Genomic DNA, 133232 nt, shown 5'->3' on the forward strand with positions numbered 1-133232 from the left:
GACAGCTACGTGAATAAAAAAATGTGTCGTAACCCTCCACCACCCGACAGCCAATTCGTAAGGGATTTGTCACGTTAACAAAACGCCAATTAGTGACTACCTCCAGCCCAGCGGTGTGTTGGAGAGTAAATCCACAACATTTGCAATTTGAGTCGTACGACGTTTCGCTGGTAATTACATCAAACAGCATCATCGGGAGATTTGCCAATCGGAGAAGAGCTGATAACCAACACGGCAATTGGAGCGTCACTCAGAGGTCGGCTTAAACCCAGACGGCGCAATACTGGGAGAGAGTTGACTATGAAGGTGAGGTGCTGAATGTACAACTCAGGGATCTAGCAGCAGGAAGGAAGAGATAGCGAGGCGTACGGTGGCATCAACAGGCAGTCGTCTGTCTGTCCGTGTTATGGTGCAACCACCACCAGCGTGGATGTGTGACAGCGCGTGAGTGATGCGTCGCCGTGATGCAGCTCAGCAGTACGGCAACGCCACACTGCCGGCAGATGCGGGCCTCCACGGAGAGGGACCTCTGGGGAGGCGACCTCTAGAGGGTATTTGGCCTACTCTTCCAAACCGGCCAGACATCTTGGTAGTGGTTGGGGGTAGACAAGCTTAACCCCCAACCACGTGACAACTTGCCAATGGACCCCCTGGGTGGATAGCGGCAGGAGGAGCTGGGGTTCAGGAGAGGGAGGGGGGAGTTTAGAAACTTGCTGCACCATTCTTTTAACTGCCGTGGTGCCGGGAGGTCGAACCGACGACCTCTGGACTGGTGGCGCACGTAGCATGGTGGCTAGGAAGTGTTATCTTCCAAGTCTGGTGTGCAGGAGGTCGGGGGTTCAATGCCGACCCTGAGGCCTGCTGCATATTTGGAGTTTGCCTGTTCTCCCTGTGGTCGCGTGGATTTTTCTCCGAGTCCTCCGGTTTTCCCCTCCGCATTTGCAAACACGCATTTGAGATTATTTAGATTATTCTGGTGCTGTAAATGGCCAATTGATGGGCCACTTTGTTGAGCAATCATTTGTGGCCAGGTCGCTTCTGAACAATAAGTTGATACCTCAGTGGGCTTTGCCTCGTAGGATGGGGATGGTTTAGTCTTGTATTTGTTTGTATTTGGGAGATTTGTTTATCTTTCTAGATTTGAAGCTTTCGTGACTGCAATGATTCATACTCTTTGTTTTTTTCGGTAAAGTCACGTAGGTAAAAAAATACAAGCGTCCGTCATCAGATGGGAAAGCATGGCCTACTGCTGATGCAGACTGTTTTTTTCTTTATTGTACTTTGCACTACCATCGTGTTTTTGTACTGTTTGTTGATGCAACGTTCTTACCGCCCCTACTGGACATCTGTGAAAAAGAGATTCAGAGCGCATCGGATTCCTCCTGCAGTGTAAATAAATATTCTGATTATGAATTATTACTATTGGTGCTCCATATACCTAGAAGTTTACTATTGTTTACGTTTTAATTCTCAACTGAACAGGTATACTGTACACGATATTTGGCTTACATCATGATAACCTAAATTAAATCCATCAATACTCTTCGGTTATATTCGGTAAAGTCACGTAGGTAAAAAAATAAAATAACAAAAATCACGACGTTTCGTTTTACCGAATAGAACCAAAGAGTATGGATCCTTGCAGTCACGAAAGCTTCAAATCTAGAATTAAATCCATCAATATTCCAGAATCTAAAATAACTTTACTTTATTAGGAATGTGGATCAAATAATAAGTTCACCCTACTAATGGCGACAACTTATACAAAAAAAAGATATTTGAGGATAAATTATTATACAGTACTCGGTAATGATTTGATATTTTTTGCTTCCAAAACTGTGTCCAGGAAATAAAAATAATAATTAATAACCAACCCTGTTGCGTTCCAATTATCATTTAAAATAGATGAGAGTTTGCACTGCGCCAATGACAGCTCATTACAATTAAAATTCAATTTCTCAGGCAGGAATCTTGGTAGTTAAATATTAAGGGACACTGTTCATGCTTGTGTGCCTAATTATAAGTAAAAGTACAAATGCAGGGCATCTGTGTGCTTTAGGAGGACGCTTTAATACAGTTAGCACACAAAACAATGGCATCAACTTTGATTTGCTAATTCTTGCATGAATATTTGTTGTCGCCACGGTTTTTTTTTCTCTCTCTCTCGCATTCATGTACAGCGATCTCTCACCCAACCGATATTTTACCACGTCCGCGGTATTTATGGACTCACGGGGTTTTTTTTTGCCTTTGGCATACCAATTCGCTAAACGCGCGGGATGGAGTTTTGCGCGTCTGCGGTTCGGCAAGGCGACCGGTGCTTGTGCTTTTAAATCCGTCCGTGCATCGTCTCATCTCGCAGCTCCCGCCGTACGAGAGCGAACCAAAACGCACGCGTCGTCTCGTCGAGACGATTGCCGATAGAGCGCTGATCGTCGAACGATAATAAAAAAAAACACAAATTGAGCGTAAAGACCGCAACTTTGAAAATAAACACCCAAAGCTCGTAAAGAGAGATGGCGCAAGACAGGGCAGTGTGGAGGTTTGCAAGGACAGCGAACCCAGCCCCCAAACGTGAATGGGGACGAAGAAGAAAGAAGAAGACCTGCAGCTTGGATTCGTCGTGGAAGTGGTGCGGCTTTGGTAGAGATATTTCAAAACAACAAAAAAAACTTTCAGTGACCGCGTTTCATCTTCGCGGCGCCCGCTGTCATCGGGGGGAGTCGTTGCAACCCCTTACTTTGTTATCCCCTCGATCGAAATTTGTCGAAAGGCGTGGGGCGAGCGTGAGGCCGCGCCCGGTTGCTTACACGCGCTCAGCGGTGGGCAATTGACCGCATTGATTGCAGCTTGTGGCACGGTTTAAAAAAAAAAAACGTGTCCACATTTTGCAAGCAAAATCTCCACATTTGCAAAAGCTCCGCGACCGAAGGTGATTTCTACCGTGTGCATAACCGCGATAGAAAAATTACCCAACTTCCGATGATTTATAATTTATTGGGAATATTTACTAATATTTTTTTCTCATTGTGCGTTATTCACCCATCTTAAAAAGGAGCGGGGAGAAACCGTTGAGTGATCTGTGATCGTTCATCGCATGAAAGTCAATTATTTTTTTCCTTCGAGTAATGTTTAGAGTGAGTGGGACACTTCCCAGCTCAGCCCTCGGGCTTCTGACCATACTAAAAAGAGAACCACGATAATTAAACCGGCGATTTATTTTTCATCAATTTTTGTATTCGGTGTCAGATAATGAAAAGAGAAAAGACATTAATACAGAGACGTGAAGATTTTCAAACACCACAACGACACGTCTTACAAGACATCGAGTCTGCATAAACCACACAGACTTGTGGTAAAACACGCTTACATTATCAAAGCATATTTGTTTTCATATTTTACCACAAGTATATGTCGTTAATGCAGACTTGATGTCTTGTAAGAGTTGTCTATTTGGTGTTTGAACGTCTTAACGCCTGCATAATTTCCAGCCAGGCTTGAAGCCGTTCCTATTTTGATCATCTAGATGCTGGCAAAAAAGTTCCAGAAATACGGCTGCAGATCATGTTCAAATTATGGGCTTCGCCGGGGACGCCGATGCACAAAGCTCAATATCCTTCTTACTCTACGAATGCACGGTTGCTGCAACAGTGGTGTCAGCACGCTGCACTTGCAATCCAGAGGTCGCCGATGCAATCCAGAGGTCGCAGGTTCGATTAAACGATGGGGCAAGTTTCTCAAATCCCCACCCACCTCTGTCAACCCAGCGGTGTCAATGGATACACCACACTTCGGCGATCATATGGTCATGTGCGGTGGGGTAAAGTGCGGGTACTCCCACCTCTTCTAAGACGCCTGGCCCAGGATGGAAGAGTAGGCCAAAAGCTTTCTAGAGAGCTCTTTAGAGAGCTCCATCTTAGCGGAGGTCATTCGGCCAGCAGTGGCGTGAGCGAGGGATTGCAGGGCCGCACCTTTATCACTGCCGTTAAACAACAACAAAAAACCCTGCTAACTGTGCACAACGCCAACACTGCCGATGTCACGCACGGGGTGGAGGTGACTCCTGGCGGGGGTTGCATTGCGCTGTGCACACACTCGGACACGCAAACACGGCTCACGATGGCTGTGATTGACCGAGACACATAATCAATTGGGGACCGCTCTCAGTGACCCGGCAAGACACATTACCAGTGCGTTATCCAGGCACGACACAGCTGCGTCAAGGTCTTGCGACCGCATGCGAATTGTTGCCGGAGAGAGTTGCCGGGTTTCGACTAAGATTTCTGGGACCAATTTACACACACGGGGAGGAGCGGTGGCCTTGAACTTGACGACCTCGAGTTCGATTCCCGGGTCACGGCTAACATCGGTGGTGAATGATATCTGAACCGGCCATGGTCACCCAAGCTGACCGGCGTTGCGCAGTATGGTCACACGTTCCCCGTGACCGACACAGCGAGAGGAGGTCTTCATTCAGCAGTGGATCGGCAAAAAGGGCCGTTAATATTATTTGATCATTAAACATTCATCAATAATCCCACATTACACGGTCAGTCTCAAATTGCAAAACCTGGGCGTATTCAAGCGATGGGTAGAGCTCTCCCGGTGAATACATCGCGTTATGCCCTGCGTGTCCCTCAGCATGTCCGACGTTTCGCTCCACGTAGCACTACCCAGCACGTGGAGCGAAAACAATGTCGGACAGTGTGCATTAACAATACGTGGCACAGCCGGCAACAACACGTGGCACAGCCGGCAAAAACACGTGGGACAGCCGGCAACAACACGTGGGACAGCCGGCAACAACACGTGGGACAGCCGGCAAAAACACGTGGGACAGCCGGCAACAACACGCGGGACAGCCGGCAACAACACGTGGGACAGCCGGCAACAACACGTGGGACAGCCGGCAGCAACACGTGGCACAGCCGGCAACAACACGTGGGACAGCCGGCAAAAACACGTGGGACAGCCGGCAACAACACGTGGGACAGCCGGCAACAACACGTGGGACAGCCGGCAACAACACGTGGCACAGCCGGCAACGACACGTGGTACAGCCGGCAAGAACACGTGGCACAGCCGCGCAGCGCGACCTCCGCGTGAGCTATTTGTGAAACCGTACAGGACACGGTCCGCAATAGCCGAGTTGAAGACAGAAACACGCAGCGTGGCCGCCAAACACCCGAACGCGGCAACAGGCGCAGAGTCGTTCGGCTGGGATGTTCAGTGGACGCGCTCAGCCAGGTGCACATCAGCGGAGCGAGACTTTATTTGGGGCAAAAAAACCCCTCTGAGGTTCCGTCTCTCACTCCCCCCCCTCTCTCCCCCCTGTCGATGCACCGTCGCTACCCGAACGGGTGCAAAATGGGGAGGGGGGGGGGGCGAGGGGGGTTCACAATGGCGCGGGGGGAGGGGTGAACACAACGGGTCAAACGTGTCGCGCACAACCTTCGGGAGGGCACAGAAAGATCAAAGTGGGCTGCCGGCGGATTTCCTTTGTTCCGTTGCACCGTGGTCGCATATTCGCATCCCGCGCGTGCGTTCGGGACTTCTCCGTCCTGAGCGCTCAATCGTTCATTTATTCACACGCCGGCCAGAAATGTGACAAATTGTGCGCGGGTTAAACGCGCACGCGTGTGAGTGTGACCTGAATCGTGGACGCGCGCTGAAAAAGTGCACAAAGCTGACTGCTCTTGGTCGTCTCATTCCACCGACTATGATGCCTGCTTGGAGTTCCGGTCAGCCCATGTGATTCCACCGCTGGTTGAAGGCATCTCCACCGTGTGACGATCATGGTGGGAGTTGAGTTACTTCAACACGATTTAAAGCTTTCGTGACTGCAAGGATTCATCTTCTTTGGTTCTTTCGGTAAAGTCACGTAGAATGAGAATAAAATAATAAATTGATAAAATAAAATAACACAATAATATTCTCACGACGTTTCGGCCACAACACAAGCGGCCTGATGAAGGCCTGATGAAGGCCGCTTGTGTTGTGGCCGAAACGTCGTGAGAATATTATTGTTATTTTATTTTATCAATTTATTATTTTATTCTCATTCTACGTGACTTTACCGAAAGAACCAAAGAAGGTTACTTCAACACGTTGGTCCGTGCTGGGTGCTGAAGGGGGGGGGGGGGGGGGGGTAGAGGGGATTCACTTGTCGCTCGTCAAGAATGTTAGCCGTGGCCAGGAATCGAACTTGGGTGACCGGATTCAGAGTGTTGTGTGCTCGCTCCCTCCTCCATATATGGTTAATAAGGGCAGTGTCTCCGTAAGGTTAGGAGAATTGGTAATTGTTAACTTTTTGATTTAAAGCATTCGTGACTGCAGTAATTCATATTCTTAGTTTTTTCGGTAAAGTCACGTTGAAGAGAAATATATATATATATTTTGTTATTCTGTTGTTTCTCTTCAACGTGACTTTACCGAAAAAACTAAGAATATAATTGTTAACTTGTTAAGCTCGCTCTTTTGTCCTGAGTCAATTTTGCAGGATTTAACAGTTACATGGTAGAGATTGGCCAACTCCTTAACACGACCACCGTTCACGCCCGACGTTACAAAGCTATACCCTGCATATGAATGTGCGCGTGAAAATTAACGGACCCGCTATGTGAATTCAACTGATGGGGACTAGTTTAACACGTAGGCTTTCGCGACCAATATCATTCATAATAATAACTACTTCAGCCCACCGGTGTGTTGGAGAGTAAATCCACAACATTTACCATTTGAGTAGTACGACTTTTCGCTCATAATTACATCCAGCATCATCGGGCGATTTGGCCTATTTTCCCTCCTTAAATTGTAAATGTTGTGGATTTACTCTCCAACACACCGGTGGGCTGAAGTAGTCACTAATTTGACGTTTTGTTTACGTGACAAATCCCTTACTATTTGTCTGCGTCGGGTGGTGGAGGGTTACGACACATTTATACTTACGCGACCTAACCCAAAAAAAACCTTTATTATGAATTACGGGGGGCTACCGCACTGCCAGAGGAAGCTTCTTCAGCATCGGCAGTCCCGCAAACACGCCGTCACTTCCCAGGCTGAATGTGCCACGGATATCCGTGCAGAATATTAGGGGGGGGGGTCGGGAGGTTGCCACGCTTATGGGAAGGCTCACGCTTTCCACTTCACGATTTTTTTCTCAGTCATTCGCGGCGGTCTTTAATAATAACAACAACGCACTTTTTTTTCCCACGTCGCGTCTGCTTAAGTGGGCACTCGTCGCACGAGAGACGCATGTGTGCGCTAGTGCGACACATGAAAGGAGACGGGAGTAAAGCATAAATATATATAAAGAATTCCCTCTTTGGTTTATGCTCGCTCCGAAAGACCCAGAGTGCTCCTTGAGATGGGCTTCCTGCTGTGAAAGTGGCTCGCGAGGAAGTGCAGAGACGGAGCAGACCCTAATTTGAGCACTTTTACTTAAATATAACATTGCTATGCACGTTTCCATTTCGAACGTGTTCGCGCTGGATAGTTTCTGAAGTGGAGAGGAAACATTGCGAGGCATTTACAGATTGCTGCGGAGGCCTTTGTGGGCTGCTGCTTGCTGCTGCCTGCTGCTGCTTGCTGCTGCTGCTGCTGTTTGCTGTTGCTGTTGCTGCTTGCTGCTGCTGCTGCTTGCTGCTGCTGCTTGCTGCTGCTGCTGCTTGCTGCTGCTGCTTGCTGCTGCTGTTGCTTGCTGCTGCTTGCTGCTGCTGCTGCTGCTTGCTGCTGCTTGCTGCTTGCTGCTGCTGCTGCTTGCTGCTGCTGCTTGCTGCTGCTGCTGTTGCTGTTTGCTGTTGCTGTTTGCTGCTGCTGCTTGCTGTTGCTGCTTGCTGCTGCTTGCTGCTGCTGCTGCTTGCTGCTGCTGCTTGCTGCTGCTTGCTGCTGCTTGCTGCTTGCTGCTGCTGCTGCTGCTTGCTGCTGCTGCTTGCTGCTGCTGCTTGCTGCTGCTTGCTGCTGCTGCTGCTTGCTGCTGCTGCTGTTGCTTGCTGCTTGCTGCTGCTGCTGCTGCTTGCTGCTGCTGCTGCTTGCTGTTGCTGCTTGCTGCTGCTTGCTGCTTGCTGCTGCTTGCTGCTGCTTGCTGCTTGCTGCTGCTGCTGCTTGCTGCTGCTGCTGCTTGCTGCTGCTGCTGTTTGCTGCTGCTGCTGTTTGCTGCTGCTTGCTGTTGCTGCTTGCTGCTGCTGCTGCTGTTTGCTGCTGCTTGCTGCTGCTGTTTGCTGCTGCTGCTTGCTGCTGCTGCTGTTTGCTGCTGCTGCTGCTTGCTGTTGCTGCTTGCTGCTGCTGCTGCTGTTTGCTGCTGCTTGCTGCTGCTTGCTGCTGCTGCTGCTTGCTGCTGCTGCTGTTTGCTGCTGCTGCTGCTTGCTGTTGCTGCTTGCTGCTGCTTGCTGCTGCTGCTGCTTGCTGCTGCTGCTTGCTGCTGCTGCTGTTTGCTGCTGCTGCTGCTTGCTGTTGCTGCTTGCTGCTGCTGCTGCTTGCTGCTGCTGTTTGCTGCTGCTGCTTGCTGCTGCTGTTTGCTGCTGCTGCTGTTTGCTGCTGCTGCTGTTGCTGTTTGCTGCTGCTGCTGCTTGCTGCTGCGTAGCTTTCCCGATGTGCCCTCCGCGTCGCACCGCGTGCTTGATCAAGCACGATGTCCGATGTCTTTCCGCTCCGCATCCCGACAGCTTCTGCAGGCACCGAGTGTCCGGTTGAACAGCAATGGATGAGCGGGGCCAAGTATAACCCCTCCGCGACCGGCGCGGCGTGAGGAATTCCCCCTCGTCCAGCAGTGGATTGACAACAAGGCCGCGCTTTGCCACAATAAATAAAAGCACATGCAAGCACATCAATCATCACACCCAAAGTGCCTGCCGCGAATGAAGCACCAACACCTTTGCCGATCTCGTCAAGGAGCATAAACCATCATTACGCCAACTCCCGGCCAACCGCATCGCGCGGCGCTTCCAGATGCGCTTCCGCGGCCGTCTGGAACGCTCTTCGGGAAGCCACTGGGAGATACGCACTTTTAAATCCAGATTGAAAACGCATTTTTTTAGAACTTTCTTTTTGTGTTTAGTTTGTTGCCCTTCCCCCGTAACCTCCGATTCGCGCGGTTGGCTATGTACGGTTCAACGCACACACAGGCCGCGCGCCTACACACACCCACACTCACGCTTTGGCCAGGACACGTCACTGAAATGATGGCCGATGGGAAAACAAGGAATGATAGCCGCTCCGCAAGGACGTACACCGTGGAGATGGCGCCGTGAAATCAGTTCGTGTGCAGGTTCCAGGTGGATTATCACAGCACCGGATCGTGAGAGATGATGGGTTCCAGAAATACGATTGCAGCAGCCGCAGGGAATTGAGCATGGCTGATGATGATGATAATGACCTACACGCGTTATGTGTAGAAATAAACAGCGTTATATATTTCATTCATTCCTACGCAAACAGTGGATATGTCAACAGTGGCTACTTTAATAAGCACAACACGCAAGCCGTGATATGCCACTACACTTGGATTAAATCATCTTATTAAAGAGCATCGATTGGCCCCTATGACACGCAGCATCAATATTTCATTTGGTTTCACGAGATGATTAATTGGAATAATCATTTCCTAGACTCTTTTTTTTGAGTTCCCACGAAAAGAGAGGGCAGTTTGCTCTTACACTGCATCATCATCATCACCACCCACAACAGTTGAGGACGCGCGCGTGCGTGTACGTACGTGTGTATGTTGAACTTCTTTCGCACCGTACATAGCCAACCGTGCTAATCGGGTGGATGAGGGGTGGGGGGGGGGAGGTTGCACGCGTGAACGACACGGACAGCACTTACAGTCGTTTCAAACGGTATCTATAAAACTGATTTTGACCACACCGAGCTCGACTCAGCAAAAAGTGAGCACTTTGGTTTTTGGCAGCAGCGTGTCACTGCCATCATTGAGGGGGCAGAGAAGGCACACGTGGTGTTGGCCACACCGCACTCTCGCATGCCGTACTGGCATTCGCAGATACATTCCGACAGCACTCTCACCTGACAGATAGTCTCCATGGGCATACGCACGCTATTTTGGTGCGTATACCGAATCTGTTTCCCGATTTTATTCCATTTACGCTACCGGCATCGTGTCGCGATATTAATTAATTGCCATTCGGAGCTCTCCAGCGAGAAAGTGCATCACCATGTGAACAGGTAACAGCCCTGGAAGGCGATGCCGCAGAACTTCTTCTGACATTATTTTCCGTCACATTTCAACCAAACTGAGATTTGAAAATTCCAGAGCTAAATAAAGTGACACACCGCAACGTGAGGCGTGCTCTGTGTGTGCTTGCGCGTGCACAGCGATTGGTGACTTGGGTACTGAGGCCATCAACTCACTTCCCAAGTGTCGCGAGTGCACGGTGGCTGAAACTCAACGAGGCCAACTCCCCTCCGCCCCCATCTCCGCAGTGCCGGCTCCGTCTTTCTGTCCCCCCAGAGCCAACCTGGGCCACCTCATGACGGAGATCTTTGGGCATTGTGGTCAGACGGGCACGAACCAACGGCTCCCTCCCTACCCACCTCTCCCCCCCTTCCTCCCTCCCCACCTCCCTCCCTCCCCTCTCCTTCCCCGCCCTCCCTCCCTACCCCCTTCCTCCCTCCCTACCCCCTCCCTCCTCTCCCTCCCTACTCCCTCCCTCCCCTCCCTCCCTACCCCATCCCTCCCCACCCCCTCCCTCCCCACCCCCCTCCCTCCCCATCTCACAAAATCGCTGGCGTCTTCGCACGCGCGTGCGATTGCGTTCGCTTCTCTTGCACGCACTGGCACGCACTGGCACGCACTGGCACGCACTGGCACGCACTGGCACGCACTGGCGCTCACTGGCACGCACTGGCGCTCATTGGCACGCACTGGCACGCACTGGCGCTCACTGGCACGCACTGGCGCTCACTGGCGCGCACTGGCGCTCACTGGCACGCACTGGCGCGCACTGGCACGCACTGGCGCGCACTGGCACGCACTGGCGCGCACTGGCACGCACTGGCGCGCACTGGCACGCACTGGCGCGCACTGGCACGCACTGGCGCGCACTGGCGCGCACTGGCACGCACTGGCGCGCACTGGCGCTCACTGGCACGCACTGGCGCTCAGGGAAGGAGGTGGGGCGGCTCTGACAGCCGTGGCTCAAGCGGCTGCACGGCCCATTAAGCCGTGCCCGGCACCTCCCGCCGAAGTCGCTGCCTTCACTTATTCCTCTCGCTCGCAGCAGCAGCAGCGGCAGCGGCATCACCGACATATACCAGCGGCACTGGCACTCGATTCGAGCAGACGTGAGCGTGAGAGTCCCACGGGTGTCACCCCCCCCCCGCCCCACTCCGTTCCCACCCCTTCGAGCCATCTCTTCCAGCAGCTTAATGCCACGACCGTGTCGTAAAATAATCAAATAAGTAACTCTCCGCCGAGTTGTGCTTGCCCACTGCCCTCTCGCTGCGCTTCCATCTCGAGCCACGCTCCCCTCCACACTTACAACACGCCTCCCCGCCCCTCGTGGCCCTCGTTAATGAGATTCTGTGAGCCGTGGGTTTCCAAAGCGATCCAAGGATCCGAATGTGGTCCCGTGGCACCCACTTTTTTTCCCCCATTTGATGAGCAACTTGCACAGTAGGCGTGTTGTGCAGCTGTGCGTGATTATGCATGTCAGTGTGTGTGTATAAAGGTCCCCCATGTCTTTGTGTACATGCTCAAGTGCGGATTGGTGGTCTAATTAGTTTGTTCAATGCGCTTCGAGCCCGGAGATTTGGGTTGAACTCCTGAAAATGGCTCATTATCGGTGGCCAATGATGACCAGAGCGTTTCTCATCAGATTATTATTTATTTACACGGGAGGAATCCGATGAGCTATGAAGCTCCTTTTCAATAGATTCATTTTATGATGTGACTGTGGCTTGCATAGATGTGCCATGTAACCACACTGCACAGACTGAGTATACGCTAAAAATAACATTTTATAAAAAAAATTTAATCAATGTGGTCGATGCACATCTAAATTAGTCCTGCGCATACCTAAGTCTGGTTCTCAATGTGAGTGTGTGGGTCTCTGCGTGAGTCTCTATGTCATTATTAGTCGATGTGCCTCTGAATGTATGGGTTTTAATGCGAGTGTGTGGTTCTCAATGTGAGTGTGTGGGTCTCTGCGTGAGTCTCTGTGTCATTTTTACACGTAGGCTGTCGCGAACCAATATTATTCATAATAAAGGTTTTTGGGTTAGATCGCGTTATTTATAAATGTGTCGTAACTCTCCACCACCCGACACGGCCAATCAGCAAAAAAGTGTCACGTTGACAAAAGACAAATAGTTCACTACTTTTTGGGCTAAAGTAGTGAACTATTTGTCTTTTGTCAACGTGATATATTTTGAGATATATTTTTGGGCTAAAGTAGTGAACTATTTGTCTTTTGTCAACGTGACACTTTTTTGCTGATTGGCCGTGTCGGGTGGTGGAGGGTTACGACATATTTATAAATAACGCGATCTAACTCAAAAACCTTTATTATGGACTCTGTGTCATTATTAGTCTGTGTGCCTCTGAATGTATGGGTTTTAATGCGAGTGTGTGGCTCTCAATGCGAATCTGTGGGTTTCTGCGTGAGCCTCTGGGCATCTATATTATTCTATCTCAAGCTATGGGTGTCAATGCGAGTGTGTGGATCTTCCTGTAAATGTGTGGGTCTCTATGTATGAGAGCGTGGAAGATGAAGCCACTTGCAGCACATTCCAGTTTCTCAACGAATCCATGAGACGGGAAAACCCGTAGCTGACTAAAATGATTAAACTTTTATTTTTATTTTACCAGGTAGGGTCCACCGAGATATATATAGCTTCCTTTTCAGAAGCGACCTGGCCACAAATTACAGCTCAAAAAAGTGACTATCACGTGGAAATGTATAGCAGCCAAACACTCAACGCATGCTGATTCTCTACTGTATGTAGAGGGGAACAACCGTAGGGCCCAGATAAAAATCCACGACACCACGGGTAGAGAGTGCACGCAGCCTCCAAACATACAACAGGCGTTAGGGTCAGGGTCAAACCCACGACCTCCTGCTTAGCAGGCGAGGTCATTAGCATCTCATAGCAACCGTGGCGGCCCTCAGTTTTGCCTCTTCAACCTGCAGGCGTGAACTACCACGACAAAGTGCAGGTGTAGTGGTGTATTCACACGGACACTTTTAGCTTTTCTCGTGTGTCACTTTATTACTTCGCATCCCATGTGGATGCTCCTTCACACGAACACAACGCACCCTTGCTCCGAACTCCCTCTCTCGATACTCCACTAGCCTATCACTCTATACTCCACTAGCCTGTCACTCTATACTCCACTAGCCTGTCACTCTATACTCCACTAGCCTGTCACTCTATACTCCACTAGCCTGTCATTCTATACTCCACTAGCCTGTGACTCTGTACTCCAATAGCCTGTCACTCTATACTCCACTAGCCTGTCACTCTATACTCCACTAGCCTTTCACTCTATACTCCACTAGTCTGTGACTCTGTACTCCACTAGCATGTCACTCTGTACTCCACTAGCATGTCACTCTGTACTCCACTAGCATGTCACTCTATACTCCACTAGCTTGTCACTCTGTACTCCACTAGCTTGTCACTCTGTACTCCACTAGCCTGTCACTCTATACTCCACTAGTCTGTCACTCTATACTCCACTAGCCTGTCACTTAATACTCCGCTAGCCTGTCACTTAATACTCCGCTAGCCTGTGACTCTGTACTCCACTAGCCTGTCACTCTATACTCCACTAGCCTGTGACTCTGTACTCCACTAGCCTGTCACTCTATACTCCACTAGCTTGTCACTCTGTACTCCACTAGCCTGTCACTCTATACTTCACTAGCCTGTCACTCTATACTCCACTAGCCTGTCACTATATACTACACTAGCCTGTCACTCTATACTCCACTAGCCTGCCACTCTATACTGCACTAGCCTGTCACTCTATACTCCACTAGCCTGTCACTCTATACTCCACTAACCTGTCACTCTGTACTCCACTAGCCTGTCACTCTATACTTCACTAGCCTGTCACTCTATACTCCACTAGCCTGTCACTCTATACTCCACTAGCCTGTCATTCTATACTCCACTAGCCTGTGACTCTGTACTCCAATAGCCTGTCACTCTATACTCCACTAGCCTGTCACTCTATACTCCACTAGCCTTTCACTCTATACTCCACTAGTCTGTGACTCTGTACTCCACTAGCATGTCACTCTGTACTCCACTAGCATGTCACTCTGTACTCCACTAGCATGTCACTCTATACTCCACTAGCTTGTCACTCTGTACTCCACTAGCTTGTCACTCTGTACTCCACTAGCCTGTCACTCTATACTCCACTAGTCTGTCACTCTATACTCCACTAGCCTGTCACTTAATACTCCGCTAGCCTGTCACTTAATACTCCGCTAGCCTGTGACTCTGTACTCCACTAGCCTGTCACTCTATACTCCACTAGCCTGTGACTCTGTACTCCACTAGCCTGTCACTCTATACTCCACTAGCTTGTCACTCTATACTCCACTAGCCTGTCACTATATACTCCACTAGCCTGTCACTCTATACTCCGCTAGCCTGTCACTCTATACTCCACTAACCTGTCACTCTGTACTCCACTAGCCTGTCACTCTATACTTCACTAGCCTGTCACTCTATACTCCACTAGCCTGTCACTATATACTACACTAGCCTGTCACTCTATACTCCACTAGCCTGCCACTCTATACTGCACTAGCCTGTCACTCTATACTCCACTAGCCTGTCACTCTATACTCCACTAGCTTGTCACTCTATACTCCACTAGCCTGTCACTATATACTCCACTAGCCTGTCACTCTATACTCCGCTAGCCTGTCACTCTATACTCCACTAACCTGTCACTCTGTACTCCACTAGCCTGTCACTCTATACTTCACTAGCCTGTCACTCTATACTCCACTAGCCTGTCACTATATACTACACTAGCCTGTCACTCTATACTCCACTAGCCTGCCACTCTATACTGCACTAGCCTGTCACTCTATACTCCACTAGCCTGTCACTCTATACTCCACTAACCTGTCACTCTGTACTCCACTAGCCTGTCACTCTATACTTCACTAGCCTGTCACTCTATACTCCACTAGCCTGCCACTCTATACTCCACTAGCCTGTCACTCTATATTCCACTAGCCTGTCACTCTGTACTCCACTAGTCTGTCACTCTATACTCCACTAGGCTGTCACTCTATACTCCACTAGCCTGTCACTCTATACTCCACTAGCCTGTCACTCTATACTCCACTAGCCTGTCACTCTGTACTCCACTAGCCTGTCACTCTATACTCCACTAGCCTGTCACTCTGTACTCCACTAGTCTGTCACTCTATACTCCACTAGTCTGTCACTCTATACTCCACTAGCCTGTGACTCTGTTCTCCACTAGCCTGTCACTTACTACTCCACTAGCCTGTCACTCTATACTCCACTAGCCTGTCACTCTATACTCCACTAGCCTGTCACTCTATACTCCACTAGCCTGTCACTCTATACTCCACTAGCCTGTCACTTACTACTCCGCTAGCCTGTCACTCTTCCCTCACACCTACGCCCTCGTCCTTGCCCCCAGCGGGGGATCAGCCAACACCGCTGGGGAGGACGAGGTGGGGAGCGCCAGGTCCCAGGCTTCTTCTCCCCAGCTCTTGTCCTCTCCGTTTTTTCAGCTCCAACCAACCACCACCCCGTGTTGCTCCGCACACACTAGCCTGTATATCCCCCTCCTCATTAAGGGTCCTCAGTTTACCCCCCATTAAGCTGGCACCTCAGCGGCGCCTCTTGCACGAGCTCTCTCTCTCTCTCTCTATTGCCTCCATCTCCGCCTCTCCGGCGTCTACCCCGCGTTCCCACGCTCGCACCTGCCTGTCCCCAAATGCACCCGCTTGATTACTGCCCCTCCGGCGACTACTCCATGTCTTGACGCTTGCACCTGCTCGCTCCCAAATTGCACCCGCTGTTTGCAAACCCCGCGCGTTACGCCACTACACAGGTATTGAATGCAGTTTTGATCGCCGTGGGGTGGAAAGAGGAGAACTAATGACAAATCTCGGGTCACTCAGTGCTGGCCGGAGACATCCCAGTCACATCGCTGCTACGCGACCTGCCAAAATGAGAAAGCCGATTACATGCCACCATCCAACTTTGTTTTGCTCAAACTAAAGCACCTCCCCCCATCCAACTCTGACAGAAAACGGCAAGATCTGCACCCGCTCTAATTGGATACAATGCACATCGGCACGGGGCGCAAAAATATAATTTCTGGAAATGTCAGTTTATATTTTTACTCATGACAAAATTTGCTCCGAGGTGTGACGAAAAAATGCTGTCAAAATTGTGGGAAGGGGAGTAGGGGGGGGGGGGGTTAATCCTAAAAACTTTGCAGCTTCTCCACTCCCTTTTAAAACCTGGCTGGGCAGCTCAGCGACAGGGTGAACAACTTTGCAATAACAAGGTTGCGAATTCAACTCCTGGTTGATGGTTTGACCTGGGCCCCCATCATATTTCTGGGGTCATTAAAATATGTACCGCCTTGTGGCGAAGTCAACAGTGGTCGTCCTATTGAGAGACTGACCCCACCGTAGGAATGTCAATTGGCCATCACGGGATCAGGGCTGCAAACAGGAGAGGACTTCCGTCGAAATGCTCAATTGAGCAGGAAATCACTGACTTTGACCCCGGATGCGTCTTCGCGTGCTGATCGGCATGATGTCCATTTTGCTCCACGTGCTGGCAGCTGCCTCAGGATCAGAATATTTAGTTCCTGCTGAGCAACACGTGGCACATCCCGAAAAAACATAGCAGAGCTATACAGCGTGACCAGCTAATACCCACGCAGCAGTCCACTCACACTTCTCTTACAAAGCGGTAGTAGCCTGGAACCACGCAATGCCTGATGCTCCACATGAATGTGCCATGCCTTGAGCCATGGCGTCGATCTTCAGCCTCAAAAACACAATCAAATCACCCCATCTGCGTTAGGTCTCATCGCATCTAAGATGGTACAGTACTAACTTGGTTGAGCCGAGTTGATTACCAGGTGTTGTAGGTGTATGCTGCAAGGTGGCCAGAGATGGCAGTGCAGTAATAGTCAACTCTGTGTTGTGGTGCATTGAGTGCTCCCCTTGAATGTGTGGTGGGGTTTCTCCAGGTACTCCGGGTTTCCGCCAACACGCAACTCATTCGTGGAATTGGCTAAACATGCAGATGCAGGAAAAAAAGTCTTGAGATTTTCAGGCCTTTCCTGGATAGATACACTTTCCTGGAAAAAAGGCATCATCATTATTATCAATGGTTGAAATAAGCAGGTGTATTACCGGAAACTGACACTCATATCCATAGAAGGGGCACGGCTGTGAATGTGGGGCTGCAGGACAAATACGTTTCACAGTTGACTCGGCACATTCCAAAAGGCAGATGTGCTGAACTGAGCCTCTATTATGTAAATGTATAAATGACAATGATTCAGAAATTATTTTTTTATCGAGGATATATGTCACTAATATTCACTTAAGAACTCTTCTCATAACACTGAAGAAATGTTAATTAGCTCATGTTAACATTTTTGGGGCACCACAGTGCATGTCCAAATGCAAGTAAATCGCCCTCTCTGCTTTGAACAAGGACCAACGATAGCGTATTATTACATGTAAATGCTTCCGTCATCAAGTAGCATTTGTGATCGTATTGCGTAGCTTTTCACGGTCGTGCTTTACAAGCTCTCCAATGTTTTAAAGCTGTATGTACCATTGTGTTGTTCGGCAAGACCATGTCTGGACATTCCCGCCCCACGTGCTGCAAAGCTTCTTAGGAAACCTGAATATTCTCTTTGGACATCATGCTGAACAACATGCCGTACAACCAGAAAAACACATCTGATTTATGAAGATGAAACTGATGAACTGTGTTTGATTAAAATTTTGATTTAAAGCTTTCGTGACTGCAGGGATTCATATTATTGGTTCTTTCGGTAAAGTCACGTAGAAGGGAAACAATAAAATAATAAAAATATAAAACAAGAACATTCTCACGACGTAGCCTCTGGCTACCATGAGAGATTCGTTCATGAGGCTATCCACATATACAGAGACAATTTCAACCGAGAAGATGGATTCTAGCTTAGAAATCATTGGAAAGATTTGATAAACCATTTTGGGTCTTAATTGATTGATCACGCTTACGGTGGCTTTCAGACCGCATCCATTATTTTCGTCTCCCCCCTCCTCTTTTCCGAACATAGATGGACTCGTCCATCTGAACAAAATGTCAAATCGCTATCCGTGGTGCTAACGTAAAAAAACCGCCACTTTTTTCAAATTTTCTTGTTGTGGTTTTCACACCTGATGAGGATTGCTTGTGTTGCAGTCGAAACGTCGTGAGAATTTTATTGTTTAATATTATTATTATTTTATTGTTTCCCTTCTACGTGACTTTACCGAAAGAACCAAGAATGTTTGATTTGTCCTAATAATTAATTCTGCCACCTGTGATAGTATTTTTGACACACCTGGCTTTTAACCAGATATTTTTTAAATGGGTGAATTTTTTTAAATGGTTTACAAATATAAAAAAAAGTGCGGACAATTATTTTTCTGACAATAATACCGATTTAGTGCTCAAAAACGCACCAAAACAATTCGGTAAAAACTTGCACATGTACCCATAACCTCTGCTTCAAAGTGACACATCGTTACGTGAGATATATACATTAAAGTGCAATGATGATGATGGTGGTGGTGGTGGGAAAGTACTTTCAGTCTGTATCATATTTACACAGCATGTGGCATTACCATAAAGTTAATGGTAAGGACTCTCTTAATAAGACAAAGTAAAGAAACGGGGGTTGAAAATCACAGCGAGCAACGGTTTTTATTCTTCTTGGTTTTTTTGTTAAGTGTTATTTCTCCAAGATGTAAATCCCTGAAATTCTCAATTAACCCAGAATTTCATTGAATGTAACCACATTTATGCAAAAGGAGAAGATTTGATGAAAGCACGTGTCTTTGCGTGCCATAATGCTATCTGCTGGAACATCCTTAAAACACGTACGCTCAGCAGCAGTGTGACCACCCACTGACATCGCTTGAAACAAAAATAATACACAGCCACCAAGATCACCAATTATTTTTTGATTGAAAAAACCCTTTATTTAGTTCGTTACAATAGAAAATTAGCATCGCTACATAAATATTTACAAAACGACAACAGAGCAATGATACCATGATTAAACGAAAGCTGATAAAATGACATATCATTCAAGTTTGGAGCTTAAACATTTCCAGTGTATACAAACCGAACCTGCGACAGTTCCAGCAACACGATATCTTAACATCAACTCCCTTTATTTTAATTTTTATTACAGTTAAATCTATTTCACACCTTAACCCTGATTATGTGCATACTATTGCTCAGAACGTAAAGTGAATGAACTCAAGTTATGAGATTAGTGGAAACATTTTATGAAATCAATTAAAACTTAAAATGCTACGCGAGATTTTGTTCCTGCATACAGGGAAGATTTTTGCCAGTGGTAGATTTAGGTACTTTAAAGGCACACCACCAAGTTAATTTTATTCTAGATATAGCATAGTGCAAAAGCAAGTCGCTTTCAGCTGGTGGAGCTACACAAAGTCCAGGCCACACAGAGATTTTTTTTTTTACAGAGCAACACAATGACCGTCGCACAAACGCGTCACTCTATCGAGACGTATCAACGGGCCAGTTGGCGACCGAACCTTGATTTCCTATCCTGCTCGCAGCTTCGCACCCATTCCACCGGGAAGTGATATCACGTGAAAGTCAGGCCACGTCGTGTTGCGTTCGCCTGCCAATCGTCTTAGCCTCTCCAAGACGCTCTCCCCCCTTTGGTGAAAGCGGGAAATTGGCACGAAGTGCTATTTAAGAACGAACTACGGATTCGGGCGGAAGTTGTCGTCGTGTTTACCATGTGTCGCTTTGTAAAATTTGCCCATATGTGGACCGGGCCTAAAAGCTACGATTGTGGACATTGACTCTGCAGGCACTTTTCTCTACATAGCAATGATGACATTATTAAACTGTTAGTGACATTAAACATTTAATTATCTAAACAAGACAATGCTGGCCGGCAGATAAAACAATTAAGTTATTTTGTATTTTATTGATAAAATAACCTTCACACATTTTGGCATTGGTAAATCATTTGCTGTGAAAACATTATTTAAAGAGTTTTTACAATATTTTTGCTTTGACCTATAGTCAAAATGTTACAGTTATATACTACATAAAGACTACATCCGAGGGGGTGGTCAAAATTGTTCAAAAATCATTTAAGGTAACATTTATTCAACCAAACCCTGTAAATTCTTAAGCCCTACATTTATGACAGTATTGCCAAAAGACGGGGGGGAGCTTTTTTACTTTTTGTGGTGTCGTTTTATTGACGCATGAGAGATGATCATCATTATCATCATGGGATTAGTAAAACCTGACAAGGATTTGAACTTGTCATCAGAACACCTACTGCCTGCGATACCACACTTTTGTTATGGCCCAATCATTACATATGAACGACGCATTACATAACAATGAAATAATGTTTGCCAGTATTAAAATATTAATAATTACGCAATACTTTCTGACCTCCCCTCACACTTCCAACAAAATACGTGGTTGCGATGAAACGTCACCATGGCACAAACTTAAAAGAAACGACGTTGCATATAGTCCCATGTTCTGTAAAGCTTCCCCCACCTCCCCCCCCCCCCAAAAAAAAATATAACCCTTCATAATTTAACGTTGATAATTTCCACTAAGTTTCACGTTATTTTATGCACGCGTGCGCACGCATCACGTGAATTTTACTCGCGCATTAATGCCTCTGCACCTCAACGGCTCTTTCATCAGAATGAAACCCATGAAGGACAAAGTTTGCTGATATTATTCCGCGCCTTCAACCAAACCACCCCTCTCGCCTCCTCCCTCCCCCAAAGCTACATCGCGTATCTAGGCGAGAGAGATGTGAGATTAGAAGGCTGTTATTAGCCGTTTCCAAAGGCAGGTTGCAGTCTGGTCCAAGTTTACAAGCGGCCTTTGTCGACGCCGACGAGCGAATGCTATCTGAAAACTTGAAGCAGACGATTTAATAATATTTTGCTGTTAACCGATAGAGATAGAACATCATAGAGCGTTAATAAACTCTGTAGATGTCACCACAAAGCAATCGATTAAAACGCTAAGAGTATACATTTGCAACAAGCAGTGCTCATTTGGTCACAACCGAGCAGATGGCCTTGCCAACATTTTTTTAAGGAAAGTATTTTTCAATGCTTTAAACTTTTCCCCCCCACCTCTGCATATCTAAAGGCACTCGGCACAACGATTCAATGCGTAAAAGCGATTTTTACGCTCACGATAAAAGCGGTAAATCGTGCGGGTAAGATTTGATTATTTATAATAATTCAATGCAAAGGATATGATGTCACATTGAAACTAATGGAGCAGAGAAACACAAAATGTACAGGCAAGACAAAAAAACTAAACAATACAAATGAGATGGTAAACTTTAGACATAAACCACGACAAAAAAAAACAACTGGTATTTGATTCGAATCGCGTCACTGAAATGTGACAATCGACTGGGCAGCAGGGTGAGAATCGTCACGTGACATGCCTACAGGATAAAGTATCATGCACGCACGCACCCGACCTCTTTTTGGAAGCACAGCCGCGCAAGAATGTCATCAGACGTTCTCAAATTCACAAAGAAATTCAATGTACAATTTCAAGTGCAACATTGCCAAGGAAGTACGTACCATCTGGTGTTCTAAATCAAGCAAAAAAAAAAACCTCACCCCACACCAAGCACCGCTTGCACCACGCTAATGCGCACACACACAACGTTCCCGGCCTTCAAATGCAAAAACATAAAGAGACACTGGACGACGTGCTAATCCGTAATGGGGAAGAAAATGTCCAAGTGGCAAGAGCAGTACACCGAGACGCATTAATTACAGAGGACAGTTTAATGTGTACGATTGGGAAGCTCAATGCAGAAATGTGCATATATGAAAAACTCTGACAATCTGTATCATGTCTCTGAAGGGAGTGCAGAAATGAGTTCAAACCCGGAATTTGTTGTTGTTCAATTTTGAAAAAAAAAAAACACTAATGGGGGGGTTGCATTACATAAAAAAGGCTCCCAAGAGGTTTGGACAGAGAATCATTATCCGAGCAGTGAATACATTTCAGCCACATTATAGCAAGTTGATGTTCACGACTGGCATAAACAAGCAGATGCCAGAGCGCTGCTTAATGACATTTGATTCAATTCTGAAGATGCGAACAGATTCTTTTGGCAGATTGTATTTTTGCGTCAATCGTCAGGCTGGCGGTTTTGTGTGCCTCATGTCATTCGCGGTTTCTCCCGAGGAAAAAAAAAAACGCAAGCAGAAAATTTAATTCAGTGATGCGAGCCACGTTTTCCAATTCACTATTGTTGGTGTGATTTTATCCGCAGTGCGTAATGAAAACACAAACGTGACAGCTCTACCTACGTACGCACAAATTAGGCCCTGCCATCACCGTGTGGATGCAATGGCCAGACAGACAGACAGGCTAACCTGCTCACCAGACAAACATTCACACTCACCACGCAAACATTAACGCTCACCACTGTAACCCTTACCGAGGAGGGGACGGTGGGGCAAAGGTAAAATTCAATCGCATTATAAATTCACACCTTTTATCCCCTGGCCGACGTCCCTAGAAGGATGCAAAGACTCCAGGAGGTGAGAGATGGTGAGAATGCAAATATTCAATCCTGGCTTTAACCCAAGCAAGCACTGCACCATGAGCTTTCAAGTGTTGTAAGGAAGCTTTGAAGTTTCTTGCATGTGCTTTTAATGTGTGCTATATAAATACATTAAAAAACGGGGCACACAGCAGGAGCCAGCCGTTCTGAAACGACTGCCCCCGTGGAACCCCGAGGACGACCCAGCTTTTCACGGCCAAGCAAACCTTACATCCACGTGTACATCAGACGGTCACTGACACCATGCACGTGCAGCTTACCGATAGGCATGGGGAGCTGGAGGAACCAATGGATTGGAGTGGACAGTGACTGAGCGGGTCATTGCATAAAACATGGCCATTAACGTCGATCGAGGCGCATTGGGGGTAGAATCACAGTCGTCCCTGCACTGTCGCGTTGGAACTCTTCTGCCGCGAAACATTTACTCCGCACTTTGTGTCGCTCGCATAAACAATTTAAAATGCCCCAATCGTTAAACCGCAATCACTGCAGACGCAATGACATTGACAGAAAAATGCAATTAAACCACAAAAGGGAACGTGCCAAATGGACTAAGCATCGATCGAAGTGCAGCAGGTTTCAGAAGTTGCTTAATAAAAATCACATAATAGAACATCCTTCAAGATGAAAATACATTTTTAAGTAACTCTGAACTTGCACCAGCAGGGCATAGCCTCCTCAGATCCAAATTTGAATAAGCAATGATGATTATTTATTTTAGAAATACAAAGAGTTGTTGTGCACAAAAGATTGATGAATGTGAACACTTCGTCAGGGAAGGTCTCCTCTGTGGCACATTTGGCCAATAAAGTATAACGCTGAGGTCAGGGATGATGACTGAGTGTTGTTGCTTTTTTGCAATAGAGACATCACTTCATTGCTCTACCTCCAGTGGGAATGGTCACATAAAGGGTGTGGCAAAACATACTTTTGATGCTCAGCAGGGAGGCTCTGCCAAAGCACCGAGCCATGCGCTCGCGCGTGGCTGATGACACGCAGGCTGCATCGCACCGTTTATACCCCCCCACGCATCTCCGCCCCCCCCCCCACCCCCGCGCATCTCTGCCCCCACCCCTCCCAGGAAAAAAAGGAAGACCGTCCAGCGAGCTTTGAACACGCCGACAAACGGAACGTAGGGGGTGAATATAAAATTGGCAATGACAACATTAAAATGTTTTTAAATGGCATCGAGATAACTAGAGAAAAATAGCAATGTGCATGTCTCCAAATGAGCATTGGGCGGTGCTATTTTTCCTTTGGGGGTGCTGAGCCGCCGATAGAAATTCCACATTCCGATGACCGGTCTGAGTATTGTGAAGACCAGTCTTCTTCTCTCCACAGAACAACCACTGTTGACATCCCGCGAAATAGGGGCAGCCTCACCAGGTGGGGCTGGTTAATTACTCGCCCCGTGGAGAGGGGGAGTGTAGTGGGGGGGGGGGTGATGTAGATGATGGGTCTAAGCCAACCCAGGCTTGGATTTGAGCTCAATCTCATGATTAAGTGCCCTGCTGCTTTACCGAACTTAAACTACATCCCTGGCCAGATCCATGGCATTTACTCGCACTGTTAGTTCATGCATAAAGAATGCCAAGGATAGATTAGGAAATATGAATGTGAAAATGAATGCGGAACATTTTAGCACTCGGCATTTGCCGATGGGTAGAATGACTGCCGAGATAAAGCAAAAATGCGACCCAGAGGACAGGAGGGCAAAACGAATCCTGTTCGGTGGTGGATGAGGGGATGGGTGGAAACAGGAGGATATTTTAAAATATATTTCTGTTGTTGTGGTGTGGCGGTGATGTGTGGGAGTGTGGCTGTGTGGTTTGGGTTAGGCAACAGTCATACGTGGTGTGTGGCTGTGATGGTGTGTGGTGTGTGTGCTGTGTGGCTGTGATGTTTGGTATGACGATGGTACAACATGTGGCGTGTGGCTGTAATGTGCATTATGCTTCTGCGCCAATGGCACCGCTACTCTTAGAGCCCACACGCAGGTCTGTGCAAGCAGACATGTTGCAGGGAAAAATATTAACAAAAAAAGGATAATAGTATTTAAATACACAGCACGCACAGTATGACCACCAGCATTATCTGTACGGTTTAAATCGCAGCTTTTGGAAATCATCCCAAGGACTTTTGAGGGATTTCAGCGGGAGACGATGGCGATTCGGAAAGCTTCATGGGGTGAATGAGGCACTGACTAAACACAAACGGTGAACATTTACGGGGACAAGCGATCCACCACTGCTCTCCATCCCAACCCAGCCATCCCGGTGGGCCTGCAAGCCACGGCCATACCTTCACTGTCTGGGCCTCTAAAGCCAAGGCCATACCTTCACTGTCCCAACCATAACCGAAATTCGTTTTCCACCCGATCGCGCATCCCTTCATCATTGTCAACCTTTCTATTAAAACCGTCAAGAATCCCTAAATTCCCCCAGCACTCACTTTACCTAAAACTAAAAGTCTCTCGGGTGGCGCATCTGTCTGTCGCCTTCGTCCCGCCCGCCACGCACCGCGCGCCTCGCTCACATGTTGTACGCGACGTAGATGGGGTCGAGCTTGTCGTCGAGGAAGCCGTCGCGCAGGTGCATGCGCTGCTTCTCGCCGCGCGAATTGATGGGCACAGTGCCCGGGTCGGCGAGCACCACCACGCCCACCACCAGGTAGTGCTCCTCCAGCACCGCGCCCGTCACCTGCGCCACCAAGTCCAGCGCCTCCTGCTCGAGGCCCCCAAACTCCACCACGGCCACCAGCAGGTTCTTCCAGGGGAACACGGCACTGTGAGAATTGTGGGGGGTGGGGGGGACAGAATCGGGACACGGGTGAGGACACGGATGTGTGGGATGAGTTTGTGGGTGTGCACGCAGGCGCGATGAGTGGGTGGATAGTTGCGTGGGTGAGTAGGTGGGCGAGTTTGTGCATATGTACATCGCCGGGCAAGCATGCAGTTTTATAGGTGGGTAGGTGCTTTGATAGCGGCACGAGTAGGTCGGTGGGTACACGGATAGATACGTGGGTATGTAAGTGGTTGAGTGCATAGGTGTGTGGGTGGATGTGCAGATTGATGTGAAGGCAGGTGCGTACGAGGTGTGTGAGTGTGTAAGTGGATGGGGAGCGGTAATGTAGCGGCTAACACACTGCGCTATGAACCCGGCACGTCAGGTTCGATTACTGCTCATGGCAAACACCGGTTACAATTATCTGAACCAGTCCTGGGCCTCTCCTAGGTCGACTAAGCCTCAAATGAGTACCTTGTGCGATTTGTAAACATTGCCACTAGGGAGACAAAGGCAGCCGGGTGTGGTGCTGGCCACCCATCCCCTCGTGTGCCGTTCCAGCCTTCATAGGTGCTACTCGCTAACAGCACTTGCCCCAACAGTCTGTTAAAGACTACACGGGGGATTTTTGTCATTGTCTTTTGAATGGCATGGGTGAGTGCACACTTAACATCCTTGAAATCGCTCATCCATGGAACAGATGTTTTATTAAATTAATGAAGCAGAACAAATCTACGCACAAGGTACAATGTTGATTGGCTTGGCCAATGTACAGCGTTATGGTGCTTGCTTAATACGTTTTTATTAATGACGCAAATTTTTGGGTTTCAACAGCAATACCTTTTTAATTAAATAGGGCCTTTTTATAAACCCTTAAGACCTTTGTTATCAAACAGTACCCAGTATGGGGATGAGCTCAGCTTTGTTTGTAACCTGGAGCTTTGTGCTATTAGCAAGTGTAGCTATAATTTAAAATAGTCGTTTTAATACAGATTTTAAAAAATGAACAACCATTCATTAATTAGTTTTTATTCCTCTGTTTTCACAGCCAAGTTGCTTTTCTGAAGGTCAGTGTAATGAAATGGGATGCAATTGAACTTCTGTGCATGTAACTTTCAGCTCTTTTCTCTCGTTGTAAATTAAATAAGATGCAAAACCAGTGAGTTTAACATTTGCCATCAAAGTGTCTCCCCAAGCGCCTACAAACACCACAGCAAGTAACTGCAACCGTCCAAGACGTTTTGTGTGCACGTGAATCAAGTTTACAGACTGAAGAAGAGGCCCCATTGTCGTTGGCGAGCACCCATTCATTACAGGCAGCACGGTGCAGGAAGGGGGAGCAGGAGTGATGGCGGTGTGGCGATCACCACACCTGAGATCCACCATTAGCGACGTTTACAGCTACACAGTGCCACATATTCATTTATGGCTGAGCCAATTATAGATGGGGACCCAGGGACGATTTGCAGCACACTTGCCACTGATGCGCAACACCGGGAGTCGAACCCCAGTCTGCCGGAGCGGAGAATCGCTCCACCTCTGCTTTTAAGCAGTAAATATCCGCAGGTTGCGCGTGCAACAACACTCGCGCTCCGAAATATCGATGCAGTCTTGAAATACTCTACACTGTTCGGAAGATCTGCACAAGCAATATGAAATATTTGCTAAGAAAACATCCCTTATTGATCCCTTTATGTGAATAAATGTTAAATGTCTTGTATAAGGTCAAGCAAGAGCCTGTAAAATATATACCAAAGATATAATATTTTGGACCCAGGGCTGCATCTAAGAGTTAGAGCCATTATACACAAAAGTAAAATGGTATGACGATTGCATAGTTCCATCTATGCAATGAAAATAGATTATTGAACATTATTATATTAAGAATAATTGGTTTTACAGGGCACAAAACCTTGGGAAGTTATGTGACCTATATCTGTAATCTGATATGGCTGTTGTCATCCAAGTTGCTCAATAGGGGGAGTGGCCATACAATTCCTCGAGATTTTTGCAACCAATTGCTCATAACATAAAACAGTGCGGCAACTATTACCAGCGGTGACTTCGGGCAACAATGGCCAGAAAATTGCTCCCGGTGAGCCATGGCCATTGGATGCGAGCGATCACGGGGGGGGGGGGAGTCACGATAGCCACGGCGTCCCTCACCACTCAGTGATGCTCTTGTGAGCTCGCAGCACGGAGGCCTCAATGTCCACGGGGTGGTAGCGCATTCCGCGTAGCTCCATGGCCTCCTCCAGCGAGCCCACCACGTACAGCGCGTCGTGACGCTCTGAAAGGCGGTTTCGAAAAAACGTCGGTCGACGAAAACCCAGCCACACAAAAAGCAATTAATTAAATGCAGTTCTTTGTGTTTATTTTGCTTTCCCCGCACCTCCGATTAACACGGTTGGCTACGTACATAGTGGTGCGAAAGAAATTCGATATACATACAGTGAGGGAAAAAAGTATTTGATCCCCTGCTGATTTTGTACGTTTGCCCACTGATAAATAAATGATCAGTCTATAATTTTAATGGTAGGTTTATTTGAACAGTGAGACAGAATAACAACTCAAAAATCCAGAAAAACGCATGTCAAAAATGTTATAAATTGATTTGCATTTTAATGACCCCTCTGCAAAACGTGACTTAGTACTTGGTGGCAAAACCCTTGTTGGCAATCACAGAGGTCAGACGTTTATTGTAGTAGGCCACCAGGTTTGCACACATCTCAGGAGGGATTTTGTCCCACTCCTCTTTGCAGATCTTCTCCAAGTCATTAAAGTTTCGAGGCTGACATTTGGCAACTCGAACCTTCAGCTCCCTCCACAGATTTTCTATGGGATTAAGGTCTGGTGACTGGCTAAGCCACTCCAGGACCTTAATGTGCTTCTTCTTGAGCCACTCCTTTGTTGCCTTGGCCATGTGTTTTGGGTCATTGTCATGCTGGAATACCCATCCACGACCCATTTTCAATGCCCTGGCTGAGGGAAGGAGGTTCGCACCCAAGATTCTACGGTACATGGCCCCATCCATCGTCCCTTTGATGCGGTGAAGTTGTCCTGTCCCCTTAGCAGAAAAACACCCGCAAAGCATAATGTTTCCACCTCTATGTTTGACGGTGGGGATGGTGTTCTCGGGGTCATAGGCAGCATTCCTCCTCCTCCAAACACGGCGAGTTGAGTTGATGCCAAAGAGCTCCATTTTGGTCTCATCTGACCACAACACTTTCACCCAGTTGTCCTCTGAATCATTCAGATGTTCATTGGCAAACTTCAGACAGGCATGTTTATGTGCTTTCTTGAGCAGGGGGACCTTGCGGGCACTGCACGATTTCAGTCCTTCACGGCGTAGTGTGTTACCAATTGTTATCTTGGTGACTATGGTCCCAGCTGCCTTGAGATCCTTGACAAAATCCTCCCATGTAGTTCTGGGCTGATTCCTCACCGTTCTCATTATCATTGCAACTCCACGAGGTGAGATCTTGCATGGAGCCCCAGGTCGAGGGAGATTGACAGTTCTTTTGTGTTTCTTCCATTTGCGAATAATCGCACCAACTGTTGTCACGTTCTCACCAAGCTGCTTGGTAATGGTCTTGTAGCCCATTCCAGCCTTGTGTAAGTAGGTCTACAATCTTGTCCCTGACATCCTTGGAGAGCTCTTTGGTCTTGGCCATGGTGGAGAGTTTGGAATCTGATTGATTGCTTCTGTAGACAGGTGTCTTTTATACAGGTAACACGCTGAGATTAGGAGCACTCCCTTTAAGAGTGTGCTCCTAATCTCAGCTCGTTACCTGTGTAAAAGACACCTGGGAGCCAGAAATCTCTGATTGAGAGGGGGTCAAATACTTATTTCCCTCATTAAAATGCAAATCAATTTATTACAATTTTTGACATGCGTTTTTCTGGATTTTTTTATTGTTATTCTGTCTCTCACTGTTCAGATAACCCTACCATTAAAATTATAGACTGATCATTTCTTTGTCAGTGGGCAAACGTACAAAATCAGCAGGGGATCAAATATTTTTTTCCCTCGCTGTACGTACATCACTGCCATCGACCTCGGCCACTCGTTCTCTTCTCTTCTCATTCATTGCGTTTGTTCCTTTACAAGAGCCCGGGCACAGAAATGCGGGCAGTAACGAGGGAACGTTGGCACAGAAATTCAGTGGATCAGAAGCCCAAACACAGTGCTCATTGGGTCGGGGGAAAGGGGGGAAAAATGGGCTCACTGCCCCACTTATGCAGGGACCGTGTGAGCAGGGACCGTGCGAGCGGGAACGCAGACTTTTTACACGGGGAAGGGGGCATTAGTTTATTCATTAATTCGTTCATTACTAAGAACGACGATCGCATTCTAAGCGGTTTGGCGGTAAAAAAAAAGAAAACCACACACTTAGTCCCTGCTGCGATCGTTATTGAACGGAGACCTTGCGAGGCCTCATAATTTATTCAGCAATGATGAACCTGTGTCAGTCTTTTTCTCCCAGGAAAAAAAAAAAGTTCCCCAATTACAATTCCCATACTCCCCAGGATATTTGTGAATTTCGTGTTGTAGTTGCATGGGTTAAATTTATTCTTGGTTGACTGAAATTCCGGAGGGCTTTTAATGCCCTTGTGCTATGTTGGGCACTGGTTTGCTTTTCGTGTGTGAGATCGAATAGCACGTTGTTTAATTTACGCCGATAATAACGGCAATTTTGAAAATGTTACGCTGCGCTATGGTAATAGCTTTTGAAAACAATTCCTTATTGCCCAGGGAAGAAAACACATTGTAAGTAAAAAATAAAATTGCAGTGCGAAATGCGACAAAATCACGCGGGAGCAAGTGACCCCAGGCGTCAGGGAGCGAACCTCCGTTTGCGTCGGTGAGGTCCGTGCGTCGCAAGAAGCCCAGGTAGCCGGTGCGGGCCCACACGGCATGGGTGTCGCCCACCCTGAGCCGCCCGTCGAAGTGACCCGCGATGAGCGAGGCGTCGCCCACAAATGAGTGGTACCCACTCGCCCCGTGCGGGCTCTGAACCCATATCTGTCGGCAAGAGTGGAGCAAAAGCAGGCGAGGGTCGACGGGGCAAAACGAATGACACGAGCGAACTCGGTGAACCGTGGGTCACTCATAAGGGTTTGCGTGTACAGCAAGTGAGATATGACTTGTGGTTTACGGTGATGGTGCAAACACGTGTGTGTATGTATGTATGTTGAACTTATTTCGCACCGTATGTAGCCAACCGTGCTATTCGGAGGTGCGGGGGCATGTGGAGAGTCTGTATGTATGTATGCATATCGGAGGTGTGGAGAGTCCTGATCGTGTATTTTAATTTACTGCAAAATCGTCCTTACTATCTTTAAGATTGTCTTTGGACATGCCCGTATACGCTTGTTTCTCATCTTCGTCTACTCCCCTTCATGTGCTCTGCACTCCAGTAACCCAGGTCGCCTTCTGTAGAAACCCCCCACTCAACCTCCGCTCAATGGAAGGTTACTCCCCCTTCTGCGCAGATTCCCCCATGGATCTGTTATTCAAACTCCTCATCCTCTCATCCGTCTGAAAATCCATCAAAACCCAGCCATATCTAAACCTGTTCAAATCCAGGCTGAAGATTTTCCTTTTGATCTCTGCCTATAATTTTCTTGCCTCTCTTTAAATGCATTCAACCATATATTACTTTATCACCCTCTCCCATCTATGAGCTGCAGTCTCCTATCTCTCCATTGCGCAAATTTGTATTTTCGCAAGATTCCATATTTTCTTACACTCTGTAAATCGAAATGGCATTGCGTACTAGGGTCTGCTGGTGCGCAAATTGTCGAGATCAATAGAGTCTGTTGGCCTCATAGCTGGATAGCGCCCCCTGTCACACGTACTGTGGGATAGCTGATTGACTCAGACAAGCGAGAGATGAACCGTACCGCAAAAGTCTTGGGCGACTGCCAAACGGTCCAATTGCAATGTGGACAATTCAATACCACGCACAGCAGCATGTACGAGAGGCGTACTAACCGTATTCATAGAAACGTTAACAACAAGAACAGTGCAATAGCGACATCAAACTAAAAAAAATAAATATTATTTTCCGATGATATAATAAAACACGAGTTTCTTTCCACATGGAGGAAAGGATGGTGCTCAAATGTAGCCGAATGCTCTTGTTTAAGATCTATATGCCCGCATTAAAAAAAGGACAACTTCTTGTTATTTTAGTGACTACTTGAACACTGAGGCAGAAACAATGATACATTATGCAGGGTTGAGGCTGGTTTAGTATTTATATGGGAGACTGCCTGGGATTACGATGTCTTGTAGGCTTGGCCTGCAAGGTGGCAAGGGAGATAGCGGTCCAGGAATGTTTTCTTGAACGTATCTGTGCAGAGCTTTGAGTCTCACCCCCCCCCCCCCCTTGTGTATGGAGGTTTTCTCCGGGTAATCCGGTTTAACTCACACATGCCAAAACACTAACTAATGGGATTTGGCCAAGCATCCCAATGCAGGACTCTCACACAAACGTCTTGAGATTGTCACGCCTTCTGTCGTAAAAATGAAAAAACAACCATTTCATATAAAGTCTTACCTCTCCCAGATCCGAATCTCCCAGTGGACCGAGGGATTCTGGATTCACGATCATCACGCGTACTCCAGGTAAGATCTGCGCAAAAAAAGAAAAAAAATCACCCTCTTATGGCAAAAACCCTCCACGGTCCACAAAGGACACCCGCCCCCCCACCACCCACCTCTCCCCCCCTGCCCAGTTCCACATTTAGTGCTGGCTCGGCACAGATCGAGGGGCTCAAGGCAGGTTGTGTCCAATACAATTAAGGTGAAAACGATGATGAACATTATCAATCAGTTAATTAACATTATCGGCCACGAGTGACGTGACCTCCCTAACTAGTCCTGGCTGGATCAATGCTGCCGGTCATTTGGACTAATAACTGCATTAATACGTAACGCGGAAATTGCTAATATTACTTAAACCATGACCTCATGTTATTATTGCAACCATTTACAACCATAAAAAAATGTGTTTGTGCATTACACGGAAAATAAAAAAAAATAAAGCGGTTATTTCCTTTTCTATTTTAACAATGTACAATTTTTTTTAGCAAACCACTGCTTAAAAACACCTGAAATGAGCAGAAAATAAGACCGCATAAACCCAACGTAAATTCTAAAGTGCCTTTTTTGGAAGCGAGATAAGATATATAACTGCACATTAAAGTTACCTGTGCAATGTTTTAGATATGTGACAGTGTGGCCTTACTATGGACGGCATGCATAATGGATAAGCATGATCCCACCTTTCCAGACTCCATTAGGGGCAAGCTGTGTGGCGAACCTTTTTCCACCAGACGCACCCTGAAAGTAAATCGGCGCGCTATTAATAAAAAAGCAGTGCCAGAAATCAAAACAAGCACCAGTCTGTCCTTTGACGTACTGCCAGTGGAGATTACTGAATTAGGTAGTAATGGCCAGACAGCCCTGATTTAGAGTTTTGGGCAGATACACAAAAGCAGGCTTTCTGAAAGCACTCCCATTTGATTTACTTGGCCAGAATGGAGATGCACAGTCTAGAAACGCATTAGCTGTGTTTTGGGTCCAATTTTTTCATTTTTTAATCAAAGGGGCTTAACAGTGCCGGCTGCCTTGATAGGAAGGGGCTCTAAATCTACATGTCACTTAAAAAAAAGTTGAACCTCGCAAGACACTAAAATTGGACTTTGGCGAGGCTGCTTAATAATTCATTCGTAGTCACGGATAATCTCCCAGAGGGTATTTATTTGTGCAGTTGTAATAGATTAACGCAATAGAGCGCTGCAGCCATACCTGTCATTTCTTAAAGCTCTCATATCGACGTAGACCGTGGTTGGGTCAGGACCAGATGTGCCCTGAAATAAAGAAAAAAAAAATTATTGACCCGTTCCGTTGTTAAAGTCAGGAGGCAGGGGCGTGCAGCAATTTCCATTACACATGTTATTGGATATTGACTCAATCAGTCATCTTTACAATTTGCGGAGGTCTGCTTTGGAACTGTGCATTAAAGAGCCAGTAAACAATAAAACAGAATATGGCTTTGTTGCCTATAATGCACCACCGCTGGGGCTTGTAGAAAACTACAAGACACAAGACCGTGAGATTTTAGTGAAGGTCTACTATTGTAAGTGGCACGTCTGTGTTTAACGGCCGGCGGTACCAGATCAAAGGCACTCTGCAACGTTTACTTGACACCCTGTTCATCACATTATATTTTTAAAACATCTATTTTGAGCAAATTATGTCATTAGCCCAGTGGCTTTTACTCACATTAATGAACATAATGGCTGCAATTGGACACATTCACATTTTCACCAAAATATTCAGCAATTTGGTGGTAAAAATGCTACCGAATGCAATCAGTCCCAAAGTTAAGGTCTTTGCTTTACCCAGGCCAATATTTATAATACAGCAAAGTCTATTAATGGTAATGCAAAGGAAATCATCAGGATAATATAAAAAAAGTTATTTTCTCTTTGACAACTTGCAAAACCGTTTCATTTAATTAAGGCGACACAACAAAGGGCTATTTTTACGTGATCATTATTCAGAGCAGGTATCTTAGACATGATGGGCATCAGAAACACTCGGCGAAGCTCTTTGAAGCAGAAAAATGCACGCACGAGTCAAGGTTAAACACCTGCTCTAAAGAAATGCGTCCTTTCGTGCCAACCAGGTGTTCAAAAAGACATCAGCAGTATTGAACTGGTGCATAAATTCAAGCGCTGAACTGCTGAAGCTCCTCTTTGAGCAACAAAGGAACACTCTAACCAAAAGCGTTTAACAAGAGGTAGGGGATGAGCATCCGTAAGAAGAAGCCCTTCAACCAATCACTCACAAATGGGATTTGGCAGGCAATTAAAAAAAACCTTGAGAGAAACTCACCGACATAAAAAAAATATGGCGCCGTCTCAAATGGTACTAAACACCTGCTGCTCCGAGGTTGTAATCAGATCGGGTATTCTCAACAAATACATTCATTTTTTTATTTAAAGCTTTCGTGACTGCAGGGATTCATATTCTTGGTTCTTTCGGTAAAGTCACGTAGAAGGGAAACAATAAAAAATATATATATTAAACAATAAAATTCTCACGACGTTTCCACTGCAACACAAGCAATCATCATCAGGTGTGAAAACCACAGCAAGAAAATTTGAAAAAAGGCGTGACAATTTAATTGTTTTATATTTTTTTATTATTTTATTGTTTCCCTTCTACGTGACTTTACCGAAAGATCCAAGAATATAAATACATTCATGTTCTGCAACATGAAGCCAAGTGATTCCACTGCCTGAATTAGTTGAGACCGGGGGGGGGGGGGGGGGGTTGGACGACTCCTTATTGAGGGTCGAATCGAGCTTTCAAATGCCTTTGGTGGGTAAAGCACACATTGACACGCGCGCACTTCGGCCACTTCTGTCACTGCAAGAGTATTTTGCAGTGACAGAAGGGACTGAGAGCATGCTAAAATTATAATAATAAAAAAACTACGGTGCCAGGTCAAAGGTATTTCCCTCTAGAACCCCACTGGCATGGCTGATAAATACGATTTTAAGATGGGAGGCCACGTGTGGCCACGGGCTACGTGAAAATAATTCGAGGGCCATCGGTGTCCCACCCCTGGTTTAGACGCGTCAGGAGCGCACAGATGTACGGTGCTTTTTCAGGAATATTTTGCTGTTTTTTCCTGGATTTTCTGTTTGCACAGTCACATAGTCACTTTAAGATGTCTTCTTGTTCATGTTTTTGTTTTTTCTTTGTTGCGGTTGCACCCGATTCAAGAGCCGAATGGCTCACAGGGCTATACCAAATAAATGAAACTGAAACCTGACAGTTCATAAATCCATCTACCCCAAGTTCCCACCGTCTTGGCTTGAGGTACACACCAGAGCCGAAGTCAATGGAGTGTGAGCTAGGAGGGCCGGGCTTGCCTAATTGACTGGACTTCGGTAGAGAAGGCAGAGTTTTCCTCAACCCAGAGGTTGTACGTCATGCTGAGAGGAATGGTAGCAACGAAAATTGCATGTGCTCTTTACCTGTGGCCCATTGATTTATATTTACTTACTTATTATAATTGGTTTTGGCGACTGAGCGGAGGCCATTAAACTCCCAGCGAGAGAAACTCTTCCGAGGCCCGGGGAAGTGCAATGCTTATTCCTTTTCACTCTTGGTTAATGTGAGAAACAGCGTTATGGCCTCCAACGTATTGCCTTGTTTTCAGGCTTAAGCACCCATAGCCACCACCTGCTTCGCCTTTCTTACTCAGAAATGCACCTCAGAATATAAATTCGATCACTCTCTCAATTGCACTGGTGTTCAGCTGAAAAACATGCCTCTATATATCCGTTGTGCAACAGCAACACAGCATAACTCACGAGGTGAATGGTGCACCTTGGCCACCCAGATGCTTCCGTACCACGAGATGCTTTATTTTAGAATAATTACTTTGAATGAATTGTATTTTAAGTGGCTTAATGACTCGGGGGACTTGACGGCTGTGCTGGGCATGACGTCGCCTGCCTACAACCTGGCCCATCAGATGTGGGGTTGGTGTATCATAGATTTAAGATTGAAAATTATTATTTGTTTATAGACTGAAAACTAATTTCTTTACAACTTGCTTTGAGAGTTTCGTTTGCTGTCCTGCCCTGCACCTCCGATTGGCACGGTTGTCTACGTACGGTGTGAAAGAAGGTCAACATACATACATTGTACAAACCATCGTCAAGAAACAGGAGACATCCAACCTGTATGACTACTTTGAGGTGACTGTACAGCAAGTAGACTGCTAATACGCACTCTACATAATTGAAAGTACTAGCCTCTCATATGTATGAGTTCTCTTCAGTTTTTCTGGCTACTCTGCTATCATGAACAATGATCAAATATTACAAATAGGACCCTTTTCGAAGATTCCCGAGACTCATAGAGGCTCTATTCTGCAAAGATTGAGTTTTTAAACTACCAAGTCACATCGTCTCTCTCTGCTCAATGGCACAACAATCATCTCCGTTGATGGATGAACCAGAGGCAGAAATTCCACATTCTCAGTGATTGGCCAGTCTGTGCATAGCATGAGCAACTACTGTCTTTTCAGAGAGTGATACTCACTCTATAGGCCTTATTCAGGATTATATGCAGAACTGAACCTCGACCAGCATTTGAACTTGCAGGCATTTAAATTTTGGGTTGAATGCTCTAAACCATAGTGCCTCCTGGCAAGATGCATGCCGATTATTAGGGGTCCAATGGCTATGCCAGGAATTTTGAAAAGTGGGCTTGTGCAGGACACGTCGAGAAGGGATGACCCTGGTGGTCGAGACTAATAACAGGGTAACATTCAAAGTAGAGAACATGCCCTAGAGGGCGTACAATGCAGAAACGGAGCGATAAAATACGCGCGATTGCAGATGTTCGGTGGACCGTTGCATTGCGAGACTGTAAAAGATGGCGACTGCTTCGGGGAGACCATGCAGCAGATAGATTACAGCTGTCGATAATTATTATGACAAGGACGAGGACGACGCCGCCGCTCACCTGCAGGCAGATGGCAAGGTTGACCCGACAGCCGAAGGTGGCCCCCACAGCTCGGAGGGAGAGCCCCAGGTCCTTGAAGAGCTTGGAGAAGGAGGTGGCGAGCGCGATGCGGGGCCGCTCCTCCGCCACAACCACACACGTGCGCACGCCCGACAGGTTCACCCCGCGGGCCTGCAACACCGCAAGCACCACCGCACGCCGAGCCGCACCACGGCAACACGTCATACCACACACCGAGCACCACACACCACACCGTGCCATACAACACCACGTACAAAGCACCACACGCCGCGCCATACCACACCACGCCAACACACACAGCGTTAACAAGAACAGGCCCACCCCGTGTTAGTAAGGGCAACTTTACTGATTACCAAGTGAGAACTAAAACACATTAGAGCATGGATGCTACGGCGGGTGGAACCTGCATAATGTCGTCATAGGACATGCAAGGTGGGGCAGCAGAGGGCAGTGCAGCAAAACCGATAGTTGTGCTGTACTTCTATGCTACCACATCTATGTTACCCGCCTTCAACTTACAAAGACTAGCATGGTGAAATATGGTCAAGTAACCCCAAGGACCCAGCGGAGAGTCCTCATCCAGTAGTGGATTGACAAAACGGCTGTACTAAAATGTACATTTAGAAATTGAAAGTGCATTTTTCTAAGACCAGGCTCCTGAAGTGGTACAGTAATCATGTAATAAAATAACATAATAGCAGCAGAGTCCAAATGTTAATCAATAAAGAAAAAAAAACGACTAAAGCAATGTCCTTCAGTTTGAATATCGTAATTTTATAAAAACAAATTGTTGCTACCTGAATGCTATTGTTTGGTGGTGAAACAGAACATCATTCAATTATTACGAAGCTTTTCTCGAACAATCAACATTCTAACGAGAACTAAACTGTTATTGTTTTAATTAGTATATTTTAGGATAGTTCACACCATTAAATCGTTTTTTTTTTTCACGCAACTTGTCCCAGAGCTTAGGTTAAAATCTGTAAAGAAATTATAGAAAAAAAAACTATTATTGTTGTCGGTCGAGTCATTGATATAAAACAACTGCAACAAACGCGCAAACGATATAATTAATGTGATGGTTGCGAGACGCCGTATGCTAATTAGATTACATTTCGTTTTAAATAGTTCCCTTGAAGGGAGTTATTCTCAAGAGGCCCATCTGGCAACATCAACAGCTCGAATAGTACAGTTCAATAATAACCCGACACCCCTCCTAGCATTCAATTTTTAAATCCATAATCTTATATTTGATTTGTCAAAGTCTTGTATTTAACCGTGTGAAAGGCTAACGAGTATATATCGTAGTTTTCACATTCTTTTTTTATTTGTACTTAGGCCATAATACCTGCGCGCACAATGACCACTCCCTGCAAACAATTCCACCGGGCCTTCAATGTCCACAATTAAAGTTCCCGTCTATAAGAAGGTGCTCTCCATGGATTCTGCACTTGTCACCAAATCGCCCAAAACATATTCCATTTCGTCGGATCTTGGGAAGCTACGCGAAGCTTAGCAAAGCCTTTCGCCTCGCACCGTCAGGTTGTTACAGGCTGTGGAAACACGTGGGGAGCAGCGGAAGGCATTGCCCGAAAGGATCAATCGTCGCACAGTTCTCTGTGTTTCCGCATCTAATGCTCCCTGCCTTCATAAATGCAAGCCGAAAGGGACGGTTTGAAGGGTGTTTAAATAAACCTCCACCACGCACGTAGCGCCGACTTGGGTGGGACGTGGTAGCCTACTAGCGATGGCCACCTGTTCACCTGTTTTCATGTCACCGTAAACGCAACTTATACCGTCGCCTAGGCAGAAACGGACACCATTAATTCGTATCCAGACACTATCAGCAGCCAACGCGTAAACGAGTCACTTGGATTCTCCTTAGAAACAAAAAAAAATTTGCGCAACAGAATCTCAATGAGCTCTTCTCCCGGGTTTGAATACAACAAGACCACGTGGCCGCATTGACAAGATGGCGTCCGTCATTCGTGCGCGCGCACGGTGGTGGCGGCGAAGGCGCATCACCTTGAGCGCGTCGGTCTGCGTGCTGAGCATGCGCGTGCAGTGCTCCATGACCGAGTAGGAGCAGAACGTGTCTCGGATCTTGTACTGGCTCACGGCTGACAGCCACACGGCCGGGTTCGCTTCCAACTCCGCAGGGGGTATGAGCACCGACTGGTGCCCGGCGTACACCCTGAATGCACAGCACAGTGGGTGGGGGGGGGGGGGCAGGTTCCGTGAAATCTCATTCGCTTGCTCGTTAATACAATCGTCGGTGAACGCCAAATTTAATTGCGCTTTGAAAACCAAGGTTGATCCATTTCGAGTGGTGGATTAGTATCTCGCGTGGGGAGGATAGTGTTAAGCGATGTAATCAGTGTGCTCAGACCGGCGAGAGACGCGTAGAGGCTTTGAAATAAAATGTTTTCTTTTTCTTCTATGGACTGCACGAATGATATACTTCAAAATAAAACCAAAAAGTACATTTGTTATGAAAAAACGCACTGACATTCCCTAATAAACCACGTAGGGGTTGACATTTGCAATTTACTTTGCCAGGTTGTTATAATTAGTTTTACATTTGATTAACACATGTTTATTAATTTGCTATTGCCTCTTCCCTGACATCAACACAACACCTCACCTCCGATTAGCACGGTTGGCTACTTACGATGCGAAAGAAGCTCGACATACGTACGTACATATAGCTGCACATTCAGTGTAGGGCGCACCGGACATGTACATCTTAATTCCGTCAACTCCACGAAGCGCATCTTAATAACCAGCGACAGCAGCAACACTCGAGCCACTCAAGCATCACCGGGGGTGTGACCCCAACAAAACCCACTGTGTTTACAACTGCAGTTCCCAATCAGATAGCCCACGCCTTTCCACAAATTCACGTGTTCAGAGATATGAAATGAGTGCACATAAACATGGATATGTGGCAGCTGTGCGTGCACTCGAAAACATTAGAGTCTAAAGGGGGCCTCTCGGTCAATAATCTGCGCGCAGCGTAACAGAAATTGCCGCGCTTAAAGACGGTGATTCCTGTGATTGGGCGAGTCAGGACGTCAGAGCTCCGAGCCGGCAGGGCCGTGATGCTGATTTCGGGCCTGCTGCTCGTGTTTAAACAGGGTATTCAAGTGAAGCGAAATGATGGATTTCACGCCGGTCGCCCTGACGGCGCAAAGGCTATCACATTAAATATGGTGTTTCACTTGACCTTGTTAAAATTCCAGCTCAGTGGATTTAATATGTCTGTTTGATTGCCACGTGACAAATATTTCTGTCTGGGGCAGGGCATGTTGGAGAGTGCTTCCCCCGCTCCCCAACCCCCCCCCCCCCCCCCCCCCGTGATGTGAACAGGTGATGTGAAGATATACAGAAGATGTTCTGCGGACCATTTCCCAACAAGCGCTGCTCTGCGACATTTCCCAATAGATTCTTCATCTCATGGTATGAGCTGATAACACACAAATCGGAATGACAATTGGAATCAAGGACAAAATAAAGACTACGATTCAAAGGCCCGTCATTAAAGGTGTGCTGGATGCAGATTATTTTATTAAATTGATCTGTTTGGAGACTTTCTGCGATAGAGGACGGAATGGGGGGGGAGTGGGAAATGAAATACAACAAAGGAGAGTAGTCAAGTGAAGATGCAATCTGTCCAGACAAGACAGGGGCAATGCATCAGCTCACCCATTCAGAGTCCCTCGCTTACCTCGCCTATTGTCAGCGTGATTAATAGAAGCGTACAGCAAACGACTGCCATCAAACTACTCGGTGTCCCACGCAAATGTATGCAGGGTTGTCAGGAGAAAGTGCATTAGGGCCACAGCGTAAAAGACTTCAATCACCGGCAACCTCCTTCATGCGGGTGCAATGTGAAAGTGCATTTACATGCGAGGTCGTTGCTTGTTCTCACCAACAGCAGCGCTTTGTTGCCCGCTCTACGTTTGAATCGGCGGACAGCAGGAGATGTTATTCGTAACTTCACTGGGAAAAGAGCTCTCGTGAACCCGCGAGACTAATCCAGATTTCCCCTAAATGTGTAAATTAGACCGTTTAATACAAAGACAGACATTGTAAAATTCTGCTAAGGTTGATAGTTTTACCTGGTCGCGACAGCCTGTGTGTTAAACAGTTTCACCTGACTTTATTTTGTGAAATGGTGGAGCAACATCACGAACATGCGGGCGCATAATAATATGGATGTTCAAATATAATAATACAAAAAATGCCTAATTAAGATGTACCGAATGGCTTTTTTTTGTAAACTAAACCTTCAATGCACTCTGTGCAGGAACACAAAAGAGCTGCTGTACAATTAATTTTGCACACTTCAATTAATCACCCGAACAAAGGGAAAGGTGAGCCAGGACTCGCGCTACAAAGGCCAATACGCTAACCTCCTGCCTGTCGACACAGATTGCATCTTGCACTGAACCTGCAGCTCACACGCGTCGTGTAATCTTTCAGAGGGCGCCCTCCCAGGGCATCCTGGCTGCCAACTTGCAAAGACGCCACCAGCCCCTCCAGCCGTGCTCACAGTACGTAAAGATGCCACCGCTGCCGCCACTGAAACTGCTCCATAATATGCATCGGCGCTCAAACTAAACGGGCGCAACCTTGCCGCAAATGATAGCTCAACAAAAGTGGCTCATCACGCGTAAATTTATAGCAGGCAAATACTCTACACGCATGTTTTTTAAATAAGGAGGTAAAAACCAGAGGACTCGGAGAAAAATCCACGCAAAACGCGAGGAGAGCATGCCGACTTCAAATATACAGGCGTTAGGATCGTGATCAAACCCACGACCTCCTGTATACCAGGCAAGGTAGTCAACATCTCACCACCCCAAGCCATTGCCATCTCTCACGGTCCCTGGATACAACAATCCAGGGTGTTGGTGATGTATATTGTACCGAGATCTGGGGGCGGCTCAGGTATATGCCAATGTCTTGAGAGAGCTTAAGCTATTGTAAAACAAAACTTAAGTATATAAGGAATACATTTCCATAATTTCAATAAGGTTAATTAAAATTATTTCATCATAGATGGTAGCTGTATGGGCAACATGTACAATGTATGCATAAATACTGTAAAACAAAGGCCTTCTCCCCCAGTATAGCCTTAACAGACGGTTAGGACAAGTGCTGTTAGCAAGCACCTATGAAATCTTAGTCTCCCCAGTGCTGATGTTAAGACACACCGTACCAGGTACTCACTGAAAGCACCCTCTGTGACTGACACGACGTCGGGGGGGCCCTTCATCAAGCAGTAGTTTAACAAAGAGTTGTTGGAGAGATGCAGGACCCGTTCGGATACCACTCGCCACTGATATTAGCCACGAATGGCAATCGAACTCAGGTCCGCTGGGTTCACAGCGCAGCGTGCTAATCATCGCATCGCCGCTCCCCACTTGTATTGTTATTATAACAGCATGTGCATATAGATATATACAATGACAAGTATAAAGACAAAGATCCTCCGTATAGCCTTTAACAGACTGCTGGGGCAGGTTCTGTTAGCGAGCACCTATTTAGGCCGGCTCTGAACACGAGGGGTTGGGTGGCGAGCACCACGCCCTGCCTCCTTTGTCTCCCCAGTGCTGATGTTTCCCATCACACCAGGTACTCCTTTAAGTTCGAGTCGACTCAGATGAGGCCCAGCAGCGATTCAAGCAATCGTCACTGCTGTTGACCTTGAGCGGGAATCGAACTCGGGTAAGCAAGGTTCGTAGCACAACAAGATAACCACTACCGCTCCCCACAAAAACAATGCACTATAAACAAAGACAAACACACAGGCATATAAAACATGTTGCGTAGGGAATACCGCAAAAACACAATTTAATAACGTTGGAAGTTCATTAACACTAAACATTGTCCATTTAATTAAGAACGTACTTCTTCATAGAAGGTGTTGGCGCTCTGCTGATTAACTGGAAATAAACATCCCCTAATCAAGAGAAAGTATAACTGAAGAGGCACGCTGCTGATAAATAAGTGTATTGAAATAAATTAATTAACAGAGGAAAGCTCCGCGTTCAAACGTGATAAACAACCCCAGCCCAGAGAGTGCAAATTACGCTCGGGACCTCTGTGAAGTGCATTGTTTGTTGATAACAGAACTGATTAAAAATTAATTGTTATGAACATTTTTTCATTAAATTGTACAACCTCTTTTTTTCCGAGTGTGTTTTCTCAGCAGGCACGCTCAGACTCATGTACGCTGCACACGCTCCCTACTAGGAATTCCTGCCGAATTGGGGGCTTGTTTCTCCAGACAAATTTGTCCATGGCTGCCAGCACACAATGGCTTACTCTGGCGAATTGCGTGGCACAATCTTTACTCTGGATCAGGTAAGAGACTGGGGACCATCCTACAAAAAAAATGCATTCATTTGTTTCACTCCTTTGAGACCGAGTGCACACAGCACAAAACCGTGACTGCGTTTGGGGGTCACGGTCGCAGGAGCAACGAGGCTCCGGGGGGCATCTCTCAGGTGAGGTGGCTTGGGTCGCAACAATGTATAGGAGTGAAACCGGGGCTCGACTCCCGGCCGTGGATATCATCAGCGGCCAGTGACATCTGAACTGGTTCGTGATCCTCTCCTATGTCGATTTCAGCCTCGAATGAGTATCTGGGTGCAGTGTGTAAACATCGGCAGAGGGGAGAAAAAATTGGCCCGGGTGGTGGTGCTTAAGCAAATCACCCCCCGCTCATAGCCGCACGGCTGACAGCGCTCGTCTCAGCCTTAAATTGAGCACCTTACGTGCAGCGTATTCGACATCAGCACCGGCGATTGACGCACCCTGCTACAAACCCAGCAAATTGAGATTCCCGATTCCTGACTGCCTTGCCTCCCCGGCGCTGATATTTACAGAACATACCAGGAACTCATTTAAGGCCGAAACAACCTTTGGAAGGAGGGTCCAGGGATGGCCGCGAACGTCCGACCGACGGGTGCGACCCTTACCCGGAGAGGCACCACAGCACGAACCCCAGGCCGCAATGGGGGTCGAGGCAGAGGGCGATCTGACGGGACGGGTACAGCTCGCACTGGATCTTGATTGAGCGGCACAGCGAGCTGGCTGCCGCGTGCGACATCTGCAACGATGGGGTGGGGGGGGGGGGGTTATGGGGGGTGGGGGCGATGAGGTGTGAGCAGTGCTACAGCTTTCCGCTCTTACCCACACATTGCGGCGGTGTATCCGCAATGGCCTAAGAGGCCAGGATTGACCTCGTTTCAATTCACCGCGGAGCCGACGACTGGACCGAAGGACGATTTATAATTGTGCGAGCACAAATCAAATGACACCATGACCTTTGTCAGTGACGCTGCCTTATAATGCAAACATATTTTGTGTGTAAATATATATAATATTAGGGTTAGATAAAGGGCATCAATCACTGTCTCCAAATTTAAATCAATATATTATGTCCTCCCTCCCTGTTCGGAAGCAGGGTCACTGCCTGAAATATTTGCCTCTTGTAGTTTATACTTTTCCACAGTAACAAAGCGTTAATGGAGTTGTTGTTTTTTCATTTGTGTTTGTACACTAGTGCCAAGCACTCATCGACATGTTCAATTGAATTACAATTTTACGTGTGTGTGTGTAATGGGTGCATATACAAAAGAGTGGCTGCATTTTTGACAGACTGGTCCTCACCACAGAAATGGTTACATTCTGCCACCAGCTTAGGGTCGCCAGTAGACACGGCGACGAACCGGTGCTCAGATAGGTGTGGAGATGTTTACACTGTGTGCGTGTGTGTGTGTATATATACACACACATATATATATATGAATATAGTATAAGGGGTCGAGCGGTGGAGCGGTGGCACAGTGGACAGCATGATTCCTGGCCAGCATGATTCCTGGCCATAGCCAACATCAGTGACGAGTGATATCCAAACCGGTTCCGGACCCTCACGCCTCCACCAATGCACAGTGACTATTGCGGTGAAGTATGCTGAAAACACCCCCGTGACTGACACAATGTCGGGAGGCCCTTCAACCAGCAGTGGTTTGACAAAGGGTTGTGGGAGAGATGCAGGACCCGTTCGGATACCACTCGCCACTGATCTTCGCCACAAAGGGCAATCGAACGCAGGCGCGCTGCGTTCATAGCGCGGCGTGCTAATCATCGCATCGCCGCTCCCTACTTTTATTGTTATTATTACAGCATGTGCATATAGATATATACAATGACAAGTATAAAGACAAAGATCCCCCGTATAACCTTCAACAGGCTGTTGGGGCAAGTGATGTTAGCGAGCACCTATTAAGGCCAGCTCGGAACACGAGGGGGTGGGTGGACAGCACCAGACCTGGCAATCCTTTTTTCTTCCGAGTGGCTTTGTTTACGCACTGCACCAGGTACTCGTTTGGAGCCGAGTCGACCTAGGGGAGTCCCAGGACCGGTTCATATAATCGTCACTGGTGTTGACCGTGAGCGAGAATTGAACTCGGGCTGCCGGGTTTGGAGCACAGCGTGGTAACGGTTACACTACCGCCGACTTACATTGACTCCTGCCAGCATCCCGACGGTGGAGACGCTGAAGTCAAGGTAAGCCAGCATCTCCGGTGTGGGTGCCTTGTAGATCTGAAACAGCTTCTTCTTGGGCAATTCGTCTGTGGGTGCATGCACACACAGAGAGGCAGCCAAACAAGGAGAATCAGCGTCTCCTCCTACACTGTCGATGGCCCCGTCTCGCTCCGCTGTTGTTTAGGTCAGCACTTCTCCAACTCGCGGCACTCACTTCCCATCGCGACGCGCTGTTATCTTCTCACTTCGCTTTGCACAGCGTCTCGACACACGGGTGTACGCGTGTAAGTGTGTTGAACTTTGTTAAAACCGTTCATGGCCAACCATGCAAATCGGAGGTGCGGAGGAAGGACAACAAAGAAAACACAAAAGCACTTCTAAAGAAATGAGTGCATTTAGATGCTGAACAAGTGCAAATTATATTGTTGCTGTTGCTATTACTAGGGCATGTAATTATGCATCAAGTCATTGATTCAAATACATTCTCATGCTCACGATACATTCGTAGACTCATTTGTGTGAGAAATATTAGTTAAATTGTATGCGTATTTGCTCTGCTAATTATATGATCAAGCACGGAGGCTACTACCTGAGCAAACACAACTGTTCAGCACGAGACAGAATGAGGAACAATGCGATCCAAATGGCAAAAATAAAGAGACAAAAAAACATTTGATTTTGAAATGCAATAATAGTTACGTGCCCTAATTACATGCCATATTTTTACACGTTATAGTGTTAACACCTTAATTGTCATTAAAGTGGAGAGCATTGGTGAATTTTAAAAGGCGACCATTTGTGAGAAATCACAGTTGCAACTGTGGCTAAAAAAAAACAGTGATCTATTTGATTATTTATAAGTAAAAAAAATCCTTCTATATATATACACACACACACAGGGATGAAGGCATGTGGTCGAGACAAGCGACAGTGGCAGCCAAAGGGAGGAACACAACCAACAGAAAGGTGAGCAATTAAATCGGCTCGTGATGTGCCGGTGTTAGTTGTGGATTGTTATTTCTCAGAACTGAGAGACACAGCGACAGCTTGAAGAGCCTTCTCATCCAGCAGTGCATTGATCATGGCCGATTAATTTTATGAACGATGAACTGAATTAATTGCCGATGCGAGGGTATCCTCAAGTCACTTAAGTAGAAGCAGGTTGCTAGAAAGTTCAATACGACGAGTTGTGAAAGTTCCACGGCTCAGCTCCTGTACCAAGACTTATTTGACAAATGGAGGCCGGAGAGGACTACAAGGCTACGTTTCGATGCGTGAAGACACCACCGGCAGTCCACATGATGGCACACGACCGCAAACATTACATACGCGCGTAAAATGTAAAGTGTAAACGTAATATAAAAGTGCACGTGTTCAATTAGACCTGGGAAGTATTCTTACCCGTATCAATCATCGGGGGCCAGACCTTAGAGTCGGTAACTGCAGCAGCTTCCTTCGACTTGATCAGCTTCATGAGCAGCTGCGTGGTCAGCACGCACACAGACTTGCTCGTCTGCAGATGGAAATGGGAAACATTTCATTGTCGTCATTTTTTATTTTGCCAGGTAAGGCCCACTGACCTGCATAGCTCTTTTTCGAAAGTGACCTGGTCACAAATGATAGCTCAAAGAAATGGCTTATCATTTGGTGGGACCCAGAGAAAAATCCATACGCCCGCGGGGAGAATATGCAAACTCCAAACATACGGGCATCAGGGTCACCAACGCGGCACCCTCTTAATCATCATATCCATCTAGATGCTCGGCAACAAAATTATGAACACCCTCTATTTTATCAGATTAATTATCATATTCATTGAGGAATAACTATGAGGAAATACAACAGTGGCTGTTCCTCCTAATTAGGATTCTCGCACAAGTACACAATGCCATACAGTTTGTTACGAGCTCACCTTATAGCTCATGGTGTGACCGAGTAAAATAGCCGACCTGGAAAAACTTGATAACCCACAAATTGCCTACAAGATAGGCTTATGTTGATTTTCTTAACTTGAGTGGATGAAAAAAGGTGAATTATTAAGTTCATTGTGTGGCTTATCTGTAGAGAACGAACACCATGAAAAGATCAAAAGAAAATTGTAAACCGTTCGAATGCAGCTAGCACAGGTTATTTTTAAACGTATATTTCAGGTTATAAACATACATTTTTCATCGCGCACCCCTCGTAGAAGGCAGATTTAGCGGAAGCAAACTGCCAACTCCACACAAACTGGTTTAGTCGCCCAGGAATGAGGCTGCACTGCCACGCAGGACATCCACTTTGTTTCTCACCGCAACAGCTTAGCAAACTAATGCTGCTTAGCTATTTTGCACGTCAGCCAGCTTTCCAAGCGTTCCAGGGTTTAGATCCCACCACCGCTGCCATCTGGTAATGCTGGGAGGCATTATATCACAATCCAAAGGTCATCCTATGGTAAACTTGCCCCCCCCCCACCCACCCGCCAACTCACCACTCCACCGGCGCAGCCATAGGAATGTGGAATTTACACTACTGGATCAGGGCCGTAAATAGGTGATGATCACCGCTTAAATGCTAATTTCGGCAAGAAATCACTTTGACGAAAACATAAACAGGTTAAGACATCATTTGTTTTCTATGAAGTCTGTTTATTACTGGCTTCGGCGGTGCCTGTCCTAATCTCAACACCCCTTCCCCAGCGACCGCACCAAGTTGTGGCGAGCCTTTGCCGATTGCCACCACCTATTGACCCCTAGTGGCGACAAACGGTAAAGCTCACGCTTGATTCCCGGCCGTGGCCAACATCAGTGGCGAGTCATTTTCCAAACCGGTCCTGGGCAACGCCCCCAAACCGCACTGACAAGCGTGGTGAAGTATGGTCAAACAGTCCCCATAATCGACACGGTGTAGGGAGGCCTTCATCCATTGTGAATTGGTACGCTATATATTATCGTTATCATTCTTCTCGCATGAGACACGCACGCAACCACTTATAGCGAAAGTCACCTCGACGATGAGCTTGACGGTGGCGAGCGTTGTGGACAGGTTCTGCGGCGTTGGCGGTCGTATTGTCACTGGCACGCAGCCCGCGTACAGGCAGCCGAAGAACGCCGCTATCAGGTCCAGGCCTGGCACGGAAACAATGCGCACAGAACACGAAGCATGTCCCTCGCCGTTGCTGCAAATCTCCAGCCATCGGTTACTTCAACTGCACGATCACCAGTGTCCATGGAGGGTGTACTACAAAAAACTGTGATAGCATGCAAATGCTCACTGTGAAGGGCAGCGAACTTTTGTGAAGATTAGGTGGATTAAATTGGTGAATTACTGAGGTTATTGTACAGTCGTGTGTGGAATGGATGCATATAAAAAACAATGCAACTAATATTTGAAGTTTAGCATCACTGAGCATCAACCCTCCATCGGTGTGTGAAGCTGCTCAATACAACCGAGCCAATTCCTTGAGGTTTATTTTTTATTTCTACAAGTGCGTGCGTGCACGCGCGCGAGTACGGGAGAACTCGCTGACATACCGGCCGGGTAGATCAGCGCCACGTGATCTCCTTTGCTCAGCTTGCCCTTCTCCGTGAGCAGCACGGCCACCTTCTCCGCACGCTTGTGCAGCTGTACACATGTCATCGTGGAGGCCACCGCGCCCTGCGCACCACACGCATGCAAGCGCAGCACATGTCTCGCACGGCGCCTTCAAAGGACAGCGAAGTTGGTGACACTGGTGGATGCTTCGGGACTCACTGGAAAAGGGCTCAGACTGCACAGAGCATGCCCTGCGATTTCTTGCTGCTGCTGCTGCTGCCCCTGGCTGCCACCTGGGGCTCATCGTTGTTGCTGTTGATGGCTCGGTGTTGCTCTCTCTCCTCTCCCCCGTTGGTTCCCTGATCTGACTCCCTCCACCACCCCACGCCCCCCCTTCTACCCTAAGGTGTTTTTTTGTTCTTTGTCTAAATCATCTTGTGACGTGAGCTGCATTTATATACTACGTGAATACAACTTTTTGGGTTGGTTTTATTCCACAAGAGCCTGACACAGAAACGTGAGCAGTACCAAGGGAAGAGGGGGCACAGAAATTCCGTGGGGCAGAAGGCTGAACACAGTGCTCATGGGAGTACGAATTAGCAGATTCGTTTCCTTTGTTAGGTTTCTTAAACGAAGACTGTCAAGATTACTCTCAGCCTCTCCTTCCACAATAGCAGTGCATACTAAAAATATATTATCAATTGCCCGTAGGAGCAGTGTGAATTCCCACCGCTGGCTCCAAACTGCCAACCGAGAGATGAGCGCCGCCCCCGGCGCGTTTGAGCGAGGCGACGCACTCGGTGACCTCGACGCGACCTTCGTCTCTACGCCACTTCCATTGCAAGAGCCAGGGTGACTTTACCAGTGCGAGACGAACACCGCCATCTACCTTGGCATTGAGGAGCGTGAAGAGGTTCTGATCCGGCGAAGTCTGAGCCCTCCACTGAAGCACGTCCGACAGGTAGAGGAACTGGCAGCACAAACGCCAAAACACGGCTACGTCAGTCACGCTCGCGTGCCTGCGAGCTACAGCTCCTCGAGCAAAGCGGACGCTGACAAAAAAGCACAGAAAGGACGCGCCGCTTCAGGGTGAACGCACGCGTGCTGCGGAGGGTAATATTCCACGGCGGCGCGTCACGTCTCGGCGTTCTGGGAAATCGACACCATAAACAACCACCGAATGCCGAGTAATCCTTCCTTTTTCACTGTACTAGCCACTTATAATTCAGGGATACAGTCACACAAGATGAGTGTAATGAAGTAATTTATTTAGTTTTCTAATGCGTGTGACCTAACCTCTCTTTTTTTTTATCAACATAGGTGAAGCCCATGTCATGTTTAGATACCAATTGTATCATAGTTAGAACCCTGCACCCAGTAGGCCATAAGCATGACAGCACCTAGCACCAGTGTGCAAACCTCTACATTACCATTTCCCATAAATGCAACTGCACAAGCCAACAATACACACGCGCACGCGCGTACGCACTATGCATTATTCATACCGAAAAAAAAACAAGAAGTCTCACTTATTTCTCCCTGCGATTTGGATAAATAAAAAAACTGTGAAAAAGGCATTAAAAACAACAAACCGGAACGTTTCAGACATTAAAGAAAACACATCCGCTCGAGGAAAAACACTTTCCCACGTCTCGTCCAATGTGCGCAATTCTTTGGCGGAACAGCACCACCGCGGGACTTCCGTGAGACTTTTGGCACGAGGGCAACTCCACAAAAAAACACAAAACAGAGCCGCGGCACTCGCATACCCAACAGGCGCTTCTCCCCCCACCGCCCCCCACGCCTGCATTCACATTCACCGCAAAGCCATAACACCGCGGCGCTTTTGCGATGAACGACTGCACGTCTCTTGCGACTCTCTTTGCCACGTGCGTCAGCCCCGTCGGCCCTGGCAGAAGCCAAGCCACATCCGACATTGCCGGGGTACGGCACTTCAAACGGATGCCGCCGTGCCACAGCCGTGCGTGTGTATTGCGCATCGGTGCCAAGCCGCTGAACTAAGTATGCCCAACGGAACGCCGGGAGTAAAAAATACATCTTAAACAAAGCAAACGTTTGTCCTTTCAGAGTCAAAGCCCTGTGTTTGTTGACACACACACTGGTGGTGGTGACACTTGCAAGCAAATGGAACCGATTGAGATCGTAACAACGGTCACCTTCCTGGCTTGGTCATCGTCCTTCTGGCCCAGGTCTCGACCAATAGCCTCGGCGATCCTCTTCCCGGTCACTAGCTTTCCAAGCATCATGTTCGCCGGTGCCATCTCTGCCGAGCACACACGACGAGGTCCATTAATGCACCACGGCTTAAACACACCGGTTACGCGCATCGGAGAGCATTATCCAAGGTCGCCTGTAGTGTGCGTCACACTGAGGATTGACCCTGCATGCCCAGTATCGGCATTTTGTATCTATAGTGTTTAAAAGAAACCTAATTTCAATAAGCTATATGATAATATGCAAGGAATAATGCTTTTTTTTCAGAAAAAAATATATAAAGCAAGATTCTGGGAAAGGAAATGGGGATAAGAGAGGTGAAGAAGGCTTAATAAGGGGTAAGGATCCAGGCTGGGCAAATAAGATCACCCAGGCCCAGTGTGGAATACCGAGGCAGTCAATTATAATTAATAAAATAATAAACAAATTTACATTCACATTTACAGAGCATATCAACCATCACACTGTGCACTGCATGTCTCAGAGTGGTCATATAATTGAGCGTGGTGCTGGCCACCCACCTCCTCGTGTACCGTTCCGGCCTTCATAGGTGCTCACTAACAGCACTTGCCCCTACAATCTGGTAAGGCTATACGGGGGATCTTTATCTTATATAATTGACTGACTTTTTATGAATTCAAGTTATGCTCTTTGGGTCTTTCGGTAAAGTCACGTCGATAGAAAATAATAATAAAAAATAAACAAATCACGACGTTTCGATCGCAACACAAGCAATTGTCTTCAGGTGAAAAAAAACAGCAGGCGGACGGCTGAGGCAGGAAGAAATATAGCGAGAGAGCTACTGCAGCCAAAGGTTATATAGGTTTGACATGGGTACAACCCAAGGGTAAGTGGGTGGGGCTAGAGATGGAATTTGCAAGTAAATGTAAGAATCCGATGGCAGGGTGTATGGAATTGATGTGGTTTAAGAATTGGTTCAGAGCTGGCAGTCCATGTTGCCAGACGACGAACGTGTCATCTACGTATCTCTTCCACAAGGAAGGACGTAGGATGGATGTCTGGATGGCATCTGTCCCAAATTTTTCCATTAAAACATTGGCTACCACTGGAGATAACGGAGAACCCATTGGGGTACCTTCAACTTGTTTGTAGAATGTACCATTCCAGCATTCAGTCCCTGTTGGACCAAATCTTCAATGATCGCAATGGTGTCAGGCACAGGAACTTTGGTAAACAAAGAAACTACATCGAAGCTGACAAACAAAACACCTGGAGATAGTGAGGTGGCTTTAATTAGAGATACCAAGTGAGCTGAATTAAGTACAGCTGAGGTGGTCTGCCAGTGAATGGCAGCAAGGTCTCAGACATAAATCGAGCCAGTTTGTAGGTGGGTGAGTCAATGGTGGAGAAAATAGGATGGAGTGGTGTACCATCTTTATGGATTTTTGGTAAGCCATAAAATCTGGGTGGTCTTGCAGCAGAGGGTTTTAGAGAGAACCGCTTGGTTGGTTCGATTAAAGATGTCGAATCAGTGATGATATTGTTAGTTTTCGTAACCAGGCGGTTGGTAGGATCTCTATTTATTTTGGTATAGCTGCCATCATTAAGTAGGTAATGAATTTTGTTCCTCTATGTGATTTTATCCATGATGACAGTGGCATTGCCCTTGTCAGCTTAGAGGATGACTATGTCATCTCTCTTTTTCAGTTGAGCAAGCTCAAAGCGCTCATCCTTGCTGATGTTGCTAATGGGTTTCTTAGCGTTTTTTAGGATTGCAGCGATTTCCGATCTCGCCACATCTGCAGGAATGTGTCCCAAACCTTTCAGGGCTACGTCGACCTGGGCAATGATATCATCAGCTGAAGACGATTGCTTGTGTTGCGATCGAAACGTCGTGATTTTTTATTACTTTTATTAATTTCTATCTACGTGACTTTACCGAAAGACCCAAAGAGTATGAATTCCTGCAGTCACGAAAGCTTTAAGTCAAGAATTTAAGTTAATTAAGAAATCGCTCTGCATGCCCTGACCCACTTCTAACTGGGACTCAAGCGTCTTACACAAAGTCTTGACACCACAATCTCGGCGTAATTAAACGTTGCTGTCGGGTGGTGCGGCGGAGAAGAGAGCGAGGATCGTGCAACCGTAGCAAGAAAACGATCTTTGCCTTCAGCATTGCAAACTCCTTCAAGGGGAAAGTCACCAAACGAACATCAAAACGTTTTTTTCCTTTCTTTCTTTCTTTCCACCTGAAGAAGACCGCTTGTGTTGCGATCGAAGCGTCGTGGGTTTTTTGCTTTTAATTTTGATTTTTGTTTTCTATCTACGTGACTTTACCGAAAGAACCAATAATATGCCCCTATTCTTTGCGTCTTTCGGTAAAGCCACGTAGATAGAAAAAAATAATCAAAATAATAACAATATCACGACGTTTCGATCTCAACACAAGCAATCGTCTCCTTTTTTCACCTGAAGACGATTGTTTGTGTTGCGATCCAAACGTCGTGATATTATTATTTTTTCTATCTACGTGGCTTTATTGAAAGACCCAAAAAATATGAATTCCTGCAGTCACAAAAGCTTTAAGTCAATATGTCCCTAGACAATTTACCAAGTCTTCAGCAAAGGAAACGGGACACAGATTCCTGAAGCCATACCTGATATTGTTCCCGAATCACATTATGCAATTCGTCCAAAGCAGTCTCTAGATTTGCCGCTTAGCCGCTCTCAACAAACACTGCCGCTCGGGAAAACCCCAAAGAGTCCCTCAATCCAGCGACAAGACCGCGAAGTTGGCGACGACCGCCACTTGCCTTGCTGCTTCTCGCGGGGCCGCGGCAGGTTGGTGATGGCAGCGTGCGGGCACATGAGCACCCCGCACGGGCGCAGGGTGCCCTCCAGGAATCGCTGCCGCGTCTCGAACAGGTCGACGCCGCCCAGCGCGAGCTTGGGCAGCGAGTTCTCCGGTACGACCACCACGCAGTAGAGCGCCATCTGGTGGATGGTGTCGACAGCCTGGAGGGGGCAAAACGCGGGTGTCAGGAGGTGCCGATGGTGGTTTGTAACGACCACCATGACCGTAAGTATCTACGTGTGGATGTTAAACTTCTTTCGCACCGTACGTAGCCAACCGGGCTCATCGGCGGTGCGGGGAAACGACAAAACATACTAAACACAAAAAGCGGTTCTAAAGAAATACGTTTTCAATCGAGATGATTTAAAAGTGCACAGCTCCAGTGGCTTCCTCATGTCAGAAGGAAGAGCATTCCAGGCGGCCACAGAAGCACATCTGAAAGCGTGTGATGCAGTGACCATCTTTGTTCGAGGGCAATGATGGTTAAATAATGATGGTAAAATAAAATAAGATAAAATGTTTTGAATTCTAATTATTACATGCAAAATGGATTATTACAGACAATATTCACCGTATTCACGATGAGAATACTTCCAACATACACGAGTGCTAACCAAATGCAGTTATAATAACAATGGACACCGCTAACAGTGACAACGTGGTCCTCATTATTACTAATATATTTCTGTTTGAGCACTATGCAGATGACTAGTCCCTGCCATAGGGATGTGAAATTTCCACCACAGGTTCAGCCGTCAATGGAAATAAACACAACCTGTTGACTTTCGTTTTCAGAGGGACCGCGTGTCACGACTCGCATCGAAAATAATCGTGCGGCAGTAAAATCTCTGCTCACCTGAATGACCTGGCTCATCCACTTGAACGACTCCTCCTCGGAGGCCTGGGACCGCTGTTCTGCGACGAGCACAGCTCGCTCGTCCCGTAGGATGGTTACCGAGAAAGCCACAATCCTAAAAGATAGAGGAGCAAGTGTAACATTTCACTAGTGCCAGCACGCCACCGTTAATTTTTTTTTTTTAAACTCTCCTTAGTGCACCATTCCACACCTCGTCCAATGGCTTTTGGCGTCATCTGGTCGAGCACCAATTGGGTCGAGGCTCAAAAGAAAGCCGTCCCTTGGTGTGGACCAATCAGTTTCAAGGACAATGCATATATTATCATAGTATGTTTTTTTGTTTGCATTTTGACTGCAGGTATTGTGGTTAATGCAGACATGAATCCTTGTAAAAAGGTTTAAGTTTTTTTGTCAAAAAAAGGGGAAAAACCCTATTATTACATTTTGGTACTGGCAAAGGAGGTCTAATGATATTGATCTGTAACTTTTTTTGTTGCCGTTACAAAAATCTGTTTCTCATCTCTGCAATACGCCATACGACAGAAGTACAAATGCTGCCGACTTCCCACCTTGTGGGAAATCTTTTACCTAGGCGAGCATGGGGTGACCTAGATTACCTCCCACTGCCTTTCACCTTATTCCTGGGAATTCTGGGAAAGCCAAGGAGGAGTCAAAACAGTCACGCGGCAATCACAACCTCCTGACCCACAATGCTCGTGGCACTGACGTGTCCTGTTGTCCAGCGGCGGCGGCGGCAGCAGCCGGCGCAGCTGATAAGTGCGGTTTGTTTTTCCCGTGCGCGCTCTCGACGGGAGCTCTCCGCGCAGGAAATGAGCACGGGGGAAAACACCACGGGGCCGTCTCTCATGTTGCAGGAAGTGACAAGAGCCAGCGGCTTCGGTTAAATGCAGACGTTCAGATCGCACCCTGGCTACTGTCACAAAACAAGTGATAGCTCCGATACAAAAAATAAATATTTTCGAGAGTTAAAAAGGCCATGCGTATGCATGCGTGCGCACGTTTACATGTGCATCAAGGCAAGCCACCACCCCTGGAGTTCATGACAGTGGCCTGCTGTGCGTAGACGTCACGGCCAAAGTTTAGGAAAGCCGCCGCATTTGTTCAACCTCCCTTTCGCTAAATGCTCGTGTGATTTGACAAACCCGAGTGCAAACGTCTAAGTTAACCAAGTACGAAATTAAGTACAATTTTACGAGATGCTCGTATGCAAATGAATAAGCATTTTCTTACTTAAAAGCAGGTATTGTAAATCTGAACTTGCTCCGATTAAAATTGATCGCACAAAGGACACCGCTCACATTGAAGTGGAAAAGCCCAAAAAATCCCACTTGAAGATTTTCATCAAAATCTTTTCAATTTGCTTCTCTTGATCGCCCTCTGGATTGCGCTCATTGGCTTTCCAAAAAGGTGAGCTACTCTCTACAATTGCAACTGTATAATGTATCCTTAATATATGACGAACTCGCACATTTACACATACGTTACTGTGCTGAGGATATAAAACGCTCTGCACAAGCCTCTAATGCTCCGAATGACAACCCACAGGTTTGAACCCAAAACCTCAGCAGTCTGACTTAGGACTTGATCCCGTGACCTACTCCGCTCTCTCATGATGACTTTGAATTTGTTTAAACTCCGCTCACCTGCCACGGTTGACCACCTTGATCGGTTCGATGGCCAGGGCAGTGGCGATGAGGTCATCGGCGCTGTGGCGGCGTCCGCCAACTGTCATCACCCCCTCGACGCGACCCACCACAAACACCTGTCCACCCTGAACAGCGAGACAGGAATACACTCACTTAAAATCACAAACACCTTGGGTGCACAACTCAGCCACACAGGGATGCATGCATACAATCGGACGTGTTCTACTGATCCACGTGTTCCTACTGCTATCGCTCTGGCTCCCAGCGTAGTAGCAACAACAACCGCCGTTCACCACTAAGTGGTGATGACGTCACCACGGCGCTTGTGCCAGGCGATGTGCACTTTAAGGCCACGTGAGGTGTCGCACGCCCGCCGGCAGGAGGTCACGGGGCAGATCCAGGTGCCACAGATTGATTAACTGAGATGACTGGCAGATGCAGCACAGCAACACCCACATGCATACACATACACGTACAGCAACATGCACACCCAAACGCAAACATTTGGATGCCCAGAACAGTGACCAATCGACACACACACACACTGTTGACATTTTCCATTGGGTACCATTCACCACAGAAGACCAGTTTACAGTGCGACTCCAAAGGGACTCGTGACTCACCGCTCCCACAAAACCAAGCAGGCCTGTCCTGACGAAGGAATGCTCGCAGAACGGAGCTCCCACAACATTCACTGGAAACACCTGCATGGACACGCAACACACACGCACAGAGACAGTTCCCATTTGTAGACCCTTTTTTTTGTTTTTAAAGAGCGCCAGGCTTGGCGCTTTTGTACAGAAACTGTCAATCCACTGCAGGTTTAAGGGCTCCCCCATGCCGTGCCACTTACAGAGGTTGTCTTGGCCTACCCGTCAACAACACTCGTCGGCGGCAATTGAGGAAGGCGGGGGGTGCGGGTCCAGGACTGCTTCGGATATCATTCGTCAAGCGTGTGAGCAGTGGATATGAACCTGAACTCTGGTCGTTGAGTTCATAGCGCTGTACGCTAAACGCTGCGGCCACTGCTCCCCCAACCCCTCCCCCATCCCCCCTTGGTGTTGTTAGCAAGAAAGCTATTCAGGGTAGCATGTATAAAAGTGGTGTGACTCACTACCAACAAAACCAACCACCTTGATCTCCCCAGTCAATAAGGATGCTGATGAGATCACAGCAGATGCTCTCATTTCAGTCCGAAGAGACTTAATGGGGGCCCCGTGATAGCGGATAGCAAAATAATAAATTTGTCCTGGTGTGCGGTGTGTGGAATAAAAACTCTGGTTCGAGTGGACCCACTGGGATTGAAATGCATGCAGCGGTAGGTAACCACGGCTCACAAATACAAATAAAAACAAAGACGCAGACAAACACGCAAGCACATCTAGTATGGTCTGGTGTGCATCGCATGGCCTTGTCAGTTGTGTCGCACTGACTTTCGTAATTAATTTGGCAACGGCAGACAACAGCTAATGCCGCGCAAGCAACAAATCCAAAAAATAGAACTATGCGAGAACGATGACCACATTCGTTCCCGGAACACATAACACATAGTTGGCGAAACCACAAAACCCCACAGAAAAGCAAAATTCTGCACCAATGAACAGCACTGGTCATACATCACTACGCGCTGCTGCTGCACATTAAAATGTAACCGATACCTTTTAAAATAGAGCCGAAAGATGCAAAAATAAACGTACTGTACCGTACAAGCAAGAGTGGGCGCACAGAGTACTTGGTTTGCTGCTTTGCAAGGGACGACCATCGCAAAGGGATCACACCTCGTTAATGAATGACTTTACCCCTAATTAGATTTAGAAACTGTGTGTGCAATCAAACTGGTATAGTTTATTCACAGAATGCACGTAAGAGTCCCTGACTCAAAGATGTACTTGCTATTCTGTTGTATATTAGCTTTTATTTGAGGTCTTTAGGGAAAGGGTGCATCATTGCATCCCCCACTTTGGTTGGAATAATTCACAGCCGGCTGACCCTTTGATGAATTTTCGCAAATCCAGGGTTCGTGATCAAAATTAAGAACAGCTTCTTTTTATTAACATCGCAGTAAATGCTAGCATCCCTAGTTTTCTGTGGGAGGCGGTGCATTACAAGTTGAAATTATTATTAACCCTTTAACATTCCGATGACAGACACGTACGTCATCAGATTTTCTTCCGATTCCGTTTGGATGATAAACATGTACGTACGTGAACGTCACCAGAATAAAAATAAAAATTACAATAACTTTATCGGTACCAAGGCTCCCACAAGGCCATGCAGGAGGGCATGTGCCACAGTTTGGTGCCAACTATCATAGAGTGCGGTCATGTCGCGACAGTTTGTTGCGGTGAGTACAACGTCTTTAAAAACAAATTAACGCTGAACCGCTTACGCGTACCGAGATTCAGCGGTGAACAGGACACCCACCTGGAAACGTGCAGACATCTCAGAACGGGAAAGCTTTTATAATTTCCCGGACATTACCCGGGTCGCCGATCCAGCCTGACATGGCTGAAATGAAGCCCTTGGTGCATCGTGGAGCTCACTGCCTACCTCGAAGGTGTTCTTGGTTATGGCGGCAAGGCCGTAGTAGGAGGCGGCCGTGGCCTGAGAGCGGACGCAGATCTCTCCGACCTCGTCCTCGCGGCACAGCTGTGGAGGCCCGTCGGGCCGCACCACACACGCAATCGCTGCGCCGCACACACGCAACGAAAATGTTTGTTAATTCACAGGTTAACGGTACAGCGCTGCAAATGCCGATTCACGCCGCTGCTGGAAGGACATCCATGATAGGGGTCTTTAGGGAGCCCCGCTAGGAAGTACTGTGGCCGTTGAATTTATAACAAAGTCGTCAGCTCCACTGCGCCACTGTTCCCCACACATAACACATCTAAAAATAGACACACGTACCCTCACTGATACAATTGATGGTATTTACAAAGCCCGAGTCGCTGGATGTGCTTACAAACAAGCTACATGTTTGGCAAGCTTGCACCATATACACAGCACATAGCAGCAGCTGAAACGTGTTTATTCATTCTTTGTGTAGTCAGGTGCAAGCCCATTGAGAGAACAGAGATCAGAGAAAATAATTAACAAGGCGTTTGAAAAAAAATCTAATTAAAGGCCGCAGACACAAGTAGTCGCACATATGTTTACAAAACGTAGTTTTAAAAATTATTCATTATTTTTTCGTTATAGAAGTAAACACATTTTGAGACAAAAAATTATAATTGTTCAACGGTATCTTGGATGCGTTTTAGGCCTTTCACAGAGGCCGTCTCCTCCTTTCGCTCAAAGGCAAGTTATTTATTAGTTAAATTATGTTTATTACGGTTGTACACAGAATGCCCCATTACAGTATTATTTTTTATATATATACAAAATTGTAAAATATTTATTCCGTTGGCAGAGGAGTGATCTTGCCAATAACGCCTGGCAAAACTAGAACATAAGAATAGGTATAGTAATAGGTTTTTACCCTTTTATCTGGCACCAAAACTGACACCTTTATAAACAACAATGGAGACTAGGCTCTAAGAAAAGCCGTCTAGGGTGTGGACCAATCAATTTCAAGGACAGTGCATATCATTATCAGAGTTGTCTCGTTTTGTTTGCATTTTGACTGCTTGTGTTGTGGTTATTGCAAACATGATCCCTTGTATAAAGGTGTCAGTTTTGGTGCCAGATAAAAGGGTAAAAACCTATTACTATATCTTGCTACTGGCAAAAGGAGGTCTCATAATGTAATATAAAAATAGGTTTTACCCTTTCTGGCAATAAAACGGGCGAGATGTTAAAACACCAAACAGCAACCTCTTGCAAGGAATCCTGTCTGCATTAACCACACACAGTACTTGTGGTGAACATGCTAACAAAATCCATGCTCTGGTAATGTGTATTGTCTTTGAAACTGATTTGTCCACACCAGAGACAGCTTTCTTTAGACCCTAGTCTCAACACTCCTGACTGCTGATGAGCACCCCCAAGAAATTCAAAATTTCTGTCTCGAGTCGACAAGGTCAAACAAACGCTGCCGGTAAACACAAAATCTCCTGCGCAAACAGGCCGAAAGGCTAGAAAGCCAGTTTACATTTTTACATGGAAATATAGAACTGGATGTCGATTTCTTCATAACATGTGTTTTTACTCAAAACTAATAATTGGCTGAATACCTTGAAACAGGAAACCCCTTAAAAAAATGGTCTTGAGTCAAAGCGAGACTCCACTGGGGCAAACATTTCCAATTATTCTAAGTTGCCAGCCCATTACACTGCAAATTTGGAGCACGGTCACATGGCCGAGCTAGCCAGAGACAAATTAGTAGGGGCGCGTTACCATGTGGTACTTAATATGTCCATAACGTGGGGATACTTCTCCTCATGTCCTTTTTAGTCTTATTGCAGATTAAAGAGTGTGCATCACTCGACGAGGCCGTCATCACATATGTACACCCTTGTGTACATGTGTACAGCGTCGCGCAGGACAACAAGCAAGCACAAAAACACACCGATATCAAAGGGAGAGAAGGACCTATATACTTCAAAATACGTTTATGTTTGTAGCCGTATTATATTAAAGGCATATAAGAGAATATAAAATGATGCTGTGGAAGAAAAACCCCCATAAATAATTAAAGAAAACAGACTCCCGTCATCTTTGGAAGCCTGAGATAAAGGTTTTATTCTATCCAAACTTTAAATCATTTATGTGATTTCTTCCAGAGAAACTTTATAAATGTTTTCACGCATGCGCTGATACCTGCACGTAAAACCTAGAGATTGAAGGTCGGGAATTTTATGGGATAAGAAGAATGAAGCTGTTTGCTTTTGGCAATGAAGCTTCTCAAGGTAACAGCAACAGATTTGAGTGGGTCAATGGAAGGATAACCTTTAGGGTTAAAGTGACTGTCAATGGCTGGGATAGGTTCAATGATGAGGGATTAAATTGAACGGTTCAATTATTTAAGATGAAGTTAAAGCTTCAGAATCATGTTGGTACATATATCAGCACTCATCGACAGAGCATCGTGGAAGGTACTACTGAAAAACCAAAGCACAATGTTGTTTAACAATTAAAACTATAATTTGCGCAAATGTCATGAATTAAATAACTTTGCGTAGGAAGGAAAGTTACTCTTTTTTTTCCCTCTCATACCACAAACACCTGCACTGAATTCATTGTGGCGACTATGAAACACGACACTTTAACCCCAATGACACATCACCACACAATGCCATAATGCACTGTACACCGCAATGTCAATTTAGTGCCGTCAGAGTGGCACAGTAGGGTTTCTGCTGATGAGTCCTGATGAGGATGAAACCGGTCTACAGTCTATCGCTGAATAAATAATAGCAGCAAGACAGTTTACAAACGTTTGAGAAAATGTCCACAATTTCCAATAACTTATCTCTTGCATATAAACCGGTCACACCTCGGTGACATCACGCGTTGAAAATGGCAGCGCAGTCCAACCTTGTGATTGTACTTTCCAAGCGACTTCACAGGAGCAGCTTCATTCTTGTATCAGATGGCCCCAAGATGCTCCCACACAAGTTTGTCTCTACAAGAGCTTGTCCCTGGCATTTGGATTATCAGATCAAATCCAAGAATCTCCCTTTCCAATCAAGCAAATGGGGGTAGCACTCATCTCTTCTGGCGACCCAGAGCCAGCGGTGGAAATTCCACATTTCCACAGGAAGGGGCCAGTTTTTTTCTGATGAGATGACCACCCCCCCCCCCCCCACCTTGTTGACTTTCCACAAATCGGTGTGCACATTTCCCATCACATTCGGAGAGCCGATGTGAGCCTCACACCTCCGGGCATGACGTTGCCGACGTCCTGCAGGGCGAGCGCGGACTGCGAGACGTCCGTCGCCGGGCGAATGACGCCGTAGCTCAGGCCGTAAAGCGCAAGGGAGGAGTGGGCGGGCGGAGGGAACCCAGAGCCTCCCTCCGTCAAGGGCCTGTGGGCGGACAGCGCGGTTATCGACTGCACCGGGCAACGGCACCTAAGGAGAGAGAGAGAGAGTTCTGCCCAAGCGCGGCAGTTGCAGGGGGATTGGAGAAATCAAGCGATTGCAAGTGGTAGGTATCCGACGAAAAACTGGGTTGTCGTGAATGCGAGTTTGTTTGGTGGGGGAAAAAAAAACAATTTCAATGGAAATTAGACACAAACCGTGTGCAAACGTGCACCTGTTGGGGATGCCATGGAATTTATTTACAGAAATTACCAGATCCTGAGCCAATGTGATAAGGTTACCTGTTGGATAGCCATCGAACAAAGATGAACACTGCACCACCGCACGCTTTCAGATGCGCTTCTGCAGGCATCTGGAACGCTCTTCCAATATTAGGAAGCCACTGGAGCTATGCACATTTAAATCTAGAATGAAAATGTATTTCTTGAGAACTGCTTTTTCTAATTAGTTTGCTGTCCATCCCCTTGCAACTCTGATTAGCACAGTTAGCTACGTACGGTGCAAAAAGAGTTCAACATACAGACATACTGTAGTGCAGCACTGGTCATGCAGTCTAAAGTGTTCGTGGTTGGAATGCGATCAAAAGACAATGCACATAGCTCACAAGTCCATCAATGCTCAAATAACCATTCTAGCCAACTTCATATATACTGTACATTATATATACATCTGTCACTCCACCTGACCAGAGAACACGTTAAGTAGAAATGCATTAAGCATCATAGCAGCCTAGTGATTGTGGTTTCAAGCAGGCATGTGTAATACACTTGCTTTTGCACATCATGGTCAAACGCCACACGCTGAGATTGTGAATAAGAACAGCCCAGTGGCTCTGGCTTTGAGAGAAGTAAAATCATGGAGGCAAACGGACAACGCGAGTGGTGATACCGGTGAAGTGCAACGTATCGGCGCGAAGGTGACGATGCACTCTCTCGGTTAACAGGCCAATTAAAAACTTTAATAACTAACTGGGAGACCTGTCAAACGCTCAGCCTGTAACTATACATTCATAAATATCAATAAATGGTAACGGTCGTGGCGACAATCAAATAGTTCCGATATTTATGGCATGGAATGACAGCAGTGGCACGGCTCACCGGCGCATGGATACAGTGAGGGCCTCGGGTGAGCAGGCACAGGGGCACACGGCCTCACGCCGCAGGCCCCTGCCTTGGAACGTCTTCACGAAAGCCTCACAAGTCGCCACGGACCCTGGAATGTAGTGATACGCACATAGCCCGATGCCACGAGGTATTCAGTCTCACACGGTTGGCTACGTACAGCACGAAAGAAGATCAACATACATACAACACAGCGCGTACCACACTATTTGAATGTCTTGCTCAAAGACGTAAGGAAATATATAGCTATGATTAGAGTGCAGAACGTTAAGGCTGCACCAGTATGATATATTTAGGCCAGTTTTACTATGTGTTCTGCATCACTCTCTCCATTTTTGCCACTCTGTAACCTTTCTCAATGCCTTGCCTCAAAGAACTAACAAACTATACCAGATAGGGGGGCACACTGTTAATTAAACATATAAATCAAACATTTTTACCCATACAAGACCAGCATGGTGAAGCATGGTCAAAAAATCCTGATTAACATTTGAATACACATACCAATCATTGCCCCCTTCTGCGACAAGTTGGCAAGACAATAGTAAATAACAATCATGAGACTTTCCTGGTTAAACAAGTATAATAACATAAAATCATGCGAAGTCAACCTAGAAGTGGCCTAGTACAGATATAGACACCACTTGCTATTGATGTCCATGAACAGCCACCAAACACAAAAGGCCTAGATCATATAAACACTCACTAATTGGCAGAAAACAGCTTGATATATAGAGGACTCCAAAGCTTGGGCAATTGTTTGCTCACAGCATAGCTGCCTTCCAGCTTGTCTGTGGTTGCTCAGTGATTTTTGAGATGAAATATGCATGAATGCCACAATATCAAACGAAACATTATTATTATATAACAGGGCATAAACAATTACGCTACCGTTCCTCCAGACACATCTTCTAAGTTTGTAAGGTTTCCCCCAGTTAAAAGTGATTTTAGACTCATGGTACATGTATTGAATAACGTGCATAACAATAAAGTATTCACATTTTTTACTAAGTGCACTTCGTTCACAGAAACACTGAAGGTGTGAAGGTGATTTTGTTTGTTGCGGTTGCACCCGCCTCAAGAGCCGCATGGCTCACAGGGCTATACCTAATAAATGAAATTTAACTTGATATAAATGAAATGAGGTGAGTGGAAATGTTTCATCAACTACAGGTGCCACATCCATAAAGATTAGAAGAAAATTATATATCCCTGCATCAAAATAATGAATCGTGGAACAGGGGTGAATAATATTTTTTATTTCCACGCACACAACGGCTACCTTTGGTCCAATCCTCCCTGACAATGGATCGAGAGAGAACATCTAAAAAAGGGACCGATGCTCAGGTGGCACCACGTGCATGCCTCCCTTACATGGGTATGCGCCGTCCGTCACCACCAGCATCCTCAGAGAGCCAAGGGCTAGATCCTTCTGCTCCTTGAAGGCCATGAGAGCCCAGGTCATGTCCCGAGACTTGACGCACGCCAACTTTGCTGCAGACGCAAAGACAAAAAAACAAAGATCACCCGTACAGCCTTAACAATCATTTCCACTGGTAGACTGTAGTAGGCCGGGAGGTGGCATGTGATTAGTAGCCACAGCCATAGCGAGAGATATAGAGGATGCAGTGTGCCGAGTGCCAACATTTTTTTTCCGGGTCACTGATCCAGACAGATAGGGGTTGAAATTCGGCCCTACGTAAATCCCCTCCGTTTTTTTTAAACACTTATTCAGCTTGCTTGGTGAGGCCTTCGTGCAGAAGCGGACAGATCATGGTTGATGATGGTGATGATGATAACGAAACTGATGGTTGAGTCATGTGGCGCCATGGTCAGAGCAAGCAGATCTCAGTCGTTAAGTTAAGGAGTTCAAATCCCAGTTGGGTGAACCAACTATCTTAATGTTGTCAATGAAGGGAGACCGGTTTGCAGGAAGTCAACAGTGTTTTTTTCCGTTGGAGATACTGGCCCTCAGTGTGGGAATGTTGAATTTTCCACTCTTGGCTCACGGTCTTACTGGAGATAAGCGCTACCCCCAAATGTTTGCTTGAGCAGCAAGGCACTTGACTTTCAACGACAAATGAAGTCGGGAGAAGAGTATCCACAGCTCAAGCTTCCACGCCACTGCCAACAGGGACGAAGAAATCTGCTGTCGGCGGTAAATGGCAAAAAGCGAATAGAGGTGAACTAACCCTTGAAGGCGTGGATCTTCTGTATCCAGGACAGGGGGTTGGCTTTCATGAGCGTGTAGGGCACGCACACGATGTGCATCATGTTCATCACGCCCTGCGTGGGGGGTGCGGAGGAGGCAGAGGACAACAAACACTCATCAAAAACTGTGCCCTGCTCTGGCAGCAGCAACAACAAAAGGGGCTTCTCTGTGGATTGACGCTAAGCTGTAGGAGCCAAAAGCCACGACTGTAAAACGAGGTTTTACGTGCGCCAAAGAGCCACCCCTGCCATGTTATTAACAAATATTCTCAACTCTGTGGTCTGTATGCCGCCTTACCTCGCACGAACAACACAACTGCCGTTCAATGAAATTCACTCCAAATACCATGGGATTCAGAAATTTGCACAGCAATTATAGTTGAGGTTGGCATGAAGGTTAGGATTATGGCTGGAATGAGGGTTAGAGGTTACAGCTTTGGATTACTGCCAGGCAAATAGTTACAGTTAAGCCACATTGCTCAAAACAAGGGCAGGTAATACCCACTATCCCAACATTATTTTTTTACATATGTAGGTATGTATGTACGTTGAACTTCTTTCGCACCGTACGTAACCAACCGTGCTAATCGGAGGTGCCGATCAGAGGTACAGCGCCCAAACAGCGGCAAAGAAGGAGGGATGGGCAAAGACGTCGACAACGAACGAGCGCTTCGCACCAAGTGCGAGCAGCCGCAGCCCAGTGCCCAACACTGTTATCGGGCACCACACGAGCACATAAGGCGACCGTCTGGACGTTCAGTCAGAACGAGTGAGCCTCAATGCGAGCAACGAAACGGGGCAAGCCCACACGTGCTGCGACCGCGAGCCTTACCGTGAGGATGCCGTGCCACAGCCCGGCCTCCCGCTTGAAGTCCAACACATTGACAAGAGTTTCTCCTGCACGGGGCGAAACACGAGAAGGGGGGGGGGACCACACTTTACACCGCACCAGCCTGCCCCCCGATGGCACACGAGCCTGGCCACGTGCCAACCAAGACACAGGGGGGCAAGGGTGACAGAGCTGTGCGCAGCCAAGCGGCAGGTTAACCAGTTCCACTCCAAGACTGATACAGGAGGAATTCTTCAGAAATTTGGCTATCGCCTGATGAAGCTGGTTGTAATCACTAGCGAAACGCCGTACTCGAATTATAAATGTTGTGCATTTACTCTCCAACACAACGGTGTGCTGAACTAGTAACTAATTGGCACGTTTTGTTTACGCAAAAAAACCTTTCCAATTGGCTGTCGGGTGGTGGTGGGTTGAAAGACACATTTATGTCAATGTGATCGACCCCAAAAAAAACCTCTATTATGGAGTTCCACTTTGATAAAAAATTGGGAGCTGGCTCTGGGCTTTGAGCATACCCTGGTTAGTGCATTGCAAATAATCATGGGGCCCGGGATGATGGTGGTCCTTATTTTATTCATGAGGCATGTATCGCTGCTCAGAAAAAGGTTCACCGTTGAGTAGTAATTGTCTTGATGAGTGGTTGTTAACTGTTATCCTGGACTGAGAGATAATGTAAGCAGATTTGCATAACAGCCTTTCGCAAATATTTCAAGAGGGGGCATAAATATCGTAATACATGACCATTAGGAAAGCTGAGTCACAATTCTAGCTGTGGCTTTCCTCGATAAGCTGATGAAAATTATAAATGACATTGACAAAGAGCCCCCATATAGCCTACATAAACTGTTGGAACAAGTGTAAGCACCTACGACTGCCTGGAACAGTGCACGACGGGGTGATGTGTGGCCAGTACGACAGCTGGCCCCCTTTGTCTCCCCACGGCACGAGATACCGAATCAGCCTAGGTGAGGGCTCAGAACCAGTTCGGATCATCGCCACTGTTATCATTCATGACCAGGAATCGAACTCGGGAAGCCAAGTTTCGCAGCGCAGCTCTGCCAACCACTGCATCACAGCTCCACCCGAACATAAATCACACAAACACACGCGGGGGCACGCAGGCGTTCATGTAGGTGCGGACGTGGTTGGAGGGTGGGGTCCTACCCTCGGTGTATCCGCACGCCTGCGTCAGGCCGTGGCAGTGCGCCAGCATTGCCACCCGGCTCACAGCGACGCCCATCACGCTGCCGTCCTTGCTTGTCTTGTACTGCGGAAGCGTTCGCGCGCGTTACTCAAGGCATCGTACGCCCAGCCGCCCCGTTGTCTCTCCCAACGTATTTATTTTTGGCCAGGTTTAAAAGATTACCTGATAATTACTCACTGTGGAATATACATAAGGATCACTGCATAAGAAAGATATTAATTATAATAATCATATCCACTGGAGGGTTTCAATAGAGCGCTCTCTCGCAAAGATCCATCCGTCAGCAGTGGGGTGAGGAAGTCATTGCAGAGTTGCACCATTACCGTCTAATATACCATGAGGAGGCTGAAGACTAGCATATACACTTGGCAATTTTCACACCATGTGAGTAAAAGGAGACAATAACCGAGAGACCAGCTCAAAGTATGCACTGTAGTTCAGTGGTACACATTGCCAAACGCCCCCTAATGGGCCCTGGGGATCATATGGCCATTCCTTGACCGCGCTAGCGTCAGTCTTTATCTGTTATGCGAACTTGAGTCATGCAGTTAAAATTTTATTTGCCTCTTCGTTACGCGTTGATTAAAAATTGTATCCATAATTTATAATTTTTACGCGGAACGCACCCGGAACGCAGATTATCTGGAGAGCTTGGCATAACATTTACCAATGGTTAAGGGGGAAATGACCATCCAAATTAAATTTAATGACAATCCAGTAGGATTTCAGCCCTATAAATTTGTCAGTAACTGGTTTACCAATATAGGGTCCTCTGTCAAATAGTAGTGTAAACCCTACCGTTCAAACCTCCATTTCCGCAAGCAACTCTGCCAACCACTAGAATTGCAGGCAAGAAACTGTTAACTGAAATAAATTAAACTTGCTCACAGCAACTGTCTTGTTAATTATATAAAAGTGCCACTGGTGTTGTACGTGACCAGGCATTGAACCCAGGTGGTTTGTATGTACAGTGAGGGAAAAAAGTGTTTGATCCCCTGCTGATTTTGTACGTTTGCCCACTGACAAAGAAATGATCAGTTTATAATTTTAATGGTAGATTTATTTGAACAGTGAGAGACAAAATAACAACAACAAAATCCAGAAAAACGCATGTCAAAAATGTTATAAATTGATTTGCATTTTAATGAGGGAAATAAGTATTTGACCCCTCTGCAAAACATGACTTAGTACTTGGTGGAAAAACCCTTGTTGGCAATCAGAGGTCAGACGTTTCTTGTAGTTGGCCACCAGGTTTGCACACATCTCAAGAGGGATTTTGTCCCACTCCTCTTTGCAGATCTTCTCCAAGTCATTAAGGTTTTGAGGCTAACGTTTGGCAACTCGAACCTTCAGCTCCCTGCACAGATTTTCTATGGGATTAAGGTCTGGAGACTGGCTAGGTCACTCCAGGACCTTAATGTGCTTCTTCTTGAGCCACTCCTTTGTTGCCTTGGCCGTGTGTTTTGGGTCATTGTCATGCTGGAATACCCATCCACGACAAAATTTTCAATGCCCTGGCTGAGGGAAGGAAGTTCTCACCCAAGATTTGATGGTACATGGCCCCGTCCATCGTCCCTTTGACCCGGTGAAGTTGTCCTGTCCCCTTAGCAGAAAAACACCCCCAAAGCATCATGTTTCCACCTCCATGTTTGACGGTGGGGATGGTGTTCTTGGGGTCACATAGGCAGCATTCCTCCTCCAAACACGGCGAGTTGAGTTGATGCAAAAGAGGTCCATTTTGGTCTCATCTGACCACAACATTTTCACCCAGTTGTCCTCTGAATCATTCAGATGTTCATTGACAAACTTCAGACGGTCATGTATATGTGCTTTCTTGAGCAGGGGGACCTTGCGGGCACTGCAGGCTTTCAGTCCTTCACGGCGTAGTGTGTTACCAATTGTTTTCTTGGTGACTATGGTCCCAGCTGCCTTGAGATCATTGACAAGATCCTCCCGTGTAGTTCTGGGCTGATTCCTCACCGTTCTCATGATCATTGCAACTCCACGAGGTGAGATCTTGCATGGAGCCCCAGGCCGAGGGAGATTGACAGTCCTTTTGTGTTTCTTCCATTTGCGAATAATCGCACCAACTCTTGCCACCTTATTCTTAGTTCTTTCGGTAAAGTCACGTTTTTATATATATTTTATTATTTTATTGTTTCCCTTCAACGTGACTTTACCGAAAGAACTAAGAATATGAATTACTGCAGTCACGAAAGCTTTAAATCAAAATTTCTTGTCACCTTCTCACCAAGCTGCTTGGCAATGGTCTTGTAGCCCATTCCAGCCTTGTGTAGGTCTACAATCTTGTCCCTGACATCCTTGGAGAGCTCTTTGGTCTTGGCCATGGTGGAGAGTTTGGAATCTGATTGATTGATTGCTTCTGTGGACAGGTGTCTTTTATACAGGTAACAAGCTGAGATTAGGAGCACTCCCTTTAAGTGTGCTCCTAATCTGAGCTCGTTACCTGTATAAAAGACACCTGGGAGCTAGAAATATTTCTGATTGAGAGGGGGTCAAATACTTATTTCCCTCATTAAAATGCAAATCAATTTATTAAAAATTTGACATGCGTTTTTCTGGATTTTCTTGTTGTTAATCTGTCTCTCACTGTTCAAATAAACCTACCATTAAAATGATAGACTGATCATTTCTTTGTCAGTGGGCAAACGTACAAAATCAGCAGGGGATCAAATACTTTTTTCCCTCACTGTATGTACGTTCAACTACTTTCGCACCATACGTAGCCAACCGTGCTAATCGGAGGTGCGGGGGAACAGAAAATCGGTTCTAAAGAAATACGTTTTCAATCTATATTTGAATGTGCATTTCTCCAGTGGCTTCCTAATATCGGAAGAGCATTCCAGACGGCCGCAAAAGCGCATCTGAAAGCACACAATGCAGTGACCATTTACGGTCGATGGCTCGCCAAAAGCCGCTGCAAGGATGACCGCAGTTCACGTAATGGTTTATGCTCCTTGGCAAGAATTTTGTAGCGTAGCGTAACAGCAGCACACTTACTAGCATCTTACGACACTCCAAAGACTCTCTCGGCACTCACAGTTGCAATACAACGGATACACCTTGAGATATGGCTGTAGGTAATTGCAAAAAACTCGAATTGGCCTCTTGTGCATTTCTCCATTACACTGCTCACTCCATACCCTTGTTCAAGTATCCTCTGGTTCATCATTAGACCTCCTTTGCCAGTACCAAAATATAAGAATAGGGTTTTTCCCCATTTTTCTGGCAACAAAACTGAAACCTTTTTACAAGGATTCATGTCTGCATTAACCACAATACCTGCAGTCAAAATGCAAACAACAAACATACTATGATAATATATGCATTGTCCTTGAAACTGATTGGTCCACACCAAGGGACGGCTTTCTTTTGAGCCTTGACCCGTGATAGTGCATTGTCTTTGAGCTGTACGCCTTTTAGCGTCATCTGGTCGAGCACCAATTGGGTCGAGGCTCAAAAGAAAGCCGTCCCGTGGTGTGGACCAATCAGTTTCAAGGACAATGCATATATTATCATAGTATGTTTGTTGTTTGCATTCTGACTGCAGGTATTGTGGTTAATGCAGACATGAATCCTTGTAAAAAGGTTTCAGTTTTGTTGCCAGAAAAAAGGGGAAAAACCCTATTATTATATCCTCTGGTTATTCCTCACATTGCATCAATTACCTCTCACACCACATCCCCCCCACTCTTTCCACCATCTTCCTTGTCACTAATCTTATCACTTCTCCTCCCAATGTGTCCCCCCCCCGCCCCCACTCTTGTACAACTGCCTGAGATGCATTCACATTTAAACGCCGTTCTGAGCCAACGCAGAAGTAGCTGCATTGCATGTTAACCATTTCCCATTCCGAGGCGTCTGCAAGTTGCAGGGTTGGTGCCGTTCATTGCTGAATCTCGGAACGCGCAAGTGGCGAGCGTTAATTTTATTTAGAGAGGAATAGTGCCATTATTTTTAAAGATGTTGTTGTACTCAGCACAGAGAACCGTAGCGACACGACCGCACTCTTCCATAGCTGGCGCCAAACTGTGCCGCAAGCCCTCCCCCGCATTGGCCTTGTGGAAGCCTCGGTACCGATAAGGTTATTTTATTTTTTCCTCCGGTTCCGTTCCGGAAAAAAACTGATGACTTACACGTAAATAGCAAAAAGGATAAGTAGAAACATAAAACAAAATTAAATGAGAAAGCAGCTAATTTGCCAGCCATTAAGACAACAACGCAACACAAAGAGGTGACGCAGACAGACCGCAGCCCATCGACCGCCGTCCTCCGTTAGGACATGCGCACCTCGATGTAGGCAGCGTCTTCATTGGCGTCGCGCATCTGGGGCATCCAGTCCTTGGACGGCTTGGAGAGATTCTTAGAATCGGTCACGAACCAGTGCAGCTTGGGCCAGCCTGACAAGGGGGGGGGGGGGGGGGGGAGAACACACAGGCAGAAAAAGCGCGACAGCAATGAGCGGGAGAGCCGCGGACCGAGAGGGCCGACACGGCTAGCCCCCCCCCCCACCCCCCTTACATCGCAACGACAAAAACTATTCCATTTTACATATAGCGACGTCTCTGGACGCTTTATGAAAACAACTACATGAGGGTAGAAGAGGGGTCAGGGGCAGGCCAACATGGGAGAGGGGAGAGACATCAACACCGTGGCACAGCCTCAAGACGATGAAACCGAGCCACCAGGGCCCATGGGCCCCAGGGACATCCAGGACAGCAAAGGCAACACCAGCAAAAGTCCCCGATTTCGATCAGTGAGGGGATGGGGGGGGCCTTCAATGTGCGAGTAATTGTCTAGTGGTTGACTGCTATACACATCAGTGGCCAGGTGACATCATGACCGTTTACGGGGTCAGCTCCCAAACAAGCTTCCTCAGGGTGAGTTCATTGCGCAGGGGGGGGGGGGGGGGGTACAAGCATTGGCACTGACCTTTGAACTGGAAAATGTCGCCAGCAGGAGTTTTGGGAAGCCCCTTGTGGCACAGCTCGCTGGTCAGAGCCACGGTCACGCCGCAGGTGCCCAGCAAAAACCCGATCTGTTGGCAGCCCGTGTCCTGGCAAAATTGAAATGCAGGCAATTATCAAGGGTTACACCAGCTCATCAAAGCCTTCCCGGAACGTTAAAGATTGTGCCAGAAACCTCTACATCATAAATGAAATATGTGTATTCGCCAGGGGCGTGACAGCTTCAGAGAGGGAGTGGAGCTCAGATGTTGTGTGCCAAGTTTCAGCGAGACGGGAATGTCAATCATGCCATTCAGCAGGAGATCATGGATGAGAAGTGACTTTGTAGTGATTGAGCGGACATTTAGCTGGGCGAAACGAGCAGGCTGGCGAGTCTGCGGACTCTACAATCACTGCTCTCTAAATATGGCTGAGCAAACAAAAAATAAGCGTCATTTATTGGCGAACACAAACGTAAAATGAAAATGGTTTGTAGGATGATGACCTAAATAGATCCTGAGCAATGTGTACGTCAGACAGCTCTGACACGGCCAATCGGTCAGGTGTTTGCCGCCAAGTGGTTGCGTATTTGCCGCTTGTTGCCAAGGTTGATGCTTCGAGCCCATCGGCACGAAGATGTGGGGCTCGAAGCATGAACCTTTGGGGCACCGCGGTGGCGAGATGTTAACGACCCCGCCTGGTATACAGGAGGTTGTGGGTTCGATCCCGACCCTGACCCCTGTATATATAGAGTGGTCACATGTTTTTTTCTCCGGTCCACCGGTTTTTCCCTCCACATTTATAAACATGCATTTAAGAGTATTTGGTTGCTATCAATTTCCACATGATAAGCCACTTCCTCGAGATATCATTTTCGGCCAAGTCGCTATATAACTCAGTGGGTCTTACCTGGTAAAATATTTATAGCAAATAGTAATAAAAATAACTGCCATGGTAAATACTGTGGGTGTATTAACATTCAATAATCCCCATCCACTAAATTGCAGTTGTTGAAGATCCTGTGACATTATTTTAAAGAGAGGAGGCCACGCATGCTGGCATCACAGTCCATCTTTGACAATTAACAAAAAAATAACTCAAGATATTTTAATTGAATAAAAAGAACGTAGCAATATCGCCCCCTACCAGAGTTGGTGACAGCTTTGCATTTTTCCCCGCACTTCCGATTGGGACGGTTGGCTACGTTTGGGTGAGGAAGAAAGCTCAACATACAGACACACAATGGCCTCAATTTTAATCGTAACGAGAGCTCTACCTTGTTTGTGAGCGGCACTTCAATGGGCACGGGCACCAGGCCGCCCAGGAGGCAGCCGTAGAACGCCAGCGTGAAGGCGATGGGGTCGCTGTTGGGATAAACGAGCGCGACCTGCACGGACACACAAAGACAAAGACTGAGATCCCCCGTATATAGCCTGAACAGACTGTTGGGGCAAGTGCTGTTCACGTTTAGCACCGATGAAGGCTGACACCACTCCGCCCGACCGCCTCTGTCTCTACAGAGCACACCAGGTACTCATTTGAGACTGAGTTGACCTATGGGAGGCCCAAGACCAGTTCAGATAATTGTCACTGGTGTTAGCCATGAGCAGGAATCGAACTCGGGTCACCGGGTACGTAGCTAACCGCTACACGACCGCTCTCCACACACACACGTTAGGTTTCGTTTTACTTATTAAAAATAAGTTTTGTTCGTTCAATAAAGTTACGGATAGTGACGTGTTATGTCTTTCCACAAAATGTATCGTACTCATGAGCAACTTGAGTATTTATACGCACCTCGTATAAACGCATTTTGAATGTTGCCTTTCACCAAATTGCCTTTCACCAAATTGCCCGTTAATGCACCAATCTGTTCATATTTCAGAAGCGGAGCAGATTTGGCAATGACAGTGCCTGGATGTGAAAATGCCCTTCATGGTGCTCTTCAACAGGTGAAATAGGTTGCTGTGGGGGATATGTTGTGGGCAGCAGGGGGGCACGGTGCAGTTTGTGACTGTGGTGCGACATCTCACACTGTGCAACATCTCGTGAACGACTGCCCCCAATCGGATCACTCAACGGCGACCTGAAGCAAATCCACGCGGCTACTCGACATCAATTTGTAATCTGTTGCAATCCCCAAAAATGCCATACGGAAGAAGAGTTACCTATGCTTCCAACCTTCAACAACCAGCACTGACCACCATGGTAAATTACGGCCAAATAACACTTACGACACAGCATTGAAAGGCACTTATCTGGTAGCAGCATAATAAAGGACTGATGGCACACGTACGGAGTATGATCGTTATAATCAGCTCCTCGTGCTGTATTGTCCAATCACAGGCAGGTTAAAATTGGGAGGCGGCTGTAAACACAATGCATGAATCACAGCACAAGAGACCAGTGGTAGTCACTAAAGAGAAAGAAAAAACCCGAATGGATAACGGCCATGCTATTCAACTTTGCACAAACACAGTTAAATTTGGACTGGCGTCGCCCGCTTCACATTGGATGCAAGCGGAGAGCTTGAATAAAAATTGAGGATTACTTCGAATGTCACACTCACTTCATAAAAATAACACCTCCAGTCTTTCTCCTCTCCTGGTGGCCGGCGGCTAGATTGTTTTGCAGAAAGCCAAACTTGAATATCGAGCATCGTGAACCACTTAACAACTGCTTTGGGCGTGGTGTCGTTGAAACGCTCGAGGGAGGAGGATGTGGCAACCTTCGATTTATCTCTCACGTTGAAGCATTACGGTAGCATACCCAACTGATACTGTGGCCTTGGTCACTGGATCTCAGCGACACCGTCGATCCTTCAGTTACGTGTAAATATAAGATAAACCATCTCCAGCTGTTCTAGCGTCTCACCCTGTCACCGGGCTTCAGGAGTTGATCTTGTTTGGTGCCCAGCTTGTTCAAGAGCGTGAAGGCCATTTTACGACTTTTACTGAACAGTTTTCCTGTAATCAAAGCAACAACAACAGAAACACTGAGCACACTATCACATTTTCTATGGCTTAGAAAAAAACTGCAGAATTTGTGCGTACCCACTACAATCGTGCCAATTCGCACACATGACTCCCCAATAGCAGTGCAAGTTTATACAACGGAGACCATGCGGAAGGTGGGGGGATTAAGCAACAAATGTTGACGAATTATCGCATGTGGGAATACCCGAACACGGTAAGAAGGTGAACTTTACACGAGTTTGGTTATTATCACTCCATCTTTATGCGAGTTATCGTGCCCCCCGCCCCATTACAGACAGAGATAGTATATAAACGAATTTCGACGCTCGTTGGAAAGCTTTGAAGAGCATCAATACTTGAATCGAATTGCCACACATCAGCCATAATGAGAATTGCTGTCTGCGAATGACATCAGTGTTTGTTCTGATTCGTCCCGAGATCCGCGTCCACCCGTGGATCGCAACCAATGTCCAGTGTGTTAGTTTGTTGTCTTGCCGCCGCACCTTCAATTAGCACGGTAATGTTACGTACGGTGCGAAAGATGTTGAACTTGTATACAGTAAAACCTTGGATTGCGAGTAATTTGGTCTGCGAGTGTTTTGCAAGACGAGCAAATTTTTTAAATAAATATTAATTTGATAAACGAGCGAGGGTCTTGCAATACGAGTAGTACGGACACGCTTTGTCTGCCGAGCGTCACGTGATCACAACTGATATACGAGTGCTTTGGATTACAAACACGTTTCCGGAACGAATTATGCTCACAATCCAAGGTTTTACTGTACAAAATATATATCAAACCGTTGGCGGTGGGGGGGGGTGCGATGGTTTGGGGGGGGGGGGGCGAACCGTTACCACCGCCGCAATTCACGCACCGTATGCGAGCGTGTTGAGCACTTTCCCGTTGGTGTCGAGGGCGGTGAGACAAGGTGCCTTGGCCGATTGGATCCCCCAACGTTGCAGAGCGGCCTCCAGTGCCGACGGCCAGTTGCTCACCACCCCGAGCGGCTCTCCTTGCACCGGGACCATCTCCGCACCCTCCGGCCGGGGTCGGTTCGGGTCCTGGACCGGAACTGGGTCGTCGAAGGCAAAAAAAAGACGCACGTGCCAAACGGGCAGTTATAACAGTCATATCAACCATCATCTTTATCGGTTAAATTCCTTGGGCATGTTGCATTGCGTCGTACATGTGTCCACGTACAGCCCCTTTTGTCATTCCGCCGTTGGATGAGGGTGTCCCCACACCGTTCCAGTCATGAGGTTTACTATAATTCAAGGCATCGGTCAGTGTGAGTTGAGAAGGCGCGGTGCATAGACGTTAGAGCCTAGTACAGTACAACAATGGATTTTTCTGCACTGCCCTCTGCTTATAACATAGGCCCGCAGCAGCTGTTTTTGTGCATCGTGGCCACCCATCCGAGCGCTATCCAGGCCAAATGCTGCTTAGCATACACCATGCACACGACAGAAAGAATGGGTTCCCTCACTTCCATGCCATATTCTTTCACCTCCTTATCTGCAATTCCGTTTAAGTCGGTTTCTTGTTTATTAATTGGCTGAATAACTGATAGGATATTTTGAGAAACAATTAAATTGCACTAATTAGCGAGTTAAAATTAATTTCTAAAGATTTTTTTTTAGGCCATCTCAACACGTGGAGAAAATGGCACCACAAAATGAAACCACATGTTCCTGCATTCGCTCGAGGCTCACTTAAGACTGATCTGACTCACACTGTAGAGGTTTGCTTTTGTGCCTGGCAGTTGTTGCTTATGAGACGGAATCTCACGTGGGCACTGCTAAAAAAAAAACTTCACACAGCTGAAGTTGGGAGGTGCAATAGGCATGCAGAGACTGTTAACATTGGCAGGGCTAAAGAGGCGCGCGCACGCGATGGTGCTTTGGCTTAGCAAGCTCAATAAACCCCCCCCCCTCCCCCAAGTAAACTGCGCCGCCACTCTGTAATCGCAGCCCACATCTGCACACGGCGGTGCGTGCAGGCTCGCCGAATGAGCACAGGTTGGGGCAATGAGCTGTGAAACACATTCCACTTGTGTACGCGTGCAAACAGGAAACCAAAATTCCCGAACGAGGGGTCAAGCTCACCAGCGAGCCCGCCCGTGCAATATTTAATATTTTCTGCTATGTCCAACAAAGCGACGCACAGCCAGATGCACGGTGCGGTCTCAAGATAACAGTCGGGTGCCGATTGCAAGCCAGTGAGCCAGCTTAAAGAGTTCAACAGTCTGTAAACCCTGATGCGACCCTTTGCGGGTGAGGTTTGTTGTTTTTATTTAACACAGCACAGTGTGGGGGGGCTTGAACTAAGCATCTCTTGGGTGTGCGACCCAACCCTATATTTGTTTTTATCAGAAAGGACCTGGCTACAAATGATAACACAATGAAGTGGCTTATCGTATGGGAACATATAGAAGCGTTGCTTTCAAATGTGGAGGGGAATAGCAGAGGACACGGAGAAAAATCCACACAACCACGGGAAGAAAATCCAAACTCGAAATATACAGGCGTCAGGGTCGGTATCGAACCCACAACTTCCTGTATACCAGGCGAGGTAGTTAACATCTCGCCACCGCGGCGATATGGATAGAGCTATATTAGAAACAATCTGTGGATAATTGCAACAGCAATAGCTTCCATAGCACAGACAGGCTAGCCCATTGGGACATACATATGCTAATTAAACTATAGCGTAAAGTCATAAGCAAACATTGTGTAGTTAACATATTGCCACCATGGCACCCCCAACCCCACCGTTCACCCTCCGCCCAATTCCCCCAGCTCTCTGGCACCAAACATTTACATGTTTTCCACTGGGCATGTAATAGATTAATCAAATTAATTCAGGTAAATTCTAACACTCGCAAGAGAGTTCCGCGAATCGAAAGTGAGTGCAGCGAATCGCAAGTGTAAGATTTTATCATTTACATTTCAAATGAACAGCACAGTCACACGTACTGGGGGAAGTAGTGGTTAAGTGGTTTGGCCTCTGTGCTAAGGAACACGAAGTTCGAATGCCGGCCATGGCTAACAATAGTGATAAACCCCTAATTCTAGATTTGAAGCTTTCGTGACTGCAAGGATTCACACGCTTTGGTTTTATTCGGTAAAGTCACGTAGATAAAATAAAACAAGAATATCTGCGTTGACTTTTCCACCTGAAGACGGGAGCTTGTGTTGCCTCCGAAACGTCGTGATTTCATTGTTTTATTTTGTTTTATTTTATCTACGTGACTTTACCGAATAAAACCAAAGAGTATGATAAACCCCTACCCATGGACAAACAACCACCATGACCAACAATAAAATGTGGAGGCCTTCACCCAGCAGTGGACTGATGAGAGGATGTTATGACTATTACTATGTTATTATAATATCATTATTATGGTTTTTTTTTACCCAGGCAAGCCTCAGTGAATCACAAGACTTTTTTTACAGAAGGGGTCTTGCCAAGTTTTTGCAGTCGAGGATGATGTTGCTGTGTGTGTAATCCTGATTGAATGATTCGTATATATAATTTTCAGCACTGAGATGTTGGGCCAATCCCGGTTGCATTGTGTGATTTACATTATATATATACAGGAATGTAAGAGACAGCTGCATGGAAACCTGGCAAGTTCATGGAAACCCCGTAGCCACCTAACATTTCCACTAAGTGCCAATAAAGGTATCAACCGTAATAAATCATAATTAGACAGCAGTTGGAACCGTGCAGTTGAAATATTGGCAACATTTCATATGTAGTACAAAAAACTAATATTTTTAGCGCCACTGTCGAGGGGACGCCTTAGCAGTTGGACAGTCGGGCTATGTTAAAAACCAAGCTGCATTATGTTAAACGCATTCGGCTGTCACGACCACAGCCATGCATCCCCCCCCCCCCCCACTGGTGCCAAAAGGCAGCACTGTATGAGCAGCTTCGCCCAAACAAGTCTACGCAGGGCCACAGGCGTCGCCAAAGCGGAAATTCCCATGCCAGGGTGCCAACGTAAGGTACGGTCCCCCCCCCCTCTGGTAAGGGGAGTCGCACTGCATTTGGGTACGAAGCGCCGACCACGCCAATACCTTCCAGCATGTCCTCATCGTCGGTGTAGAGCTCCTTGACTGGCACCCGTTTGGGTCGTTTCAACGTGTTGAGGAGCTGCTGGATTTTGGACGACACGTGGCTGTTGCTCACGGCTCCTGTAAGAAGACACCGGGGGGGGGGGGGGCACATGGTGAATTACAAACGTCAGCTTAAATTGAAAAATAACCTGCATGCTCTATCAATCAAAAAATATGGCAAGTCAAAAGTGAGTTCTCGCGGTGCGGTGGGGGGTAAAGTGTCGGTACTCCCGCCTCTTCCAAGAAGTCTGACAAATAGCTTCTACAGCGGAACGCCTCTTGAGGACCCTCTAGCGGAGGCCTTTCTGCCGGCAGTGGTGTGAGCTCGTAACTGCAGCCCTGCACCGTAAACTTTTACATATAGATTGAAAGTCCACGAGTGAGTGAGTTACTGATGAAGCTAATGGTTACAAAAAAAAACTTAAGTGCCTAAAAATGGGCTGGAAAGTTGAAATTTGGCCCAAATATGGTCGAGTGTACACTTATACCTCTATTACTACAATCTGAAAAGCCAAATTACCGATTTTGGCCCACAAATATTTGAGGGCAATTTTTTTTTACACCTCAAGGTTTTGTCTCAAGGTTTTGTAGGGTACTAAATTGCAATGTAACATCATCATCCAAAATCTGCATTTGGACCTCAAATAATTGTGGGGGGAAAAAGTTAAACCCAAGCCTAGAAAAAATTGACGATTCCGAGTGTTGAATCCAAATTTGACATATTTTTACCAACTTAATTCCCCAGGTATTTCTTAGACCAGTGCTACACTGAACCTGATAGAAAGCAGATTAATACCATAGCCAGTTACAAGTAAAATTATAAAAATGCGTTTAGGAGCAGACGCTTTGACTAAAACATTGAACAACAATATAAACCTCCTTCAGGCGCGCAACAGTTCACGTTTTAAGACAATAAAATGCTTTAACCTCGTCTTACATGAGCAGTTTGGTAAAATCGGTCTCGTTAAAATCTATTTGCTTCCCTTTGTGCAAGAAGGATATTGTTTATTGTGGAGGTAGAACCATAAAACAGCGAGAAATAGGATCCAGATTAACATCACTGGGCCCAGGTATGACTCAAACCAAACATCTCCTGTTGATGTCCGAATAACTAATATTTGCGTATGCCATTAACGTACAGGACATAAGCGTGGTTGTATGCGCAGGTGCATTTGACCAAATCACTGGGAACGCACCCGATCTCTTCAGATCGTTGACGCTAAGCAGGGTTGAGGATGAATGAGGGCTTGGATGGGAAATAATTATGCATAACACAGGTATTGTAGGCTGCTGTGGCGCTATGTTCTCAACAGAGGGCAGTGCAGCAAAATCAATGGTTGTACTTTGATCCATATATGCTCCCCACTTTCACCAACCCAAACCAACCAGCATGGTAAAGTATGGCCAAAAAACCTGTGATCTGCATGGCATTGGAAGGCCCTCATCCAGCAGTGGATTGAGTCTCTGTATGCACAGACAATGTGCCAGTGAATGTATCTGTACGTGCGTGAATCATACATGCGTACACGCATGTACGCATGGTGTAAATATACATTATATGTCCACAAGTAGGAGGTTATGGATGCGTACAAAAAAAACCATGCCACATTTGTGAAAACATGTTAAATAAACGAGTTCCATATATGTTTATGTACATGTTATATTCATCTTCAACAGGAATTCATTTTCCATTTTTTGCTGACCGAACACATCAATGGCTCCACCTTTATTCCAGTAATCAGAGAAGCCCCTAAAGTGGTCGTGACGTATAGCGACTTTGGCAGTATCGTTGACGCCAGTTCAATTAAAAACACTGAAATTAAGTAAATCAGAGGCAGGGGGGTAATTAAAGGGGTGCTTGCTGCCTGCATCATAGCAATGAGCCAGCAACCACTCTGATTCTCAACTTGGATCCCAGGTGGACACCTGTGATAAGCAAACCCAAAATGCTCTCTCGTGTTAATGATCGCGAACTGGAAGATGGCAGCCTTCAACGCGGCCCACTCTGTTACGTGTGAAATTCCAATGAAATGCCGTCATCAACCTGGCGATTGAACGTCGATCAACAACGGGTCTCCGGGTCTACCGGTCTCCCAAGGAACGACTCGACGATTGTGGCTTGGTCACAACTGACGATGCGTAAATCTAGCGTGACGGTGAAGGTAAAACGGGCGTGGAAGATGTCCTCTAGCACTCACCGTTCCCGGACTCGGTCCGCTCTTCACTCTGAATCTTCTGCTGCTCTCGGAAAGGAACCACCTGCGGCCTCTCGATGTGAAATGTGCGTGGGGGGTTGTTGGTGATGTCAGGCTGCGGGGAGGGGCTCTCTGCAACAACGATACACACGCAGAAGTACACCGGTCGTGTATTTAACGTGTGCGCGTCTGTGTGACACAGTGGGCAGTGCAGGCGTTGGTGCCATCTGTCGGTCGTCTGAGTCAGTTAACCACATAACACCTGGTTCTGTACGTGACCGACTGCAAGCGAGCCTTCGATCCTTCACCTTGCCTCCAAGTATACCTAGCCTCACACAGACGATGAGGTGTCATCACCATCAATTAGCGGTAATTGGCAGATATTGTAACGGTTGTTTATTGCATCGCTAACAGCACTTTTATCAACAGTCTGCAAAAGGCCATGTTGGGGGAACTTTGCGTTTGGGGAGTGTTGGTGCAGTGTTACCACAATGTATTACAGACATGGTAATGCGAGTTAAATTCCCAGCCACGGCTAAAATAAGTGGAAAGTGATATCAGAACTGGTCCTGAGCGTCCCCAAAGTTGTTAGACCCTTCAGTGAGTACCTCTGGTGCGGTGTGTGTAAACATCAGCACTGGGGAAACAAAGGTGGCCACGCATTGTGTTAACCACACCACCCCTGCGTGCGCTGCCTCGGCATCAACAGGTGCTCATTGACAGCAACCGACCCCAAGTGTCCTAAAAGGCTGCAGAGGAAAGTGTCACCTCCTAGTCTCTTTATGTGCATGCAAGTTTCTGCTCATATATAGACGAGCAATAGCTGACTGGTGTGGTTTATTTTTAACAAGGATGGCTTGCGCAAAGTTAAAGGACAATGAACCTGTTTGGCTAACCTTAGCCCTTAGAGAAATAAAAAAACCATCGCAAGAATGTATAAACCGGGAATGCATAAGCTGGCACAAGAAAACCCAGAGCCGATGAAGGAGATTATGTAAGTAGATTCCGAGTTGTGAATGGCACTGTCCTCGAAGACGTCTCGAGATTAAAGATGTAACAATGCATCACTGTATTTCCAGTCAATTCTCCGTAGCTCACAATGCTTGCTTTGAACATTGCGTAAGAGTCTACGTGAGCGCATATTCGTACAAATAATAATATGGGTTCACGTGATCGCTGTGGCCATTAGTGGAAACCACACTTGCCGTAATGTAAAAGAAACGGTTCTTGAAACCAACGATGACCGTGAGCCACAACAATCAATTGATTTTCTGGGGGGAAGGAGTGGGAGGCAAAGAGTTGCAAGCTCTACTTGAAATGCAGTTAATCAACTTCTCCAAATTCAACGCAGCCCTTTAGGGTTGCTCCGGACTTTTAAGTCATTTGGCAGATGCATATTTCTTCTTTAATGAATTAATGTCCACTCTCGCTGACATTTCCTGTTAAACACGTAGGCTTTCGCAACCATGGTTATCCATAAGAGGTTTTTGGGTTAGATTCGCATCTGATTGGCTCACAAGTCACGACATCGCATTTGTCCCTCTATTAAAGAGAAGGATTTCTCCACAACTCTGGCTGTCCGCCTAATGATTATAGTTGTAATTACTGGCGAAACATCGTATTCGAATTGTAAATGTTGTGGGGTTACTCTCCAACACACCGGTGCGCTGAACTAGTAACAAATTAGCATGGTTTGTTTACGTGACAAACCATGCTAACTGGGCTGTGTGGGGTGGTGGCCGGTTTAACGACACATTGTTATTTACGCGATTTAACCCAAAAAACTCTATTATGGTTGACATTTCCTGTCTTCGGACAGGCATTTTTAACTAATCGATAAATGATGAAGCAACAAAAAAAGCAAGGAACATTTTTGAAGTTATTTCTGGTTGTAAAAAACTAACAATGTCATCCCATGTGTATATAATTGGGGACTGATCCGGATTAATTGAGACCTGACCACAGCAGTCTGGAGGCGAGCAGATAAATCCGGATTATTGATAAACCGCAGGACACCACCAAATCTCAGACGTACATCGAGATGTACATTCAGTGCTAAACGCAGGTAACACACCATGATTATTTCCACGAATAGATGGGTTTATATGAAACGCATAAGACTCAGGCCAGGTTCAGATAACTATATTTAATATGCCAACCACGAATCGAACCTGTGTCACTGGGATTCAGTCGTATCAGTCATATCCCACAAATGCCTTTCCCCCCAGAGACACACTTAAAAACAAACGCAACTGGTGTATACAAGAGCACAGTGACACCAATAATGTTGCTAAAGTCAGGAGGAGGCTATCGTAGTTACACAAATTTCACGGATAATTGGAAGAGAACCAAATCGCAGGCAATTAGAGTTATTGAGGCGGGTAATTGGAAGTCTCATTCAATTACCTGCCAATGACCGTAACATATTTTCTTATTTACTCCAATTAACCACGTGTTTGTGCACACAGATGCCCAATGCAGATAGGCTCGCTGTATATTACAATGAGTATGGCAACAGTGAGATGCTTGTTATATAAATGATACATTTTAAACATTTAATAATAAATCAACGGTTGCAATTACATTGAACGATCGTTACATTTTTCACCTCGCTTGCATTTTTTGTCCCGAATGTTCCGTATCTTTCATAAAGTTTTACCCCCTCCATTTCGCCTAAGTGTAACATGAGCGATATCATTTGCAGCATCAAGAACCGAGACCCTGAGGGGAATGGCTCATTGTTAAGATGAACGAAGTGACGAGCGGACGGCCGCAGAGTAGCGAACACGTTCTCACTCCCAGAATCTAATGTTCGCATCGCTGAGCGTGTCGATCAATACGCGCATCAATACGTACCTATGGTTTACCGTGAAGTAAAAGCTGTGCTGTACCTTGATTAGTGGTCAAGGACAAAGTTTACAATGGCCATGGAACACATAAACCTACAGCCACAAATGCACACAGCCTCAAATAGAAGACTCGCCCAGAACGTACCTGGTGTGGTGTGTCAACAAACTCGCAAAGAAAGGCGGTCTGGGCGTAGCGATGACCACACTACCCCCTCGTGTGCCACGTTGAACTTAATAGGTAATAACACATCCATTACACTTGTTTATAACAAAGACCCCTGTATAGCCTTAACAGACTTTGGGGGGAAGTGATGTTAGGGAGCAGCACCTATGAAAACCAGCACGGCACACGACGGGGTGGGTGGCAGGCACCACGCCCAACCGTTTTTGTCTCCACAGGCAGAGTCGACCTAGAGGAGGCCCAGGACCAGTCCAGATAATTGTCACTGGTGTTTGCCATGAGCGGAAATCGAACTCGGGTGGCCAGGTTCGTAGCGCAGCGTGCCATGCGCTACACTACACGCACGTATGTACATTTGCATGCACGCGCCCGCTTACAGCAGGTGCGGCACGCACATTCAACACACACGCAAGTGCACGTACGGAGCACATCAGGCTGCCGCTAATCTCGCCTGCATTGAGAGCATCGATGCCTCCTAAAGCTGGCGCATTAGAATCTTTAACCCGAGAGCAGTGTTTACACGGTTCGCTGTGCTGACGGGCGTCAATTGAGGTTACATATAGCAAGCAGGCTAAGCGAAACACTGTACACCTCGGATCCGATTAGGAAATTGATTTGGGGGTGGGTGCGTAAAGCGCCAATCTGGTGACAAACAGACGCCGGGCACTTGGAAAATTCAGAGGCAGAGAATAATTTTGCGCCCATCCGTGTGCTTCAAATGCATTTGTGGGGGAGGAGCAATGGAATGGAGACTTCATTTTTTTATTATCAACTCACTTCACCTGTTCAGGCTCAAGCCTTTAATCTTCTCCCCTGCCGATGACCGTGTCATCGCTTACAAAATACTATGTATACGTTAAGTTTATATATATATTCCTACTTGTTCCCCGCACATGTTACACTGCTTTTGTACAGTCTTGAGATGTGGTTGCCTGTAGATGCTACATAAATCCAAACCATATTGCAACGGAAATTTTTATGAAAACATTCCGCATTGTTATTCGCTGGACTTGGGAAAAGGAACACTCCTCTATTTTGTTCATGATTGGTGTATTTAGAGACAATTGGGAAAGGTCAGTGGTGCAGTGATGTCGGGCACTGCACTACAAACCTGCGAACCGGAGTTCACTTCCAGGCCACCGCTGACATTAACGGAGCATATTCTTAACCGATCCTGGACCAGTTGCACTGACCAGCATGGTGAAGTATGGACAAAGAACTCCCATGACAAACTCAGCATGCGAAGGCCTTTATCCAGCAGTAGACTGATCATTATTATTGTAAAGAATTGAACAGGACACGGACCCATAAATTAGTCAAGTACTATGCTATGTCTATCAAGTGGCTTCATCATAAGCAAAGGAAGGGGACAAAAGAGGAGTCGGGTCATCGAGCGTTAAGATTTCACGACGCAGCGCAAACAAATGCTGGGAACGTTACCTGGGAGTGAGGGCGACTTGAAGTCTGCCAGAACGTTGACGCCAATGCGTGTGTGACCGGCAGGACTCTGCAAGGGCCCTGAGAGGAACGAGCGACAGCGATCCAGCAAAAGCAGTGGGACAGATCAAAACGACTTTCGCCTACGACAAACCACACTTAATTACTCCCCCAAGGTCGTCGTGTCTTGCTAGGCAGGGTTGAGAAAATGGTTAAAACGTGCATTGGAAGACTGCCTGAGAGTATCGGGTATCGTAGGCTAGGGCTGTGATGTGGCCAAGGGACAGCAATACTGCAAATCATCATTGAATCTGTCAATGATTAATATTTCGTTTCCTGATGAGTTTGTTTCTTGTTCCGAGTGGTCCAGTTTCCTCCCAGACCAAGCGCTCATCAATGGACACTGATCAAACACATCCCAATACAGGGCCTTCCTGCAAATGTCCTTATACTCAAATAAGGATTTCCTAAATAAATAAAGTGTATTATTAATTATTTATATACTGACATCGTTTGGGGAATAATGAACTGTGGCCTAACCTCAAAATATTTCAAGCAAAGTAGTGGGCACTAAATGGCTCATCCTGAAAACAGGCACCACCACCACCATCATCGTGGTTTCAAAATGTGACTTTCTATTCACTGACATTATCATGTTTTCCCGAGGTGCTCTAATTTCCTCCCCTAGTGACCGGATATTCAAAAGAAAACACACTGCTGAACAAAAAAAGAATGGAAACTCATTGAGGCTTTCCTGGGTAAATATTAACTCAATGTTTTTTGTTGACACTCAATAGTCAGCATTTCAAATCATAAATCGTTAACAGGTTGAATGTCTTAAATGCCAGGTGTTTTTTTATTACAAATGGCACACGCCTCTATGGAGAGATTCAAGTAAAGATGTGTCACAGTAAAATGTAAATTTTATAACAGCATGGTTCAAATGTGCTCCTACTTCATAAAATATGCTATCCCTTACTGCCCCCTCTGCTTTCATACCCTCCCACATGAATCACCTCTCAGAAACGGTCAGCGTCCACCAAGGAGGACGGCTACATTCAGAAAAAATAAAATCCTGGCAAATGCGTGTGGATTTAACTAACGGGCACTGATCCAAGCAAGGAGCGTGGCGAGTGTGTGATTCAACACTTTTAGGGTTCCTACTTCCTGAAAAGCAACAAATGTTGGGGGCAGCAGAGCTGTGAGATCGTCATAATTCCCAGCCTGGGAATCGCAATTCCATTCTTGGAATTAAATATGATTTTCTGGAAGGATTGTGGGTCCGGTGGGATCAGAGAAGGGCCTGGCTGCGTTCTCATGCATTGGTGCGCACCGGGAACGTGCAATAGCGGCAATATAAACGGTGCGGTTGCGTTCGCTAACACGTCACTTTTAAAGTGTTGTTTTGCAAGTCTGGAGATTCTTCACCATCATTATCATCATCATCATCCATGGTCTATCCACTGCTAAATGAAGACCTCCTAACACCGTCCACCATCTCTCAAGGTCCTGCGATGCCACAATCCGTCTCACTCCTGCACGCGAGCTGATCTCACCGCTCCAAATACCGCGGGTGGACGTCCTCTCTCGGGCACGTTTCACTCCTTTGGCTGCCATTCCATCACCAGTCTCGCCCACCGAACCGCCATCCTTTGCAGCGAAGCGTCCTGCCCTATCAAGCCAGCTAACCTTGTTTAACTTTCTTCCAGTTCGCATTTTGCTAAGGCAGGACATTACATCGTCGGTACCATGCTTGGGGGGTTGACTGACGTACCTTGCTGGGGCATCTCCGATCTGTAATGCCCCGGGGCAGCAGCCGGCCGCTTGGAGGGCATGGGCAGAATGAGCTGCGCCTCTCCCTGCTTCGCCAGCGCCGCTTTCACGGCTGCCACGTGCGCGTCTGTGCTCACACGAGAGGTGGTGCGCATTTCATAAACAAACTGCGGCACAAGCTGCACAACGTTTCACGTGTCCATCACGGAATACGATGCCACTCCCGTTGTAGTTCTCATCCATAGTTGTACACGCGCAGCCAGTTGTCAAGCCACTGTTTGGATGAGGGCCTCCCTGAAATGCGCGGGTCATGGGCGTGATTGGATTGTACTTCTTTGGAGTGGTTAGTGTGGGTTGGTGAAGGTGGTGAGCATATATGTGGGAGCACACGGATATGGCACAGCAATGGACTTAAAGCATTGCCGCCCTCCGCTGCCCACTACGAAGCCCTGGAGCCTGTCATGCATGGTGGTCACCCATCCAAGTACTATCCACCCCATATTAAATCGTTATAATTAGACAGCCGTTTAAGCTGGGTCAGTGAGACTACACACGTGCATACACACACTTGTTAGCATTATGATTTTATCGAGTCTCATCTCTCTAAACCTCCACACGCCCCCCATGGCATTGGCGACACACGTTGTATCGAGACTTGAGAGTCCCCATGGTTAGAGACTCAATGTTTTTGGTCGAATGAAACAGTGCGAGAGAAATGCCAAATATTTCAATGAAAGGTCAAACGCCATTATGCCCGGTATTTTTAGATGAAGAAAAGGCAATTACGTCAGCAACACTGGTAACCGCACTAGTCATAAATGATATGCAGTGAAAGAAGAGACAGAGTTTTAAAAGTTTCGCGGTGCCGAGATGTTAACTCCCTCTCCTGGTATACAAGAGGCCATGGGTTCGATCCTGACTGACGATGCCTGTATATTTTGAGTTTGCATGTCTCCTCCCCCATGGTCACATGGATTTTTTTCAGGTCCTCCGGTTGTTCCCTCCGCATTTAGAAACAAGCATTTACAGTACTTGGCTGCTATAAATTTCCACTGCTGGATGAAGGCCTCCCCATTTTATTGTTGGTCATGGTGGTTGTTTGTTCATGCTTCACCTTGATGGTCAGTGTGGGATGGTGAAGGGGGTAGGGGGTTATCACAAATGTTAGCCATGGCCAGCAATTGAAATTCGTGTTCCTTAGCACAGAGGCCAAACCACTTAACCACTGCTTCCCCCAATACGCGACTGTTCCGTTCACATGAAAGGTAAATGATAAAATCTTCCACTTGCGATTCGCTGCACTCACTTGCGATTCGCTGAACTCTTGCGAGTGTTAGAATTGACGTGAATTAATTTTGATTTATCTATTACATGCCCAGTGGAAACAGGTAAATGTTTGGTGCCAGAATGCCGTGGCAGGCGGAGGTTGAACGGTGGCGTTGGGGGATGCCATGGTGGCGAGATGTTATCTACCTCTCCTGGTATACAGAAGGTTGTGGGTTCGATCCTGATTAATGTGGGAGGGTATGTGGGAGCACACGGATATGGCACAGCAATGACCTTAAAGCATTGCCGCCCTCCGCCGCCCACTACAAAGCCCTGGAGCCTGTCATGCATGGTGGTCACCCATCCAAAAACTATCCACCCCATATTAAATCGTTAAAATTAGACAGCCGTTTAAGCTGGGTCAGTGAGACTGCACACGTGCATACACACACTTGTTAGCATTATGATTGTATCGAGTCTCATCTCTCTAAACCTCCACATGCCCCCCATGACATTGGCGACACACGTTGTATCGAGACTTGAGAGTCCCCGTGGTTAGAGACTCAATATTTTTGGTCGAATGAAACAGTGCGAGAGAAATGCCAAATATTTCAATGAAAGGTCAAACGCCATTACGCCCGGTATTTTTAGACGAAGAAAAGGCAATTACGTCAGCAACAATGGTAACCGCACTAGTCATAAATGATATGCAGTGAAAGAAGAGACAGAGTTTTAAAAGTTTCGCGGTGCCGAGATGTTAACTCCCTCTCCTGGTATACAAGAGGTCATGGGGGGTTTGATCCCGACTCTGACGATGCCTGTATATTTTGAGTTTGCATGTCTCCTCCCCATGGTCACATGGATTTTTTCAGGTCCTCCGGTTGTTCCCTCCGCATTTAGAAACAAGCATTTACAGTACTTGGCTGCTATAAATTTCCACTGCTGGATGAAGGCCTCCCCATTTTATTGTTGGTCATGGTGGTTGTTTGTTCATGCTTCACCTTGATGGTCAGTGTGGGATGGTGAAGGGGGTAGGGGGTTATCACAAATGTTAGCCATGGCCAGCAATTGAAATTCGTGTTCCTTAGCACAGAGGCCAAACCACTTAACCACTGCTTCCCCCAATACGCGACTGTTCCGTTCACATGAAATGTAAATGATAAAATCTTCCACTTGCGATTCGCTGCACTCACTTGCGAGTGTTAGAATTGACGTGAATTAATTTGATTAACCTATTACATGCCCAGTGGAAACAGGTAAATGTTTGGTGCCAGAATGCTGTGGCGGGCGGATGTTGAACGGTGGCGTTGGGGGATGCCATGGTGGCGAGATGTTATCTACCTCTACTGGTATACAGAAGGTTGTTGGTTCGATCCTGACCCTATTGCCTGTATATTTGGAGTTTGAATATTCCTCCCGTGGTCGTGTGGATTTTTATCTGGGTCCTCTGGTTTTTTTCCTCCACATTTAGAAGCAACATGCCATTTAGAGTATATTGCTGCTTTAAATTTCCACACAAGCCACTTCATTTAGTTATCATTTGTGGCCAGGTCGCTTCTGAAAAAGAGCTATATAGCACAGTGGTCCTTACCTGGTAAAATATAAAATAGCTTAGTTTAGTTTTCCTTGCGGGTGTTGGATTGCACAATGAGTGTTTTCAAACTAAAGTTTCAATAACTTGTACTCACCACTTACATGCCTATCTACTCAATGTGTTTGAAGGCGGTTGTGTGGTGCTGTTCTGGCCTTCACAGGTGCTCTCTTACAGCACTTGCCCCAACAGCCTGTCGAAGGCTATACTGGGGCTCTTTGTGTAGTGGTTAGCGCACTGTACTACGAACTCGACTTCGATTTCCACTCATGGCCAACATTGCTGAAAAATATTTGAACCGCCATTCGCAAGGGTTAGGCCATTGTGTGCCAGTGTAACAGAATAAACTTTCCAAATTTCGGGAAATTACCCAGAAATTACTCAATTGGGATAACACACTGCAGTCATGGCCCCCTTCTGTGAAAACTTGACAGGACCCTCCTGAAAAAGAGGCAAGAGACTCAGTTTGACTTTTCTGAGTAAACAAAAATAATATCTGCTCCACCACTCAAGGAGCATGCATTTATTTGGGTCTAATCATAACAGACCGCGGAGCCCAAGTGCCTTCAGACGGCACGCGCGACTCTTCGGGCAGGCCTCAAGAGAAGGCAGCATTGTATTTGAGCAATAATCCATGACACTGGCAGCGAAGAACAGCGACTACAGTACCTGGTCATGGGCTATATACGTGAGTGTTCAACGGCCCAGGGCACGAAACAAAGCAAATGGATGAAACCCAATCCTTGACTGAGAGCAGCAAAAGAAATGGTTCCATTGTACAGCCGCACTACAGCACTCGGGGGGGAATGGGTGTGAACAAGCTCAGCCGCCCTTAACCAAGGCCAACAGTGAGTGCCACGGCCAGCAAAACTGAACCGCCCCCGTCTTCCCAGTGTCACTCGTTTGTCTATCTCTGTTTTACGCGTCAGCCATTACACTGCTAATAGTAATGGGTCAAAATGGCGAGTCAAAATGGACTTATGCGTTGATTTATATCCGTTCCGTTGTTGCCTTGTTCCTCTGATGTTGTTGCTCTTCATTCCCTTCTAATGCATCACGGACCTCCCGTGCAAACTCGCTGGGTAACTGGCAAAATGGGACTTTCCATTGACAATTAAATATCTGATTGATAGATATCCGCGTACGAGCCAAACGGTCCAGAGTATCACTCCCTGCCAAGACTGAGGTATAAATCAGTGAGCCACAAGAGCTTAGCATCGTGTCATGAGATTAAAACATTTTAATTAATGGAACTCTTGCAACTGCAAGTTAACGATTCTGTATGAGAGAATGTCCCAGGAAGGTGATGTAACGGAGCTACTTCTGAAGTCGATTCAACATCCACACTCGGGCGTACATATTTTAACGGAGCTACTTCTGAAGTCGATTCAACATCCACACTCGGGCGTACATATTTTACATACCCAGGAATAAACGCTCATCGCATGCCAATGAAACAAAAACATTTTAATTCTCAGACGCTGGTATCCACCAACAAAAGTGCTGACACCAAATTAAGTTTGACGGGGTTGTTATTGTGCAGTCGTGTGTGACGAGGTTGGGACAAACAACTCACTACACTTGAGAATCCGGGTAAATGATGGGCAGTGGCTGAAATCTGGATTTTAATCCAGGATCCCACCGGTACCAGCTCAGTGCTTTGACCCCTGAACCACTCAGCCACCGTTAACCTTGGAAAATTATCCCCGTGATGCACATGAGTGTATTGCCAGCTGAGATACAATTGTGGATCAATATGCAATCAAATAACAATGTTTCACAATATATTTTTGGGTCGAATTTGTGCACGCAAAATGTGTGTTGTACACCCGCCTCCAACCGACATGGCCAGTTAACTCCTTCCCGTTCTGAGATGTCTGCAAGTTGCAGGTGGGTGTCTAGCTCACCGATGAATCTCGGAACGCTCCAGCAGTTCAGCGTAAAATTTTATTTAGAGAAGTGTAGCGCCATTGTCTTTAAAGACTTTGTACTCACTGCAGAGAACCGTAGCGACAACGGCACGATATGATAGCTGGCGCCAAACTGTGCCACACGCCCTCCCGCGTGGCCTTGCGGAAGCCTCAGTATTAAAGTTATTTTATTTCATTTTTTCTTCCGGTTCCGTGCAGAAGAAAAACTGATGGCGTACACGTACATCATCGGAACGGAAAAGCGTTCATGACGATGCCACGTGAACAAATGTGCCAATTCATTACCCACTTAAGCAGCACATCGGTGCGCTGAAGAGCAATCCAGAACATTTGACAATTGGGCGTGATGTTTCGCTTGTGGTTACAGCAGCATAGTCAGGCAGCTGCCAAAATTAACAATGTGCTCAGTGGCATATGAAGTAACACACTGTGCTACCCAAGCACCTGAGTTTGATTCCTGGCCACTGCTAACATTGGTGATGAGAATTATCTTAAGGATCCTAATACCCCTCCACCCCGGTCCTTCAACCACCCACACAAAACCAGCGCAGTAAAGTACGGTCAAACAACCCCCCACCAACACCACCGCCACGAGTGGGAACCCGGTGTTGTCCGTGCAGACAATGAACCAGTGGGGGGGATACCTGACTGGCAGCTCTCGTCCGCGTGGCCGCCCTGCTTCTGCCAGTCCTGCGGGGAGGCCGGAGGACCCGGGCTCGGGGCCGGACTAAGCCTTGGGCTCGGCATCGGCAGCTTCTCCGTGCTCGAGCCACCTGCCCAGGCGACGCGCGGATGTGGGAACACCACGCCAGGGGACGCGCGCACGGGCATGCACGGGCACGCACACGGGGCACGCGCACGGGGCACGCGCAGAACACCATGCACTCAACCTATTACGCAACAGATCCCAGGACTGGTCGTCGATGCACACGCAACGCACATACACTATGCAAATAAACGTTGGCAAATTGCCACAAAGCAGCGACTGGCAATGAGCAATAAGCTAATGCAGTATAAATAGGCAGTGTACATACATGCACACACCTTAATTAACAGATATATTTTTTTTTAAGATTTCACATTTCATTGGAATGTCAATATTTTAACTGGCTTATCAATGTTTACACTGCACACCAAACTTCAATATTTAAGCAAGTGTGCACGTGTGTCCATGTGTGTCCATGTGTGTGTCCGGATTATTCAACATTGCCTTGTCAGGCACGCTGAGGAGAGGCTTGCGGAGCCCCATTGCAGTTTCAGGAAAGGGCGGTCCTGCACAGATGCCATATTTTCTGTCCGTCTGCTACAGAAGAGATGTAGGGAATTCCAACAAGACCTACATCTCTGCTTTATTGACCTGGCCAAGGCCTATAATACCATCAGTAGGCCTGGGCTCTGGTTTGTTCTTCGTGCTTTTGGAGTCCCTGACCCACTGCTCACGATCATTAAGGACCTTCATGATGGTGAGCGGGCCCGGGTAAAACTATGTGGCCGAGAGTTGGAGCCATTCCCTGTTCACTTTGGGGTGCGACAGGGGTATCCTCTGGCTCCCACATTATTCAACACCTATTTCGACCACGTAGTTCGTGAAGCCTTCAATAGCTGTATTGGAGGAATTTTCATCTCGTACAGATACAATGGGAGGCCGATCAATGCCCGGGTGTGGTCAAGGGATAGCGCCCTATTGCTCAACCATGTTATGTATGTCGATGATCTGGTAATTGCTGCTCACTCAGAGGAGGAGTTGGAGGCGGTGCTGCTGAACCTGGAGCTTGCCACTAAGAGGTGGGGACTGACCATCAGCCACACTAAAACTAAGCACCTGCCTGGGTATTTTGTACCATCGGACACTCCACCCCCACAACTCCCAATTGGTGATAAGGCACGTGGAGAGAGTGGAGAGTTACCCATACCTGGGCAGTGTTCTCATGACCGGCTCCGGTTTGACAGCAGAGGTCTCACTCCGAATTAGTAGAGTGGCATTATCTTTTCATTGGTTTGCGTAACGCTGTGTGGAAGCTACCTGATCTGTCGCTCCACACGAAGCTTTAGGTCTTCTCGGCCACGGTCATTCCCTCCCTTCTCTACGCTTGCGAAATGTGGACCCCCTAATGGAACATCTTCGCCGGTTAGAAACATTTAGGCTAGCCTGCCTACGATCCATCCTGGGTTTAACCAGGCTGGATTGTGTGAGGAGCTCACATATCCTTGAAAGAACTGGACAAAGTACCATTGGTGAGCTCCTCCGGCAGGCAAGGCTGCGTTGGCTGGGTAATGTAGCCCGCATGCCCAGCCACCGCATGCCTAAACAGCTTTTGTTCGGCCGGATCAAGGGGGCTAAACGTTGACCTGCCAGCGGGCGTTTCGACACTTCACGTGGCCTCAACGTGCACATAGCCTGGCACAAGCGTCGTGGTGACGTCACCACCATTTAAGTGGCGAATGGCGGTTGTTGTTGTTGTGTGTCCGTGTGTGCGTGAAAATATCTCGGGATGCCCGAAACAGGTTTGACGTTTGGTTAAAGTGCCGCATTTTTATGAGTGAACCGCAATAAAAGGCTCTTTTGTTAGCATGTCGACCAGTCATCCGTTCCACATAACGGCCACGTTCTGAGAGCACGAAAATTCATACCTGATACTTTCGATAAATATGGTGAGAGCAGCTTTTGTCTTCTTTTCTCATATCCTTTCCTCGTGAGGTCACCTGCAAAACAAAGACCGTTTAAAAAAATGTTTCTCCCCATAAACGATAGTAATTCACAGCCCATATGGTAATAACAGCATGGCTCCTCATTTATAAGTCTGCAAGTTCACACTCGGACCAGAGTCAACTCAGTCCCGTAATCCTCATCATTACCAGCATTATCGTCGCAACAAATTCATTATCATCATCGGCGGCGCCATAATCATAATTTTGATCGTACCGGGTTGAGAAACATGAGCACCATATAATGAGGCTGTATCCCTTTGTGGGACGTAGAACAGCACTTAGTTGGCTGCGCTATGCCATGGGAATATGGAATTTTCAACATCGACTCAAAACTGTCGACTGATGTAGGCAGTGCACAATCATCGTTTGATCAAGGAGGACAATTTGAATTCAATGGAACAAAAATACAATTTATTTCATTGAATGTTAAGCTTCATATTTGAATGCAAAACTAAATATTTTTGTGACAAAAGCTTGCGTATTTGCATGGCAAGAGTGAAAATTAACCTTGAAAACGCACTTAATTGGGTCACGTAATATTAATAGTTCACACAGTGGGGTCCTTTGTGAGCGAGTTGTCTGAGCAACAAGGAATTAAATACAAGAGACAAACAGCAAGCGCTGTGCAGATGCGTGCAGTGGAAAATCCAGCTCGGACTTGTTCCCCATTCCCGAGTCTACACCCACAAGACAGCCAGCTATCTCGGTTCTGTTTTTTACAAGTGTTAACTCTTTATTTTAAACAGCCTTATCCTCGCTGCATTTTTGACACCTATGCGCCAAGCAATACAACTTGCACTGAGCAAAACCCACCAATGACAGCTGCAGGTCACACGGCATGTTGGTGAACATCTGGGAAATGATTTCACACGAGTGGGGCCTGACCATCCTTTTAGAGTCTCCCTGGTCTTGTGCACACTCTGTTGTGCAGCTCTAGTGTTTTCACTGGGCACATATCTGGTTAAATAGCCCTTGGAGCTAGGCTCATACCCAAATTTAGTGCAATTACCTTTCGCCGACAATGGCCTTCCCATGCAAATATCCGTGACTGGACTGAGACCACGAGCAAAGCTCTTAGTAACCATTCAATCTTGATCAGCTCCTGCCAAGTGTTACTTGAGGACCCTCTTTCAACAAAATGCAAATCCTTATCCAAAACCAGTTTTATGCATCCTACCATGGCTACTTCACCAGATATTCTCTGTGAACCCTGGACCCAACTTTAGCTCATTTCCTTCTGCCTTCACCGACTGAGTTGACATAAGGAATGCTACTGGATGGAATTCCAAGGATGCACAAACCAAGACAGTATTTCTGAATAATTTCTGCACAAAGTGGGGTTTGCTGTGCTCTTTGAAGTTATAGCACACCACTAGAATTAAGTTTGTTCCTTTGTCACAATGCAGACCTGCGGCAACAGTTCAAAGGAAAATAAAGGAAAATAAATTACCGCTTTTATTAAACTTTTTTGCAATACTGCAAGCCAAATGTATTGTTGTTCATTATTATATTTATCCCATTGGCTATAACGGTCTGCATCCAATACAGATAAGCTTGTAGAATATTAAAAAAGTGTGTGTATATATGTTTTCAATTGTAATATTATGACATTTGGTCAGCATGGAAGAGTAGGCCAAAACACCTTTCAAAGGGGCTCTCTAGAGCGCCTTCTAATCGAGGCACTTCCACCAGTAGACCTGAACAAACAATTGCATGACTATTCTTAGCTCTTTTGGTAAAGTCACGTTGAAGGGAAACAATAAAATAATAAAATATATATAACAATAAAAATTCTCACGACGTTTCGACCATAACACAAACGGTCGTCATCAGGTGTGTCGGTTCGCATTAATTTATTTATTTTTAAACGGTGTATTGTAACAAAAAATAATGCAAACCGACACACCTGATGACGACCGTTTGTGTTATGGTCGAAACGTCGTGAGAATTTGTTATTGTTTTATATATATTTTATTATTTTATTGTTTCCCTTCAACGTGACTTTACCGAAAGAGCTAAGAATATGAATTACTGCAGTCACGAAAGCTTTAAATCAAAATTGCATGACTGTGCCTTAACTTTTGTTTTCATTTACTTAATGTTCAGTTTCTGAGTGTTAACCTTACATTGTCAAAAGGTCCAGCAATTAATGTAACAAAGATTAATATTCATTGCAGGTTATCGTAAACAATATAATAAATATCCACTAGCGGTATTTTTTTAAATACAAGCTTTGCCAAAGTGAAACAGTTCAAACACATGACATTGTTCAATCACTTATGAAATTCTGACCAAAGTTTGATACCTGGAAATGGGCTAACACCAGCGACGAGTCATATCTGAACCGCTCTTGACCTCCAGAGTCAGAATCTTTATTTAGACTAGAGGAATCCGATGAGCAACGAAGCTCTTTTTCACAGATGTCCAGTAGGCGTGGGTCACCAAGTCATACGAGTACAAATTCCAATACAAAAAAAGATAGCAGTGAAGAGTAAACGAAAGGTATGCAAAAAAATCGTAATACATTAAGTACATAAGTACAAATCCCATAAGTACATACACGCCTGCCAATTTGTCAACCTGCACTGACCAGTGTGGTAAAGTATTGCGAAACAAATTATCAACAAGCATTAGGAGGCCGTCACCCAGGAGTGAATAGACAAAGGGCTGTAAATTATTATGATAGCGTGACATCTTGCGTGACAATGCAGTATTCACAAGACTATCCTAATTCAGTCACATCCAGCTCACACTTGCATGTACGTTACAGAATTTTACCCACGAAACACATCAGAGTAGTTTGGCGAGTGGAAACTGCAAGCAGTAGGAATCAAGTCTCAGCTGTAGCACAGACAAATCCTACTACTATACTGACTTTACAGCTTAGAGTAGAGGCATGACAAACTCATTCCATTACATCTCAAGCTAAAGATGGTCCTCACTGGCAGCGGCTAAGATATTTCCATCATTGACGATAATTGTTATCTCTTGTTCCCCCCCCCCTCAAAGTTATTCCAACTGTGCTTGCGGCATCATAGCAGGAGACCAGGAATCGATTTTGAAATCTCATGGAGTTGGATAGCAACGCCCCCCACCGCCCCCCACTGCTTTGTAAGCAAAGGGCCCACAGAAAATAATTTCCACAAGCCTTCTCTCCCAATGCATTCCTTCAAGTGGCTTTTCAGTTTTTTAACACAGCAGGGGTCACACATTCGCACAGGCTCTGCAATGAGATTGTTTGTCACAAAGTTATACGAGTATTTACATGTCAAAACTGGAATATATACAAATGAAGAGCAAAAAATTAAATTTAATGCGATGGATTTTGGTGCAGCCATTGGTGACTAGGATGAGACTATAAAACTGCTCCACTTGAGGGTCCGGTTTTAATCGCGAGTGGCTCTAACCCAGATTTGAAGCCAGTATCTCAGCAGCAGAAGCTCGGCGTTCTGACCTCCGAGTCACCCACCCAGCCACATTAAACGATACTTACGATGTATTAAACAATACCTGCGATGTTTTAATGCAGTGCAAGGAGTTGGTTTAACATCACAAAGCAAAGCGTGTTGCGCAATTATTATGTATTTGTTTTTCACAAGCCCAGAACACAACGGAAACATCAACGGGAGGGCGGAAGATGTAACATACAAACAACATGTAACATACATTAGGCCAGATGTAATGTACCCTGATAATTAGGGTATGGACGTAGGCATCCCCTGTGTTGAGCAATTCTTATTTACCAAATAAATTGCATATTTTCCCCAATTGTATCCCAACTGTGCTTTGAGGGTAATATTGTGAAATGATATGGCCCCAGGTAGCGAGATGTTAACTACCTCGCCTGGTATACAGGAGGTCATGGGTTCGATCCCGACCCTGATGATGCCTGTATATTTGGAGTGTTCTTGACTCTCTCCTCGTGGTCGCGTGGATTTTTGTCCGGGTCCTCCAGCGTTTCCCTCCACATTTAGAAACATGCATTTAGAGTATTTGGCTGCTATAAACCTCCACGGGATAAGCCACTTTCGTTGAGCTATAATTTGCAGCCAGGTCGCTTGTGAAAAAACAGCTATTGATATAGCTAAGTGGGCCTTATCTGGTAAAATAAAAAAAAATGTTTAGTAGTTTAAATAAGCCCAGAGATCATGCGGGAAGTAATGCATCACCACTGTCATACAACGGCACCAGAATACGACAGAATTTACTTCAATAGGCCTCTTTAATCCTCACTAGCGCTGCCGTTTCTCGGATTGACATCAAACTGAAACAGTAAATTCGCCAAGCTCTAACTTAGCCGGTGTGTAAAAAAAACGACATTTAACAATTTTGTTTTATTTGGCAGTCAATTGCGGGTGGACCAGGCTGAGGACATTAACTCGCAAGACTTGAGATCTCAATGTCACCAGAGGCAGCTGTCCAGATTCAAAATCTGGATCTGAGCCGTCCGTCTTGGTCCTCTAACCCCCCCCCCCCCGTCTCCTCACCCACAAACAAACACAACGAGAACAAACAAGCTGCAACACCCAACTGATATTTGGGGGCAGTGGCAATTAAAGATGCCTTTAGCTGACAATCAACTTTTAGGTGAAAGTACACCTAAGTTCAGATGTGTTTAATGTTGTCCCGCTTAACCATCAAGCTTCCCCCTATCCGTGGCGTTACTAATAAGAAAGCAAGTCACTACGTGGTAAAATCCACTATATTTCCATTTAAATTCCTCTGCATACGAAAAATATCATATCTTTAAAAATATTAAGTTTTTAAAGTTAACATATTTATGATAGTCTTTGGTTCTTTCGGTAAAGTCACGTAGATAGAAAATTAATAGATAACGACGTTTCGATCGCAACACAAGCGACCGTCTTCAGGTGGGAGGTCCGCTCAGAGGTCTACTCCCACCTCTCAGAGGTCCTCTCACTTGATGACGGTTGCTTGTGTTGCGATCGATACATCGGGATCTATTAATTTTCTACCTACATGACTTTACCGCAAGAACCAAAGAGTAAAGATTCCTGTGGTCACGAAAGCTTCAAATCAAGAATATTCATGATACTATTCCACATGAAACACCAAGTTGGAGTTCGTTTCACATTCATCTCTGGCTTTTAAGCATCCACATTTTGACTAGGCAGCAATAGAGGTACTGTACTAACTCACATAAAAAAATGTTGCCATAAAAAACCTCCCTCAATCAAAGCACATATTTAAAATAAAGTATACAGGATGACAACACAACTTGGCAGACTTTCTTAACACTATAACAATGAAAGCATTGATCGACATTTTACCTTCTGGAAACCGTGTCAGCAGGGGGGGGGGGGGGGTAAAGCATTTGTGCACAAACAGTAAACACAAGCGGCTGGAGTAGCTGAACAAACAGCAAGTGGTTTACCTCTCTCACTGTTTATACAGCACGGAACGGGTAAGTCTCTAAACAACCTACACCGCTGCTGTCAATACATTTTCAACTGAAATTCTCCTCCTTAGGGGAAAGACACACGAGCGCGTGATCTTTCACAACACCAACAACAGCGCCCTTTTTTATTTAATTTCATTTGTTTACCAAGGCAAGCCTCCATCCACCGTGTTTTAAGAGAGTCCAGCTTGGGATGTTTTTGGCCAATCAGCTGAGCGGCGGGGGGGGGGTATTTACGTTTCACGTGGGAGGAAACGGGAGTGCCCACAGAAGACAGCCCACACGCAGACATCGGGAAAAAATATGACCTCATACATTTATGAAGTATGCACATGGGGACCCTATCATGGTGCAATGGTCAGCACAGTGAGTTGCCAGTCCAGAAGTCGCTGGGTTCACGCTCCTCGCACGGCAGCTAAAGCAATGGACAAGCTTATGAATGCTCCCACGCCCGTGCCAACGCCGCAGGATATAACTGGTACATCACAGTTAGTCGATCGGCAGGTGGCACATGTGGTGGTGGTGGTGGGGTAAAGTGTGGCTACTCCCACCTCTTGCAAGACATCAACCCAGCATGGAAGAGTAGGCCAAAATACCCTCGATGGAGGTCCTCTCGAGCTCCCTCCTGTGGGGGCCCTTCCATCAACAGTGGCGTGAGCACACAAATCCACCTTTTACAAGACCGCATGTGTGTACAATGACGATCAAATGGCGTTTCACAAATCATTCGAGGGAATTCAGCACATTCCTATTTGACATTGTTGATTCAAAAAAAACGAAGCTTACAAAAAGAGATTCCTGATTCCTCACACCAGCAGTCCTTGCACTCTCACCCCGCCGTGCAGATTTCCATCCTGACCAATGTTTTCTATTCAAATGCAAATTGCCACAGCAGACTGAAAGCATTTAAGCAAAGCTGAAGATGAAAACCAGCAGCACTGTGACGTGTGGGTAGAATTAAGTTTAATACAACGCCGCCTTTTTCCCGCCCCCACCCCACTCCGGCCAACACACACACACAAGAGAAAGCACCAGCAAAAATCAGCCATTATGGTCTTCTCCTAATTAAAATTCAACATATTCGTCAATCACACCGCCTTAACAGGAAGAATATTGTGATGTACATATGTACATAACAGGCAACATTTCAGGCAATGGGCCTTCATTATAGTACACAAATGATCCTGCTCATTAGACCTCTCCGATCCGCACGGTTGGCTACGTACGGTGTGAAATAAGTTCAACATAAATACGTACATTTCACTCCATCCACTCATCACACGGGAAGAATCCCCACTACGGTGGCGCAGTGTGGCTGCCACGAGCCCTGGGCTACAAGTAATGAAACTGGGCTACAAGTAATGAAACTGGGCCTCTTGGCCAGTTTCCCCACTCTTGTCACCCGGCGATGGGCCCCTCTCTGATCCGTGAGCGCCAATGCAGCCGCACCGCCCTCCGCACTCGACAGCTACGCACGCCGTTGTCTCTTCCCCACCTCTCGCCGTTTTCTTTCGGAAAAAAAACTTCCTCATGTAATTCTAGATTTGAAGTTTTCGTGACTGCAAGGATCCATAACTCTTTGGTTCTTTCGGTAAAGTCACGTAGGTGAAAAAATTAATAAAATAAAGAATAACAATAAAAAATAGATTAATCGAAATACATTTATTTCTGTTTTTATCTTTTCTTTCTTTCCTCGTGTAAACAAACACACCCTCACCTATCAAGAGGAAATAAACAAACGTCAGCCCGTTTACCGCATTCTGTATCGCTTTGTTGAAATAATGAACAATGCCCTCTCTCTTCTGTAATATCCCTTTAGAGGCAGGGAGATCTCAGAAAATTTGAGGATATTTTTTTCAGGAGGACCCTGCAGTGGCCGGAGAAAACCTACACGTACACAAAGGGTAACACTCAAAAGCTCAGCACATACAGATATAAGTCCGCACCTCTTATTGGCATGGTTGGCTACGTACAGTGCGAAAGAAATTCAGCTTACATTTATTCTATTCCTGTACGCCACCTCGCAAATCAAACCTGGAACATCTAATTTCCCAGGCCATCTCCCATCCAAGTACTAACCATGCTAAAATCTGCTTAATTTATAAGATCTGCCAACCAGGGTAAATTGGTCATAGGAAAAACTTTCAAAAAAAGTATGCTGCTCTGTAGTTTTGACACACAGCTCAAAATCATACGCACTTTGCAAAGGTGCATCCGATATTAAAAGTACGCACGTACTTTGCAAAGGAGACCTTGTACTTACAGCTCGGCAGCTCCCGATTTACGGTAATGACCAGAAGAAAGCGTTGGACTGGAGCGGTCGGGGTTTAAGGGAGGACACCCTGAACACAGAATACCCTTCGGGTTCAAGCGTTATCCACGGGCCATGACACGCAAAACACGTGACAAGTGGAGCCAGCGTACCTTGAGCAGCGCTCAACCTTGCAAAATGCCCACACTGGCGGCCCCACGATTTAAAGTCACCCATTTCACTTTTCCAAAAGGAAAAAAAACCCATTAAAAATAATCCGCGAGGCACTTGGCCGGTTTCATCGCCGTAATAAAATAACATCAACCAAAGGACTTGGGCACTACATTATATTTCCCAGCATTATTTATTCAAACGAGGCGAAAGGAAAATATGCCGAGGCAGCGGCATAAGGATTGTGTTATTTTGAAAGTTTGCCGTGTGCCGTGGGAAACGCCGAGCGGTGGCACGGAGCAAGCAAGCCGCTCGCTCTGCTGAACAACAAAGGTGAAGCTGCTATTTGATATCAGCCGATCGATTTTTGAGATGGGCAGTGTATGAAAAAGCAAAATGGCAAAGCGTCTCCATGCTCCAACAAACGCTAGGCAGTGAGAGAGTATCCACATGCCAAGTTGAGCCAGGAAATTATACATTCCCATGGAAGGGGCAAGTCTCACAACTGCTGGCAATTTCCAGACAAGTATAACTCGTGTTGCTACTGCGTAGGTTATTGTGGTTGTGCATACAAAGCACTCTGATGTTGTTTTCAGGTTTTTTGCCGTGTAATGTTCGTCACGATGTCCACCGTTTTGCTCCACGTGCTGGTAGCTTCTTCAGTTACTCCTATGATATTGGCCCGTAGCAATAACACTGAAGGGCCGATGTGACGAGTTGCCCCACAACTGGAGCTTGAAAAACACTGCCCTCCAACTGCGAACGGGCCGCTCTGACCAAAGCGCAAGCGCCCCGATTCTAAATCAGGGAGCGCGCGTCACCGACGCGTACGCGAAATACGATTCCATTTTTTCTCTTTTACTCGAGGCGTCCGATGAGCAACCCCCCCCCCCCCCCCCCCGGCGCTGGCGGCGACGTGTACAGGCACGTCACGGCACCTGTGGCGGTCCATTAAAATTTAAATAGTTTTGTCTCGACACGTTTACCAAGCGGGTTAAGCGCTACGTCGGCGTTGAGTGTCCCCTGAAGGAATGCAGCCAAGGTATCACTGGAGGCACTCGTTCCTTAGCCTACGACCAAATTCCCCTGGATGCACCCGCTGAGCGCATCAGATCTTTTGACGCTAACCAGGGCTGAGCCTGGTTTGCTTTTCGATGGGAGTCTGCCGAGGGGAGGGCCTTGCTTTAATGGGCACAAAAATTGGCACCAAATTCATGAAAATGAACTGAAACGGAAGTGGTACATTTTGCACACAAAAAAACTAATCCAAAACAGCATGGAAATTTTGTTAAAAGTCCAAAAATAAATTACAATTGCTTCTCAAGGTTCCTCGACATGAAGAAGACATCTTAATCTCCACTAGCTAGAAATAGCTGCAATGCACCTGGTTCAAAAGCAAACAGCCAAAACGCAAGGTTTTATTTAAAATCGGCCAGATAACATTTCAAAGCCGCGTGTCAAATTGCGCGCAATTCCCCTTGTATGAATGTCACACTATTCGTCTACACGTGCGCAAAATGTCTGCACTGAAATAAAAATAACTGCAGGCCGAACAAACCACACATGCATATTCGAACGCAAGTTGGGTACTACATGTAGGCCTCAAGTGAGTAAGAAATTATTCTACTTTTACCCAGGTAAGCCTAAAAGGATTCAGAAGTCCATAATAGGAAAACCCTGATCGGTATGCTTAACCACTTCCTTTCGGGTATTTTTTGCGAGTTTGGAGGAAACCACAGTATTCAGGAACAACCCAACACGCATCGGAGGATAGATAGTTCGGAAAACAAACGTGGCACTGGTCCAAAAACGTGTAAACCAAACGCGGCACTGCTGAACTCAACACGCTGAACGTTCCAATTTGCACGTCGACGGCACGTCCAGGATTTAACGTAAGTGATCTGTGGTTATTAAGGCAGTGTTGAAACAAAATTCAATGACCATTCTCAACAGGGACATCACCTTGGCCCATGCACAACCACACACCCGGGGGGGCCCATTAGCGATACGCAGCACAAATTTCACGTCACGCCAATAACGGCACGACACGATAAACAACGGCCTACCGACACGGAGAAGGGAACATCTCAGCTCATCGTCACAATAATGGCACACAAGCAATAGCCGCACTCAGGGAGCACACTCAGCAGGCGTGCAAATCAGTTGGTGCGTTTATATTCGGGCAAGGCCCATTGAGCTAAGAGGCTCTTTTTAAATAGTGACCCGGGAAGGGGGGTGCTTATGCAGGGGTTGCACGGAACGAAAGCAGCGAAATTTTTATATACATGACGAATAATGGAAATCTAGTAAACAATCTTAAACAACCTCATGCATGGCACTCGTGAAAGGAACTCGCATATGACATTTAACATGGCATTTTTAACAGCAGGAACGACAATAGCAATTCTTACTTTGAATTATCCCACTAATCTCTTTACACTTCCGTGATGGGATAATTTGGAATTATTTAAGATCACAATTCGAGTCAATTCGCTATTTTGTTTGCAGTGTAATGTCTCATTTGCACTGTTTTGTTTACACCCTCTCATCTCTAAGGTCCCCTCTGTGCTGTGTCTTGGTCCGTTCCTTCTGCACCATGGTGCCTTACAGTTAATTAATACAGTAAATTCATTTATCCTGGTTCTCTCTTCCAAATATCTGGTGAGCATGGTCACCTGAATATCTGGGTTCCAGACCATGGTTCAAGTTAGTTATTCGGGTCGAATAACTGGAAGTACGCATCCTGGTACTTGACGGTGAATGCATAATTGCCTGCGAAGCAAGTGCTGCTGCAAATGGCCAAATGCTTCCGAGAGATGACGGTTATGGGAAGGGAGCTAGCCCGTTTGCCATTCTGTTAGGAGAGATACCACCTAAGACTGGTACCTGAGGGGTAAGCGACCTGGTGGCGACTGCGACCTCGTTCCGTGACCTAGGTTTCGTCGCAGAACGCCCTCGAGAGTCTATCTCCATGGACCTTGGTTTCCTGCTGGCCACGCCCCGTGTGGTGACATCACATGTGGGTGGGGCTCGTCGACCTATCCTGGGTTAAACGAATACTATTTTTATTTTACCAGGTAAGACGCACTGAGCTATACAGCTCTTTTTCAGAGGCGAGTTGACCACAAATGATAACTCAACTAAGTGGCTTATCGTGTGGAAATGTATAACAGCCAAATACTCTAAACACATGTTTTTAAATGTAGAAGGGAAAAACCGGAGGACCTGGAGTAAAATCCACATGACTACTGGGAGAAAGACAAGAAATTCCAAATATACAACAGGCATCAAGGGTTGGGATCAAACCCACGACTTCCTGTATACCAGGCGAGTTGTTTAACATCTCAACACGGATAGCCCGTGGTCATGTCCCTCCTCCCACCCCCGGATAAACGAGTGAATCCCCAGTTGAGACACCGGATATTTGGAAACAAATGAGGCACCATGCTCCTGCCCGGCTTGCAGTGTATACAGGCAGACACAGACTCGCGTGAGTCAAGTGTGCTAAATAGAAAATGTCACGCCTAAGCGGAGGTGGTGCAGGAATGGCGGACAACGTGGGAAACATTATTATATACAAATTTATCATCTGCTAACTCGTACACAAGCCGCTACGAATTAAGTGGCTGTGCCGTTTAATTCTGACACAATTGCCAAAACTGCTCAACCACGGTCTCTCAATTAAATCTACACAATACTGTTCATCACATGTATACAGATTGTATAACCCAGTACAGAAAGAAAAACAAGCGTATTATACACTATAGCATGTGTTAGGGCTGCAATTACAGTCCCATGTGTATTATATCACCATTAAGCAATTACTGTTCAGTAAATTCACTGCTGGATGAATGCCTCCACCACACCATGTCAAACGGGCTGTCTGACCATACTTCACCACACTGGTCAGGGAGGGGGCCAACACCGGTTCCGATATCACTCGTCACCGAGGTTGGCCATCACCGGGAATCGAGCTCAGGTTTCCGAGTTCACAGCGCAGTGCCCTAACCATTGCACCCCACCACTCACATTTGCTAATCGGGAATTTCAAACAACAGGGGCTGAAGAAATGACGTGAGAGGAAAACTATGTTGATAACTCGGTGCCGTGAAAGGAGCAAAAAAAAGGCAACCTATTTCTCTACTTTCTGGTGGTTAGTAATGGAAAACACAGATAAGGCACCATGCTTCCTCTGTCCACCCCAGATAGGCCTGTAAAAGCAAGACAGTTGGATTCTCAGGCATTTAAAACAAGGGCAAAACGAGGGCGTCAGTCACTTTTTATTATATTTCTTTCTTTCGAAGATGACGTAAATGTTTTTGGTTGTTCCCCACATATACGTTATGAGGTTGTTGTTTTTTTATCTAAATAAGCAGAAGATTGCGTTTTTTGCAGTTTATCAACAAATTTAGGCCTCAAATATCAGGCAAAAGATGATTACTTCTGTTAAGCATGGGGAAGCGTGCGAATAAAAATACCGCACGCACATCGCTCATGTGCGGTTAACAATACCCAATGACCGGCAGTGTTTTCCTACCACGTGGATTTGCTTGAGACCACGCAAGGTCTCGGGCCTCTTGAGTTCTCACCTGTTTAAACAAATTGACCTTTTAAGTAGAAAGTGAACTCTCTATTCCATTAGCCCAGAACCAGCAAATCAATAACCATATGCAGATACATATTGGGAATCAGGTCCCCCAGATCCTCTACGCCCCAGGCCAAGATGCAGGCCTCTGCCAGAGGAAACACTTGCGAAATATTGTAAATACCGAGTGACATTTCAACACGGCAAATGGAAAGAAGTGAAATAACATTCAAACTAAAAAAAAGCAGGGAAAGAATTGTGTTTTTGTTCATTTCTCGTGAACTTTACACCGACTTGTGCAGGCTGGAAAAACAAGTCATAATTCGCGGGAAGACTTTAAAATATTTTATTCTTTAAAATAGAGACTCACTGCAGTCTGCAAGCGTTTGCATCTGATGTTTTAACAATAAAAAAATATACACGCACACACACACGGTGAAATAAACCTGCTTAATGTATTTTTTTACACCATTAAGTTTAACACTGAAAATAAACAAACACATTTAGAAGCAAAAATGCCAGCTGTTAAACTTATTTTGGTTTAGTTTGCAAGAAATTGATGAAATACAAATCTTTGTCTATAGTACATACCATATAACCAAACACAGTACAAAGGTACATAATTCAATTACACACACCTGCTTGCTTGTCGGCTAAATAATAAAGAGGTGGCCTTAAACTTGCAGACAATGATCGTTACAACGAGCTGAACTGGTAAACAAATCTTCTTTGGTTCTTTCGGTAAAGTCACGTAGAATGAGAATAAAATAATAAATTGATAAAATAAAATATCACAATAATGTTCTCACGACGTTTCGGCCACAACACAAGCGGCCTTCATCAGGTGAAGGGGACAAGCGCTGTCCTTCAGACAGTCTCGTCCCCTTCACCTGATGAAGGCCGCTTGTGTTGTGGCCGAAACATCGTGAGAATATTATTGTGTTATTTTATTTTATCAATTTATTCTTTTATTCTCATTCTACGTGACTTTACCGAAAGAACCAAAGAAGATGAATCCTTGCAGTCACGAAAGCTTTAAATCGAAATGGTAAACAAATATCAATGTTATAAAACCCAGCTGGACAGCTTAAGATGTCAACACTTATGTCAGAGCAATGAGCTGGCACTGCTTATATCCCGAGTTAGAATCCAGTGATCCCCACGAGAGTCGACCAGGTTCTCAAGAGTTCTGCAGCGTTCCAAGGAACATACAGCACTGGACCGGATTCCCACGGCAGCTGCACCTGGCCAAACGAGCTGTAACCAGGCCGCACGGCCCACCTGAGTGGCTCGCCTTTCCAAGGGGGCTGCCCGCATATTAGGTAGAATGACCTCTGAGCCGTCGCAATGTCACTGCATCACCGTGGAGGAGACGTGTGAAGTTAATGTGTCTCTCATGCAGGGCACTCTAAACCTAGTTTCCTGACAATGGAGACAAGGAACGAGATAGGGCAGTGGGATAAGGGCGGTGGGATAAGGGGAGAGTACAAACCCAAGAAGTTGTGTGTTAGGATAGGATCTGAGTAATGTCAGCCCAAGCATAGCTTGGGTCTGGTTTCTAATTGTCATGAAAACGCAGCAATAAAAAGGTCTTATCCCTGGCATCAACAACAGCATTTAAAAAACACAAGATGGTTGAGTGGCTTAGATCACTTAATCCGCATCACTGTGATACTTTTCTCAATTCCAGGTTTAAACCGGCAGTAATTAAACTGGGTTTTCAACTATAGCAAGAATTGTTGGTCTCAGTCTGCTCACACCAATTACTGTAAAAAAAATTGTATTAAACTGTTGACTTTATTTGCCAATAAATTCCAGCTTTGAGAATATTAAACTAATTAGTTCCACTGGCATTCAAATGACATCTCTACAGAAAGACACATGGAGAAGTACAGCAGAGGTCACTTGAAGAGGTAACGATGAACTCCAACAGGACAAGTGGAATCAAAGTTTGGAAAATTGACAAAAAAATACGAAATAAGTAGCACAAATTTGCTCAATTGCACACTGGGAAAGTTAACGCCGACAAAATGAAGTGTGGATTACAGAACGATAGGGAAGTAATCTAACCCTTACAATGGTGCACCTCCAATGAGCACGGCTGACTACGTATGGTGCGAAAAAAGTTCAACATACATACGCAGACGTACGTGCGCATGCCAGATGACCCTTCGTTCGCCATCAACGAATATTAGTTTTACAGCCAGGCAAAACAAACAAATTCAAGAGTGTGGGGAACACACGCACACGCCTATGACGCCAGCCTTTCCTGATTCATCGTTGTCTGGGTGTGAGAAAAGGAAACGCGGAGACCCTTCTGATAAAGGCCGCCCAGCCAGACGCTGGATGACATCGTATTTTTCGTTCTCGCCGCAAGATTTAAGCTTTATACAACACGCCAATGGACAATGAAGCCACCGATGTCATTTTTTTGTTAAGTTTACATTTATGGTAACAGGTCTGGAGCTGTTTTGTATCATCACTAAATAGATAATGCACCTTATACCAAATGCAATGAAAGATGTACAGTGTAACGGTTAACATCAGGCTGGGGAGAATCTGCATCAGAAGGCCTGGTACTCATAATCAGAAGGTAGCGAGTTCCATTCGCAGTAATGGTTTGACTCGGCCCATCATCTCACTGTGGTGGGTAAATCGACCACAAGCGATTAAGGCTGCTCCCCACTTGGTGAGGAGTCTAACAGCAGGTTAACCTGTCGATATACTCGCCCCTGCCATAGGAATGCACAATTCCCACTCATGGTTTAGGAACACCAACAGAGTTAAGGCCAGCATGCTAGTTGTCAAAACCAAATTCTTCCACATTCAACACAACCTCCAACTAAATTGTCAACAACTGCCTTTACATAACTAACATTATACGCATCTCTTTTCAGAGACCTCTCTTCAGCGAGATGTCTGTAACTGTAGTTACATAAAGACTTGTTAGATAAAGGCCGTAATTGCACATCTCTCCAGAGAAATCTGTTACTATAGTCACTTGCAAGTCAACCCATGAGAGATGTGTATTGCTCTTCCAAGGGTTACATCTCCATTCAAAATAAAATAATAAATATCAATGCGCTCTCACCAGATTAAACAAAAGACAATATTTACGTGCAGAAGTGAGATGGATTGCGACACCGCAAGACCGTGAGATATGGTGATGACTTGGAAAGGGGATAATCTAGCAGTGGACAGACAATGGCCAAATGATTGTAGAATACTTTAGTGTGAAATTGAATCACAGATAATGGATTAAAATTATGTTATTTCTCAAATCGGCTTCCATGATTGTTAAACAGTTTAAAATTGTCCAGTTAAAAAAAATTGCACTGTATATAAAAAAAACAATAACTTTAAGCCCTTTGACGTCTGGGTGAAAGCCTCCCTTTATGCAATAGGGGTTACAGCATTTGTTCATACTTCCCCATCCTGGTCATTGCAAGTTGGTGATGGGGGGGGGCACCCAGAACCAGTTGACATGTCACTCGACACTAATACTACCCAGGGCCAGGAATCGAACTCAGCTCGCCGAGGTTCATAGCGGGAGGCTGCTTAACATTTGCGCCACTGCCCTCCGTCACACTGTACATACAGATGAGAGCAGAAATCAGCAGGCAGAATTCGCACAGCTACAAACAACGACCTTCATAAAACAATATAAAAGACAGAAAATAAAGGGCTAATAAAAGAGTGTTTAAAAAAAATGTTACGTTGGCCGAGAGTACAAGCCACTTGGTCAGCAGTTCTTTTATCCCCGCTCATCGAGACGTGTCGGTTATCACGCTGCGTTGGCACAAGCGCAGGGAACGGCCAAGCTTGGCATAATTGGTTGCTACAATACAGAGCACTTCCCTCGGCTCCGTAGGAAGCAGTCTCGTACGTGTGCATGTATATCACTTTTGTCAATACGGGCAGTCCCCCCATTTACGAACGGGTTACGTTCCCGAGACCCGTTCGTTCCTAAGTCAAACGGTTCGTCAGTCGGAACACAATAATGTGCTGTGCTTAAACGCAAAATGTCGCCGGCCGGTTCAATGCCGTTGCGCATTACACGGGAGGCTGTGACTCATTCCTCTACATCTCGTGTAGAGTGCCGCGGTTCGGTTGGCAAGTGCGAATCCCGTTCGTAAGTGCGGGCGTTCATAAGTCGGGTGTTCGGAAGTCGGGTGTTCATAAGTCGGGGACTGCAAGTGCGAAGCCCGTTCGTAAGTGTGGATGTTCATAAGTCGGGTGTTCATAAGTTGGGTGTTCATAAGTCAGGTGTTAATAAGTCGGGTGTTCATAAGTTCATAAGTTGGGTGTTCATCAGTCGGGTGTTCGTAAGTCGGGTGTTAATAAGTCAGGTGTTCGTAAGTCGGGCGTTCATAAGTCGGGGACTGCAAGTGCGAAGCCCGTTCGTAAGTGTGGATGTTCATAAGTCGGGTGTTCATAAGTTGGGTGTTCATAAGTCAGGTGTTAATAAGTCGGGTGTTCATAAGTTCATAAGTTGGGTGTTCATCAGTCGGGTGTTCGTAAGTCGGGTGTTCGTAAGTCAGGCCTTCGTAAGTCAGGCTGTATGATAGCCTCGTTAAGTTTGCCTGGGTCATGGGAGGATATTTGACGTACTCAGCGCGCTCAGGAAGCATAGACATGGGTGCATAGTACAGTGAAACAATGTATTTTGCTACACTGTCCTCTTATTGATAATAATGTAGTCCCATAGCGGTCTTCTCCCTGCATCAAATTATCTCTAATGAATCTTAACAACTCTAAATGTGACCTATCGCGTGGCAAACTTGCAGTGACCCACAGTACTTAAATACACTGGTTGTATTGTTTTTTTATTCTTAAATTATGATTATTATAATTGATCACAGTCTAAATTATGGTTAATAATAGGCTCATAAAGCAACATACAATGAGGCAGATCGAGTCGAGATGTGCTGATTCACCACCAAGCGACTCAATGACTTGTCACGATTCACGGTCACGATTTAAGCCTCAATTTTTAGGTTTGTTTCTATTGTTTCTCATGTTTCCTTCCCAATGTGCAAAGGTTTGTGCACTCCGTTGACCCAAATGAAACATTAGCATACAATGTGCCTATGATTTGCATGTGATTTGCACCACCGATCTTAAATAATAAAATATGAACACATGCGCACATGCAATTCGCTGCATACATTGCGAGTGGTCACCATCAAATGTTAAACAAATTAATTAATGCCTCGCCGCACGCCGACAATCAAGTAATTATAGTTCCAGAGTGCCAAGTGAAAACACACCGGACACGTTTCTGCGTTTCCTCCTCCACAGCCATTCACAAATAGTGGCGCGTCACTCTCAAGGCGATTGCACACGCACAATCGGGCTATAATTGTCAATGAAATAAACTCGTTTGGGGGAAACAAACATTTTGCAAAGCTTGTTAAGTTATGGCACCGTATTCCAGGGTGGGTTTCCTCAACCCCCACCGCCCCTACTGCCACCCACGGCAAAGAAGTGGCGCGGCTCTAAATTAAATGCCACCGTCTCCCCCCCCCCACACCTCCTTGCTTGGGCAAGACCACCGTAGGGATGCTGCGAGCGGGGACATAAACAATCGCACGTGCGAGTTGGCTGGCTCACGTTTGATTGAGCAAGGGCGACTTCCCCGTGACGGTCACAACGTCTCACGACAAAAGGCAGGCGGGCAGGCCAACTCTCCTTGCGCTATGGGGGCCATGCCGTGCTCACCTTCACTGTCGGAGCCATGGGTGGGGGGTGGTGGAGACCCAAAATAGCGCGCGCCGTCGAAAGACTCGTTCTGTAAAAAGGAACTTACAGTGCGTCGTAGCAACAGATCAAAATTACATGAACCGACTCAGCGGTGTACAGGAACTACATGCGAAAGTTAAAAGACGTGGCCGATGTAAGATCTGGCTTCAAGGGAAGCTTGCCGACAAAAACTGGAACAGAGTTTGCAGTCAAGATTGCACGATGCTATGAAGGTTACACATGCATACAGTAGGTGATAAAGAAATCAATTACGTTTGCAAGTTGTTGAAATTGGCCACAGATCTGTATTGATGTGCGACTGCACTGCTTTTAGTTCGGCACGAGTTTTCTGTCATGATGGATTTTTGTCATCATTAACAAATTTGATTCTTGTTGGCATTGGCCACGCTAAAGGGTCTCGTGGCGTGGGAATGGAGACCCCCCCCCCCACATACACAGTGCCCAAAGGCAGATTTTGCAGCAATGAGCAGTGACTATCCTGTGCTGATGAGTTCTAATGAGAATAAAACTGGTCTAGAGATGTCTATCTCTGCTACGCTGCTACTGCTGTTGTCAGTCCTTCACATTTGCTCAATTTTACTTTTGACGGTGCCTTATGCCAAGAGGACCACAATGCACTTCTTTAGGAAATCCTGATGTCTTTTTTTCACAAAGCACAAATAATAAGTGCCTATTACACGTGTTTGTGTGTTGTTGTGAACTCATGGTTTTCTGGCTTGCACTAGTTTTCTGTAACCATGGGGCACTTCTCATCATTTACCGATTTGATTCGTTCCTTGCCGGTGAGATCCGGTGAGACTCTACAGGCTTGGCGAAATTGCAGGGACCACAGCTCCCAGCAAATGTTGCAATTGCGATTGCACATCTGGCGGCATCGGATTGAATGAGCCGATGAAATAGGACACGGTAAAACTGCATGCCCAAACTTGCCTCCAGCCCTAAACATTTGTTGCCAGAAAACAAACGAAACCGTTTGCCCGCACGATCGGTTCGATCATGCTAAAACACTAAAATAACGTACACATAAATAAATAATGCTAACTTACGAACAATATTCAACTACGCACTGATTTAACCGAACGTGGCTTTATTTCTGTGCAAAAAAAAATGACATCTATCAAAGTACAATGATTGCAAGGTGCAATACACAATTTATGTTTGCCATTCTGCATGCCTGCCATGAGGATCCATGTAAAACTAGTTTAACAAGGAATTGTAGATTCTACGACAGATGCTACACTATAAATATAAAAAAACATAAAACTGTGCATATATGTCTAATACAGTGAGGGGCAGGTAACAAGTTTACATAATGTATTTGCTCAGTATTAAATATCTGCTCCATGTACAAGTTAATTATGTATGCTACTCAAAGCATGAAAATCCAATTTATAAGCAGAACGTTGAAGGCTACAAAGACGTTCAAATTTTCGATGTTGGTTTTACGATTCAATAAATCAACATCCCAAGCATTAACATCTTTTTAGCCTTTGAACCACTGGTAACTGAATCCTAACGGATGTTCTGCTGCATGGATATAAATTGTTAAAATAGTATTCAAATACTCAGCACCTTTGTCAAGCCACTGCTGGAGTATAATCAGTAAAAAGAGGGGGGAGTCAATACCAGTTCAGAGACCTGTCAGGTCAGCAAGTTCACACCACAGTGCGCAGACCACGCTGCCACCGCTCTCCCTGAACATTCAAAGCATTATGGGAAATGTGCTGCCCTTGCATGGTGAGGAACTCATAATAACATAAAAACAACACGGTGCAGTCACATGGTGCGGCGCGCATCTCATTTTTCAGCTTTTACAAGGAGGTCCTTTATAGTGGGGTCACCAACAGAGCGTGACGACTTCCCTTGAGCGCACACCGGTGGCTTGTAAGTGATAGAGATGCATCTCCACTCAGTGGAATGAATTAGGCTCTGTAGCACTTATCCTGTCAGACCAATACCAGACGCACCCACCGGTGCTGTTAGGCAATGTCTAGAAATGCTTGAATTTGGGCTTGGAGTTTTTTTTTTCCATCAGGTAACTGCAGATTTTATAGATGTCACTCAAGAGCTCCATTAGAGTAGGAATTGATAGCCCTAGAAGGTTAGAGTTAACTGTTTCGCAATGTGCATCACTGTGCAGGTAACAATCGTGAATGTCGGTGACTGGAGAGTAGCAATGGCAGGCTTGGCGTGATAACTGTGATTGTAAAGCTGTGATTGAGGTCCCAATAATAGTGGTATAAAGGCAAGTCTGCGGGTAAGTACCTCTTGACAGCACACAGAGCAATGTCAAATGGAAAAGGGAAAGTCTCACCAAGTTAGAAGACATTTTTAACCAGGAGAGATTTTCAACAATTATACTTTTGCTCGAGTTTTGTTCAGAACAATTGTACTGCAATTGTGTCATCAGCTTCATGTAATGAGAAGCGGAACTTTGCACCAAGAACTCTCACAGCTCATAGCCAAACATCTCGTTGCATCACAACAGTCCCCAGAAGATGACATCGCATAATTACTTATAATCTCCCTTCCTTCAATGGGACTCTTGAGCACCTCAGTGGTGCACATTTTATGGCTACTTTCTTACTTGAATATGCTTATGAGTCCAGAGATATCACATTTGAAAAAATGGATATATTTGACACTATGCACATCAGATGATTGCTCCAACTATTGTGTAACCGACCAACTACTTAATTATATTACAGGTGTGCAAAATAACATGAACAGCAACGGTAATTCGCCACTAAATGGTAGTGATATAACCAGTGATTGGGCCAGGCTGGGTGCACTTTAAAGCCATGTGAGGAGATGATAATACGAAAGGCGCATTTCATCCAAGGATCCCAAAGAGACTGCTCTTTGGCAAAAGGGTAACGCGACAGGCCCAGGTGTTGTGGGGTAACTGGCAGAGATGACTCGCAGATGCACCGCTGCCACTCCCCACCACGACAACTCAGTGGTGGTGCGTGCGTCACCCCACCCAACTGCGCCAACAGACTTGGAACTGGATTTAGGGGCCATCCATTTATTACGCACGCAAAAAGCTGTCGAAACTTGGGCACTCCCCCCCCCCCCCGCCCTGTACGCACGCGTACTTTTTACACCCCCACATGCGTGCGTACGCTTGACCCCCCCCCACCCGAATCCTATAGAACGGACGACATTTAATCCACGCAGAAACGATCAAGGATTAATCATATTCACGTCTTAAGCAAACAGTCAACCGCCGGACTATCTCACTCGCTTGAAGGCCAATGTAGACATTATTATGGAGGCTTCACCCCCCCCCCCCCCCGCTTCCTATGCGCACCTTGTCAGTAGACCCCCCCATACGCAAGCGTACGCATTTGGGTTAACCCTTTGTGTTTCACTAAATAATGTGGACTTCAATCAAATATCCTTCCCCACTGCCAAGTATGCGTCTTGCAGGTGGCAGCTGGCACGAAAACAAAACAAGCCATTGTAACGCTTATTGCTGCATCTTCTTGTGGGCTTAAACTGGACAGCCGCTGCTCAATGCATCCAAAACCGTGATGATCGAAGCACCTCGGCGACACCATGTTACGCACGTCCGTGTGCCTGTTGCTTAACACAAGACATACCAAGAAGCAGGCAAAATACTGAGTGCACAATTCATGGTCCTCGAGCGAAGTCTTCTTCCTGGTTGAACAGCAGAGTTAGCAGTAATACGCTCACGGCGAGGTTAGGGAGCGCTGCCGCTGTCCCACTGGTTAGCGAGTGAGCCAGTTGACGGATTAAAAAATATCAGAATAAGAATATTTATTTATACTGGAGGAATCCGATGAGCTATAAAGCTATTTTCCATAAATGTCCAATAGAGGCGGGTAAGAACGTTACATCAAGAAACAGTACAAAAACACGATTGTAGTGCAAAGTACAAGCAAGGTAAACAAATCACCCAAACACATGAATAAAACTAAACCATCCCCATCCTACCAGCAAAGCCCACTGAGGTATTAACGTATTTTTCAGAAGTGGCCTGGCCACAATTGATAGCTCAACAAAGTGGCCCATCATTTGGACATTCATAGCACCAAAATTATCTAAATAATCTCAATGCATACTCTTTGGTTCTTTCGGTAAAGTCACGTATGTAGAAAAATAATAGATGACGACGTTTCGATCGCAACGCATGCAATCGTCATCGAAACGTCGTGATCTATTATGTTTCTACCCACGTGACTTTACCGACAGAACCAACGAGTATGGATTCCTGCAGTCACAAAAGCTTCAAATCAAAATATCAATGCATATTTCTAAATGTATATCTGAAACGCTGCAAGCGATACGATTGAAGCGGGCAGTGCCATCTCGGTGCAACATCTCCCTCCAAGGTGCCACTTTCTCATTCACTCATCAAGCCTAACACCACGATGATCCATTCTTTCAAAAGATGAATCAACATAACTAAATTTAACAACAGGGCCCTCACTTTAATTTTAACAGAATCGTCAAACTCATTGTCACCTCCAACCTGCCAAAATATCTGACAGCTCAACGAGTGTTTGGCTTATGGAACATCATAAAAAAAACGAATGCACATGCCTTTACCACTGTCACCATCACAGTCACCTCCACTCCGCCAAACCACATGCTGAACTGCCCTTGCTGATCACACGTTGGATCTGATGCCACAAAATGACCGAGAGCTCACCAATTGCATAATGCCACCCCTACTGTCATTCACCCCGTCAGATAACTTATCGGGCACCTCTTTTTTTGAGCACGAGGTGACTCGCGCATCAACGCCCCCAATTTGTGGGGGCGTTGATGGGTTAATGCCCGCTTTCTGAGACCAAGCTAATGGGACACCACCACTGCATGAGACAACTGTGTCAATGAGCAGAACTTAAGCTACAACAAGGGATCAACTGGACACAGACAAACACATACGCAGCCACAAATGTATACAAACTAATGTCTATGACTAAATCGCCCAGGATGAGTCAAGAGCTCATTAGCTAACCAAACTTGAGGATAGTGCTTTGATGGGTGACCACCATTCACAAACAGGTGTCATGGGCTGTCAGGTGAACTCAGTGCTACAAATCAATTGGTTCACTGTACTTTGCTCCCCATCTTCACCAACCCACACTGATAAGTGTGACGAAGCAAAGATCCCCAATGCGGCCTTTAACAGATGTTGGGGCAAGTGCTGTTAGCGAGCATGACACACGATGGGGGTGGGTGGCCAGCACCACGCCTTTGTCTCCCTCGTGACAATCTTTACACATCGTACCAGGTTCCCATTTAAGGCTGAGGCGACCTATGGAAGGCTTCGGACCGGTTCAAAAAAAGTGAGAAACATACACACACATGGCCCTTTCACAAGAACACACTTCGGCATCCGAGGGCTCACAAGCAGCCAGCAGTAGTGGAAGCAGCAGTGGCAGCATAGGAATGAAGGCCCAGGCATAAAGAGAAGAATACATGAAAAAGAAAGCAAAACACAATGGCTCTTTGATATTTAAATGCCCAAAACACAAAGCGAATCCGGGAACCCAACCGCATTCAACTTTGCACCAACAACCGGTGGGGGCCGTGCTCACAATTCCACCGACGGCCTAAACTCGAACGCAAACTCGCACGAACTCAAGATTTCTACCATTCATCACCAGCAATGATCTATCCACTGCTGGCTTGAAGTCCTCATCACGCCGTCGCCAATGTTGCTAGCAAACCATTTCCCCGCTCCATCTCCTGCAGGGGTGGAGCTGTGGCGCGTATTCTCCTTATATGACAAAAATACATTAATAACAATGATTCTGCGCAGCCCTTTCTCAATCTACTGCTGGATGAAGGCCTCCCCAACGCTGTCAATCACTGTAGTTGTTAGACATATACTTCAACCACGCATGTTTAAAAGTGGGGTGGGGTGGGATGTGGTCCCAAGGACCGCTACCAGATCATCACTCGCCACTGATGTTAGCCGTGACCGGGAAATCCAACTACAGTTCGATCCTTCAAAGTGTGGTACCGCCAACCACTGCGCCACCGCTCCACTCCTCTGTAACATTATCTCTTAATATATAGGCGAGGTGTTTGAATCGCAATGTGTATACGACTGCCAGTTAAAAGTCCCGGTCTGATGTGGAGTTGTAACTTAGCCCGTGGGAAGCCAACAGCGAGTTGTTGTCATGGCTAAACTTGTCCCGAGCATAGGAACGTGGAATTCCCACCACTGGCTTGACGCAATCACCTAAATGAGTCGGCGCAGTGATAAAACAAAACTCACGAGTGCGTCGAGGAGCGGTGGCGCAGTCGGTTAGCGCACCGCTCTTCGCAACATTCCGAATTAGCGGGCTAGGGGCCAAGAACATCATCTAATATTCTAATTGATCAGAACCCATCGTGTGCCTTTCTCTGGCAGCAGTAGTAGCAGCAGCAACACAGCCGCAAAGCACCAACCACTCCTCCATTCACTGCACCAGCGTGGTGTGAAGTCGGGCTCAACACAACAACAATAAAACACAATATAACGGAGAGCCCTCTTCATTAACACGCGACGACGAGGTGCGGGGCGATACGGCGACGGCGTTTTCCATCCAAGCAGTGGAGGTGTAGACACACACACACAACACACAAAGCGTGCTGCTTACACGCGTACACATTCTTCCTCGTTGTTATTTACCTTCGGCAAACTCTCGATGGAGCTCCGCCAACTGCGCCCTCACCTCGGCGGGCAAAGCGCCGTTCTTCTCCGCCTCGTCCATCGTCGACTTCCACCACCACCACCACCCCCCCGCCGCCCTCTTCAACCGCCCACCCTAATCTCTCTATGCCGAGACCCCGGTTAAAGATTTCCACAAACGACGGCGACGACGGCGACAACAAAACTCGCTCCAAACAAAACTAACGCCGCAACGACAGCCAACAGCCAAAGCAAAACGCCAAACTAAAGAATAAATAATATTCTCGTGGCGTCCGCGCCGGGAGTGACGGCAAAGCGACCCAGACGGCAAACGGCGGAGCCTTGATGAGGAGGAGGAGGCGAGACAGGCGGATTCGGATTGGGGCGGGAGGAGTGAAGTTGGATTCCGCCTCCATCGCCCTCACCACGCCTCCTCTCCTCACCACGCCTCCGTCTCCTCCTCCTCACCACGCCTCCTCCCCTCACCACGCCTCAGTCTCCTCCCCCTCACTACGCCTCCTTCCCTCACCACGCCTCCTCCCCTCACCACGCCTCCGTCTCCTCCCCTCACCACGCCTCCGTCTCCTCCCCCTCACCACGCCTCCTCCCGTCACCACGCCTCCGTCTCCTCCCCCTCACCACGCCTCCTCTCCTCACCCCGCCTCCTCACCCTGCCTGCGCCTCCACCCGCGTCGAGGGAGGCGGTGGGGGTCCCCGGCTCGCCCCACGTGCCAGGGACCCCCCCCCAGAGCCCCCCCCCCCAGAGCCCCCCCCTCCAGAGCCCCCCCCCCACCTTATTCAATTAAAACAGAAGCATCAACAGTGTTCTACGTTTCGATTTAAAGCTTTCGTGACTGCAAGGATTCATCTTCTTTCGTTCTTTCGGTAAAGTCACGTAAATAAATTGATAAAATAAAATAACACAATATTATTGTGTTATACGGTATATATAACCAAAGAAGAGTGTTCTACGTGCTCACACCTCCTTCATGAATGGAAAATTAAAGCTGCAAGCCACGGTTCGACTGTGGCCATGCTGGCCGAAGCCACGGGCCGTATAGCAAAGCCATAGAGAGAACACAGAGACTCGTAGAGATGCATATACATTGAAAATTCAAGCCAGAGTGCGATTGTGGTCATGCAAACCAACCTCTGGGCCCCTGTAGTCTGAGCTCCATAGCTGTCAACCCATACGATTTACCCGTATTCATGTACGGGGAAATTTCGTTTTTTTAGTCCATACGGCGTACAGCCGTTTCAAAACGGGAAATTTTATTTTGTCTTTTTGTTTGTGTTTCTCCCTTGTGATGGGACTTTGTAGGATGAACGTTGAGATGTATAAGGGCACTGGGTGACCAATACAGTCTGAATTGGCCTGCACTGATAAGGGGTTGGCAGGTATGGAGATTGTTCAACTGAGGAATGGCAAAACTACACCAACTCTCTTCTAAAGCCCTCTCGTCGTGGCTAGGAGACCTTGACATTGTTATTTAGCTCATGAACAGATTGTCGCGCGCAATAACACAATAGTATTCGGTGATTGCTGCTGCTGCCACTGATGCTTCATTGGCAGTGGTGCATGCGCACAGAAAACAAACTACTCAACGCATTCGTCGATAGTACTGCGAGGAAAACATATACCTCTTTCATAGCAAGGTCTGCTACCTGAAACGTCACCGAATATATATTTTACCTTTTAAGGTAACACTGGTATCGATTAATGTCTTGAGTTTTGGTTAATCACCTTGGATCCCTACCGACTTGATTTGGGATAATTGCGCAAGCAATACAATAATAAGTTGATGATGCAAATACTGGACATGTTTTTACTTCACGACAACGGTCAACCCATAAAAAATGTGCTACTGGTATTTTAGGATTTTCACTTTTCATAAAATTGAGTTTATGTATAATAATTTCATTTTATAGAGCGTAATTCATGCAATTGCATCCTACAACGCTGCACATCAATTATCCAGTTCTTATATAATACAATTATCCAGTTCTAATATAATACAAAAACAAAACCCCACTGCTTGGCAAATGAAAACAAATAATTAAATAACGATAAAAATACACGTAACTATAAAAAAAATAATCGCAGAGAAAATTAATTCAAATAAATAAATCCGTTCGGTCTCCAGACCACAATCCCAACATTTCGCTGGATTTTGGAGAACCTTCGCTGGAAGGGTATGAACACCTTTTCCATCAGGACAGATTTTTTTAATGTAATTCTCATCAGGCCCCGTGGTGTAAAGTGCAGTCCCCCGACTCTCATCTAGATTCTCTCTCTCTGGCCTTCTCTACGTATGTGGCATGATGAAGGGTTATTTCCCGAAGCGTCACCTGTCTTTCCATTTTAGGCCACAGTGTTATTGACGAATGTGTTGAGTTACATCATGTATTCGCTCTGCTTTATGAGGTGGAAATAACAAAAAAAAGGAATAACAAATAAACAACCATTACATTAAATAACACTGCATTTGAATTTAATAAAACATCGTTTGTAATAAAATAAACACTGCATTCAAATGGAGTCAATCGCCAACAGAATGCCATGGGGCTGTTGAGTTGCGTTAAACGATTACTTATTTTTTTTTATTGCGGAGAAACGAGTTCTATATGAAGGAGACATTGCTTTCTATTGTTTTGCTTTTGTTCACAACAATGCCAATTTAGTATTTTGTCCATAATAGAGCTTTTAGTCTTTTTTTATATTCTTTGGTTCTTTTGGTAAAGTCGCGTATATAGAAAAATAATAATTATAAATAAAGTGAAAAAAAACACGTTTCGATCGCAACACAAGTGGTCGTTATCAGGAAAAGGGGAGTTAGCCTCAAAAGACAGTCATGAAAGCTTTAAATCAAAATGTTTATAAAAGGTTTAGAGATGGGCGTTGCCCAAGTGTTTCAGCAGCATGGGCGGGGCAGCTAATGTTAATGTATGAGAAAGCAACTAACGGGCAGTGGATCTCCACCAATCAAAGGGCTCGCCAGGCAATCATAGCGCCTCGCTCCACAGAAGCCCCGCCTACTTATACAAGTGACCCCGCCCCTTTTGTTAACAGCCTCGCCCACTTCGCGGCCATCCCCTCCGCCATTGTTAATTGCGGCTCCGCCTACACTTTATCTGGCACCGCCCACAGTCATCGTAGCCGCGCCCACCATCGCGAGGCCCCGCCCATCCAGGCTACTTGATATTTGTAAATATTGTACGGTTACTCCTCTACTTACGAACGAGTTAGGTTCCAGAGGTCTGTTCGTAAGTCGATTTGTAAGTAAATCCAACTTACACCCGTCGATTGTAAACATGCTGTACGGCATGTACACTAAACACGGAGGGTGGCTTTAAAGTTGTAAAATCCCCTGTAGATGTAGATGGCACTGGTTCTTCATGTTCTGCAGATGTAGATGCCACCACTGCCATCTATTGTGCAGTGGGCAACGAGACATACGGACAGGGTTGTTCGTATCCCTGAGAGTTCATAAGTCGAGTGTTTGTAAGTAGAGGGATCTCTGTACAGTACAGTATTTTCTTCTTTGGTTCTTTCGGTAAAGTCACGTAGAATGAGAATAAAATAATAAAATAACACAATAAAATTTGTGTGGTTATAAAAGTCACGTCGAATTGCCTCTCCCCGCTTTAGTCAGAATTGCGATCAAGATAAAATGAAACAGCGGTGGAAATTCCACGTAATTTATGGGATGGGGAGTCTGTCTTCCCTTAGAATGACAACTATTTGGCTCATCATTAGACCTCCTTTGCAGTACCAAAATGTAATAATAGGGTTTTTCCCCTTTTTTGGCAACAAAACTGAAACCTTTTTACAAGGATTCATGTCTGCATTAACCACAATACCTTCAGTCAAAATGCAAACAAAAAACATACTATGATAATATATGCATTGTCCTTGAAACTGATTGGTCCACACCAAGGGACAGCTTTCTTTTGAGCCTCGACCCCATTGGTGCTCGACCAGATGACGCCAAAAGGCGTCACACAGCTCAAAGACAATGCACTATCAAAGTAATGAGGGCTCGGGTGAGCATCTACATCATTAGACCTCCTTTGCCAGTACCAAAATGTAATAATAGGGTTTTTCCCCTTTTTTCTGGCAACAAAACTGAAACCTTTTTTACAAGGATTCATGTCTGCATTAACCACAATACCTGCAGTCAAAATGCAAACAAAAAACATACTATGATAATATATGCATTGTCCTTGAAACTGATTGGTCCACACCAAGGGACGGCTTTCTTTTGAGCCTCGACCCAATTGGTGCTCGAACAGATGACGCCATTTGTTGCCAGAAAAAAAGGGGGAAAACCCCTATTATTACAACTATTTGGCTGATCATCAAAATGGTGTTAATTGTATATTCTTGGTTCTTTCGGTAAAGTCACGTAGAAGGGAAACAATAAAATAATAAAATTATGTGTTGATTGTGTTGACCTCTGATGTATGATAGGATAAGTAAAAAAGAAGTGTGTATCACATCATATACAAGCGTATTTCATTGCAATTGCTTTTGTTTGCATCCAGACCTATAGAGAATGTATACTCCAAGTCTTTACCTCGACGACAATACATTTCCAAAGGCAGCTGTGAAAATCAATCAAATTAATTTAAAAAATCATGTTTATCTGGGAAAGCCTCTCGAAGTCTCAAGACTATTTTTGAAATGTCCCACATTGGGGTGATGGCAAATTCCGTTTGAAGGAATGTTTTGCTTTCATGTGGGAGGAAACTTGAGTCATCGTCAACATCTTCTTCAACAGCCATGATCGGTCCACTGCTCGATGACCGTCTCCCCAGGACTGTTCTGCAATGCCAAAATTCATGGCACGCCTACGCATGAGCTTATTTCATCACTGTGGTGATTGTTATTTTTTTCGGGCTAGTTGACATTCTGTCATCAGTCTCATCCATCGGCCAATGACCCTTTAAGTTACGTGTCCTCTCCAAGGCAACTTACTTTCCTTAACTTACAATACGATGTCCACAACGTGCGGTTGTTCCCCGATCCGTGTGTTCCTCTTTATATCTCTCATTGTAATTATCAGTATGTATCTCTCCGTGCTTTTTGTATACTCTATGACTGTTTATCATTTGCCGGCGTCCACGTTTCAATGTGACATAGTAGGCTACATGCAATGATTGAAAAAAAATCCTTCATAAGTGCATTGTTACATTGCTTTCCATGATTAAATTCAGTTTTCCAAATTCAACCTGCTCTCAAAACTACATTTCAGCATTTTGATCCCAGTCTGCTTTCAATAGTTTCAATTCAATAATCAGCACTCCTGTGTTGTCTTTCCATCGTATCCTGCCTTCAATTACTTTCATCTGTTCAACCAACTCGTTGCAACTGGAAACCAGAGTACACAGATACGCTCCACCACGTATACGAATGAGGTCCGCACAAATGGGTTCAAAAACTCGCTCATCGCGCTAGAGTTTCCCTGGCCGCCTTGCAACCCAGCGGTTGTGGGAGTTTAGCAAGTGTCTGCGTGATCCACCAACCCTTGCCTCTAAAGCTTTAGATAAAAGGCACGGCTCAGAATAGCCACACACCTGGATTATGTGATTCATATGTCCAGATCCAATTCTCTACACTGAAGCTCATCTCAACACGGATAGGGTTCGAACTCAAGGATCTCACAGAACCACCTTGAGTACATGCAGAGTCGTTTTGTCAATCCACGAGTGGATGAGAGCCTCCCGACACCGTACGGGTCATGGGGGTCATTTGCCGACCATACAGGTCAGTGTGGGATTAAAAAAGGCGGGCAGCATAAACGTTGCAGCATAGAAAATTAAATGTTCCTGCTGTTCCCTATATCAACAACATGTCACCGCAGCAGGCTATAACAAGCTGTTTTTATCGATGTTGGCGTCACCCATCCAAGCACTACCCAGGCTAAAACTGGTTTAGCTTCCGAAATCAGGCACATTCTGGAGGGTGATGTGATCATAGGGCCCCGTCAGAGTGAATGTGGCGCTTGTGTGCGCGCGTGCGTGTTGCATAATGTTTGTAATTCGATATATCAGATGTTTTGTTATTTACGTTCTGTGACGTCCACAATGTGTGTTTGTTCGCAACATACGCGTGTTTGTGTATGCGCTGTCATGTCAACGATCCTTGAAATGCATCTGTGTTTAACTTCTCGACAAAGTGCGGCGTCGTATGTAATCCATTGTTGCGTGATGTGTACTCGAATGGTGGTACGTGATTCATGTCACCAGACGATGTTGGCTGCCGAAGACACTTAGCCGGTAACGCTCTGGACCTGGGTTCGAGTCCCAGTTTCAGCCACTCGTAATTAAATCAAGTTTTTAAGTAGCGAGTTAATAATCTCAGCCCAGCTACAAATTCCCCTTTACACAAAGCAGTGCACCACTTACCATGACATTGAAGAATGTATTACTGCATGAGCAGTTGACCACGTTTGTGAGAGATAACGAGGCGTGCATGAAGTTACAAGATTCGTGGTGGGGAAAACATGTTTTATCAGATGATAAATCAGGTTGAAAAAGAAAATGAGGTTTTATCAGTTTCATTGTCCCAAGTAGTCGCATGTGGTCGAATCAATCAGCCCATTATTCTAGGAGAACAATGGCAGGAAGACGCACGCACATACAACACATCCAGAGAAAAGCCGCTTTCCACGTGTTGGGCAAAACACAGAAAGTCTGCCTTGTACCTCGGAACCCGGCAACAACCTTTCATCAGAATCAGAATCTGTATTTATACTGGAGGAATCCGATGAGCTATAAAGCTCTTTTTCACAGATGTCCAGTCGGGGTGGCTCAACAGTTACAACAACAAACACTGCAAAAACGATGGGAGTGCAAATTGTAGGAAATGTAAAAAAAATCACTATCAATTTTTTTTTTTTACCAGGTAAAGCCAACTAAGCTATTAGCTTCTCTTTCAGAAGAGACCTGGTCAAAAATGATATCTCAACGAAGTCGATTATCATGTGGAAGGCCATCACATCCTCGGAGGGATGCCAGACTCTGCACTGGCAGAGCACAGCGCAAGTTAGCACAGTAACAGATTCCGTGGCCCACGTATCCTGCCGTTGATTCGCTACAACTTTCAACACCCACGCAGGGCCAAAGGGTGGATGTGTAATCAGTCATAAAGGTTACACAAGCGCCAATCACACATTGTAATGTTTACTGTGTCGCCTATATGTTTCGAACTTGGTTCTGACTCCTCTTTTGGCGTGCTGCAGTCTTTCGCAATGGTTTGGCGCCCCTGTTTGAGGACTCTTCGGACAACTCATGCGGATTAAAGGACACGAGCAGATGGTGAAGGGAGGCGTGCGTTATTTCCACATTTAATGCGCGCGTGATGTTTATCAGAATAAGTGTTCGCTCCTCACGTGGGTGGGGTTGCCTGCTGGTATTTCAGTTCGTCTCACATGGAAAGACATAATTAACGCATTGAAAATTGTGTTGGCTATTTCCGTACGACGTATTAGTGTTGGGCATTTATTTCATTGATATGTGCACGCTCAAAAAGAGACGGTTGTCGACATGTCACATTCCTATTGCAGGGACCAGAGAGTCGATTGGACAACAAGTTGGTAACTACTGGGCCAAGTCGACACCGTGTTTGACCGAGCACTGGACAACTGGAAGCAACCGCTATGCCCCGACAACCCCAAGCCCTACCACCCCCCCCCCCCAAAAAAAAAAAACCCGTTATATTTCCTAGTTGACAGAAACATTAAACAAATACAACAGAACCCCATACAGTCGGAACCATCGTAACGCGGCACCGACGTTACGAATTTCAATATCTGCTCGGGTGCTCAAAACGCCCCGGGAATTGGCAGCTGAGCGGAGAGCGCATGAGAGGGGGTGGGGGGGGCCTCTTGCGATGCGAGCTACGTGAAGAATGCAAAGGGTGGGGGGGGGGGAAATCGTGACGCTAACTCAAGACCGTCACCACCCCCCCCCCCCCCCATTGTAAGAATGCAGCAGGTCCTGTTCGCAGCGCTTTTGCCTCCGTGCCAGAGGCTGCCTGCCACGTACGTACTCGGGCAGAGGCTTCCGGAGAGAGGGAGAGGTGGGGTGGGGTGGAACGCCAATCTTTATGAACGTGACGATTCATCGCCGATCGCCGCAGCCAAGAATTTGAAGAACCATCAGTCTCTACTTTTTATATATAAAAAAATGTATATCGACCATGCCATTTGTACTGTTTCGTACTTAATGTTTGTTGCGTCTCATATTTGTACTGTCTGCCTCATTTGAACTTTATACTTTGTAATGGCTCATACCGTCTAATTTATATTGTCCATCTCGTTTGTGTTGCGTGTGCGTATCTTGGGAGTGAAATAGTCATTTTCAGATAAATAGCCGCACCATTACATGCCTACCAATTTCCATGAAAAGCACGATGTCTGCTGTGTATCCTTTCCATCGAGCAGGTATGGAAACATGGGTGGCAATGGGTGCCCCCCTGGTTACCCATGGGTCCTCATTGTTTCTTGGCCCAACTGCAACAATATTCAGATGCGTCTGCTCGAGGTGTTGAATTCATGAAGTATCAATTTGTGGGAAGTGGGATTGTGGATTTTTTTTCTACCATTAGCTCAGGGTCACCAATGAGCAACACCGACACCGACTCTTAACCTGTCATGGCCGCTGTGCTTTCCGGTGGCTCGCGCCACTGCGCTCCAAACCCAGTCAACGCAAGTTTGATTCCCAACCGGCTGACATCATTGACCAGTGCTATCCAAACTAATCCTGGGTCCCCTTTCCCTCAACAAGCAGCACGAACCAGATTGTGCAAAGTATGATCAGCTTTACCCTCCCCCCAAAACAGAACGGACGTGGGGGAGGATTCCATCCAGCACGAGATTTACAAAAGGTCGCTGTGCATGTTGAGTGGCTGTCAGGTGGAGGTTAGGGTGGCTGTCAGGTGGAGGTTGGGGTGGCTGTCAGGTGGAGGTTAGGGTGACTGTCAGGTGGAGGTTAGGGTGGCTGTCAGGTGGAGGTTAGGGTGGCTGTCAGGTGGAGGTTAGGGTGGCTGTCAGGTGGAGGTGAGGTGAGGGTGGCTGTCAGGTGGAGGTTAGGGTGGCTGTCAGGTGGAGGTGAGGGTGGCTGTCAGGTGGAGGTTAGGGTGGCTGTCAGGTGGAGGTTAGGGTGGCTGTCAGGTGGAGGTGAGGGTGGCTGTCAGGTGGAGGTGAGGGTGGCTGTCAGGTGGAGGTTAGGGTGGCTGTCAGGTGGAGGTTAGGGTGGCTGTCAGGTGGAGGTGAGGGTGGCTGTCAGGTGGAGGTTAGGGTGGCTGTCAGGTGGAGGTTAGGGCAGTCTTGCGTCGTTGGCTCCGACACCTCATCTCTGTTGTTGAAGGACCTCGGTGAACACGACACCCACCAGTGGCGTTGCCAACAGCTGAGGACACATTTGCAGCAGGGCGTTTGGGAGCTATGCAAATTAAATCCGATACGTGATAAGTGTGTGTGCGACAGACACTGTACACGTGCACTCGTTACGTTTGTGCTCTGCGATTATTTTATATCGACAGCTTGGACAGAGACCTTCAGCGGTGATTCTTCACGGCTGCTGATGTTCGTTTTATATATGCGCGGCATCAGTGCAATTGCCGTAGAAGGAAGGTCGCCCCTTTACGATGCGACTCAATGAAGTGGTGCGCCAGCCGAAGAGTCCCCATTAGATTGTCTGTAACAACAGGGCACCCACTGGCATTGGTGTACGAGGCCACGAACTTGCCGAGGAAACTCGGCGAGGTTGAAGCCGGTCCGAGCTGGTCAGGCACACAGGTTTAGGAACCGAACGCATTCACAGCTGTCAACCCAGACAGTTTACCCGTATTCTTGTACATGGAAAGTTGAGTTTTCAGGTCCATACGGCTTACAGCCATTTCAATACGGGCAAACAAAATGTTCGTCTATTTGTTCGTTTCTCTCTTGTGATGGGACTTTGTAGGATGAACGTTGAGATTTATAAGGGCACGGGGTGATCAATAGGGTCTGAATTGGTCTGTAATAAGATCGGGCACTGATAAGGGGTTGACGGGAATATGCAAACGTGGATCCCTACAGAGCGATGTCAATCCCTCGTCCTTCGTACACGCGCAACAATGCGGCTGTATCAACCTGCCAAGAGCGGACAGGCCGCGTGAGGCTTGCGTCGTAGAATTGTGTTGTACAATCACTGCACGGTCAGGTCGCGGCAAAGGGTAAGAGATGCTCCGCGTGAAATAAAGAGCACCTGGCTTATTGAAATTCAACTGCACGCCACTCGTGTACCGCGTGACTGTGGTTTACAGTGCATATTACTACTCCCATGCAAAGATGTTCACCGAGCCCACAGGGATCATTCACTTCAGTTCCTGTGGGGACCACAGCCTCCATTCTGTGTTGGACTGTGGTGGACGGCAACGCAACTACAGTACTTCACCCCCCCCCCTCCCCCCCGTTGGCCAAATCACCCGGAATGCGTTCGATCTAATTCGATCTTGGAATCTAAGCAAGACTGAGCATGGATAATCCTTGGATGGGCAATCACCACTTTCAGGCTGTCGTGGGGCTACATTGTGGCCGAAGGGTAGCGCAGATAAATCCACAGTTGCTCTGTACTTATACGGTCCCTGCCCACCTGGACGTTTAGTCAAATGGTAACAACACACAACAACGTGGAAGCCCTCGTCCATCAGTGAAACGACATTTAGTACAGTTTATACGCCACATGTGCTTCTCTTACGTCATCCAGACGCCAAAGTTTAACCCCACGGAAATTGTTTTGGGTCGTGGAAATTCTCGTGCTAATACAGGAAGTGCGTATGCATAACCTCAAATCGGAATGGGAATGCAAGATCATATTTAGATAGCAGTGATTGCTACAACTATAAATCAGTGAAAGTGCATTTTACACGATACATCTTTGTTTAAGTCTGTGTGCGAGCAGGGCTGGGCATTATTTCCTGAAATAAGACGTTAGAATTATACTCGACGGATTATTCAAATGTTGACTAAGGGCATGATACTAAAATAGATTACAGTCGTAATTGTAGGCTTATTCCAAAGCCCCATCTATGTTCACACACCTAGACGGAGTGTAGATAGAACACAGCACGTACATAATTCACTCTAAATTTTGATTTAAAGCTTTCGTGACTGCAGTAATTCATATTCTTAGCTCTTTCAGTAAAGTCACGTTGAAGGGAAACAACAAAATATATATAAAACAATACAACATTATCACGACGTTTCGACCATAACACAAACGGTCGTCATCAGGTGTGTCGGTTTGCATAAATTTATTTATTTTTAAACGGGGTATTTATTTATTTATATTTGATAAACCATTTCAGGTCTTAATTGATTGTTAACACTTACGGTGGCTTTCAGACAGCATGCATTAATTTTTCGTCTCCCCCCCTCCTCTTTTCAGAACATAGATGGACTCGTCCTTCTAAATAAACTGACAAATCGCTGCGCGTGGCGCTGACGGTTTTTATAAGTAAAAACACCGTTTAAAAATAAATAAATTTATGCAAATCGACACACCTGATGACGACCGTTTGTGTTATGGTCGAAACGTCGTGAGAATTTTTTATATATATTTTGTTGTTTTGTTGTTTCCCTTCAACGTGACTTTACCGAAAGAGCTAAGAATATAATTCTCTAGTTAAATTCCACATTATGCCAGGACCAATGTTATCTACAGGACAATGTTGATATTATTAGACCCTAACCAGGACTTAAACTGACTTTTAATCTGGAGGCTGCTGTTCTACGAAGGCATCCTTTCAATGTGTATGTATATTGTCCGAGAATCATATCAACAAGTAACACAAATAGATCTTGCCAAAAGTACTTTACAATGTTTTGACATATAATACAAATCAGTGTTGTCAAAATCCGTACTGAATGTGAAAACGTCGATATTCTAATAAACCGGAAGTTGCCACATCACCGCCGTACTTTTGAGTGAAAATAGAATTAGTGAGTGAATAAAAAAAAATCTGTCTGGCCCGTGTTTTTAAATAGAGCTGATCTCATGGTGCGTGGAGTCATGGGACATGTTTCATGTGTTGCGTGCTTGCGATGCTGTTGCCAAGGGATAGGTCGGTATTCGCCTATCGCCAAACACGCCCA

The 133232-nt window shown here is 46.2% G+C and overlaps 1 protein-coding gene across 1 annotated transcript; it reads right to left on the reverse strand.

Moving 5' to 3' along the window:
- Positions 1–25287: 25287 nt before the first annotated feature.
- LOC116948682 (disco-interacting protein 2 homolog C-like) lies at positions 25288–121513 on the reverse strand. Its single transcript, XM_032965622.2, has 38 exons — positions 121090–121513; positions 96168–96239; positions 94181–94309; positions 88750–88875; positions 86979–87056; positions 82512–82640; positions 80275–80391; positions 77067–77264; positions 76091–76182; positions 74493–74603; positions 73203–73326; positions 72561–72670; positions 68210–68312; positions 67028–67092; positions 66177–66270; positions 65359–65478; positions 63961–64075; positions 62700–62848; positions 59433–59569; positions 57506–57586; positions 56880–57007; positions 55216–55330; positions 54319–54520; positions 51487–51593; positions 50199–50279; positions 49309–49432; positions 48782–48903; positions 47198–47309; positions 45773–45882; positions 44224–44354; positions 39260–39428; positions 37214–37384; positions 33470–33531; positions 32944–33001; positions 32217–32291; positions 30502–30676; positions 27817–27940; positions 25288–25651 (listed from the first exon to the last, which is right to left on the reverse strand). The coding sequence occupies exons 1-38, from the start codon at positions 121169–121171 to the stop codon at positions 25399–25401; spliced, it is 4551 nt and encodes a 1516-aa protein (XP_032821513.2). The 5' UTR covers positions 121172–121513; the 3' UTR covers positions 25288–25398.
- Between the last annotated feature and the right edge of the window lie 11719 nt (positions 121514–133232).

The sequence above is a fragment of the Petromyzon marinus genome, chromosome 34, assembly GCF_048934315.1.
Source record: "Petromyzon marinus isolate PM22_M1 ecotype Great Lakes invasive population chromosome 34, UKy_Petmar_22M1.pri1.0, whole genome shotgun sequence".
In the NCBI taxonomy this organism is placed as follows: domain Eukaryota; kingdom Metazoa; phylum Chordata; class Hyperoartia; order Petromyzontiformes; family Petromyzontidae; genus Petromyzon; species Petromyzon marinus.

Excerpts from the sequence above, each read along its gene's own strand:
- LOC116948682 (XM_032965622.2), bottom strand. The coding sequence starts at position 121,171 with ATGGACGAGGCGGAGAAGAACGGCGCTTTGCCCGCCGAGGTGAGGGCG. Across the intron at positions 47,310-48,781 it reads CCGTCAAGCTCATCGTCGAG|ACGAGCAAGTCTGTGTGCGT; the intron begins GTGACTTTCGCT and ends TTCCATCTGCAG. Across the intron at positions 27,941-30,501 it reads CCTCACCGACGCAAACGGAG|AGCGTCACGACGCGCTGTAC; the intron begins GTTCGCTCCCTG and ends ACCGCCTTTCAG.